This window comes from Oryx dammah, unplaced genomic scaffold (assembly GCF_014754425.2).
Source record: "Oryx dammah isolate SB20612 unplaced genomic scaffold, SCBI_Odam_1.1 HiC_scaffold_28, whole genome shotgun sequence".
Lineage (NCBI taxonomy): Eukaryota > Metazoa > Chordata > Mammalia > Artiodactyla > Bovidae > Oryx > Oryx dammah.
Window position 1 is genome coordinate 46,698,138 of NW_024070212.1, and position 144,179 is coordinate 46,842,316.

Consider the following 144,179-nt stretch of genomic DNA (forward strand, 5'->3'; position numbering starts at 1 on the left):
TGGAGAAGCTCTATACAGTCAACAAAAACAAGACCAGGAGCTGACTGTGGCTCAGATCATGAACTCCTTATTGCCAAATTCAGATTCAAATTGAAGAAAGTAGGGAAAACCGGTAGACCATTCAGGTATGACCTAAATCAAATCCCTTATGATTATACAGTGGAAGTGAGAAATAGATTTAAGGGTCTAGATCCGATAGATAGCGTGCCTGATGAACTATGGACTGAGGTTCATGACATTGTACAGGAGACAGGGATGAAGACCATCCCCATGGAAAAGAAATGCAAAAAAGCAAAATGGCTGTCTGGGGAGGGCTTACAAATAGCTGTGAAAAGAAGAGAGGTGAAAAGCAAAGGAGAAAAGGAAAGATATAAGCATCTGAATGCAGAGTTCCAAAGAATAGCAAGAAGAGATAAGAAAGCCTTCTTCAGCGATCAATGCAAAGAAATAGAGGAAAACAACAGAATGGGAAAGACCAGAGATCTCTTCAAGAAAATTAGAGATACTAAGGGAACATTTCATGCAAAGATGGGCTCGATAAAGGACAGAAATGGTCTGGACCTAACAGAAGCAGAAGATATTAAGAAGAGGTGGCAAGAATACACGGAAGAACTGTACAAAAAAGATCTTCACGACCCAGATAATCATGATGGTGTGATCACTCATCTAGAGCCAGACATCCTGGAATGTGAAGTCAAGTGAGCCTTAGAAAGCATCACTACGAGCAAAGCTAGTGGAGGTGATGGAATTCCAGTTGAGCTGTTTCAAATTCTGAAAGATGATGCTGTGAAAGTGCTGCACTCAATATGCCAGCAAATTGGGAAAGCTCAGCAGTGGCCACAGGACTGGAAAAGGTCAGTTTTCATTCCAATCCCAAAGAAAGGCAATGCCAAAGAATGCTCAAACTATCGCACAATTGCACTCATCTCACATGCTAGTAAAGTAATGCTCAAAATTCTCCAAGCCAGGCTTCAGCAATACGTGAACCGTGAACTCCCTGATGTTCAAGCTGGTTTTAGAAAAGGCAGAGGAACCAGAGATCAAATTGCCAACATCCGCTGGATCATGGAAAAAGCAAGAGAGTTCCAGAAAAACATCTACTTCTGCTTTACTGACTGTGCCAAAGCCTTTGACTGTGTGGATCACAATAAACTGTGGAAAATTCTTCAAGAGATGGGAATACCAGACCACCTAACCTGCCTCTTGAGAAATCTGTATGCAGGTCAGGAAGCAACAGTTAGAACTGGACATGGAACAACAGACTGGTTCCAAATAAGAAAAGGAGTATGTCAAGGCTGTATATTGTCACCCTGCTTATTTAACTTCTATGCAGAGTGCATCATGAGAAATGCTGGACTGGAAGAAACACAAGCTGGAATCAAGATTGCTGGGAGAAATATCAATAACCTCAGATGTGCAGATGACACCATCCTTATGGCAGAAAGTGAGGAGGAACTAAAAAGCCTCTTGATGAAAGTGAAAGAGGAGAGTGAAAAAGTTGGCTTAAAGCTCAACATTCAGAAAACTAAGATCATGGCATCTGGTCCCATCACTTCATGGAAATAGATGGGGAAACAGTGGAAACAGTGTCAGACTTTATTTTGGGGGGCTCCAAAAATCACTGCAGACGGTGACTCCTTGGAAGAAAAGTTATGACCAACCTAGATAGTATATTCAAGAGCAGAGACATTACTTTGCTGACTAAGGTCTGCCTAGTCAAGGCTATGGTTTTTCCTGAGGTCATGTATGGATGTGAGAGTTGGACTGTGAAGAAGGCTGAGCGCCGAAGAATTGATGCTTTTGAACTGTGGTGTTGGAGAAGACTCTTGAGAGTCCCTTGGACTGTAAGGAAATCCAACCAGTCCATTCTGAAGGAGATCAACCCTGGGATTTCTTTGGAAGGAATGATGCTAAAGCTGAAGCTCCAGTACTTTGGCCACCTCATGCGAAGAGTTGACTCACTGGAAAAGACCCTGATGCTGGGAGAGATTGGGGGCAGGAGGAGAAGGGGACGACCCAGGATGAGATGGCTGGATGGCATCACGGACGCCATGGACGTGAATTTGAATGACATCCCGGAGATGGTGATGGACAGGGAGGCCTGGCATGCTGCGATTCATGGGGTCACAAAGAGTGGGACACGACTGAGCGACTGAACCGAACCGAACCGAATACTCCAATATGTTAACTCATGATTTAAGTTAAAAGATAGATTGTGTTGAAAGGGACAGGAGGATTGATTGGAGTGAGGCCTAGGGAACTTTTTGTCAAGATAGAAACATTTGTTTTCTTGATTGGGGTGGTATTTACATGAGTTTATGCCATTTAACTATACCTTTAAGAACTGTGCATTTTATTTTATGTATAGTATGTCAGTTTTTTAAAAAGAGTATTTCGAGGAAAGAAAGAAAGTTTATAAAATTTTATAAGATTTTTTTTTCTGAATTTGAGCTATGCTTTCAACTTGAAAATTGAAGGGAATTATTCTTTTAAAACACCTTGAAACCTTGCTGTTGCTTAATTTTTAGGTATAAGAATAAATCTTAGCAAGAAAAAAGTTGCAGTTTCCAAATGTCTTCAAATGGCACTGATTTGTCTCTCTGTGAGTAGGTTGTTAATAAAAATGAAGAAAACCATCCCTTAACCCATGGCAACTTGTTTTTAGCCTAAAAGCTCAGCCTCCCATTGTCTGTTGATGTAAAAAAAAAAAAATGTGATTGGTACAAGTACACCTCATTTTATACAGTCTAAAGAGGATTATTCAAAGATTTTAAGGTACTCAATGAATTCTCTGTACAAATAATTTTAGGATGAGTTTTTTTGCTAAGTGAGGAACTTGTGATGATATAGACCATCTACCATTTGTACAACTGTCCTGAGATGCCCTTATTTTTTACATTTTAATCATCTCTGAAATCAAAAAGCTTTACACCATGGACAGCACCTTCTGTTGGCCGTTGGCCAGGCAGCAGACAAGACTAATGTGGCTTGCATGGGCATAAATTTCGTTATTTTCCTTGGACTTGATTTCTGGTGGAGATATGAATGTAGCAGTATCAAAATTTGCAGAATGTCAGAAAAGGTATTAGCAACTTGGAAATAGTCTAGAATTCTAATATTAGTGGAGCATCACTGTTGTTTTTTTTAAAGAAATGCTGTCTCACTGATGCTCTTGTTGGAACAAAGGATGACATGTGGAAAAACAGACACCAGTGCTGCTGGGTTGATATATGATTCACAGTTGACAGACACAACATGTGAGTTGCTCTAGGACTGCTTGAGTTATTTCTTGTGCACATATAAACAGGTTATATCTTCCTGTTTATACGTGCACAAGAGTGATACTTGATTATGTACACCTATATAACTCTAGAAAAAACTTCTGTAAGAATTGTGAAATAGAAACTTCAAGTAATAAAAAAGTGAGCCATAGTAGACTGGCAGCATATTTCCTTTTGCAGCAGTACATAAAATAATGACTCATAGTTAATAGCATCTTATAATCTATTAAAGCTGATCTTTGCACTTTTTATAAGCTGGCTTTTTAGCTAAGGGGATGATTGAAGAGCAGGCAAGAAAGACTTTCATCAAATAATATCTTAAATTTCTAATAATAACAATAGTATGTACTGAGTAGCTACTATAGGCCAGCTGCTATGCTAAGTGCCTTATATACCTCATTACATATAATTCTCCCCTCAAAAGCCTGAGAGTTACTATTGAGCAGATCTTTATCCCTTCTGAGCTGTTAGATAACCTAACTCAAGCTTGCAAAACTGAATCTGAACCTCGTTTTGACTGATCCCCCCCTAAAATTTCTTGATTTTTGTGTAGCAGATTCTTCTTCTGCCTGTCTTCCTACCCTCCCCGCCCATTCCCACAAGCTCAAAGTGAAAGCTTATAGAAGGGGAAGAGAGAAAGACAAGAATCCCAGCAGCATTCAGTTTCTGTCCAGGTTGTTCTTAAAGACAGCTTCATCCTTGATCTGGTGATGCACTTCTTCATTCAATCATGTGCAATATCCCAGAATTCTAACATCATCCTCCTTTTGCCTTGGTTCTATTTGGGATTTTATCACTTGCAACAAAAAACATACTACTATAATCATTCATAGCTTTAATACATTTAAACATATTAATTGCAATAATAAAATATTACTTCTAACACAGCCAGCCAGTTTAAGTCCTGCTGGCTTGTTTCATTAAACTGCACAAGGACTGAAGCTGGCTGTTTCAGTTACAACCAGCAGCCCTGGAAGCACTGGATTCTCTCTGGGATTAAACAGTATCCTAATCAGCACAGGTAGGAAGCTGTAGATACAGCACAGAGAACCCGGGACATTGAACTGGCTTGGTTTTCCTAGGAGCAGCTCTGTGGTTAAGCACAACTTGCTTAACTCTGATGGAATTCCATTTCCTTGATTGTAATAAGATGCAAATTACAAGATTTTTTTTTAAACCTTTATTGAAATATAGTGGATTTACAATGTTGTGTTAGTTTTCTGTGTATAGAAAAGTGATTCAGTTATACATACATATAAATTCTTTTTTAGATTCTTTCCTATTATAGGTACAAGATGATTTCTAAGAATGTTTCTGGTTTTAAAATTTTTGGCTCCTGCACAAATTAAAGACATCCAGATAATGCATCGGTTCACAGTGGTGCAGTGTTAGTCACTCAGTTATACTCAGCTCTTCTCAGTCTTATGTACTATAGCCCACCAGGATGCTCTGTTCATGGAATTCTCTAGGCAATAATACTGGAGTGGGTAGCCATTCCCTTCTCCAGGGGATCTTCCTGACACACGGATCAAACCCAGGTCTCCTGCATTGCAACCAGATTCTTTACCACCTGAGCTACCATGGGAGCCCCATTCAGAGATTTCATGGCTAGCTTCAACTCCAGTTTTTCCTTAATAAAATTAAAATTTGATACTATCAAGGGATACGCTTAAGAAAATTAAATGACACTTAAAGTTTAAAAATCTTAGTTATAATATAAAAACATAAGTTGATAGTGCAAACATTATCCAGTAACAACTTCAGAATAGTTTTAATACTATAAGACTTGTAACTCACGGAAGGAAAATCATCAGGTTCTGGAATGGTGAAATGAGTTTTTATTCTTACCCCAAAACAGCAGCATACATCCTTGAAAGGAAAGTCAAATTTTTAACATTAAGCAATAAGAAGGACATGGAAATGTTCTTGTTTTTCCTTATGGACTACTGATTTCAAATTTTAATACCAAAATACAATATATAATGACTTTTTCCCCAAAGTGATAACCTTAAAAATAAACACATTAAGGAAATTCCCTGGCAATCCACTGGTTAGGACTTGGTGCTTTCACTGCCATAGCCCACATTACATCTCTGGTCAGAGAACTAAGATTCTGTGAGTCACAAAGCATGACAAAAAAATAATGACAACATCAACAACAAAAAAAACCCACATTAAGAAGTGATTTGCAATTGTTAAAAAAATATTTGTGTGTTCAACCTCAGACAACTGATACAATTTTACAAATCAGAAACTAAACTCTTCTGACAAATGCTGACTTGGAAAAACAAAATATGAAATGTGATTGAAAATTATATTATTAAATATTTCTTCCAAAAATACTAAGCATTTTTTTCCAGGAAAAATGGAATTGATTCAATTAAGTGACTTCAAGTTATACGTAACATGTTTGAGGAGCTGCTCTCAATGTGTTCTTATTTACTTGTGTCGTGTAATTTCCTGGAGCAGCTATTTCCTAACTCAGTTCAACTATGGCTTGGAATTTTTTATTAAAGTCTTTATTGAATTTGCTACAATCTTGCTTCTGTTTTTTATGTTTTGGTTTCTTTGGGCGAGAAGCATGTGGGATCTTAGCTTCCCAACCAGGGATCAAACCCACACCCCTGCACTGGAAGGTAAAGTCTTAATCACTGGACCGCCAGTGAAGTCCCCTGGCTTGGAATTTTTATTTGTTCTCTATATGTAACTTGCGTATACTTAAGAAATTATTCAGGGGCATAATTTCCCTCATGTGTACAGTACTTTGGGTAACATTTTAACAAAAGAAAACCAAGGAAATGAACAAAACTACCTTTGCCAAACACTAAATCTGTCAACTGCCTTAAATGTTCATACCAACAGATGGGGATCCCCAGAGCCACAGCCTGGGAAGGATTATACTGACTTGGCTTCTGACTCAACCATTTCAGGTACATGTTCTGCAAGAGGAAAAATTACCTATCAAAATCCTCACCCCCAGATCTCCAAGCAACACAGCGTCTTAATTATTCACAGGTAGTGAGGTCCAGATACTGTGGCTGTCCCAAAAGTACATAAGTAAATGACTGTGAGGGCCAGGAGGAAGGAGGATCTCTGTGCAGCTCACAAGCAGCTAGCAGCGGTGAGAGTCAAAATAACAAACACTAGTGCAGCTTGTGGAGAAGGAAATGGCAACCCACTCCAGCGTTCTTGCCTAGAGAATCCCATGGACAGAGGAGCCTGGGGGGCTGCTGTCCACAGGGTCGCACAGAGGCAGACACGACTGAAGCGATTTAGCAGCAGCAGCAGTGCAGCTTGGGTTCTGACCAACCTAATAAACATTAGGTGCAAAAGTCTATCCTGGCTGTAGCAGTGCACCATGGCTGGGCGTCAGCCCCAGGAATTAGTAGCCTGAGCAAACTAGTGCAGTTTTATAGGTTTCAAATATATTTTGAAATAGGTTATGTAACTTAAACCTCAAAAATTATGTAGGCATTACTATTTTTCTAATTTGTAGTTTAGAAAATTAAGGCTTACAGAGGTTAAGTAATTTGCCATAGCTTACCCAACTAGTAAGTGACAGAACTAGACAAACTACTACTGCTGCTTAACACAACCAGTTTGTTTTATTCTGTGCTTTCTCTTTCATCCTCAGGGCTAACTATAAGGACCTGAAACTAACCTTGATTTTTCAATCTGTTCTATTTAGACATTAGAAAATAAAAAGCGCCAACGATGTTGATTCAGTCCTTCAGCTTCATGTTATTCCAATCACTCAGTTATCAGCAGTTCCTATTAAATGACTTTTTTCTTGGCCTATGGAAATGTTAATGACTAGTACAAGAAATATGTGCATAAGACACTTGCAGTGTTATTTTTGTGAGGCTCTTCATTGCTCTCATCTTCTGCTACTGTCAGCATGTTAATCTGTATTGAAAAATATGAACCAAATAGTTAACTTCCTGAATGAAATCTATCTCACAGTTTTAATCTTAGAAAGCAAGCCATGAAATAATTGAGTCTTTTACAGGAAAACTAAAAATTCACTTACCCTGGAAAGAAAAGCCTGTGGTTCAGAAGATTTCTTCATAATCTGTGTAGATACTCTCCTCACACAGAGATGGAGCCCGTCTCCTCATTCCCTGAGTGTAAGCTGGGCAGAGTGATATCCATCCAAACAGGGCTGTATGAGGAGTGGGGTATACAGGGAGTAATGGTAAAAGGGGAGAAGCCTGGAGAATGACACTTCGTTCAGGTGATCAAGGTCGATAGCAACAGTGAAAAGTCACATTAATGGTATGTACCTTTGACATGATGTGATTAAAATGACATTCTGGGGTCTTCTTCTCCAAAACTCACAACCCTAGTCTAATCACAAAAAGCATTAGACAAATCCAAGATGATCTAGGCATTTTACAAAAAATACCTGACCAGTACTGCTCAAAACTGTTGAGTTCATCAGAATCTAGGGACATCCAAGACATCGTCAAAGCCAAGAAAAGGCTAAGTGACATGATGACAAAATGTTGTGTTTCTTAGATGGGAGCTTGCAACAAAAATTATTCTAAAATATAAAGTTTATTTAAAAAAAAACAAACCTCATTTTATCATTTTGGCACTTCAATAGTTGATCACATAACACCAGGCCTTCAGTTAACACAAAATTTTTAAAGTATTACATAAAGTGAGGTTGGAATTCCTTGGATCCACCCTCATTGGCTCTCAGGAAGCCTACCTCCTATATCACCACTACCCCTACTTTATCCTCTCTCACTTTGGTTTCAAAACCAAGGTTCTTATAAAAAAAAAAAAAAAGTGTAGACTTACTGTCTCTACTTTCATTTACTCTTCAAACCACTGCAATCATGTGTCTACCCAACAATGATTCCAAGTCCAAATCCAATGGGTCTTTCTCAGTCTTCACTTATTTAATCTGGTAAAGATTGAAAGTATTCATTATTCTCTTCCTTAAAACTCCCAATTTCCTTGCCACAGTCTGTCTTATTCTCTTAACTTCCCTTCTCCACTGTTAATAAAGCAGGATATCTACCCTCCAGTATTTTTTTTTTTACCTTTATACAATTTGATAGAATCTGGGTTTCTTGGTCTGGAAAAGGGTCATTTAGTTATGCAAATATAGAGCAAGTACACAAGCATCATTCCAGAACAAATGACTAACTTTTTTGTCTTAGCAAAAACTGTCTCTCCCATTGATGTACAGAGCTGGACACTGGGGAAGAGGTGACTCAGAACCTTCTAGGAACTCAAGGCCTTCTTGAGAAAAAGATGTCAGAGCCCCAAAGTCCAATCTCCAAGTCAGAAAAATCTGTAAGGATCCATCAAAGAGTTCTGATTAAAGTCTACTAGAGGAGTAGTGTGGAGAAGGCAATGGCACCCCACTCCAGTACTCTTGCCTGGAAAATCCCATGGATGGAGGAGGCTGGTAGGCTGCGGTCCATGAGGTCGCTAAGAGTCAGACATGACTGAGCGACTTCACTTTCACTTTTCACTTTCATGCATTGGAGAAGGAAATGGCAACCCACTCCAGTGTTCTTGCCTGGAGAATCCCAGGGACGGGGAGCCTGGTGGGCTGCCATCTATGGGGTCACACAGAGTCGGACACGACTGAAGCGACTTAGCAGCAGCAGCAGCAGCAGAGGAGTGGTGACCAAGGATTCCAAGCCTGGAGTGTGCCAGGAAAATAAGATACCGCCATGCAATGACTCCAGAATTCAGGGGGTAGAAGGCGGGCACATTGTCTTCGGCACTGCTGCTGCTGCTAAGTCGCTCTGTCCATGGGATTTTCCAGGCAAGAGTACTGGAGTGGGGTGCCATTGCCTTCTCCACAGGGTGGAAGAATTTTCTCTCCAGCCATCCTGCCAGTGATGTTGCATGTTGGGGAAAATTAGTGAGTGTAAGTAGGAATTAAAAGTAGCTAGGACCCTAATACACCCCACTCCAGTACTCTTCCCTGGAAAATCCCATGGATGGGGGAGCCTGGAAGACTGCAGTCCATGGGGTCACTGAGGGTCAGACATGACTGAGCGACTTCTTTCACTTTTCACTTTCATGCATTGGAGAAGGAAATGGCAACCCACTCCAGTGTTCTTGCCTGGAAAATCCCAGGGACGGGGGAGCCTGGTGGGCTGCCGTCTATGGGGTCGCACGGAGTCGGACACGACTGAAGTGACTTAGCAACAGCAGCAGCAGAAGAACCCTAATAGGGCTTCCCTGGTAACTCAATGATAAAGAATTTGCCTGCTAATGCAGGAGACTCAGGTTCCAACCTTGTGTCGGGAAGTTCCCCTGAAGAAGGAAATGGCAACCCACTACAGTATTCTTGCCTAGGAAATCCCATGGACAGAGGAGCCTGGAAAACTACAGTCTATCGGTTCGCAAAAGAGTTGGATACAACTGAGCAACTAAACAACAACAAATGACCCTAATCCACAACACTGTGGTTTTGAACCATCATCTGACAACCAGCAAGGGCATCCTAACATCATCAATCAAACTTCAGGATTAATCTTCAGTAGTAATACCCTGTGACTGAAGAAACAAAGGCAAAGAACTTATCAGACTCCAGTGTGCTCTCCACTTGATGCTTGGAAGCGGACTGACCAACAAACCTCCTGATCCTTGAGCTAAATCAGGACCTGACATTAACAGACATTTTTGAGGATGAACATAATGGAAATATCCTTGCTAATATGGACTCAATCAATTTGTTAAGCAAAAGATGTGATCATATTTGTACCCTAAATTTGTGATGGTCACACCAGCTGTACAAGTTTAACTCACTCTACCTACCCCTTTATATTGCTTCTTTTTGAAGATTTTGTACTCCATCTAGATAATTTCATTCCGCCTGTAGCTTTCTTATTGCTTTTATCCAATGTCTCCCTTACCTTTATTTAGAACAAAGCATTCTGAGCTATTACCTCTAAAGCCTAGGTGTTTCATAGGACTGTAAACACAGCCTGTGCAAAAATGATTGTATTTCCCCAAAGTACACCAACACACCCACAAAAAACTTATTCTCCTAACCTTGCTAGTGGCATTATCCCAAGCAGAAATATGGGAGTCTTCTCAGTTGCCCTGTTTCCGTCACCTCCCACATTTCATCTCTCCTTTTCTCAGTACTTTCTCTTGTTTACCACCTTCTTTGCGCTAATCCAGACCCTCATTGCTTCCTGACTGGACTTTGCAATTGTCTCCTAATGTCTTAACACCTGCCCAAATAAGCTCCTTCCTCTTTTGGAAATACGCTTCCCATTTTCCCTCTCCTCGCATCTGTCTTTTCCAACTCAACTGATTTCTCCAGGAGGCTTCCTTCGCTTCCAAGTCTGGCTTAGCACCCTCTCCTGTGAGCGGCCTTATCACAGTGCTCATCATGCTGTACCCCGTTCTTGTTTCTCATCCTTGTGAAACTGAGGGCTCTTGAGGGAGGGGCTATCTCATTCACCATGACAGCCCCAAAATCCAGCACAGTGCCTGGCACTCAGTAAGTAGGTATTTAATAATAATTTGATGAAGAAACGAGCTTCCCTGGTGGCTCAGGCAGTAAATAATCTGCTTGCAATGCAGGAGACCTGGGTTCAATCCCTGGGTTGGAAAGATCCCCTGGAGAAGGAAATGGCAACCCACTCCAGTATTCTTGCCTGGAGAATCCCATGGACAGAGGAGCCTGGCGGGCTACAGTCTGTGGGATCACAAATAGATACAACTGAGTGACTAATGCTGATGAAGAAATAAATGAATAAAAATTAACTTTTGCTCCTTCCTTTTAGTCTTCCTCCTCCAACCCATCCTCGACAGTCTGTTCTCCACACATGATTCTAAAATAAATCATGTGCTTTACAGCTTAAAACTCCTCGTTTATTTTCTTATTGTTTTCAGTAGTGTATCTCGAACAGTGTCCCATGTTACACTTCAGTGAGGAAAAAAAGCAAGGCTAATGATATTTTTTTTCTAAAATTCATAGAGAAAAGGAGAACTAGCCCTTGACCCCTAGGCACTGGCCTGTTGCTATCAGCTGTGCCCTGGGGCTCTACCGTTGAGCACAGTTTCATAAAACGTCAGCAAGAGACAAGGCTGTTCTTTGACTGTGCTGGGTCAACACAAAAACAAGGCCACTGGATAACCGTGTCTGCACAGAGACACAACATGAACAGTGTTCAAACCCCAAAAATGGCCTAAACATCCTCCTACCCCGGCTGATATGAGTGAATGCTGCTTCTTTACCCATTGCAGGCCAGCCTCCAACTGGTCTTCTTCCCTTTGAGTTAAGATTTGTTAATCCTACCCAATCATAGAATTACCTGTTTCCTGACAACATTCAATCTCAAGAAAACCCCACTTCCTCAAACTCTCCTGAAATCAACCCAAACTCCAGCCCTACAAGAAGCGCTTTCTAACACCATCTTACTGAGACGCACAGTTCCCCGTTGTGGCATCCCTCTTTTCTGTCATGAGTGATAAACCCAACCTGTTCCACCATGAGTATGTTCTGGTCTGATCAGATTCAGCTCGAATATTGGCTCCCTCCCTAACTTAGGAAGCATGAACTAACAGGTATAGCCCTAAGAGCATGTAGAGCAGGATGAACACAGCACTTTAGGTAATAAAAAGGTCCAGACCTGGGACGAATGCTGTAGAAATAGGAGCCCACATTTCCTTGCAGAGTGTTTGCTCTAGTAACAGGTCGCTCCTCCCTTGTCTTGTCCTGTCTTTATAAACAGAAATTGTCTACAGAATGCTGTCTACAAGCAATGACATCTTGGTGGAAATTATAAAAGGACCAAGTTTCACCTCCAGGCTCAGTCCATAAATTGTGGGAAAGTCTCTGGGTTTTCAGAGGTTATAGAATTAGGAATGTGTTTTGATCTAATTTTATCTAGATCCTGAGAGGAGGAAGAAGTTCTTTGATGCCCTCTGGGCTGTATACATAATATGAAAAATAGGCTGAATCTTTTTGAACTACAGTGGAGGATAGAAGTGGCTCTAAGTAGACTATGAATCCTTTAAGGATGGACTGTTCTTTCTGAATTTTACTACTCCAAGTGCGGTCCAAGGTGACCAGCATTGACATCACTTAGAAGCTTATTAGAAGCACATATTCTAATCAACTCCAGGACCAACACTGGATCAACCCCAAACCTACTGAGAATCTGTATTTGAATAAAATCCATGATATTTTGTATCCATACTGAGAAGAACCTGAGTCCAGTACTACACCTCACTCACTGTTGAAGGAGAGAAAGAATAGATAGAAGAAAGGCAATCTTATTTTGAAAGCTCTTACACTAGAATATCAATGAGTATTTTAGAACTTTAACAGTGAGGAGATGATAAGGAGAATATTTTTTAAATTAAAATGTATTAATTTTATGCAGTCCATGATGTTCTCCTGTTTCCTTTGTTCTCTAATATTGCATATCATTGTCACAAAATTTCTCCTAATCTTTTAACATAAGTACTAGTATGAATAAAGTAGTGCATGAAATATATTTTTTATTACTTAACTAATTTGACAAAAATGCTGCCAGCTTTGACCTAAAATTAAGGGCATCATTGTTGTCTCTTTATTAGCAATCAGTTAGCACGGCGTTTTTAATATATTTGTTTAATGTTTTTACGGTAATGTAGTTGTTGTTGTTCCTCTTATTAATACTCTCCATCAGAGCTGAGCATAAAGTTTCATTCTTTTTTTTCCTTTTGGTAGGAAGTTAGTTGCCAAAAATAAACTGTATTAAGTCAATATACAACTTTATGACTTTGGCTCCCTTAAAATCATGACTTAAAATTACAAGCACCCTCCAAATTTTCTTTCAGCCTTAGGTAAAATTACAGAAACGCTGGAGGTCACAGTGGCATTAGATAATGAACTTAATTGTGCAGAAAACCCACTCCACTGTTCTTGCCTGGAGAATCCCAGGGACGGGGGAGCCTGGTGGGCTGCCGTCTATGGGGTCGCACAGAGTCAGACACAACTGAAGCGACTTAGCAGCAGCAGCAGCAGCAGCAATCTTGTTGATATAAGTACTTTGAAAATTCTAAACACAGTGCTGGCTCTTCTCCTCCTTCGCAAAGATAAGAGGATGTTGGAATACTCACACTGCAATGACCTCAAGAACAGAATAAACAAGGAAGAGTAGCCTGGAGGGGTAAAGAAGTATTTAAATTTAATTGCTGTTCTCCTCAGTGTTTGCTACAGAACAAGAAGTTCCCAAAGATATTTAACTATTCACTATGACTTTTTGGTTTCTTCCCAGGAAATCAAAAATTATGTCAGGATCCCATATCTTAGAAATCATATTTGTTATAGGAAATTAGCTTTTTCCATGAAACCTATAGGATATCTATTACTTAAATGTTTGTTATTTAAACCATTTAATCTACAGATGGTTTAGTATTTAAGTTGTTCACTATTCTATAAAGGAACTAAATAGCCTTGTAAAAATTCTCCTCCCAGAATATTTAGTGTGTAGGGTCTTATTAGTTAGACTCTAGTCTTAGCTTTCTACCTGCAGCCCTCTCAGAATAAGGGGCATCCCAAGTAGACAAAATTGCAAGCACATCAGAAGGCTTTGTTCTTCCATAGAATCATAATTAGGCAATTGTTAATTATCATTAATTTATTAAAGACTCTCCTTTCAGCCTAGATTACCTACCAATAATTGAACAATATTTTTAAACCCTATCTTGGAAATAATATGTTCTAGGGGAAGTGGAGGAGAGAGGTTAATAAGTATAGCACAAAGCAAGTGTTTCAGATGCCATTAGGGCCAGTTATTAAATGTAATATTCTAAAGCCAGGGCAGGTTGTAGACTTTGCTTTGGGGTAATGGATCCAAGAAGAGACCAACGGGGTGGGTGGGGGGGTGCTCATTATTTTCCTGCTAAGAGCTCTTAGTATTTAAATCAAACTATGCTTAAAAACAACCCTTGGGGCCATACAGTCATAAGTTTTATTTTAAGTAAGCTTTTCACTGATGTACAGCATTCAGAAGTTTGTCCAAACCACATGAGTTTCACAGCGCGAACTCACCCATGTGACAGCGCTGAAATCAAGCAACAGAACAAGGCCAGCTCCACAGAAGCCTCCATCCTGCCCTTCCTCGGTATTACTCTCACCCCTCTCCAAGGCAACTTTTAACATCATAGATTAGTTTTACCTGTTTTTGAACTTTAGGTAAATAGAATCATGTAGTATTGATTTTTTGTATTGGACTTTCTTTTGCTCAAAAATAAACTCATGCAATTCATCCTTAGTTACTTATAATTGTGATTCAAACATTCTCGTTGCTATATAGTATTCCATTGTGGCATTATATAGCCATTCTCCATTCTATCATTGATTACATTTGGGTTATTTTCAGTTTGAGGCTATTATGAATCCTGCTGCTGCATTATAGCTTCTAATCAAAAGTTCTAATAATCAGTTTGAATAAGGAAAAGCTTGGCAATACTTTTTCTCATCAGTATTTTCCTTTAAAAAAATGAGATTATTGGATTAGATAGAGCAAAAATAAACCTTAGAGTCTAACAGTCTATAATCATATAATCTTAATAAACTTTCTGTTTATAAATAATCTTTTTAAAATAAAAATAGTCTCTATATAGCCAATTTAGCAACTTTATTAGTTTCTATTGCCGCTGTAACAAATTACCTCAAATTCAGTGGCTTAAAGCAACACAATTTGTTGTCTTATAGTCCTGAGGTCAGTCCAGAATGTGTCTTAAAGAGCTAAAATGAAAGCACTGGCATGCCCACCTTCCTTCTGGAGGCTCCCAGGAGGTCTGTTTCTTGCCTTTTCCAGGAAAGAGGTTGCCCACTTTCCTTATCTCTTGGTCTCCAGTCTGTAAGCGCATCACTGCCAGCTATATCTCTTGTCCCTTCTCCTCTTCTCATGCCTCCCTCTCCTTTCATTATAAGGACTTCTGTGATTACACTGGGTTCAGCTGGATAATCACATTTGCAAAGTCCCTTTTGCTATGTAAGGCAACACATTCACAGATTCTGGCAATTAGGATGTGGACATCTTTAGGGGACCATTAGTCAGCCTACCACTGAACAACCCTCTGAAATTATGTTCAGCTTCCATTCCTCACTACACCTTGCCCTCATCACTACACCTTGCCCTCATCACTTCACTGAAGTAAGGAGACACTCAATGTCCTTTTACCCTATGACTTCAATTGGAAGACATTTACAGCATCAGCTCATGGAGGGTAGAGTTTGAGCAACTCTGTTGCCTCTTCCCCATCTCCTGAATAATCTCCGGTACTCAGCAGGCTCTCAGTGACTTAGATGAATGAATGCACGAAGCATTCCCTACATCCTCATGTCTTCTCCCTGCTAAGTAAGGAGCAGCCGTGTGACACTGGAGGCCCTGCAGCTACAGTTTTACTCAGTACTCTTGGTTGCTTAGTCGCTAAGTTGTGTCTGACTCTTTGGCACGTCATAGACTGTAGCCCACCAGTCTCCTCTGTCTGTGAGATTTCCCAAGCAAGAATACCGGAGTGGGTTGCCATTTCCTTCTCCAGGGGATCCTCCCAACCTAAGGATTAAACCCACGTCTCCTGCTTATCAGGTAGATTCTGAAGCCTGCCCTCCAGGATACCACATATTTAGTTGTCATGTCTCCTTAGCCTCTGACAGATTTATGGTTTTTGAAAAGGCAGAGGAACCAGAGATCAAATTGCCAACATCCGCTGGATCATTGAAAAAGCTAGAGAGTTCCAGAAAAACATCTATTTCTGCTTTATTGACTATGCCAAAGCCTTTGACTGTGTGCATCACAATAAGTTGTGGAAAATTCTGAAAGAGATGGGAATACCAGACCCCCTGACCTGCCACTTGAGAAACCTCTATGCAGGTCAGGAAGCAACAGTTAGAACTGGACATGGAACAACAGACTGGTTCCAAATAGGGAAAGGAGTACGTCAAGGCTGTATATTGTCACCCTGCTTATTTAACTTATATGCAGAGTACATCATGAGAAATGTTGGGCTGGAAGAAGCACAAGCTGGAATCAAGATTGCCGGGAGGAACATCGATAACCTCAGATATGCAGATGACACCACCCATATAGAAGAAAGTGAAGAAGAACTAAAAAGCCTCTTGATGAAAGTGAAAGAGGAGAGTGAAAAAATTGGCTTAAAGTTCAAAATTCAGAAAACTAAGATCATGGCATCCAGTCCCATCACTTCATGGCAGATAGATGGGGAAACAGTGGAAACAGTGTCAAACTTTATTTTGGGGGGCTCCAAAATCACTGCAGATGTTGACTGCAGCCATGAAATTAAAAGACACATACTCCTTGGAAGGAAAGATGACCAACCTAGACAGCATATGAAAAAGCAGAGACATTACTTTGCCAACAAAGGTCTGTCTCGTCAAAGCTACAGTCTTTTCAGTAGTCATGTATGGATATAAGAGTTGGACTATAAAGAAAGGTAAGCACCAAAGAACTGATGCTTTTGAACTGTAGTGTTGGAGAAGACTCTTGAGAGTCCCTTGAACTGCAAGGAAATCCAACCAGTCCATCCTAAAGGAAATCAGTCCTGAGTATTCATTGGAAGGATTGATGTTGAAGCTGAAACTCCAATACTTTGGCCACCTGATGTGAAGAACTGACTCATTTGAAAGACCCTGATGCTGGCAGGGATTGGGGGCAGGAGGAGAAGGGGACAACAGAGGATGAGATGGTCAGATGGCATCACCAACTCAATGGACATGAGTTTGGGTAAACTCCAGGAGTGGGTGATGGACAGGGCGGCCTGGGGTCCTGCGCTCCATAGGGTGGCAAAGAGTCAGACACGACTGAGCGACTGAACTGAACTGAATGAAAATGAAAAATACAGTCTTTTTATTGTCTGAGATAAATTGGTCAAGAATTTCTGTTTCTTGTAACTCACAAGATTCCCAGCTGATACAGCTTTCTAGTATAGATTATTTTATAATTAGAAAAATGAGGCCCATACTGTCTAAATGATTACCCAGTGTCAGACAGCTAGTACTAAAAGCTAGGATTCTAGCCCAAGTTGTTTTATTCTTTTAATTTTTATGCTTTATGGTAATATACCAATTGTGCTGGGATACACTGCAATCTAACTACCCCAGAAAGTTGCCTTCATTATATCCTTAATTTTGGAGCTCTTATAAATAACCACACTAAGATATAGATCACTGACAAGGCCTTGATAAACTTTCAAGGTCTTCTGCGGAAATAATAAGAACAAATCTTTGTAGTGAAACTTTTGTATCTACAAGTTAAAGAGAGAAAATTTTCACTCACTGAATTGTACATCAGCATCTTTTCTAACAATGTACTGAATACAGGGCTTAAGAAAAAAGATCTACTCATCCATCCAATAATGTATCCATCCACCTTTGAAAGTGTAGTGTGGGCTTCCCTGGTGGCTCAGATGGTAAGGAATCTGCCTTCAAATTAGGAGACCCAGTTCGATCCCTGGGTTGGGAAGATACCCTGGAGAAGGGAATGGCTAGCCACTTCAGTATTCTGCCTGGAGAATTTCTTGGGGCCCATGGGGTTACATCCAATAATGCAACCATCCACCTACTGAAACAAAAAAATAAACAAAATGAACTTCCTTGGCAGTTCAGTGGTGAAGACTCTGAGCCTTCACTGCAGGTGAAGGGTTTGATCCCTTATTGGGGAACTAAGACCCCACATGCCACCAGGCCAAAATTGACCAACCAACCAAATAAAAAAATCTGCTCATACGTACATACATGTAAGTATTTATTCAACAAACATTTATTGACTAACTGCTATTGCTCAGACAATACTCCTGGCAGTGCAAAGCAGCTCTTGTCAATCTCTTTTATCTCCTATAGTGGGACAGTCATGCATCTTCAGCAATTTTTGGATTCAAACCAAATGGTATCAAGGTATTTAAGTTCATGAATCCTTTTTTCTTTTTTGTGGGTTCAAAGTTAGCAAAAACACATAGTGTCTCTCTGTGTCTCCAATTCGATATCTAATAAAGGAAGTGGCTGGCACAGGTAATATCCAGAGTATCTGGCCAGCATTTATGTTTAAGTAGAAACAATGCTTGACAGTGTGAAAGTGTTAGTAGCTTAGTCGTGTCTGACTCTTTGTGACCCCGTGGACTATAGCCCTCCAAGCTCCTCTGTCCATGGGATCCTCCAAGAAAAAGTGAATAAAGTGAGAAGGTCAGAATTCAAAATTTTATCAATGGTATGATTCAAGTTGACTGTAAAATTATGCACCATACTGTTAGGTAGTTAGAATAGGGAAAAGGAGTCCAGAATGGCAGTGGCTAAAGACAAGGAAGAGAGAAGCCCACGAAAATAGAACAAAGGAAGGTCCGAGGACTGGAGTGAGGACCTCCGGAACAACAAGCAGCGCTCCTGGCTAGCCCAATTTACATAGGGCAGGCCTGGAGTCGGGGGCGGGTGGGGGATAGAAAAAGCTTATAAAAAGAGGAGCCAAAGGGCCGGGTCTCTCTCTGTTTCTCTTAGGGTCTTTTGGATCGGCATGCCCTCATGCCTCGAGGATGTATTTCCCTTTATTTTCTAAATAAAACAGCTGTAACATGGAGCGGTAACACTGATCTGTCCTAGAGCTGTGACACGGTCTGTCCGAGAACTGTGACATGCCGAGGGCTTTAACGTCTGTCGCTTCAAATTTTTGTTGTGACAAGACAGAACCGAGGAAGTGGCATACTCCCCCAACAATACTAATATAAATGTTAATACTGGAAGAAACAGTTTGGGGTATACGGGGACTCTGTACTGTCTTTAGACTTTTAAAGTAGATTTTAAACTGCTCAAACTAAAAAGGATTTTTTCTTTCAAGTTGCTTGGCAATGAGATAGATTATAAACTTCTTAAGGGCAGAGACCATGCTCTCCCTCATATTTGTTTACATAAAGCCTAAGACAATGCTTCAGAGTGATTAATGTGTTGAGTGTAAGAGAAAATATTTTTCTGGATTTCAGATTAGCACAGGGTATCTAACAGTCTTATCAGAAGTGTGAAATAACCTTTGTTGTATGAAAGCCCAGTTACACTTGATGAAATCACTTGTCATAGAGGAATGAAGTCTTGGAGGAGGCTGAGAAGTGTGTGGCTTTTTAAGGATGAAAAATGGTGTTTCAGTGGTAAGGAATCTGCCTGCTAATTCAGGAGACCTAGGTTTGATCCCTGGGTAGGGACAATCCCCTGGAGAATGACATGGCTAACCACTCCAGTATTCTTGCCTGGAGAACCTGATGGACAGAGGAGCCTGGTGGGCTACAGTCCACGGAACTGCAAAAGGGTTACATATGACTTAGCAACTAAACAACAACAACATCAGATGGGAAGTGAAGGAAGCCAGAAAGAGCACAGGTAATTCAGACAAGCATATTTAATTACTTTATAATTGAAAAGTCTTAAAGTCTGTGTATCCAGAATTTCAGTGAGGACATATATGGATGTCGTAGAGTGTATGAAGTGCAGTTGATCCACCATACCCACTGATGCCATATCTGTGGATTCAACCAACTGCAGCCTGAAAATATTTAAGAATTTACATTGTATTAGGTATTAGGAGTAACAGACAATTTTAAGTATGTGGGAGGGTGTCTGTAGGTTATATGAAAATACTATGCCATTTTAAAGAAGGGACTGAGCATCCTCAAATTGTGGTATCCAAAGGAGATCTTGGAACTTATCCCCTGCAGATACCAAAGGATGAATGTAGATGTGCAAATAGCACATATCCAAAGCTGGTTATAAATTATGATGTGATCATACACATGGTTTTTAAAGTTTGAACAACATTGGCCTGAATAATTGGGTTTCTCATTAAAATTATTTTATTACAAAAGTGAAACTACTTGTTAAGCATTAATGATCATAAACTTCTCGGCCTCTAAAACCACTGATTATCTCCAAACTGCTTATGTAATTTAAACTCTAAACAACTATCTTTATAGAAGTTTAGACAATGACCAAAAAATATGCACGGAAAAAATTACATTAAAGAAACATTAAAAAATTAACCATTGTCATTTGAGGGCAGGACCAGCCCAGGGATCACATTTCTTTCCTTTTTTGGTTTATTAAGCAGGTTTTATTTCTATGGTAAAAATAAAATTAATGTTTTCTAAGTGTTTTTAATTTTAAGAGTTTACATAAAAAGACTGTTTTAGTGTCAGCTTATAATTTGAGCAGGGCTTCCCATGAGGCTCAGGGGTAAAGTATCTGCCTGCCAATGCAGGAGACATGGGAGATGGGTTTGATCCCTGGATGGGGAAGATCCCCTGGAGAAAGAAATGGCAACCCACTCCAGTATTCTTTCCTGGAAGATTCCATGACAAGAGCCTGGCAGGCTATATAGTCCATGGGGTCGCAAAAGTTGTACATGACTGAGCAACTGAGCATACACACACTATGTTTTGAACAATTAATATTACAAATCCGTATGCATATAAACATCTATGATCAAAGATTTTTGAAGTATTTAAGAGATTGCTCAATTTCCCCTCCACCTCTCAAAAACAACCTTCAAAAGAAGGTTATTTTGCAGGGTACAACAGTTCTTTGGCATCTGATCCCATCACATGATGCCAGATAGATGGGGAAACAATGGAAACAGTGATAGACTATTTTCTTGGGCTCCAAAATCTCTGTGGATAGTGACTGCAGCCATGAATTTAAAAGATGCTTGCTCCTTGGAAGACAAGCTATGACAAACCTAGACAGCATGTTAGAAAGCAGAGACATTCCTTTACTAACAAAAGTGTATATAGTCAAAGCTATGGTTTTTCCAGTAGTTCTGTATGGATGTGAGAATTGGGCAAAAAGAAAGCTGAGGACCAAAGAACTGATGCTTTCAAACTGTGGTGCTGAAAAAGAATCTTGAGAGTCCCTTAGATAGCAAAGAGATCAAACCAGTCAATCCTAAAGGAAATCAATGCTGAATATTCATTGGAAGGACTGATGCTGAAGCTGACGCTTCAATACTTTGGCCAACTGATGCAACGAACTGACTCATTGGAAAAGACTTTCATGCTGGGAAAGACTGAATCAGTTCAGTCAGTTCAGTCGCTCAGTCGTGTCCAACTCTTTGCAGCCTCACGAACTGCAGCATGCCAGGCTTCCCTGTCCATCAACAACTCCCAGAGCTTACTCAAACTTATGTTCATTGAGTTGGTGATGCCATCCGACCATCTCATCCTTTGTTGTCCCTTTCTCCTCCTGCCTTCAATCTTTCCCAGCATCAGGGTCTTGTCAAATGAATCAAGTCTTCACATCAGGTGGCCAAAGTACTGGAGTTTTAGCTTCAGCATCAATCCTTATAATAAGTATTCTGGACTGATTTCTTTTAGAAAGGACTGGTTGGATCTCCTTGCAGTCCAGGGACTCTCAAGAATCTTCTCCAACATCACAGTTTAAAAGCATCAATTCTTCGGTGCTCACCTTTCTTTATAGTCCAACTCTCATATCCATACATGACTACTGAAAAAACTGTAGCTTTGACTAGACAGACCTTTGTTGGCAAAGTAATGTCTCTGCTTTTTAATATGCTGTCTAGGGTGCTCATAGCTTTCCTTCCAAGGAGCAAACGTGTTTTAATTTCATGGCTGCAATCAGCATCTACAGTGATTTTGGAGCCCCCAAAATAAAGTCTGTCACTGTTTCCACTGTTTCTCCATCTATTTCCCATGAAGTGATGGGACCAGATGCCATGATCTTAGTTTTCTGAATGTTGAGCTTTAAGCCAACTTTTTCAATTTCTTCTTTCACTTTCATCAAGAGGCTCTTTAGTTCTTCTTCACTTTCTGCCATAAGGATGGTGTCATCTGCATATTGGAGGTTATTGATATTTCTCCCAGAAATCTTGCAGCTTGCTTCATCCAGCCTGGCAAGATGTACCCTGCATATAACTTAAATAAGCAGGGTGACACAATACAGCCTTGATGTACTCCTTTCCTGATTTGGAACCAGTCTGTTGTTCCATGTCCAGTTCTAACTGTTGCTTCTTGATCTGAATACAGATTTCACAAGAGGCAGGTCAGGTGGTCTGGTATTCCCATCTCTTGAAGAATTTTCCAGTTTATTGTGATCCACACAGTCAAAGGCTTTGGCATAGTCATAAGGCAGAAATAGATGTTTTTCTGAAACTCTTGCTTTTTTGATGATCCAACGGATATTGGCAATTGGATCTCTGGTTCCTCTGTCTTTTCTAAATCCAGCTTGAACATCTGGAAGTTTATGGTTCATGTACTGTTGAAGCTTGGCTTGGAGAATTTTGAGCATTACTTTGCTAGCGTGTAATATGAGTGCAATTGTGCAGTAGTTTGAACATTCTTTGGCATTGCCTTTCTTTGGTATTGGAATGAAAACTTTTCCAGTCCTGTGGCCACTGCTGAGTTTTCCAAATTTGCTGGCATACTGAGTGCCACACTTTTACAGCATCATCTTTTAGGATTTGAAATAGCTCAACTGGAATTCCATCACCACCACTAGCTTTATTCGTAGTGATGCTTTCTAAGGCCCACTTGACTTCACATTCCAGGATGTCTGGATCTAGGTGAGTGCTCACACCATCATGGTTATCTGGGTTATGAAGATATTTTTATATAGTTTTTTTACCACCTTTTCTTAATATCTTCTGCTTCTGTTAGGTCCATACCATTTCTGTCTTTTATTGTGCCCATCTTTGCATGAAATTTTCCCTTGGTATCTCTAATTTTCTTGAAGAGATCTCTACTCTTTCCCATCATATTTTCTTCCTCTATTTCTTTGCATTGATCTCCGAGGAAGGCTTTCTTATCCCTCCTTTTTATTCTTTGGAACTCTGCATTCAAATGGGTATATCTTTCCTTTTCTCCTTTCCTTTGGAGTCTTTTCTTTTCTCAGCCATTTGTAAGCCCTCTTCAGACAACAGTGTTGCCTTTTTGCATTTCTTTTCCATGGGGATGGTCTTGATCCCTGTCTCCTGTACAATGTCACAAACCTCATTCCATAGTTCATCAGGCACTCTATCAGATCTAGGCCCTTAAATCTATTTCTCACTTCCACTGTATAATCATAAGGGATTTGATTTAGGTCATACCTGAATGGTCTAGTGGTTTTCCCTACTTTCTTCAATTTAAGTCTGAATTTGGCAATAAGGAGTTCATGATCTGAGCCACAGTCAGCTCCTGGTCTTGTTTTTGTTGACTGTATAGAGCTTCTCCATCTTTGGCTGCAAAGAATATAATCAATCTGATTTCAGTATTGACCATCTGGTGATGTCCATGTGGAACAGCTTCTCTTGTGTTGTTGAAAGAAGGTGTTTCCTGTGACCAGTGCATTCTCCTGGCAAAACTCTATTAGCCTTTGCCCTGCTTCATTCTGTACCCCAAGGCCAAATTTGCCTGTTACTCCAAGTATTTCTTGACTTCCTACTTTTGCATTCCAGTCACCTATAATGAAAAGGACATCCTTTTTGGGTGTTAGTTCTAGAATGTCTTATAGGTCTTCATTGAACCATTCAACTTCAGCTTCTTCAGCATTACTGGTCAGGGCATAGACTTGGATTACTGTGATATTGAATGGTTTGCCTTGGAAATGGACAGAGATCATTCTGTCGTTTTTGAGATGGCATCCAAGTACTGCATTTCAGACTCTCTTGTTGACTATGATGGCTATTCCATTTTTTCTAAGGAATTCTTGTCCACAGGAGTAGATATAATGGTCATCTGAGTTAAATTCACCCATTCCAGTTCATTTTAGTTCGCTGACTCCTAAAATGTTGATGTTCACTCTTGCCATCTTCTGTTTGACCACTTTCTTGATTTATGGACCTAACATTACGGATTCTTATGCAGTATTGCTCTTTACAGCATATTGGACTTTACTTCCATCACCAGTCATATCCACCACTGGTTGTTGTTTTTGCTTTGGCTCTGTCTCTTCATTCTTTCTGGAGTTATTTCTCCACCGATCTCCAGAAGCCTGTTGGGCACCTACCAACCCGCGGGGGTTATCTTTCAGTGTCCTATCTATTTGCCTTTTCACACTGTTCATGGAGTACTGGAAAAGGAATACATCAAGGCTGTATATTGTCACCCTGCTTATTTAACTTCTATGCAGAGTACATCATGAGAAACACTGGGCTGGAAGAAGCACAAGCTGGAATCAAGATTGCCAGGAGAAATATCAATAACCTCAGATATGCAGATGACACCACCCTTATGGCAGAAAGTGAAGAGGAACTAAAAAGCCTCTTGATGAAAGTGAAAGAGAAGATTGAAGAAGTTGGCTTAAAGCTCAACATTCAGAAAACTAAGATCATGGCATCTGGTCCCATCACTTCATGGGAAATAGATGGGGAAACAGTGGAAACAGTGTCAGACTTTATTTGGGGGGCTCCAAAATCACTGTAGATGGTGATTGCAGCCATGAAATTAAAAGACGCTTACTCCTTGGAAGGAAAGTTATGACCAACCTAGACAACATATTGAAAAGCAGAGACATTACTTTGCCAACAAAGATCCATCTAGTCAAGGCTGTGGTTTTTCCAGTGGTCATGTATGGATGTGAGAGTTGGACTGTGAAGATGGCTGAGTGCTGAAGAATTGATGCGTTTGAACTGTGGTGTTGGAGAAGACTCTTGAGAGTCCCTTGGACTGCAAAGAGATCCAACCAGTCCATCCTAAAGGAGATCAGTCCTGGGTGTTCATTGGAAGGTTTGATGTTGAAGGTGAAACTCCAATACTTTGGCCACCTGATGCGAAGAGCTGACTCATTTGAAAAGTCCCTGATGCTGGGAAAGATTGAGGGCTGGAGGGGAAGGGGACGACAGAGGATGAGATGGTTGGATGGCATCACCAACTCAATGGACATGAGTTTGGGTGGGCTCCAGAAGTTGGTGTTGGACTGGGAGGCCTGGCGTGCTGCGATTCATGGGGTCACAAAGAGTCTGACATGACTGAGCAATTGAACTAAGCTGTTCATGGGGTTCTCAAGGCAAGAATACTGAAGTCGTATGTCCTGCTTTCTCCAGTGGACCATGTTTTTTCTGCTCTCTACCATGATCCATCTGTCTTGGGAGGCCCCACACGGCATGGCTTATTGTTTCATTGAGTTAGACAAGGCTGTGGTCCATGTGATTTAGTTTTCTGTGATTGAGCAAGTTTGGGAAAGATTGACGGTAAAAGAAGAGGATGAGATGGTTGGATTGACTCAATGGACATGAGTTTGAGTGAATTGCAGGAGATAGTGAAGGACAGAGAAGTCTGGTGTGCTACAGTTCATGGGGTCACAAATAGTCAGATATGACTGAGCAACCGAACAATAAGCATTTATGACTAGCTGAAATTACCTTGTATATTTATTTCTTTTCTTCAGACTTATTTTCTAACTTCCATTTTCTAATTGCTAGAATGTATGATGGGGTGCCTAGATGGTAAAGAATCTGCCAGCAGTGTGGGAGATCTAGGTTTGATGCCTGGGTCAGGGAAAAAACCCTGGAGAAGGGAATGGCTACCCACTCCAGTATTCTTGCCTGGAGAATTCCATCAACAGAGGAGCCTGGTAGGCTACAGTCCACGGGATTACAGAGTCAAATACAACTTGAGTGACTAACACTTTCACTTTCAAGGGAGCAGAGGCTTTCAAGTCTGCCTTTTTCACCGATGTATCTCCAGAGCCTAAAATAAATCCTGGTACATAGTAACTGCTGATGAAATGTCTTTTGATTGAGTGAGTCAATGTGTATGAAACACTCAGCCAGATCTGGGATCAGAGGAGGCATGCTTGAGTTGCTTGACATACCGTATGCTTTCCTGTTCCTTACCTTTCTACTCCCATCCAGTTCCCTGGGGGCAAGGCTCCCAACAGTGTTGTTCACCTTCTGCCTTGCATGATGCCTGGTACCTAGATAATAAGTTTTTATAAGTGAATGACCAAGATCGTGAATTTGTAGTGGCTCCAGTTACACAGGGTTGAATGATTTTCCAGCAGGTCTCTAGTACCCTGGTTACACACAGAAAATGTATGTATTTGGTTAGATCCAGGACAAAGATACTTAAGAGCTGAGAATAACAACTGGAGAGTCATGAGAGGGATAGACAATGGAGTGTAGACACCTTCATTCTGGTTTCACATTTTTCATTAAAAGCTTAGATTCCTGTCTAAAATAGAATGGTTTCAAATTATAAAAGCTTTCCTTTCAGTCATTTTTAAAGGAAAAAACTAACATACTGTCACATCCATTTTCTTTTCAATTCTTTAGAATATAAATCCTAATTAGTATTTATTTTTGTTCATTACAATGCTAAGGAATCATTCAGACTTTCCCCTAGAGCTGTACCATTACTTAAAGATATAGTGTCTTAGAGAGTCCATCCACCGATTGTGGAAATTTGGAGTGGATTTTTACTATAGATAATTCTATCACCAGTCAGATAAGTCCAATCAAGTTGCAGGAAACAAGTATACCACACAACCAAGTCACAGACAGTAAGTACTGTCAGCATAATTGCCTTACCCCATTTCATCCTGGCCTGTGCACAAAACCCACCAAAAAACCCCAGCAGTCCATATTTAGGGTCACGAAGAAAACAGAAATCTTGTGGAAAGTCTGATTACTCAATACTTAGTAAATCAAGGAAAATGATCCATTAAGGGTAAATGGCTTCTCAAAATAATTGAAGGATTCAGATTTTCAGATATTTTTGTTTTGGGAAAGAGGAATAAATAACTGCTATTTACATTTTCATTAGTCACCTATTTTCCTTTCTGATGATATTTTATTGTGGGAAACAATGAAAATGGATTCCGTATTTGGGATACTGTGATCAAGATACTTACATCTTCCAAAGGTTAACATTAGGAAGAGCATTAAAAAATCAAATTGGCTTCAAATATAGAGGGAAAGAATATCATTAAAACTTTTATCTCTTTCCCCTAAATATGTTGAAGCACTCAGCAAATATAATACTCGGTCTTTTTGGCTAGGTTCATCAACTGCAAGTGATACCATCTCCTCTGCAAGTGAGGAAGATGGAGTCATAAACAAGGGGCCTCCCTCAAGGGCATGCAATCACAATTAAAATTCGTATTTAAGCCGCCTCCCAAAACATACACAACTTAAATCAATATACTAGAACTGTAGTCTGCTAGTCTGCTGCACCCAGGGCTAAACCCTAACCCTGATTCTAATTACCATTATCACAGAATGATGAAATCTGAATTGAAATTTGAAACGGGGCCTTCAATTCACCCAGTTTAACTCCTCACTTTACAGATAAGCCTAACACCAGCAAGGTGAATGAGATGGTTCCGTTTGGTGGCCCGTATATATGCACAGAGTAAGTGATGACGGCAGGTCTGCAATTTTTGCCCCTGTGAGTAACTGATCACCTGGCAGATGTTCCTGGATCCTCCCCCCAAATTAGAGTCTTCATCTCCAGCCTGTGCATCCTCTTCTGCCTGAGGAGCCCATGGCTGCTTCTGGCACAATGCTCCTAGGTACTCCTCATCCCAGCCAAACAGTCCCTTCCTCTTTTCATCTATCTCCAGCCAAATTTTACTGCCACATCTCGTCTTATCGTTTTACCACATATTCATTTATATCACTCCCAAAATTACCTTTGCAGAATTTTCAGAGAAGGGGACTTGTGGGGAGAAAGGAAAAGTCATAGGAATGAAGGGCTGCATTTCTACAGAGGCTAAAAGTTCGAGGACAGATGAAAATTTGAAAAGAATGACACAGACAAGGAAGGAGAAAGGATTTCAGAGAATAAAAATAAAGAAAATGCTATGTATGTGTCCATTGTATAGGGTGACACGGATATTATCAAGAAAAATTAATATAGTGAAGTTCCTATACATGGTATAAGAATTATATATTTTCTCTATTTAAAGGTAATGTGCACATTATTCATTTTAGATGCCTGTTTATATACGTAGGGATACTGTGTGTATGTGTGTGTGTGTGTGTGCACGCATGCACACACGCACATGCGCATTTATGTGTACATACATGAGAACATATCTTAGTAGTGTTTCACCCACTGCCAACAATCAGATGCCTCACTGTGGAGCCTGGAATGAAGAGGTGGCCATTGTGGAACAATGGCCCTAGTGGGTTGCCTGAGCCTGCCAGAGACCCCAAGTCCTGACCTATCATTACCAAAAGCCATCATCATTCCTATGACTCCACACTCTCCCTGCTCATCCACCACATCCGCTATGGACCAACTGTCAGACGATCAGTTACTCAGAGGGGCAAAAGTTGCAAGCCTGCCATCATCACTTACTCTGTGCATGTATAAGGGCCACTGAAAGGAAGGGAAAGTAGTAAAGAGGCTTTGATGAAGACCAGAAAATAGGAGAATAAAGGGTGACTCATCTCTGAGATGGCCTGAGGAATGGGAGAGCAAGTCCATTTACATTCGTTTAGAGGACATCCGAATCCTTGGAATTTTACCTGTGGCCTGCCTCCACTGACAGCTGTGCCTACTATTTTAATTTTGAGATTCAGCTGTTCCTTTGCCAGTCTTGACACAACATTTTAGGCATGTTCTGAAGCGTGACTCATGCTACTCTCCAAAGGCCAAGCCACTTCAGTATTCTCTTCAATTAGTGCTCTGCTTCCTGATCTACTGGATATTCTTGGAGTAAGATGCAAGATTAAGACCATGGGCAATTTGAGAAGGTAGGAATTTCAGCCAAGACATTTGGCAAAAAAACAACAACAACAACAACACTAAAGACCACATGAGAGGCCTCAGGGACAAATAAAAGGAGATGAAAAAAATAACTGTCAAAGTTTTACTTAATCTAAAAAAGCCTATTGATTAGATAGCACCATCTTTTCCATTAGCAAGCAGGACTGAAATGTTTGCTGCATCTTCTGATGTGCTGGGAGAGACGGGGAGGAACAAGCTCTATAAACATCTTAGAGATGACGGCATGTGAAAAAAGTCTTTTTATCATCCATTAATTATTGTTCAAGTGTACACCTTGCAGATTCAAACTTTTCCACTAAATAACTGTGATTTTATTTTTTTTCACAAAATACAATACAAAGCTTTGCACCACATTATATTAGTGTTCTACTACAAGAAAATCCCAACTTTTTTATTGGGGGAGAGAGGTAATTTATATATAAATATTGATAAGCATATTGATTTTATACATTCTTAAAATAATAAAATTGCCATGACAAAGAAATGCCAACCCTGTATAACATGCAGATTATTGCTTACAACTTGCATATATTTACTTTACACTGGCACACATACTAAGTATACAAACATTTCAAATTTTTAAGGGAAATACACAAAGATGTCCAGAAACCCCTCTAAAGCACAACCAAAAACAAAAAAGAACACTAAATTGCTATTTTAATTGCTGATAAATCTGAGTAACATTGATTTGTAAATTACCAAGTCTTACATTCTGTAAATAAAAGTTCTTCAGCCTTATGGATATACATTAGAAGGTGTGTTCTCAAAATGTTAATAAATGTATTTTGAAAGACTTCTAAAATCTTTGACAATATTAATGTGATATATTCTCAGAGAAAAATTGTATATCACAACAGATGTCACATCTACTGAAGTTTTCAAGTAACTTCTTCAAATTAAAGCTATGTCTAAAATTATTATAAAATCAAATAATTAACAAAATATTCTCATAACTCATCCCAGTTACACGTTAGTAAGAGAGTATTATCTGTGCAAAAAGTCCTTGAGTAAAAAGTAGACATAATCATACTAGAAGCAAACCAAGCAAGAAACAGAAAAATACATAGCACATTTTATTTAGTTAAATTTTTTATGCTTCATTAACCAACAAGTAGCAAATACCTTAATGCATACTTAATTACAGCAAGAATTACATAAAGATATAAAAGAAAAAAACATACAGATGACAATTAACGAGTTTTCAGCCAGAGGTATTTTTATCTTTAAGATTTTAAAAATGTCTACTCCTTGGAGGGAATCAGTGTAAACACTTCCTATGCAAACAAACTAATCTTTAGTTTCACTGCCAAAATATCTTCCAAGAAAGGTATGACCTTACAAAGTTTGAGGTCTGGGCTAAAAAGAGACAGGGCTCAAATCCTTGGGTGCTGTACTTTGGAAAACACCCTAAGTAATTCACTCGCAATAAGCTCACTTTTGAAGGAAACAGGACTGTGACTACATTTGCTTGATTAAAGAGCAAGACTGAATAATACTGCGACATATCAGCACACCCTCCTCCTAACATCCTCATAACACAGAACCACCTCAGTTCCTCCCTCGCCTGTCAGAGGGTCTAAAGAAGAACATTTAGATAATTTACATGCCTGCAATGAATCCCTAGCTGAAACATGTTATAAAGCTCTTATTGCTAAACCAGTTTAAGGAAAAGACACCTAAAGATGTTTCTCAATAAAACCATAACATTATTAGCTTTGCTTGGTGTTATAAATAAGTATTATTAAATGTCAAATGGCTTCCTGTAGCCTCTTAATAAATTATGGCTTGTCTGTTCATTACTGAAACTTACAGCAATGCTTTTTTTTTTCCCCCAACGAAAGAACATACTAATGAATGTCTAAATTTGCCACAAGGGGCTGGGAAGCTTACACATTTGCATGCATGTTAATTTGCTTCTGTAATGTCTGACTCTTCATGGCCCTATACACTGAAACCCTCCAGGCTCCTCTGTCCATGGGATGCTCCGGGCAAGAATACTGGCGTGGATTGCCGTGCCCTCCTCCGGGGGATCTTCCCCACCAAGCGAAGGAACCCACGCCTCCTACATCTCCTGCCTCGGCAGGCAGCGTCGTGGCTTCTGGCGCCACCTGGGGAGGCCTCAAAAGCTGACATGGAAAGATGGCATAAAGGAGGGAGGTGCTGATGAGATGGAAGGGCTCCAAAGATTCAGAGAGAAGACTTTTGGATTGAGGGAGGAACATCATGGCTTTTAAGGGCAAAGTGGTCATACTATCTCCTCCAACCTTAAGTCCTGCTGGCTTTTCCTTGTCCTCACTCATATCACACATTTTATGTCAGAATTTGCTTTCAGGACCTTTAGTGTGTCTGTCATTAACCAGCTGTGGTTAAGGCTAGGAAGGTATGTGTGCGCCCGGGGCCTCTCATCATGGGAGGGTCTCCGGGCTATACTGGTTTGCACCTTTTGAGATAAACTCTGCCACATTATGATAAAATTATACCAGTTTGCTTCTTATAGAATCCAAAACACGTAAATACATAATTTTCTATGAAGTATAATTGATGATGTCAACAACGACACGGACTTTCAAATTTCATTTAACAGATTAAACCACTTAAAGCCAATTGAAATGTATATTTACGTATTTAGACTGAAGAGAAACCTAGAAATTGAAATTTATTCAAACACTTATTTTAATAGTGTCTTTTGGAACATGTTTATTTTCCTTAAAAATGAAGCAGAACAAACATGAATATTACAACATACTTTCCCCCCTATATATCTCCATGAAAAGAATATTTCTAAACATGTGATTACAATGTTGGTGTACCCAACAATACAAGAAGAACCACTCTTTAAATGACTAGTGCACCTCAGAGAAAATATATAATTTAAAAACTGATACTTTCAGCAAAGTTTTGATTTGAGTCAAATAGGTCATTAAAATTTAGAAAAGAGTTTGATTCAAACACCTATAAATTAGGCAGTTTTTAAAACTAGACCTTTACAACAGTACCGGGTCATCCACAGTATATGAGCCACCCTTAGGAATGATAAAAACATCATTATTTCTCTGAACAAAGACTACTCTATAAAATAACAAAACTGAACAGTTGGAATAAGTATTGCATTTCAACTTACTACGCTATATCGAGACACAATTTAAGCAGGAGTTCATTTCTCTGCACTCAGATTCATACTGAGATTTAAATAAATGCAAATGATACTCGTTAAAAGGTTTTAGACACAATAATGCAGACTCTATAAACTCAAGCTCATAGTTTTAAAATTCTCCCAAATAAAATATCTAATGCAGAGTTTATGATCTTGCATGATATTTAGTTGATTTTCATTCATTTTCAAAATTTTGAATGAATTTTTTATTTTCTAGAGTACTACATGTTCAGAGAACATTTATATAGTTACAGGTTGTCACTAACTTTTTTCTACAAAAATAGAGTTGCTTAAAAATTTATACCAATTTGCTTTCATTTTCTATAAATATTTTAACAGTTGTTTAATATCAGAATGTCTAATATCAACAGAATCATTTAAATTAATCCATGTAGTCAAAATATTTAATATGTAAAATGTCTAGCAAAAGTTTGTCATTTAATAAATGAAAATTTCATTATTTAATAAATGAAATGTTCCGTCTTTAACTACTTGTATCTTAGGCAGGTGGATAAAATCACAGAACAACAAAGTATAGCTCCTGTAAAGATCTGACTTAAAGTAGCATGGCAGCTTATAGTGTCTTTTCCATTTCATATCTATTGTATGAGGAAGTACGTAGAATCTATTTTGGATATATAATCTGGATGTTAAAATATCTGTCATGCAGCCAGCATAAAATAAGAATTGCTGACTAAGAGAATAACAAACTTTAGTTCAACACACTGATATTTTAATTATACTTACTTAGTGGGGGCTATACTACTGAAAGGTGCTGTTAGTAAAAGTAAAAATAAAGTTTTAAGCATGAAATAACAACTATAAAAACTGAAACTGCTATATGGAAACTCACTCATATTATATAGCATTATATTTTCTTCACATTGATGATGGGTTTAAAATATGTGTTCAGAAACCACAGAAATATTTGAATGGTCAAGATTATTTATTTCACATTTTGTTTCTTTCTAAAGGAATGAATTTCCAAAATAGCTTTCTAATGTAAGTGTTTTCCTTTTTGAAAGCCATTTTTCTTTTAAAAGAGCAAGAAAGGAACAAGATAAAACCACATGCTTTCATACTCCCTCTAAACCAATACATGTCTAAGTGTTTATGTGTAAAAGGAACTAAATTTAATAACAAATTATCAATGAAATATTAGTAAATCGGAAAACAAATACTTACATTTTACATTACTTTAAGCCTTTCAAAAATAAGTGCACTGGTATAAGCCAATCAATTTCAATTTATCATTTAGTTACTGACTGAGACTTCAATTACCTTCTTTAAATGTTCTATAACTTATCGGGTCCTATCTGCAATGGACAGCTGAGTCAAATCAAATCACATTAAATCAAAAGTCCTGAAATATCCAGCTAGCCTTCCTTCGTCACCATAACATGGACAATGAGAATGAGTAGCACATTCTCATTCAAATTGAGAAAGTGAATGGATTTGATCTTTTGGTTTGGGTTCAATTAAATTCAAGTATTTTCCACTGATTAATTTTTTTCCTCAGATAACAATGATCATTAAAGTCAAGTACTTGAGAAAAATAAAGACAATAATAAAGACAATAATAGCTAACTATGTTATTTTATATTTGGGTTGTAAGGACCAAAACAAAAGCAAACATATACCCACATACACAAACAGAAAAAAAAGTCACCATTTATCCTCACATAAAATAATAATATTGATAATCAGAATACTTAAATTGTCTATCTTTTGCCTGTCTTTTAAGAAAGACAGAAATTCAAAGTACTCAAAATGCTAGCAAGCGTGAGTGTAAATTGTGAGTAAAATATGAATACTGACTTATTTATTTAGTTTTTGCAGTTTTGGTCTCATCAAGAAGAGGCTTACTTTAGGAGCATGATAAATATATATTGCACAAGACTGTGGTGCTAAAAGATGTTGGGTTCAGAACTCATGGGAGGTTTTGCAAATAGAAATAATATAGTTTTCAAAGAAAAAAAATGCAAGGGAAGCAGATAGAGACAGCAGTGTTAAAGCCTTTTTCTTAATGACTCCTCGTATTAGTCTAACTAGTCATCTAGAACATGCATGTTTAGAAGGAAGAATTCATCTCTTAAGGAGCTCTATTAGATTGGTCTTAAGCTTTACTATTTAAGAAAAAAGCAATACTTTGATAAAATGTTAAAAACAGATATAATAAAGTGATGTCAGAAAAATCTAAAATTGTAGGAAATATTTCCCATGAAAACTAATTAGAGGTTCCCAAAGTAAGCAAAATACTTCATTATTAGTAGATGATAGCAAATTGAAATGAAAAAGACATCACATCTAACAGTCTAAGAAAAAGAACATTTCAATAATTTGGAAATCAAACTCTACTTCAGGAATTGACAGCCATAGTAAGAAATAAGCACAGTGCATCAGAATGTGGAGAGCTGTTTACAGATTTAAAGGCAGTTCCCATTCTTTCAGCAAAATCAGTGACATAAAACCAAGTGCACCAAATTAGCATAGTCATCTTTTCACAGAGAAAAGTACCAATGCCAGTGAACAGATTTCCAAAAAGATTCACAATCAATATTTATACATTTTTATTTTAATCTTTAAGATTTTATCCATGCTTATAATGCAGAAGAAAATTAGAAAATAAATCTTGAGGAAAAAAAACTGTTTTAGTTTCTCTTTTCTAATGGTTAAGACAAAAAGACACTGAAAGTATGAATACCAAGTATAATTAATAAAGAAGCACAAGAACATGCCAAGAATTTATCCTATCAGAAGATACAGTGTGGGTAGTAATGAAGTATGCTTATCGATAGCCCACTTCTAGTCAAGTTTTCCATTCTGAAGACTCTTTCTGGCTTTCTCTTGTCTTAAGAGAGAGATGATTTTGATGCACCCCTTTGAAATTTTGATCATCCACATGACATTCATCACATCCAAAACCACACAAGTAGCAATCCAGGAAAACTGAATTAAAAATCCAAGCCTTATGAAGGCTTCCGTCCCAAACACAGAGTACACGTAGCCGTAGAAAGGAGGTATCGAGGCAATCCTCACTATGAAGAATACCACCGTCATAAGTATTCCATTGATGACGTTAGCCTTGGAAAACTTAGGATACTTCAGAGCCTCAAAGAACCACCTGGGAAAAAAAGAAACATCTCATTTATTCTGCATCTTTGAGGATTAATGGTTTCTAGTTTACAGTTTTTAAAATTCAGAACTCCCCCACCCTGCCCAAGATTTATTGGGTTGGCCAAAAAGTTTGTTCAGGTTTTTCCTAAGCTGGTATAGAAAAACCCAAATAAACTTTTTGGCCAACCCAATCTATGGCAAGTCGAAGGGCCTAGAATAGTCAACATAATACTGAAAAAGAACAAAGTTGACAGATTCACTTTCAAGAACTACAATAAAGCTACAATAATTAAGACAGCATGGCATTGATAAAAGAACAAATAGAACAGTGGAACAAAACAGAGAGTCCATCAATAAACCCACACAAATATACTGAACTTGCTTTTGATAATGGTGTAAAAGTAATTCAATGGAGAAAAAGCAGTCTTTTTAATAAACAGTGCTGGAACAATTGGATAGCCACGTGCAGAAAAATAAACCTAGGCAGAGACCTCACAACTTACACAAAAATTAACCTGAAATAGACCACAGACTTAAAAGTAAAATGCAAAATTATAAAACTTCTAGAAAAAAAAAAGGGAAAAAATCTGCATGACCTTGGATTTGATGATAGTATTTTAGATGTAATACCAAAACCACAATCCATAGAAAAAAATATCAATAAGCTGGACTTTGCTAAAATTAGAAATGGGCTCTGTGAAAGGCACTATTAAAAGAAAATGAAGAGACATCCAAACACTGGGCGATTGTTTACTAAATACATATATGATAAAATACTTGTATCTAAAATATATATAGAACTCTTAAAGCTCAGAAATAAGGAAACAACTCAATTAAAATATGGGCAAAAGATCTTAAATATATCATCAGAGAAGATAAACAAAAGGAAAAAAGTATATAAGAAAGATGTTAAACATCATTTGTCCTTAGAAAAATGTAAATTAAAACAATGACATATTACTACACATATATTAGAATGACTAAAATCCAAAAATCTGACAATATGCATTGTCAGCAAGGATGCGGAACAATAGGAATACTCATTCATTGTTGGTGGGAATGCAAAATGGAAGCCACTTTGTAAGACAGCATTGCAATTAAAATGTTAACCATATTCATAGTGCACAATCTAATCACACTTCTAGGTATTTTTTTCAATTGATTTCAAAATACATATCCACACAAAACCTGCATGCAAGTGTTTACACCAATTATATTCATAACTGCCAAAAACTGGAAGTAACCAAATGTTATAGGTTGGTTCACAATATTATTCACAACATAGTAGGTGAACAAATAAGCAAACTGTGGTACATACATACAATAAAATACTATTTAGTGATACAAAGGAACAAACTATCAATTCATGTAACACAATAGGTGAATCTTAAATGCATATTGCTAAATCAAAAAAGTCAGTATGAAAATTGTATGATTCCATTTATATGACCTTCTGGAAAAAGCAAATCTATAAAGACAAAACAGAAAAGTGATTGCCAGAGGTTCAGAGAGAGAAGGAGAGTAGGTAGAAGCATGGGCAATATTTTAGAGTAGTGAAACAATTCTGTATGATACTGTAGTGGTGGATACAAGACAATATGCATCTGTCAAAACTCACAGAACAGCATGAAGAATGTATGCAAGTTTTTTAAAAAATTAATAAATAAAATCTCCCAGGGGACCCCAGTTAACTGAAAATAGACTGTAAGACTGAAAAAACTATACATAGGCACTGTACTCTAGCTAGTAAAATATTATCTCAAGGGGGAACAGGTTAACAAGTTTGAAACCATTATGCATGTATATTGGGATTTAACAAATAAATTTGTCTGATGGTGCAGTAGGGACCAGATTTCTCGTTGGAGTGGAGATTACAGACAATTGAGTGTAAAAGGCTAGACTGACCCATATGATCCTGGATTAGAGTTGAAAACTTCAGTATAAACTTACATTTAGTTTAATACAGATTTAGATGGATACAGAGAGAGAAATAATTATAGATATGTGTGTATATACAGGTTAGTATATTTCCAAGTCGTCAGCTGGGAGGACATAGGAACAATGATTCCCCAGGAGCAGTGAGCACACCCAGGGCCCACATTTTGGTTTCTAATACCAGTCCCCAATAAAAGGAAACAAGACTCCTTAAGAAAAGGCAGATAGGGTTGGGATATAGTATACAATAAAAATCCAGAATACTGTTTTTAGTATCAGAAACTAAATAAGGGTTCAAAGAACAAAATGATGAAGTTATGTCAAAGGGACTACGAAACCAACTGAAAGAGCTCCCAAAGGCAAAAGTTATAACCATTTGAACAAAATAAATATAGGTAGTATTGTTTGTACACTCAAAGTAAAAAGTAAATATCCACAGAGTCATGGTAACATAAACGAATGAGTGAGTGAATGAATAGGGAAGAAAAGATAAATACTCTGTACAGAATGATTGCAAACAAAATATGCAGATGCATCTTCAAAGAGTTCGTGAAGCATAACTCTCCACTGTTCAAGAGGGGACCATGTGTAATGACGTTGTTCCAGGGAGTTCAGTGTAGAAGGTAAGTGGGGTAGAAATAGTAACTTTAAAAACTGAGAAATCGTACAAACTCTACCTCAGCCAGGTGAACAAGGTAAGCATCAACAGTGATAAACCATGTTTATGTATGTAGTCCTGACATAATGGGATGCGAATGGCACATTACTTCTGTGATCTTCCTCCAAAAACCCCACTGTTGTTTAGTTGCAAAGTCGTGGCCAACTCTTACGACACCATGGACTATATAGTCTGCCAGGCTCCTCTGTCTATGGGATTTCCCAGGCAAGAATACTGGAGTGGGTTGCCATTTCCTTCTCTGGGGGATCTTCCTGACCCAGGGATGGAACCTGTGTCTCCTGCATTGGCAGATGAGTTCTTTACCAATGAGCCACCAGGGAAGCCTCCAGAAAACCCCATAACCTGAATCTAATCACCCAAGAGAAACATCAGACAAATCCAAATTGAGAAATATTCTACAAAATACCTGACCAGGACTTCTCAAAACTGACAAGGTCATCAAAAACAACGAATGTCTGAGAAACTGTCACAACCAGGAGCCTAAAGAGAAGTGACAACTAAATTTAATGTAGTATCTCAGATAGAATCCTGGGACAGAAAAATGACATTCGGTAAAAACTAAGGAAATCTGAACTACTATCAGTTCAGTTCAGTTCAGCCGCTCAGTTGTGTCCGACTCTTTGCGACCCCATGAATCGCAGCACACCAGGCCTCCCTATCCATCACCAACTCCCAGAGTTCACTCATCCATCGAGTCAGTGATGCCATCCAGCCATCTCATCCTCTGTCGTCCCCTTCTCCTCCTGCCCCCAATCCCTCCCAGCATCAGAGTCTTTTCCAATGAGTCAACTCTTCACATAAGGTGGCCAAAGTATTGGAGTTTCAGCTTTAGCATCATTCCTCCCAAAGAACACCCAGGGCTGATCTCCTTTAGAATGGACTGGTTGGATCTCCTTGCAGTCCAAGAGACTCTCAAGAATCCATTAGTTAATAATAATGCACCAATATTTGTTCACTAATTATGACAAATGTACCATACGAATGTAAATATTAACACTAGGAGAATCTGAGTGTGGGGTATATAGGAACCCTCTGAACCATCCTTGAAACTTTTCTGAAAGTCTAAAATTATTCTCAAGTAAAAAGCATATTTTTGAAAAATTCAGTATTTGCTCTATTCTATTTTTTCCTCCTTAAAGAAACTATATTGTCTAATGTTGCTTCATTATATTTTAGAGGTTGAATTATAAAATGGAGTGAAATATATCCATGTATCTTAATGTTCAATTTGACTGAATTAGTCATGACTAAACTAGAAACTGCTCAACCTCAGAAACTAAAAATTAAACTGTTAAAAAAAAGACCTTAAAATATTTTACTAAGAAATTAAAATATGAAACAAATAATTTATAGGATGAGAGATATTATAATTTATAACTATGTTGGGTGAAAAAAGAAGGAAGTTAGGTAGCAATGCTCAAATTAATAAAATAGTATCACAAATAGGAAAAATGTGACTGTAGCAGTAAAGTCAAGATTTTTTGCTCTATCTAGATCTCCTATCTTCCAGCCTTCTCTACTCCAGAGATTTTCTCCATCTGATCCTCAGTCATTCATTTTTGTGACTATATAGCCTCAATTTTAACGAAAAATGCTATACCTTAAATAACCCATCCCCTTCTTTTTAAAAATATTTTTTAAAATATTTATTTATTTGACTGTACAAGGTCTCAGTTGCAATAGGTGGGACCTCTGATCTTCACTGAGGCATGCAGGCTCTTAGCTGCAGCAAGCGGGATCTAGTTTTCTGACCAGGGATTGAACCTGGGCCCCGTGCATTGGGAATGCAGAGTCTTAACCACTGGATCACCAGGGAAGTCCTAACCCATTCCCTTCTAAGCATATTCATAATACCTGATATTTCATTTTATCCAATTCCATCTAAATCTCTTCATTGACTTCCACTCCCAAGCCTGTCACTATCCACCTCTGATTCACTTCTTTTCCTACCTACCTCAGCTACCTTCAGGACACACATTGGCACTCTCAGCGCTCTTGCCACTTCATCCATCATACTCACTTGCCTATCGTCAACTTCTCATCAAGCCAGCTTTCCCTGGGCAGAAAACAGAGGGAAGGCAGGCACTACACTCTGCAGTCAGAGGCTGGGCTCAAATCCCCTTCTTCCACTCGGTTGCTGTGAGGTCTTACCTGTTACTGACCTCTCTGTCCCAGTTTGATCTACAAAGATCATGGTGGATAATGATAGCACCGCCCCCCCCCCCATACAATGAAGTTGTTATGATACGTAGTAAGAACTCCCTCTAACTAAAGAGCTCAATCAATAGCTATTATTACTCACCAATACTGACATTAGATAAATAGCACAAATATAGAGAGATCTGAACTGCTCAGTGTATCCTCAGATTTGCTTCATGTTCCTTTTACTTAACTCAACATTCTCCATAAAATTGCCTCCAAACCTCTGTCTCACCAATGAAGTCACTTTCCTTCCTCATTTAACTTTACCTCTCAATTCCAGAGGAACTGGCCTCCTCTACTAATAAGATATTAGTCATCAACCATGGATTCCTCAAACTCTGACCTCAAGACCTCAAATCTTTTCAGGCACATCTTCCTCTACATTCAGAAGTGGTTTCTCTTGCCCTCTCCAAGGCCAACTGCTCTGCACCTACACTCTGCAACCTTAGGCCATCAATTATCCCCTTTCTCTTGCTCCATCCAGCTCTCCATCTATAGGATGATTCCTTCTTTCTTACCAACATGCCCAATTCTTCCTAATCCAAAAATCTCTCCTACTCTGCTTGTCTTCTCTATTAAACTTTTAAAAAGAGACATCAACAGTGTATTCACAGACATTCTTGCTATAACTTCACAGCCTAGTACATATGACTGCATTCCCCTACAAAAGAATGCAGGGGTCACCAGTGGCAGCTCCATAATAAGACAGTGGATTCATCTCAGCCTTCATCCCAGGTGACCTTTCTGTAGCATATGACACTGTCCGATCATCACATTTCCTTTCTCCTCTCCTGGTTTCCATGATACTATTTCCTCTTGATTCCAGAGCTACAGTTTTTCAGTTTCTATTTCCTCTGCCTTTCCCTTAAATTTCTGTGCTTCCCAAGTACACTTCTTCCATATGCTGTACCAAGGCCATTTAATCTATTCCCAGGGGCCAAAAGAGGTTCAGAACAAGTTTCCCAAAATGTGCCACCACTACGGCATGCCGAATATTTTGTGTGTGTGTGTGTGTGTTAAGTTGCTTCAGTCGTGTCTGACTCTCTGCCACCCTATGACTGTAGCCCACCAGGCTTCTGTGTCCATGGAATTCTCCAAGCAAAATAGACCTGGAAGAAATTAAGACCCAGCAGATTCAAGAAAAACTGCTACCTCTCCCTTAACTACCTGAGAGAATTCAGACAGGTGACCAGCCACACAGAGAGCTATTACCAAGAGATAACTTTTCATCTGAATGACCCATCTGTATGGCAGGACAAACATCTAATTACCAAATATCTGCTCTTCTTATCATCCTGTGAATATACTCCTCCACAGATGCCTACACCATTCCTTAGTTCAAGACAGCTTTCTAAGGCTCTATTGCCCAGTTTGAACTTGGATCTCACTGTCCTGTGGGACTCCCACATATATGTAATTAAATCTGTTTTTTCTGTTAATCTGCCTTATGTCAATTTGATTATTAGATCCACCGAAGAACCAAAACTAGTAGAGGAAAACATTTTCCTCCTCAAAGGCTCAAACACCCTGACACAAATCTCTGGTTATTGCTGAGCATCCTTACCTGACAAATCACACATTCTCAAATATGCCTCAATCCCAACACGCCTAAAACCAATACCCTACTCTTTGCCTAATCTCCCTTTCCTCTGTGACCACCGTCACAGAAATCTCCCAATATTAATCAATGGGATCATCATCAGCTTAGCCAAGGCAGAAACCTGGAGTCACCCTCGACTGTTCCTAGTCTGTGAACCAAGCCCTATTCACCTTATCTCCCAAGATTCTTCCTAATCCTTTCCCAACTTATTCCAGTATACCTGTTGCCATCATAATTTTTGGTCATTGGTGTCTCTTACCTAGATGAACGCAATAACCCAACTGGTCTCCTGTAACCCTATATTTCTAGCCCTTTCTCTTTGATCTCATAACTCCTAGATTGATTGTACTTAGCCTAGACTGTTTCCTGTTCTCCAGCACGTTACACATTTTCCAAATTTTTGGTTGTTTGGAAAGGTGATTATCTACAAATCTGGACTTTTAGAACATGTGCTTTGGCTTTAACTGTACAATCATCTCATTTACCTTCAGCCAGTTTCTCCATGTGACTGGTGCCTGATCTTTAAGCCAGTCTCTTTCAAAGCAAAGAACTCATGCATTAATTTTTAGGATAAAATAATATTTATATAATGGTTTTTCTCTTCCTCATGTCAGAAGAACCCCTTATGTTTTTGGAATGTACCACTTTTTACCTAAGTAGAACACTCCTTCATTCCAACACACACAGGCTAACAGGTTTTGAATGTATGTATTGATGTCGAGAGGGAGAGGAACAGGAGGAAGCAAGAAGACATGCTTGTGGAAAGGAAGGAGAGTGGGAACACACTGGCTTTCCCCACCATCCACAGTTATTACTCAGATGGGTATAGGAGAAAAGATGGTAGATTGCATGTGTTTGTAACCCTCCCCAGCTCCATACAGAAAAATCTATCTTTGCTCATTTAGCACTTCCTCCTCCCTCTGTTCTTCTAAATGCATGTGGACTTTTCATGTTTCCTAGGAATGAATTGTGCACTGTGTGGTACTAAGCACACTCAGTGTAAAAACAAGGTATTAGCGGGTATAATTCACATTTGGAAAGATGAGACAGAGCTACTTTCAGATAGAGAAAGAAAGGCAAAAAGAGGATGGGAACCAAGAATCTATCCACCAACAAGGTACTGGTTTGGTGAATTTTAAGAGTTGAGAGTCACAAGTGTGAGCTTTGGGAAACCTACAGGGTCCCGGAGATATTGTGAGTTCAGGAGGAATGAAGAGAACAAAAATATCACAAACCAAAGAAAACAAACTATGGAAAATTTCATTATAATCTCCTTGCTGCTCCATTATACCATTTCTTGCTCATATTCCAATCCCATTTCTCCATTCTTAATTTCTTCAAGACTCAAAGATTTTAAATAAAGGTAGAGCATAGTTTTTTACCATAAAATTAAAGAATAGGTTATATTATCTCTAATATTATGATTTCTCAAAAAGAGTTTCAAGGAAAAACACATTAAAGTTCCTTTAAGTGTCAAAGATAAGTTCCTCCTGCTTTAAAATCTCAAATCCAAATCATTGCTAAAGCTAAACTGATCACCTCTTGGGAACCATTAATTTAAAAAGCAATTAAATGGCTACTAAGTACCAGACAACAGGTGCACACTGGAGGATGCAAAATTCAACAAAGTTTGGCTGTTGACCTAACAAAACACAGAGATAAGTAAAGAACAGGAAAAAAGAAAAGTTTACTTTATAATAATTGATTAATCATAATGCTATAACTGGGTGTTGCTACTGTGCCACACAGGTGAGGGACACAGAACCCAACCTGGAAGACATGGGATTTCTTGTTGTGCTCAGTACAACAACTCTTGGGCTGACTTGTGAAGAATGAGCAAGGATCCAGGAGACCTTTCCAGCACAGGGACAGTGGGGTGAGAGAAGAGTTTGAGGGGAATATGGCATAAAGAAAGAAGACAGCTCTGCCTGCAGAGCTTTCCATGTCACATTACAGAGCCCAGAGTTTATCCTGGAAGCAGCAGGAATCACTCAGAGGATCTAACCAGGGGGGAACGTGCTCATTTTTGTGCCGAGATCACTGGAAGGTAATCATACAGCAGAGAAGGAAAGGGGAGCAGGACTGGAGACAGGCAGACTGCCTAGGGCAGAAATCAGTAAACTTCTTCCCTGAAAAGCCAGAGAGTAAACACAAAGCAGGGGGCTCTGGAAGCCATGCCGTATCTGTTACAACTAATCAACTTGGCCGCTGTCATGGGAAAGCAGCCATAGGAAACAAACACACAAGACTGTGCCCCAGGAAAGCTTTATTGGTAGAAACAGGCAGCAGGTTTGGCCTTCAAGTCTTAGTTTGCCGACTCCAGTCTAAAATAGCACTGTTCAAAGGAACTTTCTGCAGTAAGGAAATGCTCCACAGATGTTCTCCTCAGTTCTGTAGACACACAGGGCTATGAAGCACTGGAAATGCTACAAGGCATGCTGAAGAACTGGATTTTTGACTTAATTTCATTTTAATTAAATATAAATAGTCACATGTGTGGCTTGTGGCTACTCTACCGGACAGTACAGATAAAATAACAGCTAGTTCAGGAGCCCAGACAAGAGATGATGAGCTAGGGCACTGAGAGCAGAGATGGAGAGGAGGTGGCCAAGGCAGGCACTGTTTAGGAAGTGATAGGGCAGGACCTGGGATGTACCAAACACAGGTGAGGGAGAAACAGTCAAAGATGGTTCCCACATGTTGAGCAGAGGTAACGGAAGAAATGGCCAGGCCACAAGCTGAACAGGAGCATGTAAGAGAACACAGGGAAATGTGTTGCATTTTATTTCAGACGTGTGGATTCTGATGTGCCACCTGGGAGAAGAAAACACTTGACTACAATGCAAAGAAGTAAGTAATATTAAATATGCTTTTTTAATAGATAAAGCAACTGTAGTACAGGAATGTCACATAACTTAGCCAAGGTCAGAGCAAGTAAGTGGCAGGGTTAAATTGCAACTTGAGTCGCTATGATTCTAAAATTCTGGCATAGTTCATTACACCACATTGAGCAAATGGGTAATAGCTGAAACCTTGAAAGCACAATTCGCTAGGGGAAAGCACCGAGAAGGTCAGTGGGCCCAAAGGAGAGCCCTGGGGAACACCAGCATTTAAGGAACTGTCTATTACAGGAAAGACTGAGACAGGACGGTCAGAGCACTGCAAGAACCAGTGCGGTGTCATGAAAGAGAAGGGGAGCTGTGGCATTAGCAGGAGATGGCCAACAGTATCAAGTCCACAGAGAGATGCAATGAGATAGGCGCCAACCAGTGTTCACTGGATTTTGCACATGCAAGTCATCGGTACCTCTAAGGAAATCATTCTAGCAAAATGACAGAAGAGGAAGCCTAGTTTTAATGCATTAAAGAACAAAAAAGATACAACCAAGTAGAGAAGGCGAGCATAAACTCTGCACTTCCAGTGGTGACGAGATTTCAGCTACTGAATATACACTACAGTTAGCCCTTATGCATAGGTAGTGAATGAAAAGCGCTAGGTCAGGAGCTTTACACATGTAAGTAAATACACAACCAAACATATAGCCACGAAGACTCTTACCAATAAACTCTGAGGCCTATAGCATTATCCCTGTTTTATAGGTAAAAAAAAAACAAAAAAAAAACACAAAAAAACAGAGGCCCAGAAAGATGAGATAATTTTCCACTCACATACAGTGGGAAGCAGGGCAGCTTGGATTTGAATCCAGGTCTTCTGCCTTCAAAGAACATGTTCTTTGCTCTCTATACTTTCACATCATCAGAGTCTTTAAAAATTGCAGAAGAACTCTTACTTTAAAAATTTCAGATGGCCAAGGCAAAAGAACTTAGTGTCTTCTTGAAGAAATAAAAATTAAGACATACAAAACACTGACAAGCAAAATAAGATAGTACATAAGTATCTGGGAAAGAAAAGCTTAAGCAGCAGATATGTAACCTAATTTCTCCTGTTTGGGTGTGGAAGGACCATGGTTCCAACCTTTGGCAAGAAAAACAAGTGATGAGGCTAACTGCTTGGTAAGCACAATGATGGTATTTGCAGCAGAAGAGTCTTCATCCTTGGAATGCTTTTAGGATACATGTAGTCTAGTGTTGCTTATAATAAATGAACCTAGAGTGTACAGATGTATGGGGTCTGACCTCCCTGGGGAAGGTAACATAATCTATGTAACTATTTGAATATTAAATGGAGATATTTCATAACCAAGACAGCTACTTTATGTCAGCAATATGAACCATACATATCACCTAGAGACCTCATAGGTAACCTTATTCCAGAACGCGCCCAATGCAGAAAACCTTAGGGAGCCTTGCTGATGGTCCTGAACGTCATCACGCTTTGCCAGTGTCTCATGATTACCTGTATCCTTGGGATTATTAGTAAGGCTTGATACAGGGTAAGCTCCCTAATGCACGAGTCTGCTTTGACTCCCAATTCTCTGAGTTATCTCTGCACTAAGATACAAAAAGCTACATGTAATCGTGGGAGCGTTCCCTGGGTTTGGGACTTTGACCTAAAACTTGAAAGATAGGCAAAGTTTTCAAAGATGGAGGGAAAATGGAGGATATGAATAAAGGAGGAAAAGTGAGAAAAATCCACAGGAGCATGAGACAGTTTAAAGGTACAAAACTAACTCTAATGAGTGGTAAGAAATTAGGCTGGAGACATGGAGCACATCACGGAGAGCTTCAAAAATTCAGAGAAGATTCTAAGGAAGACACGGCGTTTAGTAAGAAAGTAAGGCACTGAAAGTGGGACAAAAGAAAGAGGACTTGGAGGCACTATGAGGAAAGACTGGAGAGTGGGTGAATGGAGAATCAGGAAGTCAATTTAAATGCTATCAATCACCCACGGGATCCTAAAGGCCCTAAACTAGGACCATGGGTATGGAACGAAAGGAGCAGCTAAACATTACACAGAAAAAATTACAGCAGACCCTGTTAAATGACACGATAATGGTAAGAAATGATAATAATAAACCCATTGTCAAAATGAGAGGTAGGGAGACAACTACCTCCCTCCAGGAGGTGGAGCTTAATTTCTCCCCAGAATGGGTTACATACTTCATGCCTTGCTTTCAAAGAAGAGAATAAGGAAAAGGAAAAACTTCACAGCAGAGAAACTTGTCAAATACCACCTCAACCACACAGCGGACGTTCACACCTCCAGTGATGTCACAGGGATATCACACAGCTCCTGATATGTGACAAGGGCAGTTCAGTTCAGTCGCTCAGTCGTGTCTGACTCCTTGTGGCCCCATGGACTGCAGCACGCCAGGCTTCCCTGTCCATCACCAACTCTCGAGTCGGTGATGTCATCTAACCATCTCATCCCCTGTCGTCCCCTTCTCCTCCTGCACTCAATCTTCCCCAGCATCAGGGTCTTTTCAAATGAGTCAGTTCTTAGCATCAAACGCTAAAGTATTGGCGTTTCAGCTTCAGCATCAGTCCTTCCAATGAGTATTCAGGACTGATCTCCTTTAGGATGGACTGGTTGATCTCCTTGCAGTCCAAGGGACTCTCAAGAGTCTTCTCCAACATCACAGTTTAAAAGCATAAATTCTTCAGCATTCAGCTTTCTTTATAGTCCAACTGTCACATCCGCACGTGACTACTGGAAAAACCATAGCTTTGACTAGATAGACCTCTGTTGGCAAAGTAATGTCTCTGCTTTTGAATATGTTGTCAAGGTTTGTCATAGCTTTTCTTCCAAGGAGTAAGCGTCTTTTAATTTAATGGCTGCAGTCACCATCTGCAGTGATTTTGGAGTCCCCAAAAATAAAGTCTGTTACTGTTTCCATTGTTTTCCCATCTATTTGCTATGAAGTGATGGGACCAGATGTCATGATCTTCATTTTTTTAATGCTGAGTTTTTCAAATATTGAGTTTTAAGCCAGCTTTTAAGTGACAAGAAGGGCACTTCACCTCTATAGGATTCCTTTCAAAAACCTATAACCTTTACCTAGTCATGAGAAAAACAGGTAAATCTAGACTGCAGGATTCTACAAAATAACTGGAGAGTATCCTTTAACAATGTTAAGGTCATGAAAAACAAGGGAAGACTAAGAATCTGTTACAGACCAGGGTAGATCAGGGAGGAAGACTGACAACTAAATGCAACGTGGCAGCCTGGATTGAATCATAGAACAAAAGGAAGACACTAATAGAAAAACTCGGGGAATCCAACAGTCTGGAGTTTACTTAGTAATAATGAGTCAGTGCTGGCTTAGTTTTGACAAATGTTCCGTGATAATGTAAGATATTAACAAAAGGGGAAACTATGTGAAGGGTATGTGGGAGTTTTTGTGTAATTTTTGTCACTTTTCTGCAAATCTAAAATTAAAAGATTCTTTTAGAAGAGGGACAACTTAATGTTGGTATCAAAATTTGGGAACAGGAGGAAGTTGGTGTCAGGGACATTAACTGGACCCAAGATAAATCCAGTAAAACAAAGTATTGTCATACCACAAAAGGAGCTGGGTTCAAGAGCCAGCTGGGTTGGTGTCAGGGACATTAACTGGACCCAAGATAAATCCAGTAAAACAAAGTATTGTCATACCACAAAAGGAGCTGGGTTCACCAACAAACTTGGCTAAGTTTCCTTCACCTTTCCAAGGCTCAATTTCCTTATTTGTACAATGGTGAGAATTCATATCACATATTCTCATTTTTATAGCTAGGATCTTGAGGAAAACATTTCCCCAAACTAGACAACCCAAGTATTAAATAATTAATGATACCAGTAACCTACCGCTGATTCACAAAAGGGCTGGAAAGTTCTGCAAGCAGGCGGAAATTCCCAATGTACACCAGCACACCATCCTTCTGGGTGATAAATATAAAACATCATGTCAGGGTTTACATTCTTATCAAAATCTCCAATCACTGAAGAAACATTCAACAGCTTCTTGGCATAAAACAATGATCATTATAAACACAAACCAAGTCTGCTAAAGTGATCTTCTTTATGAAAACTTAGAAATGTCATTAGAATTATACAGTATTTTTAAAAGACAACATATTGCACACTTATGTTCATTTACGTACATAATGTTCACTCAGAAAGACAGATTTCAAGCAGCAGTCTCATGCTGAACTAATGAATTCTGCAAATAGCCATGAGTAACAGCAGTCTCAAATTACCATAGAAATAATGATCATGGTAGTGTGAATTTCAAAAGTTGAGTAATTTTATAGCAGTTAAATATCTAATAGGAATTTAGTTTTATATCCATTAGACACACCTTAAAAATCTCCAGAGTGTGCTTCACTTCCTAAATAACAATATAAGCCTATGAGCAGACACACACTTGCCAAATGTAACAACACATGTTAAATCTTATCTGTCATATTTGACCTGAAAAATATATTTGTCAATCAGAAGATCCTATAGCTAAAACATACTTTGGGGACCTTTCTGAATTTAGAAACATAACGCTTAGTACATTCCACTAATTTTAATAACAAGAAAAGTATAATAGTGTTAATAAGCATTAGAAATAAAACCAAAAGTATACATTCCAAAAATGTTATGTAATTTTAAAAGTGTTACTTTAATGGAATCATTATAGCACTTCCAATTAAATCAGAATTATGATTATACACCAAAAGAAATAGTTCCACCTGCCCTCAAAAACATTCCCAGATGGCGCTAGTGGTAAAGAACCGCCTGTCAATGCAGGAGACATAAGGGACATGGGTTTATTTCAAAGTTGGGAAGATCCCCTGGAGGAGGGCATGGCAACCCACTCCATTATTCTTGCCTGGGGAATCCCATGGACAGAGGAACATGGCAGGCTGGAGTCCATAGGCTTGCAAAAGAGTCAGACACGACTGAAACGATTTAGCATGCATGCCCTCAAAACATGAGATATACAACTTCAGAAACATTATTCCCACTGTTTACAGCACACTGCCTTCCAAATGGGAACAATATAAAGCAATATTTTAGAAAATGATAATGAATGGACTTTTTATTTGAAGAGTCTCAGCTCTTCTCTATGTAAGTTATTTTAGGGGTTAAAAATTGAGAGCTGGATTGCAAGAATTAGTTTTTCCAAGATAAATCTAAAACTAAAACTTTTCATCATCTCAAACTCGCTGTCCTTAGTGAAACTGAAATGGGTTATGAGGAAGAAGAGAGGACAGCAGAGAGATGAAGACAATAGCCAAGATGAGCTCTGTGCACGTGGAGAGTGACGGGGAAGATGGTCAACATTTTAGAGGCGACTGGACACAGCCGTAGCAGTTCAAAAACACATGACAATACATGGGAAATAACTATCCACGTGTTGTTACTTTAACACAGGGATATGTGTGAATTTGAGATTCTATATTATTCTGTATTACTTACTTTTCTGTTACAGTAAATGTTTTTATTTAAGTGATAGAACTAGTTAATATCAGTAATTAATATCAGTAATTAATAGTGGGACTAATCAAACAAATCAAATTGTGGAAAAATATAATATTTTTATAATGTCTCTGATCTTTTATTTCTCTTGATGTTGAAATTTAGTAGGTTATGTTTTCAGAAGCATAAATGTAAGACTTTTTAAAAGAAGAATGCAAATACAATAGGACTAAACAGTTGTTACCCATATTTAATTTAAAAAATTGATATCTTTTTATCCATGACATACTAGGATATTTTCACTCTTTATCTCCTTTTCCAATAGTACCTTTCTGAAATGTCTACAGCCTTTAGGATATCCTTATTTTTTGCAGGATTAAAACAACTACAGTTAAATATAAAATTTACTTTGACTTGTAACTGTGCTCTTAGAGGTCCACATTACTGGTATCAGTCAAATATGATGATCTCAAGCTAAATATTTTCTCAATAAAGTTGTTTAAGCATAAAATACATAAAATTTTACTTATTAGCAATAGCAGGCTTTTGGAGTTATAAGAATTAAGTTTCCAGCTCTCTAACAATATCCATTCACTTTGTAGCTACAGGCTTGTTCTGGTAGACCAGCAGTTTGCAAGATCATTTGTATGTATAAATTCATCATATATGCCATCTATTTCTAAAATGTCTAAAATACATATCATTTTAAGATACCCTAGAGCATACTCAATGAATTCCAGTAAGTTACAGTTTTAGTATTAAAAAAGTTCTATTTAATGTAGCTACTCTTCTCTGGTAACATTTTTGAGTTCTGAGGCAGTCTTCTTTCCAAAAACCTGAGCCAGTATTTCACTGTATGAGTTTTCTCATTTCATTGTATGCAGTTTCACAATCTGCACATAACATCAAACAATGCAGGTACTGATAGTTCACCATTTTCTAGCTCCTTATGGCCTCTTCAACTATCATCATTTTGGAGAACCAGTACATAAATATCTGTTTCACTGCAACATTTTTCTGCATTCTCATCCTCAATCTATTTCCAAACTAAAGGACATTCCTCTTGCCTCACACTCTGAACATATGCTTACAGAGCAGGCCAACATTTGCTGGCAGCAGTCATAGCTACTTGTAGGCTCTTGTCCACAAAGGTTATCTCCTTCCATCTCCATAAAGTCAAATATCTCATTAAGCGTTTCTTCAGGTTTTGAGTAAATGAAAGGTGAGCAAGAACTTTCATTGTGAAAGCTTCAGTGTCACAGGTAAGCAAATCACATTCCTTTTTAACAGGATTGTATACAAGATGTAGAAGACATCAGCAGGTAATATCTTTTCACTTTCCTTGGTAAGAAGTTTATAGACTGAATGAGATTTGCCAAAGTTGACAATAGTACTGTCTGCTATAAAATGTAGATAGATGAGCAAAATCTAACTTATTTTTATATATCAACAATTTTCATGTTTTATGTGGTTTCTTAATCTTCACAGAAATAAAAAATTCGGTTTGAAAATCCATTTTTCAAATCAAAATACCAAAGATGGAGGGGGACATCTTTTTGTTGCTGTGATTTAATAAATCATTTGATATACTGCAGAAAGAATGATCATTGGTAAGATCTGACAGAATCAGCTCTATATAAGAAGCCATCACATCTGTTACCAAAATTTCCCCCTTCTTTCACCTACAGAATGTTTTAGTTGCACCTTCTGAATCAGGAAATCCAGCTTTACTCAGTTTCACAGAGAAATCAAGGGGATAAAATGTGTATATTCATGTGGAATATCCAAGCTAAATCAATGCCTGCTATTTTCACTTGAGCATTGGTGTCTTTTTGCAAGATGAGAAAAGCACAGATTAAGATGTATCTGCCTGTATTATTCCAGACCTGTGAGATTTGGTCTCTTCAGGTGCTTTTACATCCTCTTCTCCACCAGGCCTGTGTTGGTGGCTAGGGCTGCCATAGCTAAGTACTGCAAACTGAATGCCTTAAACAACAAAAATGTATTACCTTACAGTTCTAGAGGCTAGAAGTCCAAGACCAAGGATCAACAGGGCCATACGCCTTCTGAATGTTTTAGGGAAGAAGTTATTTTAGACCTTTCTCCTAGATTCTAACCGTTCCTTGCTTTCTGGCAGCTCAGCTCCAGTCTTCACAAGATGTTTTCCTTGTGTGCATGTCGGTGACCAAATCCCATTTTCATGAGGACACCAATCATATTGGATTAAGGACTAATACTACTCAAGTATGACCTGATTTTCACCTAACTAATTATTTCTGTAATGACCCTATTTCCAAATTAGGTCATATTCTGAAGTACTGGGGCTTAGGATTTCAACATATACATTTGAGGTGGGGCAGGGGACACAATTCAATTCAAAATTCTTTTATGCATATTGTGCAGTATGTTCTGCTTTGGTTACCCAACTTCCTAATTGTTTTTCTATCCATCTATGATAACATATCACTATACACAATAAGATATACTATGTATACTTCCGTATATAAAAGCTACTATAACCTTCTTTCTTGGTCATGTTTGTGGCAGTTTGGTGGTATCATAACTGTTGTCATTTTCATTATCTTCTCTTAGAAAAAATGGTCACAATATGTACAGTGCTAATAAACTAAGCTAACACTGTTTCAATAAAAATACAGCATTAATCCAATGGGCAAAGTCAAGGATGACTGCTCTTGTTCATGATTACAGCACACTTAAGTTGTGTCATTCAGAGTGATATGACGACAGATGATCCATTATTGAGAACTGCAAATCATGGCTGCCATGATTTTTGTGCATCACAGGGAGGGGTTTCATGGGATGTAGGATTTTTGATGGTAAAATGGTAAAACCAGGATAGACATAGGCAGGCCACTCCTAACTTTATTTTATTATGAAATTTTATTATAATGAATTCCAAGTGGCAGGTGAATATTTTCATTTTAATATGTAATAGGAATCACATCCTCAGCTAGGAGATGTGGGAATGAATAAAGAACAAGCATCTTGCCTCTCTTAAGTCATCCAGCAGGAAAAAAAAAAAACAAAGCACTTTAAAGAGAAAAGGAGAAAAAAATGTCACTCATATTCCAGGTTCCTGGATAGTTTGTGGGCTTATTTTTAGTTTGAGTGATTTGTTTCAAGTTTAGGTGAGTTTTTCCAAAAGAAGTGGTCAGAATAGCTAAATTAAGAAAAGGTCAGAAAAACAAGAAATTGTATTCAATGACAAACGATTCAAATAAAATTCTGAAGTTGAAATGCTCTTCTCTCCTTCCATAGTTGAATTCTGTAGTGAATAGGTTAAGGCAGAAAAGCCTTGCAAATAGTATAAAACTACAAACAATATGATTGAGGCCACAGAGGACAGAAAACGAAAGGAGAAAAGTTATTCTAGTAAGATTGTTACTTGAACCAGATGTAAAAATCTTGGAAATACTTTTACTAGTATAATCTTTCATTATAATAGATTCAGATATATAATAAACATTTCCTATTTTTTCTTAAAGATAAATTCTCTCATTCATAACATTGCCTTTCCCCCCTCAGTTAAAGGCAGCTCCTCATTCAATCCATTATTCTTAATGATTTTCTTCTTCTTTTGATTAGTTTTTTTAAGTCTGTGCTATTCTAGAAAAGTGTATCCAATGTTTAGAGAATATGATAGTCCACACTGCTGTACTGTGAGTTAATGTGTTCCTATGGTCAGTCAAAATCCTTGTTTAATTACTCACTGTGTCTTTCAAATAAACAGTTTTTCCAAAGATGAGATCCAATTCTAAAATTTATTTTTGTTTAATTTGCATTTTATGCAATTTCAAAAATATTTAAAAGACACCTCAAAGTCATGTAAAATACTGAAATGATATAGTAGTAATAGCTTTAATCTTAAACTTTAAAAGAGAATTCTATAAATTACTCTCTAGTTAACTTCAAAAACAAAAAAAACTATGTTCATGAAATAAACTATGTCTAAGACTTTTTTGAGAGTTTAAAAGATTACTTCTTCCAACTCCTTTCAAATTGGAACAGAATTTAAAATACCTATTAATCAAATATCAAATATCAGGTTTAACCTGACTTTATGATATTCTTTAAGTATTAAAAGTTACTAGTAAAAATAGTTGGAGAAGGCAATGGCACCCCACTCCAGTACTCTTGCTTGGAAAATCCCATGGACAGAGGAGCCTGGTGGGCTGCAGTATATGGGGTCGCTAAGAGTCGGACACGACTGAGGGACTTCACTTTCACTTTTCACTTTCATGCATTGGAGAAGGAAACGGCAACCGACTCCAGTGTTCTTGCCTGGAGAATCCCAGGGATGGGGGAGCCTGATGGGCTGCCGTCTATGGGGTCGCATAGAGTTGGACACGACTGAAGCAACTTAGCAGCAGCAGCAAAAACAGTATTTTTGGTACATTCTCTTTATCTAAATATGGCCAAAATACAAATTTTTCACATTTTGAGAAAATTTCCACTAGATTGTCTTTGAAAAAAATGGGCATAACATCCTGACCTTTCCCTTAACTTCTCTTACCTCTTTCTAAAGAGAATCAATTAGTTGTAAGCCAAAGATTCTCAAAATGTGGTCCTCAGACTAGCAGTATTAGCATTTCCCAGGAACTTGCTAAATTTGCATATTTTATTCTTGGACCCCATCCCAGACCTACTGAATCAGTAGCCCTGGGGGTGACACCAGTAATCTAGTTTTAACAGGTCCTCTAGGTGATTCCCATATACACTAGTGTTAAAGAGCTACTGTCCTAACCTAGAGATCGAAGTCCTAAGGAAACTAGCTCCCTACTTCTCTGAAATCATAATAATGGAAGATTTATAAAAGCCCTCATCAAAACCTGCAAGTGTTATCTAGGTGGACCTGATACATTCCACTAGAAAAGTTTCTTCTGATCCATTCTTGTCTGTTATTGTACTTAGCCCCCTGCAAATACCTACATACCCGGTTTCTCATTTACTGTTGTATCCATAAAGCTTAGTGCAGCGCCTGGCCCATGTTTCCTGAGTTGAGCCTTGCCTACTAATCAGTGTAAAGGAGAATCACCTCCAAAATCAAAATCCTAAAAGAGTCCTTCGGACCTATTTCTGAGCAGGTCAGTGCACCCTGATGAGAACGTTAGTATTCCACCCGAAAATGAAAACAGAAAAATATTTCAATTTCAATTTCTTTAAAGAGATCACTAGAGCAGTATTAGAGGTTATCATAAACTTGCTAGGAGAAAAAAAAAATAGATGACTAATTTCCAAACCTTGATACATTCAGGTTAGTGAAGGCAAGACAGGAAAAGTGGGCAGGCAACTAAAAGAGGTAGGGGAACTTGAGACCTATGTAATAGCTACCAATCAGAAGGAAAAGAGCTAGAAGCAGGTTCTCAATGAGCACACAAGCAGAGTCCCTCATCATCCCATGACCTCTTGTCTACTGATGAACTTCCCTAACCCCATATCCAGATCTCTTTAAAATATGAGGAATACTTTGTACCAGAGCTGTTAGGAATGTATGGCTGTCACTGCCACCACCATGATCTTCATCACTTTATAAAACAGAAGGACAGAGTTACAGTTAACTGATAGATGAGAGGTCTCTGGATGCCATGACCTCTTTATCCTAATACTCATGATAGAATTTCCATGAAGACTTACCAGCTAACTGACTGCTTAGAAAGTCTATAAAACTTTATCTTCTTTGGACAATTCCTGATGATTATTAAGCAGTTAAGTTTAAGGAGGCAAGGATAGTTAATGAATGATTATGGGCCTGTGGTCTGAAAACCAAGATTTGAACCATAGCTCTCCTGGGTGACCTTGGGCAAAGATGACCAAAACCTCAGTTTCTCCATGTGTAAAACAAGCAGAATACCATCCTTATGACAGAACTGATGTGAGAATAAGACGCAATGCATACTAACGGCAAGCAGGAAAAATACTAAACCAGAAAAGCACTGCAAAAAAGCACTTTTTTAAAAGTTAAAAGTGAAATAGAACCAGGTACTTTTTCTTACCACAGCTATTAAGAAGATTAAATAAGTTTGAACAAGTCCTGAAACGATGTATTTTTTTCCTGCCTATGTACAAGCCTTCAACTCTAGTCATTGATCCCTGGATGACTACACAAGACTAAGGGCCATGCCTGCGGTGATGACAATGAACAGATGATAGGAAAGACAGATCATCATCACAATTAGGACTAAACTGTAGGTTCACTGCTGCTATTTTACTATATATTAATAATCACTCCTCAAAAAGTAGTTAATGTTACTTTCTAATTGCTGCAGAAAAAATATCCATGTTGGACAGGAAAACAAATACTTCTAAGGGAAGTCTCCCCTGTTTTATTTGCCCAGTAGGTTGTGTCAACTTTATACCTCACTTTACACAACTATACTGCATCCAAGCCAAACTTGCTTCTTCATGATAAGCTTATGCTTATGAGCATCAAAATGTGGTGAGATTGAGATAGCCTCTGAAGACTGCCTATTTCAATTACCCACAGATTTCTTAAATCCCTTCTACAAAAGTTCTTCCAGTTTCTCCCTCAGCATTGAAAACTCTGTGTTAAGAGGAGTAGCATCTTCTAAAGCAGCTTTACAAAAGTTCCAGAACTATTCTGTACCCTCTTTGACATCTACCTGCTAGTCCTAATTCCAGATTCTGGCTATCCAAAATCACTTTTTCATATGAAAGTGAAAGTATTAGAAACTCAGTTATGTTCAACTCTTTTGCAAACCCATGGACTATAGCTCGCCAGGCTCCTCTGTCCATGGAATTCTGCAGGCAAGAATACTAGAATGGGTTGCCATTCTGTTCTCCAGGGGATCTTCTCAACCAGGGATTGAACATGGGTCTCCTGCAACGCAGGCAGATTCTTTACCCTCTGAGCCACGAGGGAAGCCCCTCTTTTCATATCATAACCCTTCAAATATTTAATGACTGTCCAAGTACCTATCTTCTTTACAGGTATCATTTCTACTCTGCACAGAAAATTCTGGCCTATCCTCCTCAGAGTTCCTTAGCCCTATAAACTGCCAGCATTCACAAGACAAAAACAAACAGATGCAACAACAAAACCAACCAATCTCTTGATGAAAAGAGCCATTTACATATAACACTCCCTACATGTTAACCAATTCAATCACATTCGCACATACATCTTTGGAAGACACTGGGTAACCTTTCTAAAGAGAATTTTAGTAGAACATGTCACTATCCTTAAAAATGTAAATACCATTTGCCCAGGAACCCCACAAAACTAACCTTTGAAATAACTATGTATAGGCACAAATATGAAGACATAAGAATGTTTATGCAAGTTATATACAATAGTGAAACTTAACAAACACATAAGGATAGAGAACTGATTAAATATGATTGTATATCTACATGCCATCCACAGAGATAATGATGCAACTAGATGGCCTGAAAATAAAAACATTTTTGGAAACTTGCTGAAGATTTCGAGAGTGTACCTCCTTTACCCTCTTTCTTGGAAAATATTTGAGGATATACTATAGCATGAGTGAATAAACCAAGACAGATATGGGGTAAAGGAAGCAGTGGCCTCAAACCAGAAGGTAGTGGCAGGAAGCCTGGGACATTAACAAGCACACCTAGAGGGCAAGAGAATGGAGAGCTCCAGGGGCAGGTTATCTGGGGAATTTGACTGAAGAGATGGAACAATTCAAATATATGATAAAAGCATATGTTACAAAGGGGAAAAAAAAAAAAGAAGGCAAACAGTCTAAGCAGAAATTAGATAGGAAAAATAATCCTAGCTGTTCAGTGAACTATTTTAATACAATCATAAGAAACATTTCATTTTCTCTGTGTAGGATCAACTGAAAAGCAATATGATTATAGGATAAAAGGCAAATATTGTTAAATCTTAGTGATACAAAAGTTCACATACAAAGTACCAAAACTGGGAAGCAGGGTAGGAGACATGAACAGGACAGAAGCGTAAACATCTTCACCTTAAGGGATCAAGAGGTCCTACAAACCCAGAATAAAAGTGTTTAAAGTTTTCAAAGAAACTGAGAGAGGAACTCAGATTACTTGAACTACATGGGAAGAAAGACGGGAAAAGAGATAGAGGTGGGAGAGTTAAATTCCTACCCACCATAGCAAGAAGATAATACATGGTATCTAACACTGACCAATTAAGATGTGGCTGACAGTCACCTCAGTGATCACCAGCAATTCTGTCCCTTCCTGCGCGTGCACAGTGATCCTCAGATCGCGTGCTTGGGTCTTACTTTCCTCCCCTTGAATCTGGGCTGCCTCGGTGACTCATTTGACCACCAGAATGCAGAGGAAATGAAGTTCTGGTCTTCTGCAGCTAGGTCACAAAGAGCCATGCAGCTTCCTCCTGGGTCCATTAGAATATTTGCTCTTAAAATAGCTCCTCTTGGAACACAATCGCCAGGCTGTGAGATGCTCAAGACGCATGGAGGGGCCACATACAGGAGCTTGAGGCAAAGACCCTGCTGATGTTCCAGCAGGGAACTAGCATGAACTACCAGCTACTTGAATGAGCCCCTTTCAATCCAGTCAAGCCTTTAGATTATCCGGTCTCAACTGCTACCTAATAGCACCCACATGAGACCTCACCCAAGGACCACCCAGCTTTCTTCCTCCCTTTTTTTTTTTAATATAATTTAAAACTTGTGAGTCCGTGGTTTCACTGGCCTGAGTCAGTATTCGAACTGATGATCAAATTGTCACATTTGTAACCAATGGGATAGCCATTGTGTTGGTTCCAGTGTCCTTTTGAGAAAACCATATTAGTCTTTGATAGGTTCCTTGCTTTCTGACAGATTACCTTATTTTGTTGTATGCAATGCTTCAATATGTAAAACAAATTTTAAATTTTGGGGTTTGATCCTATTCATATACAGAAGAGTATTTTTTAATTATTCATATACACTGATAGGATATATTCCTACATGTAAATGGTGATTAAGTAAATATAAATAGTTATCTCTGGGTTGTGAAATTGAGCATTAGCTTTTCTTTTTGCTTGTCAATACTTCCTAATCCTCAAATAAAAATAAGTGACCAAATTAATTTTTTCAAATAGCTCTGCACTGACATTTCTTATCATAGCTTTTTAAATTATAGTGTTGCCTTAACCACTGTTTACCAACTGTATTTTTCTGTGGTTCTCTCTCTGCACTTCTGAAGTTCTCCTCTTCCTCTTTTAAAGAATTGACTTTCTTTGGGTCTCTGACTCTGATTACCCTGCACTGACAGGACACTTCTTATTTCTAATGGCATATGAGCCCTTTTTCCTTGGAATAACCATGTATCACCACAAACCTGAAATCTACAAGCACATTTCTGACCAAATTGGTTCTCCCATTTCCTTTAGGGTCTCCATTCCTCTAGTGCCCTGGGTCACTTTGCCCTCTTGTTTCCCTTCTTTCTCTGAAATCTAAATTAGTCACCATGATCTACTGACTACAATGTTGCTTTTAGATTAGTTTCTTCCTCATTATTTCTTCCTGCTTATTTATTATTATGGATATTTCTTCAGTTTATTTAACTTATATGCAGAGCACATCACGTGAAATGCTGGGCTGGATGAAGTACAAGCTGGAATCAAGATTGTCAGGAGAAATATCAATAACCTCAGATATGCAGATGACACCACCCTTATGGCAGAAAGTGAAGAAGAACTAAAAAGCCTCTTGATGAAAGTAAAAGAGGAGAGTGAAAAAGTTAGCTTAAAGCTCAACATTCAGAAAACTAAGATCATGGCATCTGATCCCATCACTTCATGGCAAATAGATGGGGAAACAAAGGAAACAGTGAGAGACTTTATTTTGGGGGGCTCCAAAATCATTGCAGGTAGTGACTGCAGCCATGAAATTAAAAGACACTTGCTCCTTGGAAGAAAAGCTATGACCAACCTAGAGAGCATATTAAAAAGCAGAGACATTACTTTGTCAACAAAGTTCTGCCTAGTCAAAGCTATGGTTTTTTCAGTAGTCATGCATGGATGTGAGAGTTGGACTGTGAAGAAAGCTGAATGCCAAAGAATTGATGCTTTTGAACTGCGGTGTTGGAGAAAACTCTTGAGAGTCTCTTGGACTGCAAGGAGATCAAAACAGTCAATCCTAAAGGAAATCAGTCCTGAATATTCATTGGAAGGACTGATGCTGAAGCTGAAACTCCAATACTTTAGCCACCTAATGCTAATAACTGACTCATTTGAAAAGACCCTGATGCTGGGAAAAATTGAAGCCTGGAGGAGAAGGGACGACCGAGGATGAGATGGTTGGATGGCGTCATCAACTTGATGGACATGAGTTTGAGCAAGCTCCAGGAGTTGGTGATGGACAGGGAAGCCTGGCGTGCTGCAGTCCACGGCATTGCAGAGTCGGACACGACTGAGCAACTGAACTGAACTGAACTTGCTCATTAATAAAACCACCAAAGTTAAGTTCTTCACAATCTATCATCTACATTACTCCAATAACCTCCTCAAAGAGATCCTTCCACACAAAACTCTTCTCTCCCTACATATCACCTTCAGCTTTATCTTTCTAATAAGTAAATTGCAGCAAGTTATTTTTTTGGCTAAAGGTCCTACAACAATTCTGTGAAAAGTAAAATACAAGGTTGATAAGGTCCAGGGAAGTCCCTTGAATTTTTAAAAATAGTTTCCTATATTTAAATCTTGTGACTTATGGTATTTAATTAGGTAGCTATCATATTCTTATTCCTTACCCCCCAACTCCTTAGTTCAAAACCATTGTGAGCCAGTGAGCTATGCTTCAGTAGCCTGGCTTCCATATTTTCTGATCCTGTACATCAATAACTCTTAACCTGTTTAATACAATCCACCCATGAGTGAGCATCACGTGTGGCAGAGGCTTCCACAGGCAGAGGAAGCCATTAGATAAGGTTCAGGTTACGTATAATTCCCTACTCCATCAACAAAACCTACTAAAATATAAGTCAGATAAATGCTGTTAAGAGGACAGATTTAATTCAGACCTACTAAACTATACATTCTGATACTTTACTGTAATAAATTACAGCAAACTCACAACTGAGTAAACTCTCTTTGCTATATAGGTCAATATGGTGTTTCTACTTCTGGCATCTACCTTTAAGGCGCTTTGTCTATAATAGAATTCTTATTGGCCATGGACTCTGCATGACTCTGTGAGAGAAAACAAAATAAGATTTGTCTGATCCCTTCTAGAGCTTAAAGAAAATTCTTCTTTCAGCCAGTGATTATGAAAATCTGGATTTTCTTATCACGAGAAATTTAATTTTCCAATAGCCAAGAACTGCTAGGGTCAGGAATTTAGAAGGTGAGGGAGAAAGATAAATAAAATTATTATGTACCTATTATAGCTAAATAGTGTGCCACTATCAATGGTGTGGAGTGGGATGGACACATTTTCCCACCACTACTACTGCTACTAAGTCGCTTCAGTCGTGTCCGACTCTGTGCGACCCCATAGACGGTAGCCCACCAGGCTCCCCCGTCCCTGGGATTCTCCAGGCAAGAACACTGGAGTGGGTTGCCATTTCCTTCCCACCACTAGGGCTGTATAATTGGTGTGAGGTCATTTACGGGCATCTCAACTGGGCTTCGTATAACACCGACTATGTTCTACTGTAGCAATTAGGAGGTACTTTTTCTAGGCTATTTGAACTGACTCAGAATCTTAGGTCATTTCCATGATCTAAGAAAACCCTTTTAAAGCACCATCAATATAGAAATGAAATTTGGGAACAAATTCTACCATGTATTCAATTACTGTTTGCTTCACTTTAATCATTTAAAGTTTTTGATGATTTACTTACAAGGCAGAGTTGAAGGTTTGAGGTAACACACTGGACTAGGTTGCCAAATCAGGCTCATGGGAAATAGTGATCTTACCTAGAGTTTAGCTTTACTAATTGCTACAAGCAGAGAGGCTATCAGATTAATGCAGAGGAAGCAAAGAGAGGTTTGGGATATGAAGGGCAGTTGGGAAGCCAGGTCCTTCCTGTGAGGAACAAGCAGTTCTGGCTCAAAGAAGTGAAGGCTCTACTAGGTGAGGTTTACAAAGTTCCTCACACAGCAATAGGCGTCTATCTTATAAAACGTCCTCATTTTATGCCTCTAAAAATATTGTAGAGCCTATATGACATTCTCCAAGGAGCCAGGCCTCACAGAGCCTGGCTTCTCTTTACTACAGCGCATCCTTAGCCAGGAATAGGCTAAGGGCATTTCAGAGTTAAGATCACCTTCTTCTAACAGTACCTACCCTATTTACTTAAAGGTCCAGTTGACAGGAGATTAGACCTGGGTCACTTGCCTTTCTCCCCCTCCCTTTCTTCCAAGGAAGTGAATGGATTTGCAGACCAGCTGCTTGCACCCCTTCCTTACTTAAGAACTTGGTGACAAAATGTAGCTTATTCTTACTTGCCCAGTGCTTAGCTCTCCGTATTAGGAATAAATCCAATAATTTCATCAAAACAACTGAATCACAGAATCTCAGATTAGAATAGAATTTTAAAGATAATTTATTACAAGCTCCTACCTAAAGCTTCTGCTTATTAGATTCATTTTTATACCTATCTGACTGAGGATACCTTATGGAGAAGAATCACTTTAAAAGGCTGTTGTTAAAATCTTCTATTCATTTGGGGATGTCTCTTTCGTAAAAGAGAAGTCTCCCCTACCTCTCATTACCATCCCCTTTGGTCCTATGTCTGAGTTAAACCAGAGTAAGTCTAATTCCTCTTCCATTGAATAGTCGTTTCACATTTCTAAGGACATTTCAAAACCACATAGATGTCCTACAACTTATCTCTTCTATGCTGACCTCTCTGGGTCCTTCAGTTGTTTATTCTGGGACAATAGCTACCTAATCTAATCTCTCCTCTACAGCTATCTGGCAGCTCACCTCTGGACAAAGGCAATTTTAGAGACTCTAGAGGCTTTGGGTATGGTCTAATCAGGAAACTGTAATTTGCTTGAACTGGATACCAAACCTCCCCTAATAGAGTACACATTTAAGAACAACTTTCTATTTTAGCAGGTGATGGACACGCTATTGGTACACCTACAATTGTGGTCATCTGCTACTTCCAGGTCATTTCCCTCTTTTTATACACTGTAAAACTCAAATGCAAACCTTGACATTCATCACTGTTGAGTTCAGTTCAGATCAGTCGCTCACTATTAAGTTCCATCTATTTGTTTCAGCTTATTATTCCAGCCTGAAACATTTAAATATAAAATATATCATCTGACACATTATTAGTTCCTCCTCCTAACTTTGCTTCAGTCATTTGATGTGCTTAGTCGCTCAGCTGTGTCCCACTCTTTGCTACCCCATCGACAGAAGCCCACCAGGCTCCTCTGCCCATGGAATTCTCCAGGCAAGAACACTGGAGTAGGGCCATTTCCTTCTCCAGGGGATCTTCCTGACCTAGGGATCAAACCCAGGACTCCCACAGCGCAGGCAATGGGCAGATTCTTTACCTTCTGAGCCACCAGGGAACTCCGTAATTGAGAATGGCTTCCCTTGTGGCTCAGCTGGAAAAGAAAGAATTGAGAATAGGGAACATTATTAAAATAATCTTAAAAAACAATAGTTTTTTTAAAACACTGTTAATTATAAAATGTTAGTGAGTCATGGCATTTATTCCATGGCATTGTGGAAATTTTTCTTTAGACTAAATATAAGATCAGTATTTTTCTACTTCTTGTCTCCCAATGTAAATTACAACTTTATCTTATCTTAAACACTAAATCTCATTTTTTAAAACCACTTCATATGTAATTGCTGGCAAATGTTTTTAAAATATAGATACTGGGGTAAAATATTAAAAACTAAAACTCCTCACCCTTGAAGTATGACACAACCATGAAATAAATGTAACAAATGGCATCTGAAACCGAGTTTTCTTCCTAAATTGCAGTAGAATGGTTTAATGATTAGATCCTAAAGTAGTGGAATGATGCAGAAGAGTTGGCAAAGTATGCATAGACTCAGTCATTTCGTATCAAGTTTGAAAGCTTTCCAAATATACTATAACTCATTGGTTTTGTTGAGGGGAGACAGTGATTCACAAGGAACACAAGAAAAGTAAGGCTACCCAAGAAGTCAGAAATGGAGTACAAAGAGGGTGGTTTACCCCTAAAAATAGGATATTAAAGCATAAATGTGTCACTTCCTTTATGATAAGAGATTAACCTGTCATATTTTCCCTGATTATGAGTATCCTGCCCAAGGGATGAAAGTTAAATATCAGGAAAAAAACTACAGAATTTTTTTACCTGCCTATGTAAGCAGAAGAGAGAAAACCTCTTAAACACTAAACCTTTTTACAACCTACAATACACTAAATTCATGACACTCTGACTTTTGTTATATCAGATAAAGAAAAGTTGTTACTTACATAACTATTCAGCAGGGCATACACTTAAAACCTACAGGTAATTAGCCTCCATTTCACTTTTTTATTTAGTTCCAATTAGAAAATAAAAACAGCTTAAATAGCTTCAGAAGTATCAAGTCAAAGTACTTTCCAAGTATCAATTCTCATTGCATAAGGGGTAACAATTTCATACAAGTTTATATGAAATAAGAATAGTAGTACTTGCTATTGGTATTTTGTTAGCTTTATTTAAAAATGTAAGCAAGTGATCTGAGAATTCAACACATGGAAAATTTTCCTTATACTCAAACTGTAAATGTAAGATCTATAAATGACATAGGATCTCTATAAACATGTGTTAGTTCATAAATTTTGTTTCTATTTTCTTTCCCTATGAATAGATTCACTTTAATTAGATAAATTTATTTCATACCATTCATTTCATAGAATTTATAAATTTATAAATTTATTTCAATAGAACATAGGAAGGCATATCAAAAAAGCAACCATCTCCTGAAAAATATTGCTGTTAATCTTATCAACTTTACTAAAAAAGGCAATAGTTAATTTCTTTTTTAAAAATCCAGCATTTATGTCACTGACTTTTTTATAAAGGCATGAAAGTTCAAAAAGAACACAGCATTCATCCCACATAATGAAATATTCAACTTGCCATCCCATGTACAGTCAGCCACTTGCCAAGCTTGTGACTTCAGTGGTCAAGAGAGAACAACACTTCATACTAGTCACATTTACAAATGCATTAAGTGACCTGTTATCCTTCACCAGTCTATGTTCTTCTCATAGCACAATGATTATTTGTGACTTGTTCAGAAACCATACTTCTAACCTGCAGCATGATATTAAACTCAAACAGGCACCCACATACATTCTTCCCTGAATTAACCAATATTAGGTTAGTCAGTTTTCATGTCTTTTTAGCAAAAGTGTTTAGGAAGCAAAGTGCATATATTCCAACTATCTAAGACCTGCAAGAAGTAGAAGCCTATATGTTATAATTGCTTATAATCTATTAAAATCTAAAAAGGAAGACAAGGAAATAAACATTAGGAAATGCCAGTAAAAAAACCTATTGTTTCAGAAAATAAAGCGATTGTGGATACCTACTGGGATATATAAGCATTATAAACAACATTAAAACCAGGATAGTTTTTTAAACATTTACATTAATTATTTAGATTCATGACTTCAAATGGGTGATATAAAGAGATGCTTTGCTATATCTTATTCTTGCAGAATGATGAATTGATGTCTTATTTACCAGCTATCTTTGTGTGGGGCAATATAAAGAAAAATGGAAGAATGTTATTAACATACATTTGTATGAGTTTTTTTAAAAAGACCTCAAAACAGATGCAAATGTCCACTAATATGCATATTTTAGTAACACCAAATAAGAAAAAAAAAGCCAATGGTTACATCTATGTCTTAAAACAGAGAAAACATGAAAGTGTATACCACATGTATTACACGAAATTTATACTATTTTAGTTTACATATGTCTATTATTTCCTAATACCTATCTTGGGTTTGGTGGTATATCTAGGCTAAAAAATAATTGACTGAGGAGATGCAAAGGATATAAAATTTCTAATTTACAAATGTATAATGTAGAAAAATAATGTTAGAAATAAAAATGTACATTAGTCCTGGAATTACATTAGATTTGCTGGATCCTCTATTAGGTCAGTCTTGAAGTCTCTGAGCAAGACTCCCCCTCACTCCCACCCCACTCTCCAGGCCACTTAAGTGCAATTATGTATTTGTAGGGCTTCCCTGATAGCCCAGTTGGTAAAGAATCTGCCTGCAATGCAGGTTCAATTCCTGGGTCGATCTGCTGGAGAAGGGATAGGCTACCCACTCCAATATTCTTGGGCTTCCCTTGTGGCTCAGCTGGTAAAGAATCCACCTGCAATGCAGGAGACCTGGGCGCAATCTCTGGGAAGATCCAGAGGGGTTGGGAAGATCCCCTGGAGAAGAGAAAGGCTACTCATTCCATTATTCTGGCCTGGAGAATTCCATGGACTGTTTAGTCCATGGGGTCACAAAGAGTTGGACACGACTGAGCGACTTTCACTTCACTTCACTTCACGCATTTACATGGAATTATACATGAGATTAAATTGAAAAGAAATATTTTAGCTGGTTATATAAGAATCTATATGTAGCTCTGGCTGTTAAAACATAAACGCATCTAGAAAGACAGACAAATATCAAGACAAACATTAAGAGCCACACGATCCTAAAGGTTTTCAGTGAACATTCAAGAAATTGGGGTCACTTGCCTTTCTCAGAGTTTATGAATCCAAAGATATACACACTAATACAAATACACAAGTAAAGGTATTATTTTTGTTGATATACAAGATAACATCACAAGAGTGACCCCTGAATGCATATGGAGTTGACCTTTATAAATTAAGAACTGTATGTTTAGATTCATGTTCACCCCTTGAGTCATTACTCCCAGTGTTGTCTGTCTGTCAGACTGCTGGAAATCCTAGCACTCACCAGTATAAAGTGGTATGCATACAGCGCTGTACAATGGTGAATTACAAAATACTTATCACCAATCACTTTCCAATACCAAATGAGAATCAACAAATCTGTAAGAAGGAAAAGTAAGATATTACATAGGAAGAAAGCTTCATTTTTCAAATGTATTTAACTCTTTCTCCTGACAGCTCACCACAGTCCACTCCGAGCCCTCAGCACCTGTCATACATCAGGAGATCAACTACCCTTTTACCACAGAGCCGGTGCCTCCAGAGGCTATCTCCCTCACACTACTGCGACTCCTCCAGGATAAGCACCAAGTGGGGCAACCATCACAGTGCCCGGGGTATAGTTATATAATGTATGTGCTGAAAGTATAAATGAATAACTTGTTTCCGGGGTTAAACAAAACAAAAACATTATTGAATAAAAATAATTGTAAAACAAGCTTAAATTCCTGATTTTTATCAGTATATAACTCAGAGATTAAGATGTTCCCAGAAGGTATAAAATGACCAACTCATTTATAACACATATTCAGCAAAAAAATTTAAAAATTAACAAAGAATGTGATTAAATATTAATTCAGAATAGGAAAAAAAAAAGAATGAACAACTATAGCTATTAAAAAGAGATCTTTAAAAAGAGCTCAAGGCATTGATTTTCTTTAAATTCTAAATCAGCACTGTGATTCAGAAAATTGTTTCCTTTAACAAAACACGAATGTCTCAAAATTTGAACACAACTATTTTCTTTACCAAATGGTTAAACATGAAATTTAGACATGGAAACAAATGGCTATCATGGATGGAAACCAGATTTTAAGGGTTTGGAGCTTATAGCATGGAGAGCGTCTTTCATAAAAATAAAAATTACTAACACAAAACTAGGTGTGACTATATACATAAGATAAAAAAAATTATCAAATTATAAATTTTCAGGAGAGAAAAAAAGTACCATAAATGTGGAAACCAAGAAAATTTAAAAGTGTTAGTAATTTATTGCCCTTTATATATCTCTAAATGCATTTTCCCTATATTTCAGCTGTATACTCTTTGATCGCCAATTTATATTAAGATAATGATTTCATAATATTTTATAGAGAGAGAATAAAATAATTCACTTTTCATCCAGCTTGGTATAAAAATTTTGTTTCAGTTCATAATCCTTATTTTTAAGTATTTTGAATTATTACCTTATTTGAGTAAACCTTTTTCAAGTTCCTTTTGTACGAGATTTCCTGGGTTGTAACTACTCTTTGAATTGACAATAGTCATTAACCAGTGTATGAAGCATATCATACATTTTGTGTTAACCTTGTCAATGACAGAATTTTGTGCCAAATGAGCATTTTCCCAGCGTGTCCACATGATTCACTCTTCTTTTACTTGGGCCATCAAATAATCCAATAGCCTATTCATTATTTCTATCCCAAATATATCTTTTCCTTTTAATAAATTACTGTGTTTGGGTTTAATCTAATTTTTTGGTTATAATTCACTTCTTGATGGCAGAACATTTTCTAAGACCATTACTCCAATCTCATCCAACATGAGATGAAATATGACAGACAAAATGTGAACTAGAAAGACTCCATGATCTTAACCGATTATAACTAAAATAGTTTACTTTTGCAGATCTTACCAAAACAGTACAAAACCATGCCCATGGAAGCACATCTCAGGTGCCTGTGAGATGAGGATTCTCAGGCTCCGACTTCATTAGCTGCATGGTGATTGCCCCTGAGCAACTGTAGTCCAAACAGGGCCAATCACTAGTTAAAAAAGAAACAACACTCCACGTTTAACCGAGGCTTCACTCTACAGCTCTAAACTTTGAGAACTACAGAGCCACCATGAAAAATGTTTCATATCCTATCATCAGAGCAGACATTTTCTTCCCTCAGTATGGGTCCTAAAAGCTACTTCTCAAATAACCAAACCTAAACCATTGACTCTGTATTCTTTGCATAATTCCATAAGCAGTTTAAAAAGAAAACAGACAGATATGAACAACATATCACATACCAGAAACGAGATAGCCTGAAGCAATAGCAATATTCACTTTCCCAAGAGATGTATCAGCCCTATAAATATTAAAAAAAAAAAAAACAGGTTTCTTTTTTTAGCACATGGCTATAGATGACAGCTACTAATTTTTCTATTGAGATTTAAATATAAATGCTTTCTATAGGTAGCAAATAGTAACTTATCATTTGCACAAGGTATTAATGTTAGCTATGATAATACTTCTAATTGCAATAATCATAATTTCTTATATTTATTAGCCAAAAGTTTTATGAAAATAACATTTTATAAGTATGTTCTTGTATGATTTGTTTTTGAAAGGACTAAAACGTAGTTCCAGATGCTGGCTGTTGTTTTGATTCCTATTTTGAATCAGAGGCTCAAACAGGCTCAAGAAATAATCTAGCCTGCCTGATATAGAGGCAATATATTGAATACTATTAGCATTCTCACTTTCCTGAGGACTGGAGAGATTTCCCTATTAGCACATATTAGAAAGGCTTCTCAGGTGGTGCTAGTGGCAAAGAATCCACCTGCCAGTGCAGGATTCGTGGGTTCAATCCCTGGGTTGGGAAGATCCCTTGGAGGAGAAAACAGCAACCCACTCCAATATTCTTGCCTGAAAAAATTTCACAAACAGAGGAGCCTGGCAGGCTACAGTCCATGGAGTCACAAAGAATCAGACACAACTGAGCAACTGGGCATGCATACATTAGAAAATTGTCAGAACAGGACAATTTAATCCTGTTGTTTCAACCCTTTTGCCCTAACCTAGGTTCCAAGGAACAAATACAAATTATCAGTCCTTTATCTGACTTATAAGGTGAATTACTGGTAAAATGAATATTAAGTAAAACTGATAACAGCTAAACTACAAATGGAAGTATTTAGTAGAAGTTATGTCTTCTTTACAAATTTTCATTTGTAAATATGATCCAGGAAAATTAGACCTGGAATAAACTACAGTACCAAAAAATGCTAAAATATCAAAATGTATAATAGGTAAAAATTTGTTCAGGACAAATTGGTCAATGAATCAAATCTGTGTTATAAAATTTACTTCCCAAAAGAACTGGTTCTGTTGACAATCGTGTTGGCAAAATATGGGAAAAAGTAGCAATTGTTTAGGTAGACTGCATTAAAACCTGGTCAAAGAATTAAATTCACTAAATTAATTCACTTTGAAAAAGATCTTCTCAATGAAAATTTACCAAAACTGGTATAATTCTGACTAGCATAGCTTCATATTTATGAATGAAAAACAACATCATTTCAGTCAAATAGAAACAATCAAAAGACCTAGTTAAATCGCCCCACATCCCTCAGAGGCCATGACTATCACATCCTTGTCCAGTGCCCTCTCAAAACACAGTCTCTCAAACTAAGCTGAACTAAAGCTTCTCATATAGTGCAAAGAATTACAGTTTGTAAAATTTCTGCCATTGGAAAGATATTTAAATTCTCCAAAAAGAACACTTTGCAAATAATCCTGTTATGGCTGAACACAGTTACTATCCATGCTTTAAATCATTTCATGTGGTATTAAACTCCTTTCACAAGGACATCTATAATTCTCATTTTCCTATCTTTGAAATTGAAGGATGGGTCAAACATAAATTTGAAGACAAAGTGCTGTTTATCCAAGTTGACTATTCTATCTCAATAACAACTCATTTTTGCTCAAAACAGTGGTTATAATAACTTGATTTCACTCACACAGTATACATGTTTACATAATTATCATATTCTGTTTTGGATAGCAATTGCAATACTAATGCAAAATGGCCCTCATTAGTTATATTCAAATCTAAAATAAATCATTCCAATGCACCTTGCTAAATAAGTCTGAACACAAGCATTCAAATAAACCATACACCATCAATATGCTTTCTGTTTTTCAGTAAAGAGAAGTTCTTATTAATAATTAATATCAAAACATAAATCAAAATGACAATATTAGAAAGAAACAGCTTACCAAAGTGGATCAGCAATACCAGCCTCGTCAAACAAGAAAATGTACAAGCCAACAACCCCAACCAACAAAGAATGACAGGTAGATACCACCCTAAAATGAGATGAAATACACACAAAGATTTTAGATTCTGTGCAGTAAATTTTAACTAATTCTGGCAAGACATTTAACACTCTGAAGAAGTTAAATCTGGAAGCATTTAAATAAAGGATTGCAGTACATCTGAGAGTATAATACAAAATGGCTATTTAGAAATCCAAGGGCCATTAACTTTACTTTGGAATCAATAACAAGAAGGATGCCTAGGTCTACAATTTCCTGCTAAACTACTGATGAATCACGTATTGGTTGAAGGGTCTAAAGGGGAAGAATAGCTAATGATACGGTTGACAGTCTTATGCAAACAGGTGGCAATTGGTAAGCGCGCTACCCTGCATCCTGCTTCATCCCCAGCACCGTCACTGAGAGAGTAGCTTCCTGCTCCAATCAGACCTGAAGGACTTTCAAATCTACTAGCCTTAATGAACTCCACATCTATGGATCAGAATTGGAATGGATTGTGAAGTGAAAATGTATTCCCTTGGAGATTTCAGTTTTAATACACACATTATTATACTTGATTCTTTTAAGCAATCTGTGAGATAGCTATGGCAGCTATTGATTATTAGTGTCTCTTTATCACTGTTATGAAAATGGAGGGCTACAAATTCATTCAGAAGAATCTTTTTAAAAGAAATGCCCAAATGAAAAAAAAAATGTTCACAGGATCCAGATCAAATTTTCTTTATAGAAGGAATAACATTTAGCTGAAAAACATTAATTTCTTTGAACATATCTTGTTAAACATTAAATGACTTACCCAAGCCCCAAGATATCCTACTTACAGAACTGTATACAGGACACTATATACTTACTTACAAAACAAAAACATTTATGAGTAGTGAAATTTCTCTTCTCTTCATTAGAATAAAAGATGAGAGGAATAGTACAGTTTTTAGAAATTAACTGCAGTGGTAAACAATCCACCTGTCAATGCAGGAGACAGAAGAGATGTGGTTGGATCCCTAGGTTGGGAAGATCCCCAGGAGTAGGAAACAGAGATCCACCCCAGTATTTTTGCCTGGAAAATCCCACTGACAGAGGAGTCTGGTAGGCTACAGTCCATGGGGTCATAAGGAGTTGGACGACTGAGTGCAGCACAGGCATCAGTAGTAGAAATTAATGGTGTGCAATGAATCTCTCTACAGTACGACCCCAAATCTTTCAAGTAAGTGAAATATATCTACCAATATAAAAGTTGATATGAAAAAATTTCACGCAATTTGAAAAATCAATATAGTTGATCTAATAAATGATGTGATCATTAGCAAGAATATCAAATTAATCAAATCATATTTTAAATGCTCGAAGAGTCTAAGTTAAAGGTATTGAGTCCTCTGTAATACCAAAATATCATTTTGAAATGTGATAATTAACCCAATTAACCTGGTTTACAAGTCTGGAATTTTCACATCAACTACATTTGTATTCCACTTGAACATAGCAAGATAAAAATGTAAGTTCCTTGATGTCAAGTAAAGCACTCCATCTAAATAATTAAACAAACAGTTTTCTGTTGACATTCAAAAATTCTACTAAAGGAAAAAGCATAACTTCTTACTAACCCATGGTAGTGCTTGGTAACCGTCTATCAAAAAGTTCCCTTTTGGAAAAAAATCTAAATTTTTGTTCCTGATACTCAGGCCTCAAATTCCCTTCTTTGTTGAGATGTTTCATGGTAAAAGGGAAGAATTGCAAGCCCTCAACTGATGGAAATAGTATATAATTCATGAGAGAAAAGTTACATGGTACTTGGATCAAATAGCTCCCGCTATAATGAACAGAAGAAACAAACACCCTATGCTTATATGCTATTCTGTATTAAAAGCCTATATATTCAGAAACTTCTATTAGTAAGAATTTCATATTTCATTCTTTAAAACCAGATTCCTGGCAAAGCAGAATGTAGATTCCTCAAGGTCTTAAAAAATAAAATAAAATAAAATAAAATAAAATATTTAAATTTTTTCAAAGAAATTTAAAAAGAAATATTTTTGGGTTTTTTATTTAAGGAAATAATGACCATTTTAGAATAGCAATTTAAAGTTACTGATGTAATCACTCACAAGTAGTATGAGTATGACCAATAGAAATGATATAGCTCCATCAGACAAAAGAGTTATATTTTAAAAAAGAACATTTAAAAATCAGGAATATTTCAGCATAACAGGACTTTCCATGTCATAGGAAAGCAAATGGAAATAATGAATTCATTTAATTATATAATATAAATAATATCAATAAGTATGCATCTTTGCAAAAAAGCAACAATTATGTATAAGATTTTCTCACTTATAATTAATTAAACTGTAATCTCTCAGATATGAATTTTATGGAGAGTTTTTCTGCCTACAGATTTTACCCCACCAGGCTCCTCTGTCCATGGGATTCTCCAGGCAAGAATACTAGAGTGTTACCATGCCCTCCTCCAGGGGATCTTCTCAACCCAGGGATGGAACCCATGTGCCTTATGTCTCCTGCATTGACAGGCAGGTTCTTTACTACTAGTGCCACCTGTGAAGTCTTTCAAGATATATATATACACATATATATGCACACACATATATATACATGTATATATATACACGTACTCAAAAGGCAACTGTTTTTCTTTCTTTGCATTCTCCACTTTACAGCTTGAGTCCCATGTACATTAAGGTGGAGTGGGAAACGAGTAAATGTGAAGAAAGAGAATACCATTTGAATAGCATAATGCATCTTAGATAATTCCAGATTTTTTTTCAAATAGGAACTCAGTTTCCCAAATGGTGATTCCATGTCTCATAGAATGGCAGTGATAAGACTGAATAATGCTAAGTATTTTTCCATTTCATCATTTTATTTCATTTTTATCTTTGCTTCAATCTATCTGAAACCTCCCTATTTCTTTGGCTTACAGCTCCCCAAGATTCAAATGTGTTTACTCACCCTAACCATGTTGAAGAGAAAATGAAAATAGTTCAAAATTTAATCGCAGAAAATGTATGTCCTCCTATATGACCCTTTCCTTTTCTTTCCCACTATCTTTTGTCCCCTCCCCCCTCATCTCTTATCCTTTTCTTTTCCATTCTATCTTCACATTAGAAATGATTTTACAAAATAATGGTGTCTTTTGTATCCTACATTTGAACAACATTTCAGTGCTATTCTTTAGACAAAAGAATCATACCTCTTATTTTTCAAAAATATGTGGAGAAATAGTTCTAACTTTTGGGGAGAAGAGCTGTAACATGTATGAACCAGACCAATCAGTGTAAGATGCAGAGAAAAACAACTAGCCTTATTCCCAGTCTGAGTTATAAAAGTGCACGCCTGCAAAACAAGTTGGCTCAAACAAAGATGGGGCATTTCGGGTCCTGTAAGGCCATTCTCAAATAAATAGACTTTGGCAGAAGTTTTTAATTCTAAAAGGAAATTTCAATGAAAAATAATTATAGCAATGTTGGAGATCTGCTGAATTCATTTTCTAGTTAGCATTAACTTCAACTAAATAAGAACAATAAGAAGTATCCCATAGCTGCTCTAATTCACTGAGGTTTGCAAATGCACAGAGGTCTTTGGGCATCTGAAATGCTCTAAAGCAAGTGAACCAGTCATTAAAGTCGTTTCCCGCTTGAAACTCTGCAAGAGATTAACAAGTTGCATATACACAAACAATTTGCAGACCAACTAACTAAAACTGGTAGATTTCTACATCCTTCGATGTCTTACTTGTTTTCCTCTTACTTTTTTGTTTAAAAAAAATTTTAAGCAAGTTTTACTTTAAAATTACATAACAAAAGAATAGATTCTGAAGGGCTCTGAATTATAATGAAAAGTTCATTAAAAGAGAGACACAGATGTTCTAACTGCACACCAGGTTCTCTGGTGTGTAGTGTCTAATGCCCTAGGTTGGGCTAAACCAGCCAATACTATATTTAGGCTACTCACAGTCCCAACTACTATTACTTTCGTTACCGTTTCCAGAGAACATGTATTTGTTATCATAAATATTTCAGAGGAGAATGCAAAACAGTGCCTTTCAGCACAGTTAGCCACAGCCTACTTACCACTTCCCTAGTGAGTTAAACTTTCCCTAACATCTTTCAGAATAAGAATTTAAAACTGTTTCTTGTATAAGATCTATCCATTTTTCTTTCCTTTCACTTCTAATGTCAAACAAAAAATTTGACCTAAGATTTTGTTAAATACTAAGTGAAAAAGAATTTTTGGAAATATTTTAAATGTGTAATTTTGTTTCATAAGACTAGGTTTTTTAAATCAATTACATTTTCATATATGCTTTACCTTGAGTTCCATTCAATCTTCTTTTTGAAGTTGAGATTATTAAAACCTGGAGAAATCTTTGCTGAAAACCAATAACTTACAACGTGGAAAATAATCTGAAAGGTGAAAAAGCTGGCAAAACAAGTACTGAGGACCAGTATGGTGTTGGTATCCATATTTCTTCAACCTGTTAAAAGAAATGATGGCTATCAATTCCTTTAAATTGCCTGTAACACACCGAAATTAATTTTTAATTTTAAAAGAGTATGTGGTTGTATTTTTTTGCAATTTACTTTAGCACAAATGTAAGAGTACAAGGAAATTGTATGAATTCAAACCTTTACCAGCTATCTGTCCTGCTATCTCATATTTGTACCTAAAAGAGGGAAAAATCTATTGTCTTAAAGATCTCAATATTATAAATGTCAGGAAACAAATTTAACACCATTTTACTCAAAATTATCTAAGTCTAGAGTTTAACATTATGAGGGAGTTTCAAATACTGTAATTGAAGATATTATTTTAGTAATATTTTTAATTAAACCAAGGACAACACCTGATTTCTCTACGCCTCAGTTACCTCATCTATAAAATGAGAAAGTTGGTTAGATAATTTCTAAGAAAAAATTATACCAAAAATAAGAATAGAATATTATCTGCAATAGTAAAACAAAACACAATAATCTAATAAAAAATAACGGTACCATGGGACAAACATTTAAAGTCTTAAGAAGAATAATACCGCCTTGAAAAATAATCATACCATTGTTTTTGCTTAAATTAGTATTTAACCTAAAAAAAAATATTTTTCAACCACACATATCCTTGAACCAAAATTCCTCTATGGTTTTTTTTAAATCTCTAAAATAAAAGATTTGTATTAAAACGCTCCAGGTTTTAGGGACAGAATTACTGAAAGAATAGTAATATGCATATATACGCATTCAAAGTATATTTTCTATCTCATTGAGCTCAACTTAATTTGGCTTCTAAAAATCTTAGGAACATTCAAACCAAAAAAAAAAAAAGACACTAAACCATTTGCTCATATTCAGCAAATACAGCATTTCTATGACTCCATCTTTGATAGAGCTGACCTGACCCTCAAATGAAAAGGAAATGAATCAATATGCATTTCCAGCTGCATAATGTAAAGAAATAAAGTCACCTACTGAAGCCAATTCACTAGAGAAAAATCAAGTCATTGACTACACTGGCAATAACCCTACTTCATTCCCTTCCAACCAGGATATCATAATAAGAATCGGTATCCCACAGGGCCCCTTCTGACTGAATTCATGTGTCTGTAATGAATTCCTTCCTCATTCTTTTTTTCTGGCCTGTGTGCACAGTAAAAATATTGATATCACAATTCTTCTCTGGGAAATTCCATTAACTTCATTCCTCATTTAATTTTTTTAATTCAAGAAATGTTTATTGGGTATTAAAGTTTTTAATTTTAATTTATCTTGATCTTTTAGCCTCATTTTAATATTAAATAATACATAAAAGTAAGTTGCATACATAAATTAATGTCATCATAATTTGCTAAGTGAGATATGAAAAGGAAAATGTTTTTCTAAGATTCAAGCAAATAAGGATATGGATCCCATGTGAGCAGATCAGTTCAGTCACTCAGTTGCATCTGACTCTTTGCAACCTCATGGACTGCAGCACACCAGGCTCCCTGTCCATCACCAACTCCCAGAGCTTGCTCAAACTCCTGTCCATCAAGTCAGTGATGCCATCCAACCATCTCATCTTCTGTCATCCCCTTCTTCAATCTTTCCCAACATCAGGGTCTTTTCCAATGAGTCAATTCTTCACATCAGGTGGCTACAGTATTGGAGTTTCAGCTTCAGCATCAGTCCTTCCAATGAATCTTCAGGACTAATTTCCTTTAGGATTGACTGGTTTGATCTCCTTGCAGCCCAAGGGACTCTCAAGGGTCTTCTCCAACATCACAGTTCAAAAGCATCAATTTTTCAGCGTTCAGCTTTCTTTATAGTCCAACTCTCACATCCATACATGACTACCGGAAAAACCATAGCTTTGACTAGACGGACCTTTGTCAACAAAGTAATGTCTCTGCCTTTTAATATGCTGTCTAGGTTGGTCATAGCTTTTCTTCTATGTGGTGGGCAGAAAAACAAAGACAATGAAACCAGAAACAAGAAGCTAGCGGAAACTCTAATCTTAAATGTGAAGATTTGTCCTTAAGGGTTTTGTGTGTTTGTTCCCTGGAGGTTCTGGAGGGTGGCTAGGCAAGAGCTGTTTACTTACTTCAGTTAAAATTTAATGTATACATGAGCATTTATTTCATGAGTGTTTGCTAAAAGTTATAAAACATAGAAGGTGACATGTAACATTATCCATTTTATGAATTGTTAATTTAAGTAACATTTAAAAAATCACTCAAACAATTCACCATTAAAAAAAATTCCTCATTCCTTAAAAAAAAGTTGCTTTTTATTAAGTTTTTGCTATTTTGCTATACTGGATATCATATATTTTCAACAGACGTTTGGTTAACTAGGTTTTTTAAGGAACATGTTGAGACTCTCCCTTTGCAAAAATGTTCCACTTTTAAAACTAAAAAGCTCTACATAATCAAGTTACGGCTTCCATTAAAGGCTCAAAGACAGAAGCTAATTAAATTGTTCAACTCCCAGCTTTGCTTCTTATTAATCAGTTGCTTGCTTCATCAGTCATGCCAAGTCAAGGACTAATTTAAGGAATTAAAAAAAAAATCCCCAGGAAACCAACGTTTCTGGTAGGAAGCAACTGCCTCTGTTTATTCACTGAATCTGGCAAGAAAATGGTAAAAATGGATAAAACCAAATAATGCTCATCACTGACACAGATTAAAGACCTTTTAGAGTTTAGTGGTTATTCAGTAGAGGAACACACAGTAAAAGCAGAAAAGTATTAGACGTGGTTCCTACACCTTTACATGTGGCAAATAGCTGGTGGAACAGAGCTATCCTAGAACAGAGCAACAAGCTATCCCAGAACAGAGAAACAAGGACAGAAGTGGGAAATATTTCTGTAGCAATTTACAAGAGGCGTGTCTAGACATGAACTTTAATTAGCCTATCTTGCTTCACAGGAATTATGGACACCAAAGAAACTCTTCCAGAGGCTTCCTGGATACAAAGATCTTTGTACTTTTTCCCCTAAGATAGTTCCATAAATTTTAATTCAAGTTGGTTTCTTGGTAGAGAAAACCATGAAAAGGTTTGGAGAAGGCCTCTCAACCATCAGCTTGTGAGGAGAATTCCAGGAAGAGGACTCCCAGAGGCAGGACCACTAGAAACATCTCGGCCAGGCTGATTCAGGTCTTCGGCCGACAGTTCACCCAACACCTGTCATGAGTCCACTCTGCGCCAGGCACTGGGATGCGACTCCAAATACAAAATGGGAGACATGCTCATGGGCCAGCAGGTAAGCAACAGACTGATCGTCCCCACACAAAGTGGTAAACTCACGGTGCTAAGGGGGCACTCTCTGCTTTCCAGGGAATAAACACCCAGCAGATATGATATGTAAACAGTGAGGAGATATCCAGTGGTACTCAGGGTAAACCAAGAGAATATCTTCTCTTCTACTAAAATCCCAACAAGACGCTTTAAGGCTGAAGCCAATAAAGATTCAGTTACACCAGCTGACTCTAGAATTACCAACCTGGGAATGCAACTGCTACTCTCAGTTCCCCATGTTCGTTATCCCATTGTAACACAAAGAATTCCTTAGGGAGTATGTTGGAATCACCAGTGTCACCTCCAGTCTCTAATAAACATACATACCACACTCCTTCATTCTCTGATACAACTTCCAGATAAAACCACTGCTGTACTGATTAGCAGTAACAATCCTTAAAACCAGGGGGAAAGGCCTTGTGTGGTTGTCTTTAAGGGCAGCAAGGAAGGAGGAAGCTGGGAGGAACGTTCTACAGATGCTTAGCAGTCCTTTTCCCCCTTTCCTTTTTCCCACATTGATTCCAAACACTGATTGCTCTCAAACCTCCTGCTCTCCCTGTCTTGCAATAGACAAGGTTTCTTCCCAATTCACCAAAAAATGTAGGCTCTCAAGTGTGAACTTCTGATGATGGCAATGTTTACCACCTCCCCTCACTCCAACCCAGAAGCTCTTCTCTGCACACTATGGATTCTGCAGGGGTGAATGTCCCACACTTTCAACATGGCTTACACTGTGTACAACCAAACCACACTATCTCCCAAGGAACCAGTCCTGGATGGTCAGCTACCCTCTCAATGGCTCCATAGGAGCATCCTAGAGAGCCCCAGATTCTACATGGCCCAAGCAGAACTTAAACCCATTTCAGTCCTCCCCCCAGGGTTCCAGATCTCAGAGAAGGACATTATCAACCATGACACCTCCCCACCTTCAATCTAGAGCAGCTCTGTCATCCCGGTCTCCTTATCTCTTACTCCCACAGTTAACTGCCAAGTCCTGGTAGATTGAAGAATACCAAATGAATAGCAACGTGATTCCAGGGAAGTTCTGAAAATTTCTCTTGAGAGCCTTATGAACAACACAAAAATTGTGACTGGTTAACAAAATTAAGTAATCCCAGAGTTAATTGCAAAACTAGAACCAGCATGAAGATCAGTGATCTGAAGGAGACTTGAGAAATATCTCCTGCTATCACATAAGGTTCTCTCTTTTTGATCTCTTTCAGAAATATTTTTATAAATATTTATATGTTTACTCACTCTGCTTATAACACAGAGCTGGGAAAGATAGCTAATATAATTAGTTAACAGATTCAGGTTTGAAAATTATCTTCAGAAGCTGAAATAATAATCCCAATCAGAAAAACAGGAATAAATTTTTAAAAGGTAATACCCAAGTATAGGACTTAGCATAATAGTGACATAATACACACAAATACACATGGAGGAAATCTTACCATTTTAATTTGCACAAACCAATAAGAAATAATAATGTAATAAAGACACTAATAACAAGAACAAACTTTAGAACCATTTATATCAGAGAGTTAGATCAAGACATATCAGCCCTATTTTACTCTGAATTAACCACATATCAAAGTACCTTTAGAGCAGTGTAACTAAGATGTGATTTTTAGAAAACATATCATATCATCAAGAGTTGAAGGGCTGAGAGATGTCAGCTTAGGAACAAGATTACTTAGAGAGGACTGAAGGGCATTCTGTGAACATCTAAAGAAGTGTCCCATAGAAAAGTAAAAGAGAAAACTTACTCTGCGTTACTCCAGATGACCCAAATGTGCAAAAATTACAGAAAGGGAAGAGCTCACCTTAACTGAAGGAAGCATCTTCTAATAATTTAGAAGTACCCAAGCATCCATCAGGTGGCATAGTGGTAAGTGCAATGCAGAGATGCAAGAGACATGGGTTCAATCCCCGGGTTGGGAAGGTCCCCTGGAGAAGGAAATGGCAACCCACTCCAGTGTTTTTCCTGGAAAATTTCATGGCCAGAGGAGCCTGGAGGGCTGTAGTCCATCGGGTCACAAAGAGTCAGACATGACTGAACACACACACAAATATCATCATGGAAGTGGTAAAATGACCACAAGGTTGGTTCACAAGCCTAAATTTTAGAGAACTTAAAAGTAAGATTCTGGAATTCTAGGACTGAATTGGCATCTAAAAGGTTAATTTTGTATTAGCTTCTCAACAGTCTATCACTTATGTTTTACAAAATCAAAATTACATGCATAAGAAAATATCAATTATGTACTACCCGGTGGGAAGTACACAGGTTCTGTCACAGACTTGAGTCTGAGCCTCACTTCCACCACTTGTTAGCTGTGACCTGGGACAAGTCACTTGCCTTGCCTTACCTGCATTTCAGTGTCTTCATCTGGAAAGTGGAGATAAGGACAGGATTAATCTGACATGGGGGATAAACCACAGACCACTCGGTGCTTAGAACAGTACTTGGCATGTGGTGCACACTAGAGTACTATTCATGCTTCCACTATTGTCCATCTCCGGGCTCTGTCATCACTCCAGCCAAGCACCAGGCTCTGACCACTGGGCCCTTTTCTAACTCATCCCCTTTACCTTAGTCAACACCCAAAACGCAGGTGGCCCCACTGTAGAAATCTAGCCTCCACCATTGGACTATCCACTGTCATGCTCCAATGTTCCTTCTGGTCACCTGACCCAGCCTATCGCCCCTCCACCTCCCACATGCTTCCACTAGCCCCCTGGAAGTGAAGGCCTACACCCAGAAAACAGTGCTCTCTCCGTGGCCTCTCTGCCTGCTCTGAAGACACCCTCTTCTTCTGCATCCTTTCAGCTAGCCCAGGCCCTCATCCATCAGGGTCAGGAGTGGCCCCACATCCTCTTTGCTCCTCGTGGTTCACTTCAAGCCTCTCTCCTCCCTTCCCTCACCTCCCACAGACAACCAGGGTGTTAGGTCCTTCTATTCACACCCTCTCCCACTCCACAGTGATACCATATTCCAGCCTCCTGAACATTTCCCCCCATTCAAACACTTTGGTCCTGGTTCACTTACGTCCTCAAGCCCTGCCATCATCCTGTGTGCATGCATGCTTAGTCATTCAGTCTGACTCTTTGCAACCCTACAGATTGCAGCCTGCCAGGCTCCTCTGTCCATGAGATTTTCCAGGCAAGAACACTGGAGTGGGTTGCCTGCTCCAGGGGATCCTCCCGACCTAGGGATTGAACCCATGTTTCTTCAGTCTCCTGCATTGGCAGGTGGGTTCTTTACCACTCAGCCACCTGGGAAACCCTGCCATGATCCTGACTGACTTCCTATGTAGAAGACCCAGTTTCCTTAACAACTCAATCCCTTAATCTTATCTTTCAACCTCTTATTTTGTGTTGGAGTACAGCTGATTGACAATGTTGTGATAGTTTCAGGTGTACAATAGCAGCTCAGCTATACATACATATGTATCCATTCTCCCCCAAACTCCCCTGCAATCCAGTCTGCCACATAACATTGAGCAGAGTTCCCTGTGATATATAGTAGGTCTCTTAATCTTCATTTGGAATGGGACTTCAATCATTTGTTTGTCATCTCTTATCCATCACTTTTCTGCCTCCAAAATAATATTTCAAGAATTCTTTGTTGAACCTTCCTTCAAGTGTGCTTAGTGTGACAACATTCTCAAGGTCATTGACCTCTCAGCTTTTCCTCAATCCACTAGCCCTTTCCTCTTTTTATGTCCCTGTTTAATCGGCTTTGATCCTACAGCCCATCATTTCAATAAGTCTTTCTAACATCCCACATTCTCTTTCTATTGCCAAGAGCCGGCAAAACTCCAACGGTGGATATGTCCAACAATTTACACAGTGACAAGCCCCAAACAATCAGAGCACTGTTGGAAAAAGTCACATAACAGAGAAGACTGAGGCTGGTGAGTGTGAAATTACAGAGATCAAACAGCTCTCAACCCTGCTCTGCACTTCCAAAGCATTGCCTTTGCCAACCAATCCTTTTATGCTCTACAATTAATTTTCCAAACCGCCCCTTCTCTTTTCAAACCTCCAGCCATACAGCCCCATTTTCAACAAATACCCATCCTACTTCACAGAAGAATAGAAGACAACATATAAAAAGTATGTGGTCACACTGGGTTAGCCAAAAAGTTTGTTCAGGTTTTCCCATAGCATCTTATGGAAAAACCTGAATGAACTTTTTGGCCAAACATCAACCGTTCAAACTACCCACCTGTCCTCCCTTCTCAAGACCACCTCTCTAAACTGTGCAAGTGGGGCCATCCTCTCTGGTCTTCTTGGGAAACTTTTGCTTCCCATTATCCTCTATTCTCTCTTCAACTATTGGTTTTTTAAAAAAATAGATTTTATTTTATATAGCTAGTTACTTATTTTTGGCTGCACTGGGTCTTCATTGCTGCCTAGCAGCTTTCTCTGGTTGTGGTGAGCAGGGACTACTCTCTAGCTGTGGTGGGCTTCTCATTGCAGTGGCTTCTTGTTGTAGAACATAGGGTCTAGATGCATGGGGTTCAATTGTTGCAGCACATGGGTTTAGCTGCTCCACAGCATGTGGGATCTTCCTGGACCAGGGATTGAACTCGTTTCCCCTGCATTGGCAGGCAGAGGCTTAACACCTAGACCCCCAGGGAAGAAAGCCCCCACTATTGTTTTTTCAACAGGCTCAAGTTCCCAGAAAAAAACAAAATTCAATAAACTCCCACCTCTTCTTCATTCTCCTCTTTTCCAGTGTAATCTCTTAACCTTTCTCCTTCCCTCTTCCTTAAGGACAAAGTTCTAGAAAGGTCTGTAAATATCATCATCATTTCTCAACTCTCTTACTCTTCGTTCTTGTTCCCACCCTCGTTACTCCCCTGAAATAGTTCTTGCTAACATCAGTAACGACGACGTCTACGTGTGGCCTTTGTGCCCCCTGACATCTCTGCAACATTAGACACTATGGACCACCTTCTCCTTGAAACACTTTTTTCTCCCCTATGTTTTTACGACATCACACTTCTTCTGCCCAGAAACTAAGTAATAGAATCCCCTAAGTTTCAGTCCCCGCCTCTCTTCTACTTGATTTCACCTATACCTGCGGCTTTGGTTACCATATGCAGAAAAATCTCAAGTTTAAACTCCACCCTAGGTCGCCCTCTGAACTCCTGACATGTATAACCGACTGCTTGGCTGTTAGCACCACAGAGCATTTCAAACCCCGCTCAGGGCCTGATCTCCAAACTTGCTCCTCCTCTATGTTCTTCATTTCTTCTGTGAATGGTACCAACATACATTCCCATTTGACAGCCAGAAACCTAGGAATCATCCATGATAACTTGCTTTCCACACCATCCTACTAAGCCACCATATCCTTTCCCTTCCTAAATAACTTTCAGAAACACCCATTTTTCTCAACCTGCTATCACCACTTTTCTGGACTGTCTCCAAATTGGTCTCCTTAGGGTGGAGGACAGATTGGAGGACCCCAGGGGAATTGGTTTTAAAAGCTGTCTCTGCTCATATCACTTCCTCACCTACCCCCAACCTAAAACATTCACTGGGTGCCCAGTCCTCTGATGAGGGCTCTGCTCTCCCCAGCTTCAAGAGGCACTTACCTGCACTTGCTTCCCTCCTCAGCCGACGTGGCCTTCTTTCTGTCCCTTAAAGCTGCCACATTCCCTCCATCCTCAAGGCCTCTGAATTACCTATCTCCCCACTCCCACCCTGCCCCTCCACTGCCACAGTAATGCTCAGGTCAATCCTCACTTCCTCAGGGAAGCCTCGCTGGAGCAATCGCCCCTCGTCTGCTTGCATGGCATCACCTCCCTCTCTTTTACAGATGCAATTTAAATGCACACTCTCCCAGTGGAATATGAGCCTCATGAGGGTGGGAGACATGACCATTTTCTCCCCACCATAGTGTCCTCTTATCTAACACAGTGCCTTGCCACACAGGATGCACTCAACAAATGTCTATGAAATATAATAATGATGACAACAGACATTCATTCTTACATGTACTTTGCATTATAAAATGCAAAGTTCGAGATCCCTCATTTCGCCAGTACAATCAGAACACTGGAAGTAAGAATTTTCTAAACTGACAACCTTAGTGTTACAGCATGAACACATACTGACTGCAAAAGGATCCTCACCTCCAAACATCCAAAATAAGAGTACCAATGCTATAAAACAAACTAATATTGAGCATGTGCCTTAGTCTATTTGTGCTGCTATCACAAAACACTACAGACTGAGAGACTTTAAAATACCATATGTTTATTGCCCACAGTTCTGGGGGCGATGAGTGTGGTATCAGGGTACCAGCATGATTGGAGGAGGGCCCTCTTCTAGGTCACAGAGTTCACGTGATGGAAGGGGCGAGGAAGCTCTGTGGTATCTCTTCTACAAGAGCACTAATCCCATTCATGAGGGATCAACGCTCATGACCTAATTACCCCCAAAGACTCCACCTACTATTACCACCACTTTGATGGTTAGGATTTCAACACAAGAAATGGGTGGGGGAAACACAAACAGTCAGACCGCAACAGTATGATATTTGGTGTCTATTCCAACCAAGGTGTGACATGTTTTCTCAAGTTTTCAAGAGTATATTTAACTGTAATCTGCACTGTGTTTTCATATTCTTTCCAATTACAGAAGTACTTATTTATCAATTTATCTACCAGTAGCCCTAACATATAACAGTGTTTTAAAAGTCTCTATTAACAAACTGTAAGCCATTTGTAAATGAACACATGACTATAAAAGATGAGATATTCACCAGACCAAACAAATAAAAATCCTACCCCAAAAACACCTGCTCCCCACCCATTCTGGTTTGATTTGCATTTTCATATGGCTGGAACATTGAAATCATCCTTCTCAGTGCTCACGAAATGTCAATAATTAACCAGAAACATTAAAACCACTTGGTAAAGAATAAATTACTACCCACTTTTGACTTTTCATTCATGTAAAACTTTGAGCATCAAATGTGTACATAGTTTTTGGCTAACTGCAGTCACTGCTTTTGTTATTGTTTTGTTATTATTGTTAATTCTTCATTAAGAGCTATATTTTTAAAAGCTAGGAGAATCCACCTCTTTTTTTTTTTTCTTCTAGGCATCAAGTTTAAGAACCATTAGCACTGGAAAAGTCTAAAACCCCAGCTGCATAAATGTCAACCTAATTTCTATAAATCCTCCAATAATCATGGTACCACTTTTTAAACTGAAGCAAGTGAAAAGAAATGAAGACTAACCCAGAAAAGGCTAAAGAACCCTATAAGTTACACTCCTTTTCTTGAGGATATGAAGTTACTTAAGATTTAAGAAGGAATTGCTCATTACTATGGAAAAGATTGCTCCATAGTTCTTCCCTATCAGTTAAGACCCTAAACTTTGAATAAGGGTATCCCCAGCAGAGACATTACTTTGCTGACTAAGGTCTGTCTAGTCAAGGCTATGATTTTTCCTGTGGTCATGTATGGATGTGAGAGTTGGACTCTGAAGAAGGCTGAGCGCCGAAGAATTGATGCTTTTGAACTGTGGTGTTGGAGAAGACTCTTGAGAGTCCCTTGGACTGCAAGGAAATCCAACCAGTCCATTCTGAAGGAGATCAACCCTGGGATTTCTTTGGAAGGAATGATGCTAAAGTTTCAAAGTACTGAAACTCCAGTACTTTGGCCACCTCATGTGAAGAGTTGACTCATTGGAAAAGACTTTGATGCTGGGTGGGATTGGGGGCAGGAGAAGAAGGGGACAACCGAGGATGAGATGGCTGGATGGCATCACTGACTCAATGGACACGAGTCTAAGTGAACTCCGGGAGTTGGTGATGGACAGGGAGGCCCAGCATGCTGCGATTCATGGGGTCGCAAAGAGTTGGACACGACTGAGTGACTGAACTGAACTGAACTTACATTTTTCCTATACTTTCAACCCTTTCTCCTCCTAGAACATATAATAGAATTCAAGTTAAAGAGAAACTGTTTTATTCTGCTGTTACAGAGCTTGGCTATGGTTAATCCCCTGAAACAGGTTTTTGTGTTTTTTTTTGTTTGTTTGTTTTTTGAATATAGATTGTTTAATGAAAACAAAGAATGAAATATGTAAGGGTAAGTATCCATACATATCTAACTGACCTTTATTACTGCCAAGATTCTATGTAATAATTACAATCACAGAGTGTTAGGGCCAGAAGAAGGCTAAATTGTTCCCCAAAACTGGCTATAAGAGTCACCCACTCCCAGGCAAAACATTCAGGGTAATCTATGTCATGGCAACTTTTCTGTTGTTCTTATTTAAACATTTTTATTTCATTTTACATTGACTCCTGGCTTGGGATTTGTTTTTATAATGCCTAACAAGAAGTGAGGCTGTAATACAAAAAAGGTCTTCTTTTACAGCTCCCAACCCACTGAAGAATACTTTCTTTGGGCAGTTCAAGAGTTTATTTTCCAGGGTCTTAAGGCTGAGCATAGATGGCACAATTATTTGATAAATGTTGCTTCCTAGCATCTTACTCCACTCAAAAACTTTCATAAAGAAGTCTGCCTTTTAAACTTATAAGTTCTAACCACAGCCACTAGATTATGGATAAACCAGAATGCCTTAAGCCAGAAGACAGAAACAATTAGAAGATCACACTAATATAGTATCTGACACAAGCAAAAAGTAAGGGGTTGGAATTTGAGGACCCATCTTTAAGGAACTCAACATTTCAAACACAATGCACTCCCCGAGCCTTAGAAGGGGTCTGTGTGAATGAGAGGCTCTGTAGCTGACGCTGGGACCAGGTGGGACCACATAAGCTGGGGGACTCTGGGAGAGGAGGCGGTTCTGCATCCCATCTCTCCCAGCTTCTGATGTGCTCATTTTCAGATTTCCACTCTTCCTTTCCTGGAGGGATCACAGCAGGAGCCTCTTGGCTTGGGACAACTACTGACTTCATGCCAACACTAGGAAATCCAGGAAAAGCTGGACAAAGCAAGTTTTCCAACTGTGTTTTGTTCTTTAAAAAAAAAAAGAAAGAAAGAAAGAAAAGAAATCACTAGGACACCTGCCAAGCAACCTAGAACTTCAGAATCTAAGGAGACAGGGAGGGCCTTCTCCTCCCAATTGTCCACCTGATTACCCCCAAGGAAGGGCTCAGGATGCAAGAAAGGGACTGTGGCAGGGCTTTGCCTGCCTGCCTGTTTGTCTTCTATTTCTCTCTTGCCTGCTCTCCAGAGCAAAAAAGGAGATTGTATTAAATGGATTTGAGGTGTTGAAGAACCTCAAATAATTGGGCAAATTGGGCCAATTTCTCCCACCTGTTGAGGTCTTAAGCCAAATTAAAGAGATGGGAATACCAGATCACCCCATCTGCCTCCTAAGAAATCTGTATACAGGTTAAGAAACAACAGTTAGAACTGGACATGCAACAACAGACTGGCTCCAAATTGTGAAAGGAGTACATAAAGGCTGAATATTGTCACCCTGCTTATTTAACTTCTGTGCAGAGTACATCATGCACAATGCTGGGTTGGATGAAGTACAAACTGGAATCAAGATTGCCGGGAGAAATATCAATAACCTCAAATATGCAGATGACGCCACCCTTCTGGCAGACAGTGAAGAGGAACTGAAGAGCCTCTTGATGAAAGTGAAAGAGGGGAGTGAAAAAGTTGGCTTAAAGCTCAACATTCAGAAAACTAAGATCATGGCATCTGTTCCCATCACTTCATGGCAAATAGATTGGGAAACAGTGGAAACAGTGTCAGACTTTATTTTGGGAGGCTCCAAAATCACTGCAGATGATGACTGAAGCCACGAAATTTAAAGACACTTGCTCCTTGGAAGATAAGCTATGACCAACCTAGACAGCATATTAAAAAGCAAAGACATTACTTTGCCAACAAAGGTCCATATAGTCAAAGCTATGGTTTTTCCAGTAGTTGTGTATGGATGTGAGGTTTGGACCATAACGAAGGCTGAGTGCCAAAGAATTGATGCTTTTGAACTGTGGTGTTGGAGAAGACTCTTGAGAGTCCCCTGGACAGCAAGGAGATCCAACCAGTCAATCCTAAAGGAAATCAGTCCTGAATATTCATTGAAAGAACTGATGCTGAAGCTGAAACTGCAATATGTTGGCCACTTGATACAAAGAGCTGACTCATTTGAAAGGACCCGGATGCTGGGAAAGATTGAAGGCAGGAAGAGAAGGGGATGACAGAGGATGAGATGGTTGGATGGCATAACCAACTCGATGGACATGAGTTTGGGCAAGCTCCTGGAGTTGGTGATGGACAGGGAAGCCTGGCATGCTGCAGTCCATGGGGTCGCAAAGAGTCAGACACGACTGAGTGACTGAACTGAACTGAGAGAAAGAGAGCTAGAATCAAATCCTAGTCCTGGTATTCATCAAGTGGTCTTGGGCAAGAAGACTATGACCTGCAGGATCTATAAAATGGAGATAAGAGTGCCAAAGGTGTAAGACAGTTATGTGGGGTAAATGAAATGAGTTAAACACACCTAGCACAGTGTTTGGAACATGCCGCCACTTGCAGCAAGTCATTTAATGACCATAAATTCCTTTGTAATGTGGCATTACCATCCTACCATTCACAGGTATATCATCCTTGTCTCTGTCCCCTGTGAATGTGGGTTGGCCTTGTCACCTGATGACAGATACAGTAGAGGAGAGGGTTCCAGAGTCTAGGGAGGCCTCCAAAGACCTTGTAGCATCTGCCTCTCACTGTCTTGGAGAGTTGCCCAGAGAATGCCGTGTAAAGAAACCTGTCTGGCCTATTGAAAGATTAGAGGCCACATGGAGAACTGAGGCTGCCCAGCTGACAGCCAACATGCAATACCAACTACCAGCCATGCTGGTAGGTCCACCCTGGGCCTTCCAGCCCAACTGACCCTCCAGCTGAATGCAGACACAGTAATGAGCCTATAACCAACAGAGTAACTGCTCAACCACCAGCCAGAATCAGAAGAAAGAAACTGTCTTAGGTTTGGGAGTGGCTTGCTATTAAGCAATAGATCAAAATACCACTCAATAAAGTATATCATTTATTACTACCACTCTTTCCTAACTGGAAATTGATACATCTGATGGCCCCAAGTCACACAGGGATAGGATATTCTATTTAGCAATAGATCAAAACACCACTCAATAAAGTATATCATTTTTACTACCACTCTTTCCTAACTGGAAATTATTACATCTGATGGCACCAAGTCACACAGGGATAGGATATTCTGTATCTTAAGCAATGTGATCATTTCCCCCTTCCCTTAACCAGTACTGTTGCCTGGAGAATCCCAGGGATGGGTGAGCTGGTGGGCTGCCGTCTATGAGGTCGCAGAGTCAGACATGACTGAAGAGACTTAGCAGCAGCAGCAGCAGCAGTATGACCTGATTAGGGAATTTGGTGGCTTCAGTGAGAAGATAGCCAAGAAACTGCTAAATTCTCTAAGTGGACCTTTGTCCTGTTACCTAAGAGCCACTTAAATCCCTACCCAAGGTGCTTTGAGAGTGATTTCTCTTCTTACCTCCTTCCATAACACTCAAATTGCTTCCAACTGCACTTTCTTTCAATAAACATGGTACTTAGCTGACTCAATATCTGATCTGACACTTTCAGGTAGTCAAAAAATCTAAATGCATTGACGTGTTTCTTTGAACCATTTCACAGATCAGAGAGTTGACGACGCGCAAAACAAATCTGATGTGGCTTCAGGTGAATTCAAGTTTAACATTTATTACAAAGTTCATGTTTAAATACAGAGTTAAGTCCTATAAAATACCTAAGCTTGGCCCATAGACTTGGTAACAAAGAACTGTTCTGGGTCAATGTTCATGAGACCAGGCTTAAGTGAACGAGGTTATGGAAGCTCAGATCCAGGTGGTTCAGGAAAGTTGAACTTTCCCCAGCTTTACAAAACAGGATCAAGCTAGCCCAGCTTGTAGTTCTCTACTGCCAGAAACACTCGTTCTACAATCTATTAACAATGTTAAGCTTGGTGATGCTCTCAAGGCTTCTTGGAACTGAGGCCCTGACCTTTCTAATTTGTGGAGCTGATCAGTGAGCACATTATCATCCTTCCTGCATGGACCAAGTGCAGAGTTTTGCTCTTTTTCGTTTTAAAGAAAAACTTTTTCTTCAATCTTTGTTATGGTTCAAATACATTCATGTCATCAAAAACATCTCACTTCTTGCTTTGTAACTTGCAAGCGTAGTATTCTTGGGTAAATGAGTTCTACTAAAATTCCACTAAATTTAGAAATTCCACTAAGATTATAGATCCTCTACTACTTTGCAAAAAAACAAAAAACAAAAAAAAACTGTCCAAGAACAATATCAGATGGCTGTTTTCATTGGACATTGTATCCTCTTAAAGCTATTTCTGGATTAAACCCATGAACTTATACCTCACCCTAATGACCTTTCACTGGCAGTGCCAAGGCATAACACCCCTGGCCAGAACTGAGGAACATGATATGAAATACATAAAGCAAGGTCACTAGGTTTTATTGTAAGATACCAGGAATGCGGTTGAGCAGGCTGGCCACTGCAAATGCAGCATTTTCTTAATGCAAATCCAAAGGAGAGATTTCTTTCACCTCCTCAAAGCAGGAATAGATGGGCTTCTCCAATCTGGTTTCTCTTCTGGACACCTTCGAGCTTATTCTGGATTGTTGGCCTCTTCTCTTTGGTTGCTGGAAATCTGATGGCCAGAACTTTCAGGAAGAATAGAACAGCACTTCAAAGTACACTTGCCAGCCTCACTCATACCTCCATCTTATTTTCCTTCCACTTATTTTTCTTACTTATCCTAAGTTTACTTTATCTTGTCATATTGTGTGCATCTTTGTAAGCCTTCCCTAATCATTTTTGGAACAGGGTGGGATATAATTAAAGACATAATAATCAGTGTGTATGCCTAATCCCCCCACTCTAGAGAGCGAGCTCTTATAAGCAAGTGCTGTGCATTGCCCCACTTTAAAAACCCTATAGTGTCTAGTGTTGTGCTTTTACTGTTAAATAAATATTTGCGGAATTAAATGGCAGAATATGTACACTTTGATAGCATTATGTTACCTGAATTATGAAACAAGCAGTATACTTATGATTTTATCTTTTATCCTCAGAACAAATTCACATGAGTGTGAAGGGATGCACATATGAGAGTTTACTTTAGCATTAGTTATCAGAAGTAACCTCAAGGTCCAATGATAGGGACATGGTTAAATACATACGCACAGACACACAATCCCAAGTTATACAGACACTGAAATGACCAGGAGGATAAAGAAGAATGTCTGTCACATACTACAAAGTGTAAAAGAATGGTAAGCTGCTACGAAATGATACATTTTCATAAATACATAGCTGGGCACATTCTGGTATTTGTACAGAAAGAAGGCCTGAAGAGCTACACCCTGCAAACTGATAACTGGTTGAGGCTGGCGGTGAAAGGGAGGTGGGGTAGGAGCTGGGGGGTGGGGGGGGAAGAAATGAACTTTCACTCTCTGGAACACTGATTGTAATTTTTTTATAATGTGCAAGTATCACTCTTGTGATTTAAAAATTAAAAGCACTGAAGAAAACATTTAGAGACTTGAGGCTACAATGCACTCTCAAATTCTCAAAATGCCTAACATCTTAAGGTTTGTTGGGAGATACTAAACTGGGATACTCCCAAAACGCTCCCTTTGCTGCAAGCAGCCAGGCCTCACCTTCCTGCAACGGGGCCTTCCTCCCTGTAGACTTTATCTTGCCCTGGATTTCTGCACAAAGTATATAAGAAATTAATCTGTTCAGTAACACCCATACAGATGGTCAAATACAAAAAGGCAAGGAATCTTTCTCCATCAGAACATAGCTGTAGAATTTATAAGTCCTTTAAACAGCATGTGGGCTTCCCTGGGAGCTCAGTGGTAAAGAATCCCCCTGCCAATGCAGGAGACAGTGGGTTCAATCCCTGTGTCGGGAAGATCCCCTAGAGAAGGAAGTGGCAATCCACTCCAGTATTCTTCCCTGGGAAATCCCATGGACCAAGGAACCTGGTGGGCTACCGTCCACGGGGTTGAAAAAGAGTCAGACATGACTTGGCCACTAAACAACAACAACAAAATAGCATGTAACAAATTATAGAGCATTTAAATTCATAATTGGTTCAATATTTTCACATGTATTAGGGAAAAACATGTTAACTGAGTAACATGAGTATGGGGAAATATGTCCCTAAAAATGAAACACTTTGTAAAGAGGGGTTTTTAATTTGTTCTAAATTTTTTATGAAATGAAAATTCCTTCTTCCTCCTCTTCCACTAAATAAATACCTACCAAACAAGAGTTTTCTATACCTTCAAACTGTACTTTTTAAAGGTTTTTTAAAGCCTATTTGGGGAAAGCTAAATAAATTAACTTGACGAAGATAGTTTCTCTATGTCCCCCAAATTTTAAAGTTAAATCAAAGCCAAGTAAGTATAAATCTACTGACGTACCAGTTACTTCTAAAGTGGCCATGGCAGGACACAGTGAACACTAACATAGCCTCTGGATCCAATGTGAACTCCAAGCCTGGACTCCATGGGAACAGTCAGGTGGAGACTATACGTCTGGACCTCACAGATGATGTCAGAGAAACCAAGGTTGAAAGCATTAGACAGATAGCAGGAAGCTGAGGAGAGCTGAAGTCAGACACTGAAAACATCAACTAAGGGAGGAAAGGGTCTTCCCTGGTGGCTCAGTGGTAGAGAATCCGCTGGCCAATGCAGGAGATCAATGGGTTTGATCCTTGGGTCAGGAAGAATCTCCTGGACAAGGAAACAGCAACCCACTCTACACCAGTATTCTTGCCTGGGAAATCCCACAGACAGAGGAGCCTGGTGGGCTACAGTCTATGGGGTCGCAAAAAAATCAAACATGACTTAGCAACTAAACAACAAGGTAAAAAAATCAGACAAGGCAGAGACGGGTCAAAGGAAGGATCCAACTAGGTCAGATGGCTTTGTATTTGTCCACGGGTGAGGGTGCTAGGTGCTAGAGTCAGATGTTAATTATTATAAAAAGGAAATCAAAGGCATGCAGATCACGTCTGCCCTTGATTAAACACCAGGGCACAGCTAGTGGAAATAGCTCCAAGGTGCTGGCTCACCTATTTCTCCAAAAGCTTTTTTGGCAATCCGAAAGACTGTGAAGATGATCCCAGTTTGATTGTAGATCTTGAAATAGATGTCAAAGGAAGTCTTATAAGCTAACCCTTTTATAAAATGCAATGAGAATACTTCCCCAACTCGCTGTGAGGCAAGCAGCCACTTCCCAAGGAGTTTGATCAGCAAATGGGGTTTTGAAACAACACATCTATCCACTGCTTCTGTAAGAACTTCCCAAAGCCGCCTAACCACCCACCCACTACACACTGGGAGGCCCTTTGCTCCCTATCCAGCTGATGAAAGTGACCTAGTCCATCAGCCAACTTGTTCTGAGTCCATTTGCCTTCTTATTTAACCTAAGGAGAGAAACACTGATCTAAAGACACTGCTTTCAAATCCAAGTTTACTCCTTCCACACTTCCTTTTCCCTTAAAACCAGTTATTTTGCTTTGAGGCAGACAGAACTGGTATCAAGTTCTACTTTTGCACCTTCCCATCCAGCTGCCCTCCATTAACATGAGTCTGGTGTCTATCAGATAGAGATGAGCTCCCATATTCCCTTTGTATCCTCCTGGTCCAGAGATCTCCCAACCACATCTATACATCCCTACCTCCTCCGGTATCTCCAAGCCCAATGCCCTGCCCGCTCCACTGCAACCTGCTTTTCCATCTGTTAGACAAATGGTTTCCAAATAGTGGACTGTGATCCATTAATAGTTAATGAGTTTTTCAGAACACAGAATAGAAACAGAAACGTGTGCTCAGTTGCTCAGTTGTGCCTGACAGACTCCATGGAATTTTCCAGGCAAGAATACAGGAGAGGGTTGCCATTTCCTACTCCATGGGGTCTTCCCGGCCCAAGGATCAAACCCGTGTCTCTTGCATCTCCTGCACTGGCAGGCAGATTCTTTACCACTAGTGGCACCTGGGAAGTCCTGTTCCTCCATCCATTAGACAAATGGTTTCCAAATAGTGGACTGTGATCCATTAATAGTTGATGAGTTTTTCAGAACACAGAATAGACACAGAAATAGAGTAGAAATAGAAACGAAAATAGAAGCAATACTCAGTAAGGGTACCTATTGTTTCATGAAACCTGTTTCACATACACATATACTTACTCATGTCCTAAGTCAATGTGAAAATTGTACTGCTCATCTCGTACTGTGTTGTAATCCAAAAATGCCTGAAACAAGCCTTTGTCCATCTAGTCAGACCCCACCCCCCTTGCTGCTGGGCCCGCTGCGACTGCTTTCTCCATGCTGGCCACAAGCTCTGAAGAGACTGCCAGCTGTCTTCTTCATCGGCTGTTTGCACAAACCTTGGCCTTCTACAGTGACTCACAAACTCCTTCTCATGTAGCCAGGAACTGCCTTCTCCTTGATCAGACCAGTGTTCACACACACCTTTGGTATTCTAGGCCCTCTTTTCAGGTCTGGGATCTGCTAGCAGTATCTCCAACTGTTTCACTATGAATAACAAACCCAGAGCAGCAGGACTCCATTTCTTTGTATGCTACCTTTCATCTCCAATGAGGAAAAAAAAATCACCAAAGTCACTCTTGAAATAACCTTAGATTTTCTTACAAAAGTAGCCTGACTTTCCTGATGTAATATGTTCCCTGGTGTAATACATACAGCTCCTGATACCAGTCCCAGGTGACTACAGCTCACCCCTCCTGTTGAATTAAAGTCTGTCTCCCATCCTTGAGAACAGATGGCTAACCCACCTCCATGTTGCTATCTTCTTCCTCTCACAAAGCAAATGGAAGGAGAGAAAGCATCACCAGGTGACCGTGGGAGCGTGGGCCTCCTTCCCTCTCTCAAGGGCGAGGGCACAAGCTGTCCAGTCCAATGCCACCCTGGTCCTGCCTCCCTTATCCAAGTGCCCACACTTCTCACAGAGACAATCACGCATTGTCTTCCTGGACAGAAAATTTCATTCTCTGTAATTCTCCTGTAGATCATCCAGTTTACTTTTCTCAATCAAACGAGGTATCCCACTTTTTAGCCTTCCAAGAGATAACAAAGCCACATGAGTCCCTCATCTGTAGGATGCGGGACATTCATTTGAGAAGAAGGGCACGGAGAGACACTGAGGTCTGAAGGTTTCTTGTGAAGCAAACTGCTTGGTTTCCTTTCCCACATGGAAGGCCAGCTTTGAGGGAGGATTATACACGTGGGACGTCAGTTTGAGCACCAAGGGAGGCAATGAACAGGTCTGAGAACTGCAGGACAGCTGTGCTAGGCTTGGAAGGGCAAGAAACACTCGCAAAGTGAAAGGGGGAAAGGGTAAGTCACATCGAGGGCACATTCCAGAATTCTCCTTGCTGCCCCACAACCCCCTCTCTGTGACCCGGCCCTTTTCCCATTTCTCAGTCAGGAATCTAGAGCCCCCTTACCATCTCTCTGGTCACCTGGTTTTGGGGAGGGAGGGCCCTCCAGCCCCTCCCAAGTCATTTCTTCTTCCTCCCCTACTCCTAGCTGAAGAAGCTCTGAATCAATCTAGTCCTGAATTAGATTTCTGATGGCTCCCTGCCTGAGGCCTCTGTTTATCTTGCTCATCAAATGAATCTCTCTCGGATGGAGATTTTAGAAAATCAAGGCAAAGACAGGCCAAACTCTTGAATCCACATTCTAGGGTCTACGTGGAAGACTTGCTTTTTAGGAATTTACTATAAAGTTTCAGCCCCTTGATCCCTGCCATTCCTAGGGACCTCTAAGCATACAGCTTGAGTTGCAAAGAGTCATTTTTCTTTCCAGCAAGATAAAGAAGGCTAAGGGTGAAAGGAACAAGAACAGAAAGTTAAACAGTGTAAAAAATCACTACTGACTGAGCAGCTTGGTTTGCGGCATCTGCCTTTAGGTGAAACTCGTGCAAGATCACAAAATAAGGATTCAAACTCTGGAGGGAGGTAATGTAGCAAAAAGGAGTTGCAGGGGTAAGGAGAAATAAAGCACGCTCAAAATATACTAACCTCAGGATCACCTAATAGCACAGGAGGGAGGATGCAAATAAACTAAAATCCATGCTTCCTCAAAGGAATCTTTCAAATTGTCTAGTATCGCAAGAGCCTGCTTTTCTAATATAGTCTCACCAATTTAAGGACAGATAAACAAGGAGAAAATTCTCTACTTCACCCAGCTCAGTTAAAAAGGGACTGGGATTCTGTGATATATTATCTTAACTGGCTACATAAAGATGAGGCTGCATTCCAAACTATACCCTGCTGGGCTCACACAGCAGTATCTCACTTAAAACACACAATCTAAGATCCATTTTTCTCAGCTCCATTTATGACTGGGTGAAGATTTTTTTACAGTGACGTTTTCTCCGTACTTCACACACCGACTCATAACATCCTCACAGACTCTTCCAACTTGTCCCCAAATTGGAATCAGATTCATTTAAACATTATCAAAGATCACTCTTTAAGGATAATTTTATAAAAATGTGTACCATATTCACATTTAGATGTGTAAGACTAAGAAAACACTGGCCAGCAACAGCGACCCTTTCATGAACATAGACAACTTAAAGTGCCTTCAAGAAGGGCCATAGACAAATGCTAGCATTACGGGTCCCATTTCATGGCTGAGTAAACCGAGGCACTTAGTTTAATAAACTTGCTCCGGGATATAATAGTAGAGCTGGAAATAGAAACCAATTTCTCCCTGACTTTGAGCCCAGTCCCTCTCCCACTAGACTCTTCAGCACTCGCTGGCTAAAAATGGGACCCACTTGAGAACTGCAAGGGTAAATGAAAGCTGCTTGTTTTATTTAGTAGCGGGGAGGTGAGAGACCGGGGAGACTTACCTACTTGATGCACCTGATCGTGTACTGGCCTCTAACAAGAAAGCTTTCAATGGATGCCCAAACACCCGCCCCTTTGAGCTGAGACCCCAAGGCACCGCCAGGCAGCCCCAAGCAGCCCAAATCACACCGCCCGGGAAACACGACTGGAACGCAGGGCGTCCGGGCGACGCGGGGGCCGCGGGCCCGGGGACACCATCTGTGCCCAGAGAGGCGTGGGAGCCCGCCGCGCCGGGATGCTGCTGCGCCGGTCGCACACACCTGCTGGAGCCCTCCCTGGAACCCCCGGCCGCCTCCCGCGCGGGGGACTCCCACCCAGCCTCCGGGCGCCTGAGCCCTCGGCCTCAGTAGGCCGGGGGCGGGAAGCCGCGGAACCCCTCCCGCGAGCTGCGCTCGGCGACGCGGAGAGCCGCTGGGCAAAGCGAGCCCGCCCTCTTTCCGAACCCTCTCCAAACCGCGTCACCTGTGCCGGGTCCCAGGGCGACTCGCGCGCGGGCGGCAGTGAGCCGGGCCGGGGGAGGGCTGCGGGTGGTTACAGGAGCCTGGTCATCCGGCCCGGCCCGAGGACTGGCGCCGGCAAGAGCCGTCCCGCGAGATGCTCGGCGGGAGCCAGGGGAGCCTTGGGCTCCGGGCCGCTGGAACAGCAGCGGAGGCTACTGCTGCCGCCGCGGCCGCCCGGACTGCGGGCTCGGGTTACCGCAGAGCGTCTCCTTAAAGGGGCCGCGGCGCTCGGGCTACGGCTACGGCTCCCCGCGGCTCCGACCCCCGGCCAAAGTGGGCGGGGCCCCGAGGCGGGCGGTGGGGCCGACCTTTGGGTGATGGAACTTGGGTCCCGGAAAGAGCTCAAAAACGGGAGCATGAGAGGCGGGCTGCGATGGGATTCTGGAAGAGCACAACTCGTTTGGAACAGTGTTCGGTTCCGCGTCTTTCCAAAGCAAGTAACAGAACTAGCCAGTGGGGCTACGGTCTGAGTCCGTTCTCGCAGCGGTCAGTACCTGGGCTCGCCACGTAACCAACATTCTTTTCAGATTATAAATTTACGTTCTGCTTTATTTGTCCAGATTCTGCATGAATGAAGCGCATGGTCTGACGATCCGAAAGGAGGTGAAAGGGCAATTCCTGATTTTCCTGCCACGTTGCGTTCCTCGCCGTTTCCGTTTGGGGCTGCAGGTGCGTTCCAAACTGGGTAGGGGGCGTTTGTGGAAAAGGCCAGTGCTTTGGAAGCCGCCTCCTCTGGAATCCAAGAAAAACACCACCTCCGTGCGGAGTCCCTCTGCTGTCAGGGCAGGGAAGTAGGATTTGGAATTCTGAGGGGAGCTGGATGAGATTTCCAAGTTGCCCAGGGCATGAAGTTTGCAAATAAATAGTAACTCTTCTCATTTGCTAAATATGGCCTCAGAAACTTCTAAGTGTCATGGATCAACACGATAGAATTGTTTTGAATAAAACAAAATAAAGAAATACGTTCTGGTTGTTATAATTTGCACACCAAAAAAATCACAAATACATTTTTTTAGAAAGAGCCTCACTGAGGCTCAATTTCTTCATCTGTATAATCGGGATGATAATTCATAGACACCTCTGAAGTGTCTTGCTAAATGGACTGCAGACTGCCGTAGAAAAGATAGAAACCTGCCCTGTAGTCAAACAGGGAAGATCTTGCAGGCCCCCACATTTCCCCTTTTCTCTCTAAGACTCTTGGGACATACCCGGGCACCAATGCCCTTTGACTACAACGTGTCTCGTCACAGTTGTTTCACAATGTGCATAGTCCTTGACGACGTTTTTTGCTCCATACGCACACGGGTATTTCCTAACTATCCACGGGCAGGATGGTGGTGCACACCTGCGCGATCAGCCCTGAGAGGACAGCTATCATCTCAGGAATCTGCATTAAGACTACTCCTCCAGACTGTCCTGTGGTTGTCTGCAGTGACATGGCAGTTGCTCTGCCCTTTCCTGATAAACACACCATGATTATCTTTTATTTGCATTTTCTCTAACACCCACAGCAGGAGCCAACTCCATCTAAACCCGCAGAAATCCAGTATCCTCTAGTCCCCCCACTACTGATGCCTCATCAAATCTGCAGAATTGTTTATAGAGAGCATGTAAGTGAATACATCAATGACAAGGCCTGAGATATGAAAGGAATTCAGTAAATACTAGTTGAATTTTTAAGCTTTTAAACTAATTAAAACTCAATGACCTTCAGGAGGTCGAAGAATACATCAACTAGTTTTCCTCAAAGTTTTAATGCAGCTTAATTTCTTCAAAAATATCCATTTCACTATTTACATTTAGATCTTTAATTGCTATTCTTAACTTTGTTTTACCAGTACTCTTTTTTCAAGGACAGTTCCCCCAAATTCTGTCTTTATTACCCTGAAGTTTTTCTGCATTTTGAATATGAGGTTGCAAAGCTGGATTGCACTTTTTATATTTTTGTTCACTGAAACAGTTCCAAGAAACAGTTCCGAGAAATGAAATTATCCATCCACACTGAAAAAAAAAAAGAAAAAGAAATAATACTGAAATTCTTCTCAGACAAATTTTCCTGATAAATTTCTGTTTCCAAAAATTCCTAAACTTCTAATTAGAGCCAATTGTTTGGAAAACTGAGACCAAACTGCAGTTTCTTCCTGAAATAACAAGATAACTAAAGCAACAGTATGTGGGGGGAGACTGCCTCAATTCTCCACTCTGCTCTGTTAGTGAAGATAAAACCAAAATGGCACCAAACATTTTGATCAGAAAAGTTGAGTTAGTCAGTAACAACTACGTCCACGTACAGGTTTTCCTTTAATTGGTAGTTTTAGTATATTAAGACTTTTGTGTAAGGTTTTTTGTACTTTCTTTTTCAGAATTTTTCAAGAAACTATTTCAGGATATTAAGAGTGGTTATCTCTGGGTGGCTGAGATTCTGTGTCTTGTATTCTTTTTCTCTTATTTTATGAAATTTTCTTTCCATTATATATATGTCTTACTTTGTTTGAATTTTTATTTTTACTGAAAGTAATACATTTAAGTGAAAATTCAAGTGGTTCTTAAAGGCTTTAAACAAAAAACACCCAAGAGTTCTATCAGTTCCCTAACCAGCTTCTCCACCACCTAGCTTCACCCCCCAGAATACCTAGCTTCACCCCCTTAGAACACCTAGCTTCACCCCCTAGAACACCTAGCTTCGCCCCATTTCCACACAACCTGCTAGGTGTTCTACATTTCCTAAATGATAAACTTATACCAAGGTCTCTTATTTTCAATTTTAGACTTTAGTTATTGACTTCTTGTCATATATTTGAGGATTTTTAGCTCCTATCCACACCACCACTCACTTTGCCCCCAACTTTCCTTCTAACATAGACACATCACAACTCTCATTCGAGTCAGCACTTAAGGTTTATATCATCTTGAAAATATATTGATCAATACAGGGTGTTGCTGAATCAAGTAAGGTACCAGGATAATGCTTTTCTTGAAAATCTCTTGCTTTTTCTGGAGTTAAATGCTTTGCTTTTTCACATTTAAAAAATGTATCTAATCTAAACTGAATTTTACCCATGTGCTTCTACACATCTATCAAATGCCATCAACATTATCTTCTAATGCCCAGAAACATGACTTGTTGTTTATTCTCTTACTGCTAAAGCACAGACTCCAGTCACTTACTCAGAAGGGGTGCATGGAAGATAAATTTTTAGAGGGCTTGACTGTCTGAAAATGTCTCTTTTCTAGTCTCATCCTTGACTGACCATTTGGATAAGTCGCAGATCATTTTCCCTTTGCTTTTTAAGAGAATCGTTCCATTGTCTTTTAACTCCAGCATTGCGTTGAAATATCTAATACCTTTCAAGTTCCCATTCCTCTGTATCTGACCTATTTTTCCTTCTAGAATCTTCCCATTGTCTCTAGCAGTCTGAAAGTTCACAGTGGTGTGCCTTAGAATGTTTCTCTTTTCACTGATTGTGCTAGATACTCGAGGGTTCTTTTGACTTTATCTGTACTTTTTTCCTTTCCTTATTTCTTTGCTAATTTCCTCCCTCCCATTTTCTCTGTTCTCCCTTTGTGAATTATTGTTAGTAGGATATTGGGACTTCAATGTTGTTATTCAGTCACCCAGTCGTGTCTGACTCTTTGTGACACCATGGACTGCAGCACAGCAGGCTTCCTTGTCCTTCACCAACTCCTGGAGCTTCCTCAAACTCAGGTCCATCGAGTTGGTGATGCCATCCAACAATCTCATCTTCTGTCATCCCCTTCTCCTCCTGCCTTCAATCTTTTCCAGCATCAGGGTCTTTTCTAATGAGTCAGCTCTTCATATCAGATAGCCAAAGTACTGGAGCTTCAGCTTCAGCATCAGTCCTTCTAATTAATATTCAGGATTGATTTCCTTTAGGACTGACTGGTTTGATCTTGCAATCCAAAGGAGTCTCGAGAGTCTTCTCCAACACCACAGTTCAAAAGCATCAGTTCTTCGGCACTCAGCTTTCTTTATTAAAGTCTGTCACTGTTTCCCCATCTATTTGCCATTAAGTGATGGGACCAGATGCCATGATCTTCGTTTGTTGAATGTTGAGTTTTAAGCCAACTTTTCCACTCTCCTCTTTCACTTTCATCAAGAAGCTCTTTAGTTCCTCTTCGCTTTCTGCCTTAGGATGGTATCCTCTGCATATCTGAGGTTACTGATATTTCTCCCAGCAATTTCGATTCCAGCTTGTGCTTCATCCAGCCTAGAATCTCTCATGATGTACTCTTCATATAAGCTAAATAAGCAGGGTGACAATATACAACCTTGATGTACCTCTTTCCCAGTTTTGAACCAGTCCATTGTTCCATGTCTGGTTCTAACTGTTGCTTCTTGACCTGCATACAGGTTTGTCAGGAGGCAGGTCCGGTGGCCTAGTATTCCCATCTCTTGAAGAATTTTCCACAGTTTGTTGTGATTCACACAATCAAAGGTGTTAGTGTAGTCAATGAAGCAGATGTTTTTTTCTAGAATTCCCTTGCTTTTTCTGTGATCCAACAGATGTTGGCAATTTAATCTCTGGTTCCTCTGCCTTTTCTAAATCCAGCTTGAACATCTAGAAGTTCTCAGTTCACATACTGTTGGGAGACTGGCTTGGAGAATTTTGAGCATTACTTTGCTTCCATGGGAAATGAGTGCAATTGTGCAGTAGTTTGACCATTCTTTACCATTGCCCTTCTTTGGGATTGGAATGAAAACTGACCTTGTCCAGTCCTGTGGTCACTGCTGAGTTTTCCATATAATGGGACTTTAATATTATTCTCTAAATTTTTTTCCTTTTATGTTATAGATCATCTGTGCATCTTTCTTTTCTACTGTCTAAGACAGGGGTTGTAAATTGGGAAGAGGGAGAGTTGGTTCTCCCCACCTCACCCCAGCCATTTGGCAATGTCTGGTGATATTTTTGTTGGTCACCACAGGGTAAGAGGCATGCACTGGCATCTAGTAAGTAGAGGCCAGGGAGGCTGCTAACCATGTTAGAATGCACAGGAGAGCCTCTCACAACAAAGAATTTCCAGCCCACATGTCAGTCATGCCAAGATTGAGAAATTCTGGACTAGGAGAATTACTTAACTTTATCTTCCAACCTTCTGAAGTTTCTAGTTCAAACATATTTTTCTTTCCCATTCTCTGATTAGCTCTTTCATTATGGGAACTCTCCATCCTATATATATATATATATATATATTCCCATTTCACAGAAGGATTGTGTTGGTAGTGGTACAGTGGTAGAATGCAGGCTAGTGTATGAAGTATGGACCTACTGGTCCAAGAGCTTTGTTAACAACTTTCAGCAATCTCCCTTTTTCAGGTTTTTGCCTTGCCCCTGCCTTCTGTGTTACACTGTACCTCCAAATGCTAAGCACTTAGGTTAACCCCTCTTCCACCTTGCCAAGTAAATTACAGTTGGTCTGCCATTTCTGTGGATGTACAACCCAGGTGTAGGAAGAGCAGACTGTTGACTGTTTCTGTTGTTGTTCAGTCACTCAGTCGTGTCCGAGTCTTTGAACCCCATGGACTGCATACGACAAACTCCCCTGTCCTTCACTACCTCCAGGAGTTTGCTCAAATTCATATCCATTGAGTTGGTGACGCTTTTTAACAATCTCATCCTCTGTTGTCCTCTTCTCCTTTTACCCTCGGTCTTTCCCAGCCTCAGGGTCTTTTCCAGTGAGTTAGCTCTTTCCATCAGGTGGTCAAAGTACTGGAGCTGCAGCATCAGTCCTTCCAATGAATATTCAGGGTTCATTTCCTTTAGGTTGACTGGTTTGATCTCCTTGCAGTCCAAGGGACTTTTAAGAGTTTTCTCCCAGCACCACAATTTGAAAGCATCAGTTCTTTAGTGTTCAGCCTTCTTTATGGTCCAACTCTCACATCCATAAGTGACTACTGGAAAAACCATAGCTTTGACTATATGGACCTTTGTCGGCAAAGTAATGTCTCTGCTTCTTAATATGATGTATAGGTTTGTCACAGCTCTCCTTGAAAGGAGCAAGTGTCTTTTAATTTCAAGGCTGCAATCACTGTCTGCAGTGATTTTAGAGCCCAAGAAAATATCTATCACTGCTTCCACTTTTCCCCTTCTATTTGCTATGAAGTGGGGGACTGGATGCCATGACCTTGTTTTTGAATGTTGAGTTTTAAGCAAGCTTTTTCACTCTCCTTTCCCACCCTCATCAAGAGGTTCTTTAGTTCTTTTTCACTTTCTGCCCATTAGCATGGTATCATCTGCATATCTGAGGTTGTTGATATTTCTCCCAGCAAGCTGGATTCCAGCTTATGACTCATCCAACCAAGGCTTTCAGATGATGTACTCCACATAGAAGTTAAATAGGCAAGTCAGCCTTGTCGTACTCTTTTCCCAATTTTGAACCAATCAGTTTTTCCCTCTGGTTATAACTGTTGCTTCCTAACCCACATACAGACTTCTCAGAGTAATGTGGTCTGGTATTTCTATCTCTTTAAGATTTTTCCATAGTTTGTTCTGATCCACACAGTCAAAAGCTTTAGCATAGTCAATGAAGCAGCAATAGATGTTTTCCTGGAATTCCCTCACTTTCTCTGTGATCCGATGGATGTCAGCAATTTGATCTGTGGTTCTTCTGTCCTTTCTAAACCTAGCTTGTACATCTGGAAGTTCTCAGTTCACATACTGCTGAAGCCTAGCCCGAAGGATTTTGAGCATAACTTTACCAGCATATGAAATGAGTGCAACTGTACAACATTTTTAACATTCTTTTTCATTGCCGTTCTTTGGGATTGGAATGAAAACTGACCTTGTCCAGTCCTGTGGCCACTGCTGAGTTTCCCAAATTTGCTGGTATATTGAGTGCAGCACTTTAACAGCATCATCTTTTAGGATCTGAAATAGCTCAGCTGAAATTACATAACCCCACTAGCTTTGTTTGTAGCAATGCTTCCTAAGGCCCTCTTGATTTCACATTCCAGGATGTCTGGCTCTAGATGAGTAACCATCCCTCGTGGTTATCCAGGTCATTAAGACTTTTTGGGTATAGTTCTTCTCTGTATTCTTGCCATTTCTTCTTAATCTCTTCTGCTTCTATTAGGTCCTTGCTGTTTCTGTCATTTATCATGCCCATCCTTGTATGAAATGTTCCCTTGATATTTCCAATTTTCTTCAAGAGATGGCTAGTCTTTCCCATCTTATTATTTTCCTCTATTTCTTTGCATTGTTCATTTAAGAAGGCCGCCTTCTCTCTCCTTGCTATTCTTTGGAACTCTGCATTCATACGGGTACATCTTTCCCTTGCTCCCTTGCGTTTTGCTTCTCTTCTTTCCTCAGCTATTGTAAAGCCTTCTCAGACAACCACTTTGCTTTCTTGCATTTTTTTTTCTTGGAGATAATTTTGGTCACTACTTCCTATACAGTGTTACAAACCTCCGTCCATAGTTCTTCAGGCACTCTTGTCTATCAGATCTAATCCTTTGAACCTATTTGTCACTTCCACTGTAAAATTGTAAGGGATTCGATTTAGCTCATACCTGAATGGCCTAGTAGTTTCCCTACTTTCTTCAATTTAAGCCTGAATTTTGCAATAAGGAGCTCATGATCTGAACCACAGTCAACTCCAGGTCTTGTTTTTGCTGATTGTATAGAGTGTCTCCATCTTTGGCTACAAAGAATATAATCAATTTGATTTCAGTATTTACCATGTGGTGATGTTCATGCAGAGTCATCTCTTGTGTTGTTAGAAGAGGGTGTTTGCTTCGACCAGTGTGTACTTTTGCCCTACTTCATTTTGTACTTCAAGGCCAAATTTGCCTATTATACCAGGTATCTGTTGACTTCCTTCTTTTGCATTCCAGTCCCCTGTGATGAAAAAGACATCTCTTTTGGTGTTCATTCTAGAAGGTCTTGTAGGTCTACATAGAACCAGTCAACTTCAGTTTCTTTGGCATTAGTGTTTGGGGCATAGGTCTGGATTACTGTGATACTGCATGGTTTGACCTGAAAACAAACCTGAGATCATTCTGTCATTTTTTGAGACTGCACCCAAGTACTACATTTCAGATTTTTGGTGACTATGAGGGCTATTCCATTTCTTCTAAGGGATTCTTGCCCACAGGAGTAGATATAATAGTCATCTGATTTAAATTCACCCATTCCTGTCCAATTTAGTTCACTCATTCCTTAGATGTCAATGTTCAATCTTGTCATCACCTGCTTGACCAGGCCCAATTTATTTTGATTCATGTACCAAACATTCCAGGTTCCTAGGTAATATTGTTCTTTACAGCACTGGACTTCACTTTCACCACCAGACACATCCACAACTGAGCATCAATTCAACTTTGGCCCAGCCATTTTACTCTTACTGGAGCTATTAACAAATGCCCTCCGTTCTTCACCAGTAACATACTGGACACCTTCCAACCTGGGAAGCTCACCTTCCAGTGTCATATCTTTTTGTCTCTTCATACTGTTCATGGGGTTCTTGAGGCAGCAGTACTGGAGTGGTTTGCCTTTTCCTCCTCCAGTTCTGTCATAACTCTTCACTATGATACTCTTTGGGTGGCCCTGCATGGCATGGCTCATAGCTTCGTTGAGTTATGCAAGCCCCTTCACCATGACAAGGCTGTGATCCATGAAGGGGATCTCTCCCAATTTGCCAAGTCAGATATCACTTCAGTTCAGTCACTGAGTCATGTCCGACTCTTTGCAACCCCATGAATCGCAGCACGCCAGGCCTCCCTGTCCATCACCAACTCCCAGAGTCCATCCAAACTCATGTACATTGAGTCGGTGATACCATCCAACCATCTCATCCTCTGTTGTCCCCTTCTCCTCCTGCTCCCAATCCCTCCCAGCATCAGGGATTTTCAAATGAGTCAGCTCTTCGCATCAGGTGGCCAAAGTATTGGAGTTTCAGCTTCAACATCAGTCCTTCCAATGAACACCCAGGGCTGATCTCCTTTAGGATGGACTGGTTGGATCTCCTTGCAGTCCAAGGGACTCTCAAGAGTCTTCTCCAACACCACAGTTCAAGAGCATCAATTCTTCGGTGCTCAGCTTTCCTCACAGTCCAACTTTCACATCCATACATGACCACTGGAAAAACCATAGCCTTGACTAGACAGACCTTAGTTGGCAAAGTCTCTGCTTTTCAATATGCTATTTAGGTTAGTCATAACTTTCCTTCCAAGGAGTGAGCATCTTTTAATTTCATGGCTGCAGTCACCATCTGCAGTGATTTTGGAGCCCCCAAAATAAAGTCTGATACTGTTTCTACTGTTTCCCCATCTATTTCCCATGAAGTGATGGGACCAGACACCATGATCTTCATTTTCTGAATGTTGAGCTTTAAGCCAACTTTTTCACTCTCCTCTTTCACTTTCATCAAGAGGCTATTTAGTTCCTCTTCACTTTCTGCCATAAGGGTGGTGTCATCTGCATATCTGAGGTGATTGATATTTCTCCCGGCAATCTTGATTCCAGCTTGTGCTTCTTCCAGTCCAGCGTTTCTCATGATGTACTCTGCATAGAAGTTAAATAAACAGGGTGATAATATACAGCCTTGATGTACTCTTTTCCCTATTTGGAACCAGTCTGTTGTTCCATGTCCAGTTCTAACTGTTGCTTCCTGACCTGCATATAGGTTTCTCAAGAAGCAGGTCAGGTGGTCTGGTATTCCCATCTCTTTCAGAATTTTCCACAGTTTATTGTGATCCACACAATAAAAGTCTTTGGCAGAGACCTTACTAATGGACCAAATTTTCTGTTTTCCAAATAGAGTAAAGTGGTAACATCTGACTAGAAATTTATAAAGATTCAAAGCCAGTTTCAACTTTAATGGGGAAACACTGGAGAATTCCTGCTCAGGTCAAGAGGAAGACAAGAGGGGTGGTGACTCTTCCTCTGCTAATACAGTGGTACTAGAGGTATCCATCAAAGGTACTGGAGAAAGAGAGAAAGTAAAGACAGTAACTACTGAGAGAAAAAGGTTAATAAGATGTAATTATTTGTATATCATGATTAAGTAATTAGAAAACTCCAAGAAGATCAACTGAAAAATATAAATAGAAAATTAAGTATGGGAGGAGGATATAAAATTAATTTGTGAAAACCTGTGATATATATAGATATGTGTATACACATATAATACCCACTTATAAAATAAAAGCCTCCACTTGTAACTGCAGCAAAAAATATCAAGTGCCTTGGAATAAATTTAATGAGGAACATGAAAAACTTATATGAGAAAACCTTTAAAACGTTCCTATAGGACCGAAATGCAGACTCAAACAATGAAATGACAGACCATGTTTTTAAATAGGAAAAGTCAATGTATGTCAATTCTCAAAAAATTTTAATTTTTAAATTTATTGCAATGTCAATGAAAATCAAAAGAAACTATTTTCTGGAATAGGACAAGCTGGTTCTAAAGTTCATATGGAAAAATAAGTAAGCAAGAATCACCCAAAAAACTCTTTTGAAAAGGAAAAAAAATCTTCCAATATATATTAAAAAATACTAGCAGACCTCAGTAATGAAATATTTTGGGATAAGCCATAGGAATAGAGACACTAATGGCACTAAGTAGAAAGTCCAGAAACAAACCCAAATACATGTCATCTCAAATCAATAGTATAAAATGGACTTTTTAATAAATAGATAATGTGGAAAAAATAAATTTAAATCTGTATCTCATATTGTATACTAGGATAAATTCAAATGGGTCAAATATATAAACTGTGAACACAAATGAATCTACTCTAAGAAAATATAAGTGAATTGTTTTCCTACCTTGGGGTGGGAAGGCCTCTCTATGACTCAAAATCTAGAAATCATAAAATATTAATAAATCTAACTAAAAATAAAAAACTTCTATAAGGCAAAGCTAATAACAATAACATGAGCAAAGTTGAAATACAAATTACAAACCAGGGAAAAAATATCTAGTACTCAAATCACTGATAAAGAGCTAATCTCCTTAATATATATGAAGCTTCTAGAAGAAGAAAAAACGACCTGCAGCCATCCCCCCTGAAAAGAGGATGTTGACAAGAGATATAAAAAGAAATATAAAAATGACCCTTAAACATCATAAATGGCCCTCATTCATTAAAGATAAGCAAATTACAACTGACCAACCTCATCCCATCCATACACAGATTGTTTTGTTACCTTCTCAGTATTCTCTCACTACACTCTCTTTAGAGTGGCTCTATCTAGCATCATTTTGAGGGAAAAAATGGGACATTTATGAAGTTGTGTCTTTCTTCAAGTTCTATATCCCATACATTTTGTTAACAAGGCATATAGATCTTAAGAAGATAACACTAGAGATAACACTGATAACACTGATAACTAGATAACACTGCTTATCAACATACTAAAATTCATGCTTGCTGTTTTGAAATATGAATAACCCATATATTGGTATGATAAAAATCAGTATGTTCCTTATCCTTATGCTATGAACAATCATGTTTTTTAAAAAATAAGTTGATAAATTATTCATAAGTAGTTTTCATCATTTTCAAATATAATTTTAGAATTTAGAAATATTCCTTAGCATAAACATCTCCTACCCTAGCTCCAACCTCTGCCAAATATATTCAGTTCCAAAAGAATCAAATTTTGTAGTGATATAATTCAGCTACTTCATTGGTCATATGCTCATATGCACTGGCCATATAAACTATCTAAAAGTAACTAAAGTTAAAAAATAAGCAATTTTCATGACAGTACTTTTTTAATATACAAACATAATATCTCCCTTATACGTGAAGTGAAGTTGCTCAGTCATGTCCAACTCTTTGCAACCCCATGAACTGGGGCCTACCAGGCTCCTCAGTCCATGGGATTTTCCAGGCATGAATACTTGGAGTGGGTTGCCATTTCCTTCTCCAGGGGATCTTCCCAACCCAGGGATCAAACCCCAGTCTTCCGCATTGTAGGCAGATGCTTTACCGTCTAAGCCACCAGGGAAGCCCATCTCCCTTATATGTCCCAATCAAATTGACCTCCTAATGTCATTATGATTTTTGTTCATGTAATTGTTGTTGTAGTTTAGTCACTAAGTCATGTCCAACTCTTTGAGACTCTGCAGATTGTAACCTGTCAGGCTCCTCTGTCCATGGACTTTCCCAGGCAAGAATCCTGGGGTAGGTTGTCATTTCCTTCTCCAAGTGATCTTCCTGACCCAGGGATCAAACCCACGTCTCCTGCGCTGGCAGCAATTCTTTACCCCTGAGCCGCCAGGGAAGCCCATTCCTGTGACAGTATTACTGTAATCAACCCACAGTTTAAACTGTGTTCATCACTAACGGAAGTGACTGTTTTAAGCACTCTGTATAAGAAGTTAGAAGCACTAAGAATGACAGTTATAATTACTCTTTTTATAGAAAATAATATTCTGAAAACACTACATTCTACAAAAACAGAAAACATTCTGATCTGCCACTTAATCTTGAGGCTTGTGTTCTTTGCCTTTTAATACAAATAAAACATTTTTGCCCTCCAGTAATTAAGTTTCAAAAAATTATCATCTCTTTTCAAAAAACTTCGGTTATACTTTGTAATATACTAAGAAGCCAATCTAGCTTTAATAAAAAAAAGAAATCATCCATTGGAAATTTTTTTCCCACCAGAAAATGTGTGGTTCTAGTCACAGATTTTTAAATTCGCCTTGCCAGAAAATATGAGGTAAGAAATAATTTTGGAAAGACTATTAAATTAAGTGTCTTCAAACTTTTTCAAATATATCCGATAATAAAATGTGGAGTGTCTCAAAATGCTAACATAGTGTTGAATAGCCAAAAAGTAGGTAGAAATGAATTGTGGGGTAAGGAAAATTTTAACTATTAATACTATTTATTCAAAGCATGTTAGAAACTATAATATCGATGATGAAAAAGATCATCAGGATAAGGAAATTTAATCTATGAATTCTTCCTCCAGTTAAATACAAACCAAGGGTTTCACAAAAATCATATATATACCAAGTTAAAATGAAATGTCAAAAATTTTTAGCATAGAAACTATTTTTTGATGTAGACATGAAATTTACTTTTCCTCTAAACATTTATAGATAGAAGGTGAGGTCATAGGAATTTGCATATTTGGCAATAACCAGTTGGCAGAGGGAATATTATCTGCAGTAGTTCTCTATCTCTCTGCATGGCCAACATGATCCACCAGCAACTGAAAGACACCTTGGACTCCTTTCCAGCCCCACAGAAGATTTAGGATCTGCATTACAGCAACTGTCTCCTCTGCTCCAGTCTTGTTCCCACATATCCTAATCAACCTCGATTGCCACCATAGGTTAGAATGAGGTAGCAGATAGATGGGCCCCTGGGCTGGACAGCTGATGTTTGTCAAGTAGAGTAAAACTGAAGCTTTGTTCCCACTCAGACACTCTGAGGACAAAGCTAGTGGCAAAAGGTGAGCTCTGGGTCTGCTAAAGAGATAAGGTGCCCACTTCTGAGATCAAAGAAGACTTTCCTGTCTGCACATGCACAGGAAGGCATCTTGGGGGTCAAAAAGGGAAGGAGCCCAACCCCATAATAAGTGTGAACATGCACCCACAGGCCTTTACAGGAGGATCCATCTTAACAAAAAGTTGCGCGTGCATGTTGGGGTGGGTCCTAGGACCAGTCAGATGTGAAGAAAGAAATAAGATAATAGCCAAAGGTAAATAAAGACCCAGAAGGACTGTCCTATAAAAGTGACTTAAGTGACCTCTTTACTACACTCCTCATTCTGGACACCCACACTCCTCTCTGGGTGTGTATCTCTGTTTAGCTTTGGACTTACTGAGCTTCTCCTCATTAGAAAGGACACTCACACTCCTTCTCTCCAGGTGTGTTTTTCTGCCCTACATCTGTCTTAAATAAACAAACAAACCATTTCTCTGTGTGCATAAATTTGGGACTTCTGTGGTGATCCAGTAGCTAACACTCCATACTTCTAATGCAGGGGGCCCGGGTTTGATCCCTAGTCAGGGAACTGCATCCCACATGCCACAACTAAAGATCCTGTGTGCTGCAACTTAAAAAAAAATCCTGCATGCCGCATTTAACCAAATTTAAAATATTCCTGAATACCACAGCTTAAAAAAAAAAAGATCCCATGTGTCGCAACTAAGACCTGGTGCAGCCAAATAAATGAATATTTTTAATTGCATAAATTCTGATTGCAAGCCATACAAGAAATTCACAGAAAAAACTAACTACAACCAACAGCTAAAACCAACTGTCTAGATTCAACATATTGATCTGGAAGAGAGAGGACAAACAAATAGAGTTAAAGTTTAAAACCACATGTCTCCTCAATAATTTAGATGTTTTATAGTAGATTCACTCTTCTTTGGTTTGTAATAACCATTACAACAGTAAAAACCAATCATTCTTTGAATTTGGATATAAACATAAAAACACAAAGAATTAATTCACTGACACTCCTGATGCCCTGCAACACCCAGGACCCAGAGTTCAGCCCTCCCTCTAGCTTTCACAGAAAATTATCTCTAATTGGTTTTCCCCAACGCAACATACAATTGAGGAGATTCCTGAGGAGTCAATGATCTGTGAAACAGCTCTGTGTTCCTCTCCCTTTTTCCTCACATGAGAACTGAGTGGGCATCTTAAGTGTCTTAAAATCCCTGGAGTTTCACTGCTTACCTAAAGTAGTTCTTCCAAACAAATACAGCATTAATCCTAAAATAAGTCCTAGGGAAAACACTCTTTAACTTAATTCATCTATCTTGCTTTCATTTCTCAGTAAACTCTGGTACTCTCTTGGCCCCTTGACATTTTCATCTTCAAGTTTAGACAACTTTCTGCATAGCCTGACAACATATGGGCTTTCCTGCTTTAATTTTGAGCTCTGATTTTTGCAATCAACCTTTTGCTTAGTTCCTTTCCACCCACTCCAGGTGACAGCCTCATTCAGTTTAGACCTGATCTCATCTTCTCCCTATTTCCCCAATTCACCAAGGTACACCTCTTATCAACTGTTAGTTATCTAAGGCTCTCTTTCTTGAGCTCCAGACCTACATTCCCAATATCCTACTATGTGTTCTCAGGTTCTTCAAATGCAATAAAACATAACTCATTATCCCCTCTTCTTCCCCATGCTCTTTTTTCTCAGTTTATGGAGTCATTATACGCCTAATCACCCAACCCAGAAACTTCAATTTTCCTAGACTCTCCCCTCTTATTTAGCCCTCTGTATCCAAGTAGACATCACATTCTATCAATTCTACTCTCTAATCTTTCATATATTTATGTCCTGCACCCTTCCTCTTTCACTCACCAAAGTTTAGGCCCATATACCTTCTGTAACCTCTGATGTCTCTCTGACATCTTCCCTCTTTGAGCCTTTACACACAAAGTACCAGGATAACAGCTTCCTTCCCACTGCTTAATAACACATATTTCACATGTGACAGACCATCAGTAAATATTCATTAATTACAGAAGAGAGTTCAAATCCTTGTGATCTCTCATCTTTCTTTTCCTGGCCATTCATTAGATTGCCTCTCTCTCTTCATCTAACCTCATGCGTCTTCAGGATTCCTTTAACTTGCTGTTGATTATGTTATCCTTTTATGTCCAATCAAAGCTTTTTATTACTCTTTATTGCCTTTCAAGTAAATGCATGGCATCAAAATCCTCCATTCTAGCTCAAATTTACATTTCTAGTCTTATTGTCCATACTCCCCCTAAATTTTTACTCAGTTTAGTCAAATCTAATCACTAGTCATTCTCCTGAAAGTGCTATGCATTTTCCTCCCTACTTGCCTTTGCTCAGACTGCTTTTAAAACAAGACGTCTTGTCTTCATATCTTTCTGTCAAAAGCTTCCCTAGTTTAAGGTCCAGATCAAATGCCACTTTCTTCATAAAGCTTAGTGTTTCTTTCAGACAGTTTCTCTCTTCTCTCTTTCTTTGAAACTTAGTTTGTAGCTTGCTTTGTGTATTTTTACTCATCCTGCTTAAAAAAAAAAAAAAACCTGCAGGTGGCTCAGATGGTAAAGAGTCTGCCTGCAATGTGGGACACCTGGGTTCAATCCCTAGGTTGGGAAGATCCTCTGGAGAAGGGAAAGGCTACCCACTCCAGTATTTTTGCCTGGAGAAATGGACAGAGGAGCCAGTGGGCTACAGACTATGGGGTCACAAAGAGTTGAACAAGACTGAACGATTAACACTTTCACTTTAAAAAAAAAAAACAGTATTATACAGTTTTTCAAAGCAGTGCTTTTCAGACCACCTGCAATAGCATAACTGGAGTCTTCATTAAAACAAAATGCTACAGAATCAGACTCTCTTGAGGTGGAACTCAGAATTCTGCAACTTGAAAAGAGGCACAGAGAAGTTGGAGGCCTGTGAGGTACAGAAATGGGCTTTGAAGTCATTGCGAGTGGGAGTTGCATTCCAGTTGTATCCCTGTTAAAAGATGATTTTAAGAAAAAAGCTAAAATCATGACTGATTCAGACAGAAAAGCAAAAAAGTTAAAGATGTTATTTAACTCATTCAGTGAAGGAACCAGGCAGATGTCACAACCTGTTCAAAACAGAATCTTATTTAAAAAAAAAAAGCCATATTTATTCAAAGTTGTAAAATGAAGCAAAGATGATAAGCGGCTACAATCAGATAATTCAGAAGGATGCACAATAGTTCCAAGACAATGAAAAGCAAGAGCGAGGTGACCTGGAAGTTTTCCTGTAGGTGATACCAAGTTTTCTACTGAAACATGACATTGTTTTCTATACCTCTTACTAGCTGTTTGATTTTGAGTATGTTACTTACTGGTGATGGTGGTGGTTTAGTCATTAAGTTGTGCCTGACTCTGCGACCTCATGGACTAAGCCAGCCAGGCTCCCTTGTCTGTGGGATTTCCCAGGCAAAAATACTGGAGTGGGTTGCCATTTCCTTCTCCAGGGGATCTTACCAGCCCAAGGAATGAACCCATGTCTTCTACATTACAGGCAGTCTACTGCAATGCAGGTGGATTCTTTACCACCAAGCCACCAGGGAAACCCCATGTTACTTACTAGCTGTTTGATTTTGACTATGTTCTCTGATCCTCAGTTACTTTATCTATAAAATGGCAATAAGGTTTCATTGTTTTTGAAAAGTTTTAATGGGGACAATAATTACCTAACAGAGCTATTGTTGAGTTAAATGAGCTAATGAGTTCCAAGAGCTTAGGACAGTATTGAGCAAGTGATACTTGATAAACATTACACAGTGGTAGTAGTACTATTGGTAGTATTACTACCAACTATAAGTTCTTTGAGGCTTATTTTTGTTTATTAATGTATGTAGTAATTCATTCAATCAACTGATGTATATAAAACACCTATTCATGCTATGTTTGGCTGGATTATAAAATGGTCTTTGTCTTCAAGGAGTCCAGACTGGCAGAGATAAGAAGTTAAACAAATAATTACAAGGGATATAATAAGTAAAATTCAAAATTTGTGAGCACAATTAAGAAAATGGCTAACCATGAGAGGAATGTACAGAATGATTCCAAAAAAGCATTATAAAGGTGAATTTGAGCTGAATTTTGAAGGGTGACAAGGAAGTCACTAAAGGAAGCACAGTATGCTAACAATTATTGTGTTAGAATGTTATATATGTTAATTTTATTTAATTCACCCAAGAGTGATAAAATAATAGTACTTACTTTGTGTCAGGCCCTGTTTCTGATAACCTTCATTATCCTGTTTTATGAAGAAAAGAACCTGAGGCTTAGAGAAGTCAAGCAACTTTTCCAAGATGATACAGTGAGTGTCAAAGCCACAATTCATCCCAGATAACCTCTTTCCAAAATGTAGGAAATATAGTCTCAATTTACTAATAGAAGAGTCAAAACCCAGAGTGATTATGAAATCTTCCAGGAAAGACTGATTAGCAATTGAGTTCCTGATATTAAAGCCCAGGCAAGTTGAGGAAGAAGAGCACTCTAGAAAGAAGGAAAACGTGCAAAATATTGGAAGCATGGAGGACCTTGGGATGTCCTCAGGAACCAGAAACACTTGGAACTCAACGTACATATATGGAAACAGCAATAAATGTCACTTCAGGGATTGTGAAAAATAAACTATGTCACACTAAATATTGCAGAGTCTGCTCAGGAGCAAATGAGGAAACAATGAATGTTTTAAGCAAGGGATGTAAAGAACTCAAAGATTTAGACTGGTGCCAGAAAAATGAGTTAGGAAAAAACAGAGGCCAGTATTACTGAGGTCAAGAGTTTTGAAGCCAGACACCATGCCATTTATCATGACCTAAGGAAAGAGAACTTCTCTGAGCAACAGGCTCTTCATCTATCAATGAATATACTAGGCAATACCAAGTTTTCTATATGAGGTGTACAGGAAAGAACATAGGTAAATACTTGACTGTACTTTAGATCTAGCAGGCATTTGATAAATGATGGTGGTTGCATTAACAGTTGCTTATTGCCATTTTTGTCGTGATACAAACTAGCAATAGTGTAGGTCTTTTTGAAGACAGAACATGTGAAATACACTTCAGTTCAGTCACTCAGTCATGTCCGAGTCTTTGCAGCCCCGTGGACTGCAGCACACCAGGCTTCCCCATCCATTGCCAGCTCCTGGAGCTTGCTCAAACTCATGTCCATCGAGTCAGTGATGCCATCCAACTATCTCATCCTCTGTTGTCCCCTTCTCCTCCTGCCCCCAATCCCTCCCAGCATCAGGGGCTTTTCCAGTGAGTCAGTTCTTTACATCAGGTGGCCAAAGTATTGGAGTTTCAGCTTTAGCATCAGTCCTTCCAATGAATATTCAGGACTGATCTCCTTTAGGATTGACTGGTTTGATCTCCTTGCAGTCCAAGGGACTCTCAAGAGTCTTCTCCAACACCACAGTTCAAAAGCATCAATTCTTCAGTGCTCAGCTCTCTTTATGGTCCAACTCTCACATCCATACATGACTACTGGAAAAACCATAGCTTTGACTAGATGGACCTTTGTCAGCAAAGTGATGTCTCTGCTTTTTAATATGCTGTCTAGGTTGGTCATAGCTTTTCTTCCAAGGAGCAAGAGTCTTTTAATTTCATAGCTGCATCACCATCTGCAGTGATTTTGGAGCCCCAAATATTAAAGTCTCTCACTGTTTCCATTGTTTTCCCCATCTATTTGCCATGAAGTGATGGGATCAGATGCCCATGATCTACGTTTTCTGAATGTTGAGTTTTAAGCCAACTTTTTCACTCTCCACTTTCACTTTCATCAAGAGGTTCTTTAGTTCTTCTTCACTTTCTGCCATAAGGGTGGTGTATCTGAGGTTATTGGTGGTGTATATCTGAGGTTATTGATATTTCTCCCAGTAATCTTAGTTCCAGTTTCTGCTGGCATTTCACATGATGTACTCTGCACAGAAGTTAAATAAGCAGGGTGACAATATATAGCCTTGACGTACTCCTTTCCCTATTTCTAACCAGTCTGTTGTTTCATGTCTGGTTCTAACTGTTGCTTCTTGACCTGCATACAGATTTCTCAAGAGGCCAGTTAGGTGCTCTGGTATTCCCATCTCTTGAAGAATTTTCCACAATGTGTTGTGACCCACATAGTCAAAGGCTTTGTCATAGTCAATAAAGAAGAAGTAGATGTTTTTCTGGAATCCTCTTGCTTTTTTGATGATCCAATGGATGTTGGCAATTTGATCTCTGGTTCTTCTGCCTTTTCTAAATACAGCTTGAATGCCTGGAAGTTCATGGTTCACATACTGTTGAAGCCTAATTTTGAGCATTACTTTGCTAGCATGTGAGATGAGTGCAATTGTGCCATAGTTTGAACATTCTTTGGCATTGCCTTTCTTTGGGATTGGAATGAAAACTGACCTTTTCCAGTCCTGTGGCCACTGCTGAGTTTTCCAAATTTGCTGGCATATTGAGTGCAGCACTTTAAGAGCACCATCTTTTAGGATGTGAAATAGCTTAACTGGAATTCTATTACCTCCACTATCTTTGTTTGTAGTGATGCTTCCTAAGTCCCACTTGACTTTGCATTCCAGGATGTCTGGCTCTAGATGGGTGATCACACCATCATGGTTATTTGTGTCATGAAGGTCTTTTTTGTATAGTTCTTCTGTGTATCCTTGTGACCTCTTCTTAATATCTTCTGCTTCTGTTAGGTCCATACCATTTCTTCCTTTATCAAGCCTATCTTTGCATGAAATATTCCCTTGGTATCTCTAACTTTCTTGAGATCTCTAGTCTTTTATCTGGGTTGCTTAGAAATAAAGCCAATACTGCTTGGTTTGTTCAGACATAGTAGATTGATCTTTATCAGAACAGCAAAGTCCCAGGAACACAAAGAAAATCAGATTTCATAAATGGCGTGAGGTTGAGGGTTCAGTTTGTCAAACATTCCTTGTGTTCAACACTGTATTAAGTGATGCATACATAAAAACAGTTAAGAGATAATCTCTCTTCACAATAAGTCAAGAGTCTACAGTACAGCTCTTTGGGTTAATTTTCTTTATTCTAGATCCCTGACCTCCTCTTTTATTTATAACCTGCTGCTCACCATTTAGGTCTGATATTTACACTACTCTTTGGAAGTGATCTTGGTTTCTCTATTTCCCTCCTCCCTCAGCTTTGGACTCCTTCCTTTCCTGGGTGAGTCAGATTATACCTCATCTGATCAAAGCCTATCCTCAGAACCCTATCCTGGTTCCAAGATGCCTTGCTACTGTAGTAAAGTTAAACCAATTTCTTAACAGCTGGCACTAGAATTCTTCTCAGACGGAAATACTTTGATGAGTTGTTATGAATACACACGTTGTTATGAATAGTGCTTGAGAACTTGGATTAGCAAGAGGCAGTATAAACAAAGATTGTTCTACATCAGAAATTCACTTAGGGGTATGGAAAAAGTTGGGGAAAAAAAAGAGAAGACAGAAGAGAAAGAAAAGAGACAGAAGGCAGAGTAACTTCATAATGGCATACTTTTTTTCATGTGCAAGATTCTGTTATTTGCATGTCTTCAACTCCCCTCATTTCTCCCAAATCTTCAGTAAGCCTTCCACTGTGCCTACACCACCCACCTCCCCACAGCATACACACTATAAGTGGAGATGATGGTTGGATAAGTCAAATCATGGGGCCAAGTTCCACTGCTGGATCAAACAGGAGCAGAACAAAGACAGCACACCCAGAACAGCAAGACAGTCCATAAACTGAACTCATTGGTAGGACCAGGCTCCATGATAATGCTAAAACCACAAGCGTCCAGAAAACTGCAGAACACTTCAGGAGATGTATTTTGTTTAAGAGTTGTGTAATAGGGGCTTGAACCAGTCTCAACATGATAGAAAAGCCTAAAGACGCCACGAGAGAACAGTGAGCTCATCAGTGAATTCGGTAAAGCTGGAAGATACAAAATTAACACAGTAAGTCTCCTACATATGAACCACCATCAAATTGCAAACTTTCAAAGACACGAACATGTGTTCCATCAACGTCAGGCATGAGTGACTGCAGCTTGCTCTCCATCCTAACAGTCTTTCTACACTTATCATCTCCCTCATCCTCTCCTTCCTCCAGTCAGTAACTCTTCCTGCCTGTTCACTTGATGCTAGCCCCTGTATGCCAACTGTCATACTGTACTACTGTACTTTTCAAGGTACTGTACTACAAGATTAAAAACTTTTTTTGTATTTATTTTTATGTATTATATGTGTGAAAAGTGTTATAAACCTATTATAACACAGTACTATATCGTCAAATTGTTAGAGGAAGCACACTGACTGAAACCGCCCAACAGGGCCAGGCACCATAGTAACCATTTGCATGAATTGTTTTATGACAGGAAGTCCGGGTAAGGAACACAGAAATAACAAGCCACCAGCACCCAGAATTTGGGAAAGGTCAAAAGGAGACATCACATGTCTAACCACCTCCCAGAATCCTTCTCACTGGCATCCATCTTGACTGAACATGGTGCACTACCAGGATGGACTCTGAGTCAGAATGATTGGATAAAGACAACCCAGAAACTAATCCCATCACCATAAAACCTGAGACTCCAAGCCACTTGGCAGAGCAGTTCTCCTGGGTTCCTTTACCCTACAGCTCTCTGCCTGGGCACCCTTTCCTAGTAAAATCTCTTGCTTTGTCAGCACATGTGTCTCCTCAGACAATTCATTTCTGAATGTTAGACAAGAGCGCACTTTTGGACTCTGGAAGGGGTCCCGCTTCCTGCAACAAAATGTGTTAGTTGGGTTCCTAGGTTAACTTTGTTGTACTTATAAACAAATTTGGCTTACAAATGTGCTAAATGAGTTCTATTCTAAGAGCACATTTGTGTACAAATGTGTACAAATACACTTGGAGAAGGAAATGGCAACCCACTCCAGTATTCTTGCCTGGAGAATCCCATGGACAGAGGAGCCTAGCAGGCTACAGTCCATGGGGTCGCAAAGAGTCAGACACGACTGAGCGACTTCATTTTCACACTTTTTACTATACACAAAAATCTCTTGCATTTCTATACACTAAGAATGAAAAATTGGAAAGAGAAGTTAAGGAAATAGTCCCATTTACCATCAAAAAGAATAAAACGCCTAGGAAAAAACCTACCTAAAGAGACAAAAGTCCTGTACTCAAAAAACTTTAAAACACTGATGAAAGAAATCAAAGCTAACACAAACAAATGGAAAGATATACCATGTTCATAGATTTGAAGAAGCAATACTGTCAAAATGACTGTACTCTCCAAGGCAATCTACAGATTCAGTGCAACCCCTATCAAATTACCAATGGCATTTCTCACAAAAATAGAACAGAAAATTTCTAAATTTATATGGAAACACAAAAGAGCCCAAATTGTCAAAGCAATCCTGAGAAAGAAAAACAGACCTAAAGGAATCAGCTTTTGATACTGGCATAAAAACAGAAATATAAAGCAATGGAACAGAAATCCAGATATAAACCCACATACCTACATCAATTAATCTCTGACAAAGGAGGGAAGACTATACAATGAAGACAAGACATTCTCTTCAATAAGTGCTGCTGGGAAAACAGAACAGGCTACATATAAAGGAATGAAATTAGCACATTCTCTAACACCATACACAAAAATAAACTCAAAATGAACTAAACACCTAAATGAAAGACTGGATACTACAAAACTCTTAGAGGAAAACAGGCAGAACAATTTGGTTAAAAAACAAAACAGATTATGACAGTTTAGGTCATGATTTCTCCAGCTATTGACAATGACTGCCTTTCTAAGATTCCTTTCTTCCCCAGTGTTGGGAAGACAGGAATATTGTCTTACCCAGGTTACTACAATAATCTCCCTGGGTTTCTTAAGGAGCTAGATTATAAATATTTCAGGCTTTGGGGGCCAGATGGTCAGTCAGCTCTATACTTATGGCCTGAAGCAGCAATAGACAATATGTAAATGAATGTATATGGTTGTATTCCAATAAAATTATATTTACAAACTCAGGTAGTAAGCTTTCTATCCTGCTCCTTCTGTTCTCCACATTATAATCAGGGTAGTCTTTCTAAATGTCACTTCTCTGCTTAAAAACTAGAAGAGATTCCCACTGCCCTTAGGATAAAGTCCAGATTCCTTAACAGAATAGATTCCATCTCATTAGCCTTCTCTCTAGCACCTTCTAGCTTCTAGCTCAGTTTTTCAGCCCAACTGAACTACTTTAAATTCCCCCGAGTTCCTGACTGTCTTCTTTCCATGCATCTGCATATGCTGTTATTTGACCTGGAATACTCCCTTCTCCCTGCAGCCAACAGCCACACTCTTCCCCCATTCACCAGCTTAGGTGATGCCTTGTTGTTTGGTCACTAAGTCATGCCCAGCTCTTTTCGACCCCCATGGACTGTAGCCTGCCAGGCTCCTCTGTCCATGGAATTTCTCAGGCAAGAATACTGGAGTGAGTTGCCATTTCCTCCTCTGGGAATCCTCCAAACCCAGGTATCGAACCCATGTCTTCTGCATTGGCAGGTGGATTCTTTACCACTGAGCCACCTGGGAAGCCCTAGTTGATGCCTACTCATCTATATTTTAAGTTTCACATTAAATGTAACTTCTTCTAGGAAGCTTTCTCTGATTCCTAAGTTCTCACAAAGTGTTGAGATTGCTGGTTTAATCATCTGACTCTCCTGTTAGTCTGAGGCTCTGGGAGTACAGCATAATTGGAAATTGTTGTATTCCAATGTACTCAATAAATAATTCGTGGATAAATGGGTTCTTGACTGTCCAGGAAGGAAAAGACAAGAACCACCCTAAAAATGGGCTTTCCTGGTAAAGCTCAGGACTTTAAATGGGCTCAGACTGTAAAGAATCTGCCTGTAATGCGGGAGGCCCAGGTTCGATCCCTGGGTCAAGAAGATTCCCTGGAGAAAAGAATGGCAACCCACTCCAGTATTGTTGCCTGGACAATTCCATGGACAGAGAAGCCTAGCAGGCTACAGTCCATGGGGTCGCAAAGAGTGGGTCACCACTGAGCGACTAACACTTTCACTTTTTCACCTTAAAAATAGAGAGAGCCCTCAAAGGCTAATTGATGGAGAATGAGCTAAAGATTTGTTTGAGCTGTTCCCTCTAATCCAAAATCTGCTTCTGAAGCATTTTCTGCTTTGCCATTATACTTTGCAGCGAGGATAAGGAAACATGCAATGTATCTTCCAGAGTTACTGATGCAGCAACCAAAGTCTTGAATGGTTTCACTTCTGCCGTGACCTCCAAACTTAATCTGTTCACCTTCTCTTTGGCTCATCTCTTATCTCATATCCTGCTTATAGTCTTATATATAGTGTGCTTCATATTTGGTAAATCTCCTCTCAACGTGATCTTGGCTTGCCTTTCTGACCATTACTCACATTTCAAGTATCATGTGGTGCATATATTCTACATGTCAGGCTCACAGGAGTTCTCTAAATCAGGTCTATAGGACTTAACCATTTAGTCCTCATTCAAGCCTCACAATAATGTTATAAAAGATTTCCTTTCCTTGGTCCCACTTCACAGTTGATAAAATGAAGACTTAAAGAGGTTAAGTAACTTGACAAAGAAAACAGAATAAATGGCAAAGCTGAGATGTGAGAGAAGAGAGTCTGGCATCAGAAGTCAAGTTTCTAACTGCATACCACTTTATAGTTTCTCCAGACTATGTCTATTATTTTTGCTGGGCTTTTTTAAACCTCTCTGAATACTGTTTCCATACAACCCTAGAAGTCTTCTGAAGTCCTCTGGGCTGCAAGTTTCATACTGAATCTCACAGGCAGTGTGTTGAATCGAAGGTCATCATACTAAGCACTGAGCACGGTCACTGTGCTAAGTGCCATTTGTGTTACTCAATCAACCTTCACAGATCCTAATAAAAAAAGATAAGGTCAGTTCTGTTTTACAGATAAGGAAATAGAAGCACAAGGGGTAAAAATAATGTGTCCAAGGTCACACAATTAGAAATGGTAGGACCTAGAATTTAAGCCTCAGTAGTCCAACTCTACATATATTTCTGGGTAAGAAGGAATATATCTGGAAGGAGGTAGTATAGATTCCTCAGGCCTCACAAAATGAGATGGAAAGTGTGGGTGAGCTGGATTGATTCAGGCTGTAATCACCCAGGATAAGAGATTACAAGGATGACTTAATTATTTATTGCTGCCCAAACAATCATCAAAGTTCATGCCTTAAAATAATAATTGTTCATTAGCTAACAGTGCTATGGATTAACAGTTGGGCTGAACTTGGCTGGGAAGTTCTTCAGCGGGTTTTGTCTGAGCTCACTCACAGGGTGACAGTCAGCTGTGACAGTTTGGCAAAGGCTTGATGCTCTGAAGTGTTGTCTCCATCTGTCAAGGCCAGCGGCACGCACATGTGACTCATGCTTGGCTCATCGTTCTGCTATTTCTACCTTGAAATTCTTAATAATTATGAAATAAGAGGCCCTCCTGGCCTTGCACATTATGTTACCAGTCATGTTGGTGGTTGGTGGTTGGTGCTGAATGTCAGCTGGGCATCTTTCTCCACATAGCTTCTCATCCTTAAAGAGACTAGCCCAAGTTTCTTCACATAATGGTAGAAGCTTTCCAAGAGACTGATAGCAAAGCCTGCAAGGCTCTTGAGGTCTAGGCTTGTAATTGCCACATCATTACTTCTGCTGTATTTTTTTTTTTTTTTTTTTTTGGCTGCACGGGTTTCTCTAGCTGCTGTGAGCAGTCTTCTCATTGTGGTGGCTTCTGCTGTGGAACACAGTCTCTAGGGCACCAGCTCAGTAGTTGCAAAGGGGTGTGTGCAGAGGGACAGGATGAGTTTGTGACCATTTATTGCAATCTATCGCCAATGGGGTAAATGTTTAAGGAGAAATGAAATCATTTCAGTCTTGGACATCTGGTAATTAAGGTTTTTCCAGTGATAAATCCAGGCAAAGCTGTCTACTATTCATATAATATAGGTTTAGAATATAAAAGAGAATCCTGGTTGGGCATACAAATTTGAAAGCTGTCAGTATGCAGGAGATAGGTTTCTGAATAAAGAAATCAGAACCTCAAGCAAGACTGTATTAGTTCAGGTAAAGGTAAACAAAGAGATTCAGTCAATCCCTCATACCATCGAGATGTCTAAGTGCACCCTTCTTCCCATACATTTCAACCTCTCTCCAACAGGAGCCATCTGTGGGCCTATTCATTTCCAAAGCCAGTTCAAAGTCTACTATCTCTGGGGAAAGTAGAGCCTTCTCTTTCTTGTCCAGACGTGGCTACATACAGTCCAATGACTTATAAACCAAAAAATATTCACTTGATCCCCACTTTCAACCCAATCTGTAAAGGTGGATCAAGAATAGAATACAAACTTCCATGTGAAAAATGAAAGAATGGGAAACATGCAGCAACCTGTAATCCTTAATAGTTTTCTTTCCAGACAGAAACTTTTGCCCTGACCATGGAAGACATTCCTGATGAACCCACCTGGATGCCTTTGGTTATGCCTGCAGACCCCTGGGTTCACTCTTTGGGAGGTTCTTCCATATTGACCATTCACCAGGATCAAGACTGAAGAGGACCTTGGAGACTAGCATTCCCAGAAACTTCTTGAGGACACAGTGAATGGCTTTTGCAGGTCAGATTTATGGTTTCTTTAGTAATGCAATTTCCTAAAAAAAAAAAACTTTTAGGCCTTTGTACTATTCATATCCAGTTATGTGTCAAAAATGATGCCAAAGTTCTTTTATGGTCCTAGCTCTTAAATTAGCTTATTCTATGGTTTACCCCGGAGAAGGGAATGGCACCCTACTCCAGTACTTTTGCCTGGAAAATCCCATGGATGGAGGAGCCTGGTAGGCTGCAGTCCATGAGGTCGTTAGAGTCAGACATGCCTGAGCAACTTCACTTTTACTTTTCACTTTCATGCATTGGAGAAGGAAATAGCAACCTACTCCAGTGTTCTTGCCTGGAGAATCCCAGGGACGGGGAAGCCTGGTGGGCTGCCGTCTATGGGGTCGCACAGAGTCGGACGTGACTGAAGCGACTTAGCAGCAGCAGCAGCATGGTCTACCCATCCCTCTTTTCATTGTTTTAATGGTGGCTACTTTGAGGTAATCTTAAAAAATAAGTGAGTGTTAGCACCCTTAATCTGATCTTTGCTGAAAGGCTATATTTCTTTCTTTGTCTGAGGAATCTTAATTTGTTATTGTTGTTCACTTGCTAAGTCATGCCTGACTCTTTGTGAGCCCATGGACTGCAGCATACCAGACTCCCCTATCATTCACTATCTCCCAGAGTTTGCTCAAATTCACATCCACTGAGTCGGTGATGCTATCTAACCATCTCATCCTTTGCCACCCTCTTCTCCTTTTGCCTTCAATCTTTCCCAGCAGCAGGGTCTTTTCCAATAATTTGGCTCTTAACAGCAGGTGCCCAAAATATTGGAGCTTCAGCTTCAGCACCCGTCCTTCCAGTGAATATTCAGGGTTGATTTCTTTTAGGACTGACTGGTTTGATCCAGTCAGTCTTTTCCAAAGTCTTTTCCAAAACCACACTTTGAAAGCATCAATACTTCAGCACTCAGCCTTCTTTATAGTCCACCTCTCACATCTGTACAAGACTACTGAAAAGCTTTAGACTATACAGAATCTTTGTCAGCAAAGTGATATCTCTGCTTTTTAATATACTGTCTAGGTGCGTCATAGCTTTCCTTCCAAGGAGCAAATATCTTTTAATTTCATGGCTGCAGTCACTGTCCACAGTGATTTTGAAGCCAAATTTTCCCCCTCTATTTGCCATGAAGTGATGGGACTGGATGCCATATTAGTTTTTTGAATATTGAGTTTTAAGCCAGCTTTTTCACTGTCCTCTAGCACCCTCATCAAGAGGCTCTTTAGTTTCTCTTCACTTTCTGCCATTAGAGTGGTGTCATCTGTGTATCTGAGGTTGTTGATATTTCTCCCTGCAATCCAGATTCCAGCTTGTGACTCATCTAGCCCAGAATTCCACATGAGGTACTCTGCATATGAGTTAAATAAGCAAGGTGACAAAAGACAGCCTTGTTGTACTCCTTTCCCAATTTGGAGCCAGTCTGGTGTTCCAGGTCCAGTTCTAACTGTTGCTTCTTGACCTGCATACAGGTTTCTCAGGAGATGATAGATAAGGTGGTCTGGTATTCCCATCACCTTAAGAATTTTCCAGTTTCTCGTGATCCACACAGTCAAAGGCTTTAGCATAGTCAATGAAGCAGTAGATGTTTTTCTGGAATTCCTTTGCTTTCTCTATGATCCAATGAGTACTGGCAATTTAATCTCTGGTTCCTCTGCCTTTTCTAAACCCAGCTTACACATCTGAAAGTTCTTGGTTCACGTACTGCTGAGGCCTAGCTTGAAGGATTTTGAGCATAACCTTACTAGCATGTGAAAATGAGCACAATTGTACAATAGTAAATGGAAGTGGTCTCCAGTATTATTGTCTGGACAATCCCATGGTCAAAGATGTCTGTCGGGCTATTGTTATGTGGTTGCAAAGAGTCACACACAACTGAGCATGAGAAATCTTAATGAAAGGGCTTTAAAAATATATATATCTGAAAAACAACCTTTATTCTCCTGTTTGCACTACAAAAATAGTTGGATTTTCTAATCCTGTGAGGCCCAAATTTTCTATACACTCTATTTCCTTCTGTTTCTGTTTACAAAACCCTCATTTCTGATGTGAACTCATCTCTTTCTCAAAAAATCTTGCTAAAGTCAGCAAGGAGCAACCATCACACATTTATATTCTGGTTCTCCCCAAATGCTTCCACTAAAATTCAGCCATAGAAAGAAGATGGTCAGGCTTCCAAGTTGATCCATTCCTTCACTGTCAGTTGTCTGATTGTTTATGTAATGCCATATGTTTTAAGATTCTGTTAGAAGTGCCCCATTTCCAGGTTATCAATTTTTATATTAATTGCTAAACTGTTGTGATAAAGAGGCCCTAGAAGTCACGGACATAAAGAAAATGAAAGTTTCTTTCTTTCTCAGATAATAGTTGGGCCTAGACTGACACAGCATCCAGTGCTATGAGGTCATTTAGGACCCAGATTCCTTCTACCTCATTGTTCCATTCTCCTACCATTTCTTCCCCAATTTTGTGCTGCAGTGGGTCACAGACATGTCCATGAAGGAGACAGAAAGGAGTCTAAGGCAAGCCATGTTCTTTTAAAAAGAGTAAGGCAGAAGATTTTCTCATCACTTCTAGTTATATTCCACTGGCAAGAACTTAACCACAAAATCATACCTAGCTGCAGAAGAGGATAAGAAATGAAATTTCCAACTGAGTGAGCATGTAACCATATAGAAGAGAATGGATTTTATGGTGACAATCATTTCCCTTAAGAAAGAAGATACACAAAGTTAAGAAATCTCAGAAATAAAAATTAAAAAGCTAAAGTGTAGGGGGCATGGTGGTATAAATAAAGCTTTCTTTCTTAGAGAGGAAAAAAAATGACAGTCTGAACAAGGAAGAAAGGAAGGAAGGGAAGGAGGGACGGAGGGAAGGAAGAAGAAAGAAGGAAGGCAAAATTATCTAGCTAGTGGGTACCTAAGCTCCAATTTTATTTTTTCCAATGTTTTTCTGAATATATTTTTCAATACTTTTTGTTTTTAATGAGAATTAGATAGAGAAAGAAAGGCCCAGGAAGAATATGAAGGAAGAGTAATAGTGATATGAGGAGACTCAGTTCAGTTCAGTTCAGTCCCTCAGTCATGTCCGACTCTTTGAAACCCATGGACTGCAGCACACCAGGCCTCCCTGTTCATTACCAACTCCCAGAGTCTACCAAAACTCATGTTAATTGAGTCGGTGATGCCATCCAACCATCTCATCCCCTCTTGTCCCCTTCTCCACCTGCCTTCGATCTTTCCCAGCATCAGGGTCTTTACAAATGAGTCAGCTCTTCGCATCAGGTGGCCAAAGTATTGGAGTTTCAGCTTCAACGTCAGTCCTTCCAATGAACACTCAGGACTGATCTCCATTAGGATGGACTGGTTGGATCTCCTTGCAGTCCAGGGGGCTCTCAAGAGTCTTCTCCAACACCACAGTTCAAAAGCATCAATTCTTCACTGCTCAGCTTTCTTTATGGTCCAACTCTCACATCCATACATGACTACTGGAAAAACCATAGCCTTGACTAGACAGATCTTTGTTGGCAAAGTAATGTCTCCTTTTTAATATGCTGTCTAGGTTGGTCATAACTTTCCTTCAAGGAGTAAGCATCTTTTAATTTCATGGCTGCAGTCACAATCTGCAGTGATTTTGGAGCCCAAAAAATTAAAGTCAGCCACTGTTTCTACTGTTTCCCCATCTATTTGCCATGAGGTGATGGGACCAGCTGAGTACGTCAAGTCCGTATACTGTCACCCTGCTTATTTAGCATATATGCAGAGTACATCATGAGAAATGCTAGGCTGGAGGAAGCATAAGCTGGAATCAAGATTGCTGGGAGAAATATCAATAACCTCAGATATGCAGATGACACCACCCTTATGGCAGAAAGTGATGCGGAACTAAAAAGCCTCTTGATGAAAGTGAAAGAGAGTGGAAAAGTTGGCTTATGGCTCAACATTCAGAAAACTAAGATCATGGCATCCGGTCCCATCACTTCATGGCAAATAGATGGGGAAAGAGTGGAAACAGTGGCTGACTTTATTTTGGGGGGCTCCAAAATCACTGCAAATGGTGAGTGCAGCCATGAAATTAAGACACTTAATCCTTGGAAGGAAAGCTATGACCAACCTAGACAGCATATTAAAAAGCAGAGACATTACTTTGTCAACAAAAGTCCTTCTAGTCAAGGCTATGGGTTTCCCAGTAGTCATGCATGGATGTGAGAGTTGGACTATAAAGAAAGCTGAGTGCCAAAGAATTGATTCTTTTGAACTGTGGTGTTGGAGAAGACTCTTGAGAGCCCCTTGGACTGCAAGGAGATCCAACCAGTCCATCCTAAAGGAGATCAGTCCTGGTTGTTCACTGGAAGGACTGATGTTGAAGCTGAAACTCCAATACTTTGGCCACCTGATATGAAGAGCTGACTCATTTCAAAAGACCCTGATGAGGGGAAAGAATGAGGGCAGGAGGAGAATGGGACAACAGAGGATGAGATGGTTTAATGGCATCACTGACTCAAAGGATGATTTGGGTAAACACCAGGAATTGGTAATTGACAGGGAGGCTTGGCATTCTGCGGTTCATGGGGTCGCAAAGAGTTGGACACAACTGAGTGACTGAACTGAACTGAACTGATGGGATGGGATGGGATGCAATGATCTTAGTTTTCTGAATGTTGAGCTTTAAGCCAACTTTTTCACTCTCCTCTTTCACTTTCATCAAGAGGCTCCTTAGTTCTTCTTCACTTTCTGCCATAAGGGTGGTGTCATCTGCATATCTGAGGTTATTGATATTTCTCCTGGCAATATTGATTCTAGCTTGTGCTTCATCCAACCCAGCATTTCTCATGATGTACTCTGCATAGAAGTTAAATAAGCAGGGTGACAACATACAGCCTTGACGTACTCCTTTTCCTATTTGGAACCAGTCTGTTGTTCCATGTCCAGTTCTAACTGTTGCTTTCTGACCTGCATATGATTTTTCAAGAGGCAGGTCAGGTGGTCTGGTATTCCCATCTCTTTCAGAATTTTCCACAGTTTATTGTGATCCACATAGTCAAAGGCTTTGGCATAGTCAATAAAGCAGAAATAGACATTTTTCTGGAACTCTCTTGCTTTTTCCATGATCCAGTGGATGTTGGCAATTTGATCTCTGGTTCCTCTGCCTTTTCTAAAACCAGCTTAAACATCTGGAAGTTCACAGTTCACGTACTGTTGAAGCCTGGCTTGGAGAATTTCGAGCATTACTTTACTAGCGTGTGAGACAAGTGCAATCGTATGGTAGTTTAAGCACTCTTTGGTATTGCCTTTCTTTGGGATTGGAATGAAGACTTACCATTTCCAGTCCTTTTGGCCACTGCTGAGTTTTCCAAATTTGCTGGCATATTGAGTGCAGCACTCTCACAAAATCATCTTTTAGGATTTGAAATAGCTCAACTGGAATTCCATCACCTCCACTAGCTTTGTTCATAGTGATGCTTCCTAAGGCCCACTTGACTTCACATTCCAGGATGCCTGGCTCTACATGAGTAATCACACCATCGTGATTATCTGGGTCATGAAGATCTTTCTTGTACAGTTCTGTGTATTCTTGCCACCTCTTCTTAATATCTTCTGCTTCTGTTAGGTCCATACCATTTCTGTCCTTTATCGAGCCCATCTTTGCATGAAATGTTCCCTTGGTATCTCTAATTTTCTTGAAGAGATCTCTAGTCTTTCCCATTCTATTGTTTTCCTCTATTTCTTCGCACTGATCACTGAGGAAGGCTTTCCTATCTCTCCTTGCTATTATTTGGAGCTCTGCACTCAAATGGGTATTACTTTCCTTTTCTCCTTTGCTTTTCACTTCTCTTCTTTTCACAGCTATTGTAAGGCCTCCTCAGACAGCCATTTTGTTTTTTTTGCATTTCTTTTTCTTGGGGATGGTCTTGATCCTTGTCTCCTGTACAATGTCATGAACCTCCATCCATCGTTCATCAGGCACTCTATCAGATCTAGTCCCTTAAATCTGTTTCTCGCTTCCACTGCATAATCATAAGGGATTTGATTTAGGTCATACCTGAATGGTCTAGTGGTTTTCCCTACTTTCTTCAAGTTAAGTCTGAATTTGGCAACAAGGAGTTCATGATCTGAGCCACAGTCAGCTCCTGGTCTTGTTTTTGCTGACCGTATAGAGCTTCTCCATCTTTGGTTGCAAAGAATATAATCAGATTTCGGTGTGGGCCATCTAGTGATGTCCATATGGAGTCTTCTCTTGTGTTGTTGGAAGAGGGTGTTTGCTATGACGAGTGCGTTTTCTTTGCAAAATTCTATTAGCCTTCGCCCTGCTTCATTCTGTACTCCAAGACCAAATTTGCCAGTTACTCCAGGTGTTTCTTGACTTCCTACTTTTGCATTCCAGTCCCCTATAATGAAAAGGACATCTTTTTTAGGTGTTAGTTCTAGAAGGTCTTGTAGGTCTTCATAGAACCATTCAACTTCAGCTTCTTCAGCATTACTGGTTGGGGCATAGACTTGGATTACTGTGATATTGAACGGTTGCCTTGGAAACAGAGATCATTCTGTTGTTTTTGAGACTGCATCCAAGTACTGCCTTTTGGACTCTCTTGTTGACTATGATGGCTACTCCATTTCTTCTAAGGGATTCTTGCCCACTGTATAGATACAATGATCACCTGAGTTACATCCATCCATTCCAGTCCATTTTAGTTCGTTGATTACTAAAATGCTCATGTTTACTCTTGCCATGTCCTCTTTGACCACTTCCATTTTGCCTTGATTCATGGACCTAACATTCCAGGTTCCTATGTAATATTGCTCTTTACAGCACTGGACTTTGCTTCTATCACCAGTCACATCCACAACTGGGTGTTGTTTTTGTTTTGGCTCTGTCTCTGTATCATTTGTAGAGTTATTTTTCCAGAGATCTCCAGCAGCATATTGGGCACCTACTGACCTGGGGAGTTCATCTTTCAGTGTCCTATCTTTTTGCCTTTTCATACTGTTCATGGGGTTCTCAAGGCAAGAATACTGAAGTGGTATGCCATTGCTTTCTCCAATGGAACATGTTTTGTCAGAACTCTCCACCATGACCCATCCGTCTTGGGTGGTGTTCCATCGCATGGCTTAGTTTCTTTGAGTTGGATAAGGCTGCAGTATGAGAGTAGAAAGAAGAGTAATATGAGGAGCAGTATGACTAGTATGAGGAGAATAGGAAGAAGAAAATGGAGTCGTGGAAGTCAATGAGAGAAAAAAATTCAATGGCCTGAATTAAGACCAAAAAAAAGAAAAAAATCAGGAAAGGAAATGTTCTTTGGTTTTGAAAACCCAGTAGTTACTAGAGAATAATTACGGCAGAAGCTAGATTTCAGTGAATTAAGAAAAAAAAAAAACTAGACAGCGAGTATGGAGTAGTCTGTAACAACACTGACTTCATAGGAAAGAAAAGATATGATGGTAACTAGTTATGAGTAGTTCTACTAGCATGTGGACTAAGATAAGAACCAGTCTCCAAGGCTGAGTTGGGATATTGGGTCCTGGAGACTAGGGTGGTTCACAGTTCTAGCTGCCCAGCATATACATAATGTACATCTTAAACAGTAGTAACCCAACAGAGCTCTCTGATCCTCGGAATAGATTATGAAAGTAACTAGTATGCACAGGGGCACTGTCATTCTAGGACAAGCCCTGTGTCAATCAATACCTGACTTCTGTAGTGCTGGGAGGACCAAGTTTCTTCCATATGCTGAGAGCAGCCTCCATATGCTTGGAGTCCACCAAAAACAGGCTGCCTAGCTACATGTTCAGGATGACTGCCTTTCAACAACTGAAAAATAATTCTGTTCTGTGCACACCAGAAGGCTTCAGTTCTATGAAATAGCCCAACTGCTTAAAAATAGACTGGGAGTGGAAAAACACTCTGGCAAAAGGATAGAAGGTGTGGTTGGGCTGTGCAGGACTGGTAGTTTAAAGGAGTTCTGCTGAGACAGGCCCAGTGAAGGAGGGTTTTATTGATTGCGCTTTTATTTTTTAATGGGAAAGACTTCAGCTTTAGAGGCTAAGGGCAAAAATACAATTAGAGTCCATAGTTAAAAGATTCAGGAGAAAAGGCATAATTGCTGGAGGAAATTGACCATAAAAGGTTTTGTTTCATTTATGGCACCTTTTTAGAAAGGGAAATTGAGAGTTGTTTTTTTCCCTAAGTTAAGACACAGACATTCCACAGTTCCCAGGAAAACATTAATGAAGTATTACAGAGTGTTAAGAATTTCTCAGGTTGATTTAAGTTATTTTTTAACTTGTGTGTGTGATTAGTCGTGTCTGACTCTTTGTGACCCCATGGACTATAGCCCGCCAGGCTCCTCTGTCCATGGAATATTCCAGGCAAGCACAGTGAAGTGGGCTGCGACTTCCTACACCAGGGGATCTTCCCAAACCAGGGATCAAACCCGACTCTCTTGATTCTTCTGCACTGGTAGGCAGATTCTTTTACCAATGTGCCACCTCACTCCAAAATAAATATAACCAGCAAAGATCCCACTGGAGCACTGGTGTAGAGAAAGGAATCTTACATTTGGGAAACAGCCAAGCCATCTGAGATTCCTATCTAAAAAAAGGTTTTCAGTAAATTGTCAAGCCTGTTTGTAACAACTTGAGAAGTAATTCACAGTGAATAAAGTACCTAATATAGATGAAAAATGATTAGGATATTAAATAAACTGTGGAGATGCTGAGAAGAAACCAGGTTACATGTCACAGCAAGAGCTACATATCCCCTGTTGTAAAGTATACTCAATATTATTCACACAGAATTTTAGGGAGAAAAAAAAAAACACTAACCTTTAAGAGGCACATCTGTAAATTTCATTCTTCTTATCTCCTTTTAATGTAACATGTTCTCTGTATTTTCTACATGAATTACTTTCCCTAAGTAACATCATTATACTCCCGAAGCCACTAGATGGCCACAGTACATCCACAGGAAGTCAAATCAAAACATCAGTGGTGTTGACTTAACACAGCAGAGCCTTAAGGTCCTCACCTACAAAATGGGGATAATAATAGTACTTAAGTTCATAAGACGGTTGCGAGAGGTAGTTGAGAAGCTATACAAATGCCTACTAAATGGCAGACTGCTCGTATGACTGTGTATCTGAATTTTGTTTTTTCATATAAAGTTAAGGAATAATGTATAGTCAGATAAAAGAATGAAAATATAATCTGTGTGTTTCTATCAAGGACAATCAATCTGATTTTGATACTGACCATTTGGTGATGTTCATGTGTAGATTCATCTCTTGGGTTGTTGAAAAAGGTGTTCTGCTATGACCAGCGGGTTCTCTTAACAAAACTGTTACCCTTTACCCTGCTTCATTTCATACTCCAAGGCCAAACTTGGCTTTATTCCAGGTATCTCTTTACTTCCTACATTTGCTTTCCAATCCAACATGATGAAAAGGACAACTTTTCTTGGTGTTAGTTCTAGAAGGTGTTGCAGGTCTTCATAGAACTGGTCAACGTCAGCTTCTTCAGCATCAGTGGTTGGGGCATACACTGACATTACTAGGATGTTGAATGGTTCACCTTGGAAATGAACTGAGACCATTTTGTCATTTTTGAGATTACATCAAAGTACTGCATTTCAGACTCTTTCATTGACTATGAGAGCTACTTCATTTCTTCTAAGAGATTCTTGCCCACAGTAGTAGATATAATGGTCATCTGAATTAAATTCACCCATTCCCATCCAATTTACTTCACTGATTCCTACGATGTCAATGTTCAATCTTGCCATCTCCTACTTGACCACGTCCAATTTACCTTGATTCATAGACCTAAGGTTCCTGTGCAACATTGTTCTTTACAGTATCAGACTTTACTTTCACCGCCAGACACATCCACAACTGAGCGTTGATTCCACTTTGGCCCAGCCACTTCATTCTTTCTGGAGCTATTACCAATTGCCCTCTGCCCTTCCCCAGTAGCACTGGACACCTTCCAACCTGGAGGGCTCATCTTCTAGTCTCATATCTTTTTGTCTTTCATACTGTCCATGTGGTTATCCAGGCAAGAATACTGGAGTGGGTTGCCATTTTCTTCTCCAATGGACCACATCTTGTCAGAACTCTTCACTGTGACCCATCTGTCTTGGGCAGTCCTGCACAGACAGCATGGTTCATAGCTTCATTGATTTACACAAGGCCCTTTGCCATGGCAAAGCTGTAAGAGTTGGTCCATAAAGAAGGCTAAGTGCTAAACTGTTGCTTTCAAACTGTGGTGCTGGGTAAGACTCTTGAAAGTCCATTGGACATCAAGGAGATCAAACCAGTCAATCCTAAAGGAAATCAACCCTAAATATTCATTGGAAGGACTGTTGCTGAAGCTCCAATATTTTGGCCAACTGATGCGAAGAGCCAACTCACTGGAAAAGACCCTGATGCTGGGAAAGATTGAAGGCAAAAGGAGAAGGGGCTGGTAGAGGATGAAATGGTTAGATAGCATCACCAACTCAATGGACATGAATCTGAGCAAACTCCAGGAGGTAGTAGAGGACAGAGGAGCCTGGCATGCTACAGTCCATGGGGTCACAGAGTCAGACACAACTTAGTGACTGAAAAACAATAATAACAAGTCAAGGACAAAAAGTTCTGTGGAAGCAGAAAACAAATTGAGAAAGACAGAATAAAGGACAGATATATAATGAAGAAGAAAAGATGGATTTGATGGAGGTGCTGGCCAGAGGCTCTGGGAGGGGGAGGAAGGGTTGGGATGAGGAGAAAATTAATTCAGCAGATTTCAAAGACAAGCAGTGTTACATGAAAAAATGGAATTGTTTCTTTATAAGTCTAAAACAGAAAATATGGTAACTTTGAAAACTAAAAGAGCTATTTCTATTGTGTTTGTCATTAGTCAATAGTATAATGTGGTATGGTACTTACCATGATAGTTTTGGAATACATTTATAAATAAGATTTTAATGTCTTGTTAAATTTGGAACTGATAAGGCATTCTGGGTGCACAAGGCTACAGCAGGGATTTATAAACATACCTGGAAAGGCGTAGCTGAGATAAACGGACATAAAGTGAGAGAAAAAAAAAATAGCATATCTAGTCATTTCACTGCAAATATATTGAATCAAGTGTTAAGATGAATTTACAGTGAAATGACTAGACACACTAATTTTGTTCTCTCACTTTATGTCTAGAGAGAGAGAGAGAGAAAAGCATACATTTGTCTGTCAACCTATCTAATCTAGTATTGTATTTTAATGTATCAATACTTGGAGAAAAAGCTAACAGTAAACCAATTCTTGACTGGCATGTGAAACAGCTACTTTTCAAAATCCTTTTCCTTCTATTGAGCTCTAATTTTACAAATGAAAAGTCTGGTATAGTAAACAATACTGTATTTTTATCTTGCTTTCTATAATGTATAGCACAGTAGCTGGTGTAAATACACAATAAACACATTTAATGATACTGTAGAAGAGTGTGATATTTTGAATTCTGACTACCAGTTCCTGGCTTTGTGACCTAGAGTAAATGATGTGATCTCTCTGTACCTTAATGTCTTCATTTGCAAAATGGGGGTCATTATAATGCCTACCTCATGGAGTTGTGAGCATTAAATTAGTTAATTCATGATCTGAGTGCTTGGCATATATTAAGCACACAGTAAAATGCCAGTTAAGAATTAAACAATGACCTTAAAGAGGTAGCATTCAAGGAACACTAGGAAGTGGTTTCATCCAGGAAAAGGTTGTGACTTAAATATATACTAAGTGTGTGTATGTGCGTGTGTGTGTGCAGTCACTCAGTTATGTACAATTCTTTGCCCCGACAGCTCTTCTGTCCATGGGATTTCCCAGGCAAGAATACTAGAGTGGGTTGCCATTTTCTTCTCCAAAGGATCTTCCCTACCTAGGAACAGAACCCATGTCTCCTGTGTCTCCTGCTTGCCAGGTGGATTCTTTACCACTGAGCCACCTGGGAAGCCCTATATGTTAAGTACATTTGGCCAAAAAAAAAGTCTTGGCTATAACTCAGATATTTGATTGTACTGGCACAATTTCTGTCGCCTATCTGACCCAACTTTCCAGAAGATCTTTATGGTAAAGCATACAACCATCCATCCTAGTGGCCATGGTTTTATCTCTGGCCCAGGCTAAGAACTCCCTTCCAGCTTTATCCTACCTTGTCAAGGACAAACATAATGCTCTTGCAGAAAAGCTTCATTCTTCTTTACCATCCTCATTAGGATTGAAGATTGCTAAACTCTGGTGGGAAGAGCTTTGCTGCTAGGCTTCCTGGCAGCCCACACTTCAAGGCAGCCCATGAAAGCATGGGAAGGTGACTTTTCTCTAGGAGGCTCTGGTAAGACATACACAGTTCATATAGCCAGGATCATTGTAAAGTCACTGTTGGGGTATTAACTGTCACTGCCCACAGAGTGCAGCATGTAACAGGTTACTAATAGACCTGGATGGAAATGAATTGAGAGCCTGCCCTCAACCCTCTTTACTTCAATCCAGAAGCCCCCAGATGAGCCAGAAGCCTCATCGCTGTATTTGCTAACCCAAATGGCATTCCTCACCACCTTACAAACCCTTTTACTCCACCTTAGACCTCTTGTAACTGCAAATTCCCCCTGAATCTTCAACTTCTTTCTGAATGTCTTCTTCCCTTTGCTGCATAAGCTGAAAACTTGCTCTCTCACATTTCGTCAATATGTCTCTCATATCCTTACAAGAGGTGAGGAAAGTACTCCTCTGGACCTCTGTCACTGCTTCCAAGCCATTTCTCCTTCTTCTTTCAAAAACTCCAGCTCCTTTGAAGTTCTAGTCATGCCGTTGTACCACCCTGTATCAGCATCCCTAAAAGACAGCATACAGATGGCACAGTTGTATGTGGTTAATTTGAAGATGATTTAATAAAGGAACTGCAGTGCTGACTCTAACCCTAACCCTAAACCCTAACCCTAGGATGGGGGTTAGAGTTTTCACTCTGTACAGTGGAAAATTCTAGTATAATTTATAGTCAGCCCTCCATATCCATGATTCCTTCATATCTGTGTTTCCTGCATCCATAATTTCAACCACCTCCAGCTCACAAGTACAGAAGTGCTTATTATTGAAAATGCTCCACATATAAGTGGATTGCCACAGTTCAAACCTGTGCTGTTTAAAGGTCAACATATTTACAAAGATGTGAATGAGGTAAGGAAGGCACAAGAGGTCATGCAGCAACTCAGGTTAGTATCAGTGGAACTATCATCATTCCTAGGCCTGATGAACAAGGAAAGGGAACGCTGGCACCCAGAAGGAGAGAGATGTGTAGCCAAAGCCACGTTGAAGACCAGAGATCTTGAGTTCAGGGACACAGCCTTCCTCCATCCAATCTTCTGAGGATCTCCATTGGCCAAACCCAACCAGAACCAGAGGGCAAAAAAAAAACCACTTGGTTTAATCTAGGTTTGAGTTCCCATGGCACTGAGCGCAATGGAGAAATGTGGATCTGGAGGAACAGATGGAACATATCTAGCTTAAAACCAATGCTTTTTGCAGGGGGACTTCTCTGGTAGCTCAATGGCTAAGACTCTGTGCTCCCAATGCAGAGGTCCCAGGTTCTATCCCTGGTCAGGGAACTATATCCCACATGTGGCAACAAAGATAGAAGACCCTTCTTGAGTGCTGCAACTAAGATCCAGTGCAGCCAAATAAATAAATATCCTTTTTTAAAAAAATGCTCTTTTTGGTTGCTATCATCTTCCAACCTCTTACTCTTTGACGATGTGAACTCCTGGCTCATTTTCTTCCTCTCCACACCTTAGTGACCTCAGCATCCATTTGGGTGTGCATCCTCACCCCGTGATCTTTTTCATCCATTCATACTGTCACACCCTAACTACTACCACCAACAATAACAATATTGGCTTCAAGCATCTCACTTGCTGACCACCACCTCCTATCTCTAAAGTTCGCTGACTCTTTTCATTGCAATTTTTAAACATTTTTAAGGCCTCCAATCCACTGACTTTATACTCTTCCATGATTCATCCACAGTCCCACCTTCACTCCCCTGTCTTCACTTTCCACTGTGTCCAGAGAAAACTCCATGGAACTCACTCCCTTGAAAAGAACCTCTCTAATGTATTCACCTGTCAAAAATTTAACTCTGGTTAAAGCCAACTGTTCGCCTTTTCCAGTGGGGGCGGGGAGGGAGGGGAGACATAAAATCATGCCAACTGGTTTTTCTCTATATTTGCTATCTCAAGCTACAAATGGGCATCCCAATCCACTCAGAAATCCTAGGCTGATCCTGGTAAGTATGCCAATTACTCTTCAAGATGCTTAATTCATCCATTCTTTCTTCTTGAGCTCCTCATACTCTTCTGCACCCACGTCTCCACACCCTTCTCTATTCACCACCAATTCTACAAACCTCCCAGTACTGCATCCATATCCCTGCCCTCCATCCTGTAACTATGGAATAAGGGTCCCTCCTACCAAAGCCCAACCACTCCCTTTGTCCTCAAGATTTCAACCCTTTTCATTTTTAAAATAAATGCATTACAGGATTTCCCTGGTAGTCCAGTGGTTGGGAATCTGCCTGACAATGCAGGGGACATAGGTTCAATCCGTGATCCAGGAAAATTCCACATACCACAAGGCAGCTAGGCCCGTGAGCCACAGCTGCTGAGAACACACTCTAGAACCCAAGAGCCGCAGCGACTGAAGCCCGCATGCCCTAAAGCTTGTGCTCTGCAACAAGAGCAGCCACTGCAATGAGAAGTCTGCCTACCATAACTAAAGAGTAGCCCCCACTTCCCGCCACCAGAGAAAACCCGTGCACAGCAATGAAGACCCAATGGAAACTAAAATAAAAATAAATAAGTAATTAAAATAAATAAATGTGTTCCTATTCTCATTCCCTTTCTTTCCTGCATCAATTTGCCTCTACTGGATCACTTTTAACATCAGATGGAGTTGGTGATGAACAGGGAAGCCTGGCGTGCTGCAGTCCATGGGGTCGCAAAGAGTCAGACACAACTGAGTGACTGAACTGAACTGAATATGACAATTAACTCCCATCTTAAAAAATATTTCCCTTATATCAGGAATTTAGAAAGATGGTAATGACGACCCTATACATGAGACAGCAAAAGAGACACAGATATAAAGAACAAACTTTTGGACTCCATGGGAGAAGGCAAGGGTGGGATGATCTGAGAGAATAGCACTGAAACATGTATATTACAATATGTGAAACAGATGACCAGTCCAAGTTCAATGCATGAAACAGGGCACTCAGCCAGGGCAGTGGGACAACCCAGAGGGATGGGATAGGGAGGGAGATGGGTGGGGAGTTCAGGATGGGGGACACATGTACACCTATGGCTGATTCATGTCAATGTGTGGCAAAAACCACCATAATATTGTAAAGTAATTAGCCTTCAATTAAAATCAATAAATTAATTTTTTAAATGTTTCCTTGACTACAAATTCTCCTCCATTTCCCATCCAATTCATCCGTTCCTCTTCAAAGGCAAACCTGAAACAACTATGTACAGATGCTGCTTCTCTGCATCTCCCAATCTCTTCTCTGCCCATTTCTATCTGCCTTCCACTACTACCATTCCATGGAAATGCTGCTCCTGTTTAGACTGCCAGTGACTAATTTGTTCCCAAGTCACTTGATGTGATCTATCTGCAGCTAACTGAGCTCCTATTCTTGAATCATTTTCCTCCTGTGGTTTTTGTGGACACCATTTTTCCTGATTTTCCTCTCTGGCTCCCTAGCTTTTCCTTCTCCATCTTCCTTCTTTGCTGGAGCAATCTCCTTAATTGGATTTCTAAATATTAATGACCCCAGACTCTTCTCTACTCTGAGCTAATATATTAGCCATTGGCTAATGTCAATGTATCTATTTAAGTTTAAAATAACTGAAATGAAATAAAAGTTCAGTTCCTCCATCACACTAGCCACATCTCAAGGGCTCAGTAGGAAAGTGTGTCTGGTGGATAACATGGACACAAAACATTTCCATCACTGCAGAAACTTCTGTTGGACCTGACTGACCCAAATTCCTTCCCTAGGTGATCTCACCCAGCTAGTCCCATGGCTTTAAACACCATCTATATGTTGAATTTGAAATTTATACCTCTAGCTCTAACCCAGACTTCAGATTTATACGTAAAGTGCCTAACTGACACAACCACTAGAATGTTATAGAAGGCTATTCAAACTAACATCCAAAACAGGACACTTCACTGTCATCCCCTCCTCCCCTTTCTTTACCCACAAAAGCTTGTTTCTCCTCCTGTCTAGTCCTGGCATGACACCATCCAACCAGGTTTCAAGCCAAACATCTAGCAGTCACCTTGATTCCCAATATCTAATCCATCAATGAGTCTTACTGACTCTATCCATAAAATATATGTCAAATCTACTCTCTTCTGCCTCCCACTGTCATCTTCCTTGTCTAAGGTTTTTGTCTGGATCAGTGTCCTTCTCATACACGATCCCCTGCACCGAAACCTAGCACACAGCATGTGTGCATCAAATATGTTGAAAAAAATTAATAAGTACAATGCTATTTAATAGTGCAAAATAATCTTACTTTTAAAAATATTCATGAATAATACTTGTTAGAGAAATTTTAGAAAACAGATTTAAGAAGATAATAAAAATCACTTCCAGGCAGACTTTACTTAGGATTGATTACAGCTCAATATTATTATTCAGTTTATCAATTACTAATACATTTTCATACTTTCATACACTTTACCTCTGTGCATTTATCTGCATTGTCAGTGCAGCTTACCTCCCCAAAAGAAATTTTCATTGCTCCTTCCTGATCAGTCCAGCCTTTTCTGATTAATCCAGTATAGTTTCTTGACCTCTTAATTATATTCCATGCCTGTCAAGCCCACAGGACTCAGCTCACACAGCAGACATTTATTGTGTTCAGGAGTTCCCAATTTGGTTTCTGTCCCTGCCTGCCACTCAGCTCCTCCCTGTGTCCTCAACTTGCTTGTCAGCCTTAATTCAAAATAACCAATAACTCCAAACAATGTCTACTACTCCACCTTCTTTGATTCTAGGCATTTACTGGTAGCCACTAAAATGCTTGATCACTCCCTATTCATTCCACCTGCAACTAAGTGTGGTCAAGCTGATTTTTCGTACAGGTAATTCCAGTAGTGAGGGGACGGGTAGTAGGGAATGCAGGGGTATCTCCTGGGGCTTGGGTTCTAGACATTATCAATATGTCCAACATCTGCATTGCCTGTGTCAGTTTACAGCACCACCCCAGACATACAATCTCTGCAGCAATCCAAACACTATTATTTGCCTACCCAACAATTCTCTCTCCTCCACCCTCCTCCAACTTCCTCCTCTCCAAGAGAATGTCCATTTTGTTCAGCACCCACCCTACACCAAACAGCCAGATACAACAGGTGAGTTGTATGTCATCCTCCATCCTACCCCAGGCAGCTTTGTGGTCTCATTCCTCTGATGATTGGGCAGGTGATATAAACAAGGCCAGATAGTGAAAGTCTTCTGTGAGAGGTTCTGGAAAAGGTTTCCTCACTCTTAAACAAACAAACAAACAAACAAGGGCCTGATGACAAGATAACCTCTTGAAATCTGGAGACCAGATGTAATTTCTGAGACCACAAAATATCTGCTTTTAAGTAGGAGGGAAAACAGCGTTAAGCTGAAGCCATTGCTGGGAATGGCAGAGCGGGCAGATGAAAGAAAACTATATCCTTTGTAATGTTCTTAAGCTGTTGTTCATACTGAGCCAGAGGCTCTACCTCTGGACTTTCATCTATGTATTTGTAAGCCCAGGGGATTCTGATGCCATCAAAATTTGAGCGGCACTGACTTCCAAACCCACAATTATAAAACTTCACCACCACTACCAGCTAAGTAATCTTAAGCAATTTAACTTTTATAGAATCCTCTTATCTGTGAAGTGCAAAAATAATATTCACCTTATGACCTTATTGTGAGGATACAGCGTTAAGAGGATTTGATAGACTACAGAAAGTGCTACAAGGTCCATTAGCCAAAAAATGATGCCACATAGTTCCTAAACATTTCCCAAACTTGCCTGCTGATACAAATAGACGGATTGGTTAGATGAGTTGATCTTAGGCCTCTCCCCTGAGATTCTGTTTCAGTAGCTCCCTACTGTACCCTAGAAGTCACATTTTTAAAAACACTGTTCTAGGATCTAAGCAAATTTGAATTTAGCAAAGGAACGTGTGAAAATGTTGCTCAGTCATGTCCTACTCTTCGTGATCCTGAGGACTGTAGCCCACCATGCTCCTCTGTCCATGGAGTTCTTCAGGCAAGAATACTGGAGTGGGTTGCCATTTCCTTCTCCAAAGGATCTTCCTGATCCAGGATCCAGGGAAGGAACCCAGGTCTCCTGCATTGCAGAAATATTCTTTACCATCTGAGCAATCAGCGAAGACCTAGCAAAGGAATACACAATGTAAACTCCTATGCAGCAGGAGTTGGGGTTTCCACTGTCTAAATCTAAATCTGCCACTATCTCACTTGAGCAAGCTGTTTAACCTTTCTGGACTTGTTTACTCCTCTGTACACTTGTCCTATCTAACCTACAAGTCCACGGGGAACTGAAGACAAATTACATGTGGGGTGAAGGGGTTTCTCTCAGTATTTTTATATTGCTGTAATGGGAATTTTAAACACAAAATTGAGCAAAATTGAGATAGGGGAGGTGTTGCCTTTATGGTAAAATTAACTGAATAGGACGATGC

The 144,179-nt window shown here is 39.4% G+C and overlaps 1 protein-coding gene across 5 annotated transcripts; it reads right to left on the bottom strand.

Moving 5' to 3' along the window:
- Positions 1-29,285: 29,285 nt before the first annotated feature.
- On the bottom strand, positions 29,286-99,221 carry LOC120856834 (TLC domain-containing protein 4-like). Of its 5 annotated transcripts, none has more exons than XM_040232257.1 (7): positions 98,743-99,221; positions 75,324-75,489; positions 70,941-71,030; positions 68,966-69,024; positions 66,954-67,048; positions 48,420-48,493; positions 29,286-35,263 (listed from the first exon to the last, which is right to left on the bottom strand). In XM_040232257.1, exons 2-7 carry the CDS (start codon positions 75,476-75,478, stop codon positions 34,945-34,947), a joined length of 792 nt encoding a protein of 263 aa, XP_040088191.1. In that variant the 5' UTR covers positions 75,479-75,489; positions 98,743-99,221; the 3' UTR covers positions 29,286-34,944. The 5 variants fall into 5 exon arrangements, with proteins under 5 accessions (XP_040088191.1, XP_040088192.1, XP_040088189.1 ...); XM_040232258.1 differs by having other exon boundaries at positions 98,557-99,221; XM_040232255.1 differs by lacking the exon at positions 98,743-99,221 and adding an exon at positions 98,211-98,487.
- Between the last annotated feature and the right edge of the window lie 44,958 nt (positions 99,222-144,179).

Coding starts and splice junctions, on each gene's coding strand:
- LOC120856834 (XM_040232257.1), bottom strand. CDS start 75,478: ATGGATACCAACACCATACTGGTCCTCAGTACTTGTTTTGCCAGCTTT. Junction 69,025..70,940: donor GGTATTGCTGATCCACTTTG/GTAAGCTGTTTC, acceptor TAATATTTATAG/GGCTGATACATCTCTTGGGA. Junction 35,264..48,419: donor AGCCCTTTTGTGAATCAGCG/GTAGGTTACTGG, acceptor TTTTTTTCCCAG/GTGGTTCTTTGAGGCTCTGA.